This window comes from Carcharodon carcharias, chromosome 33, assembly GCF_017639515.1.
Source record: "Carcharodon carcharias isolate sCarCar2 chromosome 33, sCarCar2.pri, whole genome shotgun sequence".
NCBI classification, from domain to species: domain Eukaryota; kingdom Metazoa; phylum Chordata; class Chondrichthyes; order Lamniformes; family Lamnidae; genus Carcharodon; species Carcharodon carcharias.
Window position 1 is genome coordinate 13,574,536 of NC_054499.1, and position 144,179 is coordinate 13,718,714.

Below are 144,179 nucleotides of genomic sequence, written 5' to 3' on the forward strand. Positions count from 1 at the left end.
CCCGAGTGTACACTAAACCTAAACTCCAGGGGCTCCAACACCGAGTGTACACTAAACCTAAACTCCAGGGGCTCCAACCCCGAGTGTACACTAAACCTAAACTCCAGGGGCTCCAACCCCGAGTGTACACTAAACCTAAACTCCAGGGGCTCCAACCCCGAGTGTACACTAAACCTAAACTCCAGGGGCTCCAACCCCGAGTATACACTAAACCTAAACTCCAGGGGCTCCAACCCCGAGTGTACACTAAAACTAAACCTAAACTCCAGGGGCTCCAACCCCGAGTGTACACTAAACCTAAACCTAAACTCCAGGGGCTCCAACCCCGAGTATACACTAAAACTATACTCCAGGGGCTCCAACCCCGAGTATACACTAAAACTAAACCTAAACTCCAGGGACTCCAACCACGAGTGTACACTAAAACTATACTCCAGGGGCTCCAACCCCGAGTATACACTAAAACTAAACCTAAACTCCAGGGACTCCAACCCCGAGTGTACACTAAAACTATACTCCAGGGGCTCCAACCCCGAGTATACACTAAAACTAAACCTAAACTCCAGGGACTCCAACCCCGAGTGTACACTAAAACTAAACCTAAACTCCAGGGGCTCCAACCCCGAGTGTACACTAAACCTAAACTCCAGGGGCTCCAACCCCGAGTGTACACTAAACCTAAACTCCAGGGACTCCAACCCCGAGTATACACTAAACCTAAACCTAAACTCCAGGGACTCCAACCCCGAGTATACACTAAACCTAAACCTAAACTCCAGGGGCTCCAACCCCGAGTATACACTAAAACTATACTCCAGGGGCTCCAACCCCGAGTATACACTAAACCTAAACCTAAACTCCAGGGGCTCCAACCCCGAGTATACACTAAAACTAAACCTAAACTCCAGGGGCTCCAACCCCGAGTATACACTAAAACTATACTCCAGGGGCTCCAACCCCGAGTATACACTAAAACTAAACCTAAACTCCAGGGGCTCCAACCCCGAGTATACACTAAACCTAAACTCCAGGGGCTCCAACCCCGAGTGTACACTAAACCTAAACCTAAACTCCAGGGGCTCCAACCCCGAGTGTACACTAAACCTAAACTCCCGGGGCTCCAACCCCGAGTGTACACTAAACCTAAACTCCAGGGGCTACAACCCCGAGTGTACACTAAACCTAAACCTAAACTCCAGGGGCTCCAACCCCGAGTGTACACTAAACCTAAACCTAAACTCCAGGGGCTCCAACCCCGAGTGTACACTAAACCTAAACTCCAGGGGCTACAACCCCGAGTGTACACTAAACCTAAACCTAAACTCCAGGGGCTCCAACCCCGAGTGTACACTAAACCTAAACTCCAGGGGCTCCAACCCCGAGTATACACTAAACCTAAACCTAAACTCCAGGGGCTCCAACCCCGAGTATACACTAAACCTAAACTCCAGGGGCTCCAACCCCGAGTATACACTAAACCTAAACCTAAACTCCAGGGGCTCCAACCCCGAGTATACACTAAACCTAAACTCCAGGGGCTCCAACCCCGAGTATACACTAAACCTAAACTCCAGGGGCTACAACCCCGAGTGTACACTAAACCTAAACCTAAACTCCAGGGGCTCCAACCCCGAGTGTACACTAAACCTAAACTCCAGGGGCTACAACCCCGAGTGTACACTAAACCTAAACCTAAACTCCAGGGGCTCCAACCCCGAGTGTACACTAAACCTAAACTCCAGGGGCTCCAACCCCGAGTATACACTAAACCTAAACCTAAACTCCAGGGGCTCCAACCCCGAGTATACACTAAACCTAAACTCCAGGGGCTCCAACCCCGAGTATACACTAAACCTAAACTCCAGGGGCTCCAACCCCGAGTGTACACTAAACCTAAACTCCAGGGGCTCCAACCCCGAGTGTACACTAAAGCTAAACTCCAGGGGCTCCAACCCCGAGTGTACACTAAACCTAAACTCCAGGGGCTCCAACCCCGAGTATACACTAAACCTAAACCTAAACTCCAGGGGCTCCAACCCCGAGTGTACACTAAACCTAAACTCCAGGGGCTCCAACCCCGAGTGTACACTAAACCTAAACCTAAACTCCAGGGGCTCCAACCCCGAGTGTACACTAAAACTAAACCTAAACTCCAGGGGCTCCAACCCCGAGTGTACACTAAACCTAAACTCCAGGGGCTCCAACCCCGAGTGTACACTAAACCTAAACCTAAACTCCAGGGGCTCCAACCCCGAGTATACACTAAAACTAAACCTAAACTCCAGGGGCTCCAACCCCGAGTATACACTAAACCTAAACTCCAGGGGCTCCAACCCCGAGTGTACACTAAACCTAAACTCCAGGGGCTCCAACCCCGAGTATACACTAAACCTAAACCTAAACTCCAGGGGCTCCAACCCCGAGTGTACACTAAACCTAAACTCCAGGGGCTCCAACCCCGAGTTTACACTAAACCTAAACCTAAACTCCAGGGGCTCCAACCCCGAGTATACACTAAACCTAAACCTAAACTCCAGGGGCTCCAACCCCGAGTGTACACTAAACCTAAACTCCAGGGGCTCCAACCCCGAGTGTACACTAAACCTAAACCTAAACTCCAGGGGCTCCAACCCCGAGTATACACTAAACCTAAACCTAAACTCCAGGGGCTCCAACCCCGAGTATACACTAAACCTAAACCTAAACTCCAGGGGCTCCAACCCCGAGTGTACACTAAACCTAAACCTAAACTCCAGGGGCTCCAACCCCGAGTGTACACTAAACCTAAACCTAAACTCCAGGGGCTCCAACCCCGAGTGTACACTAAACCTAAACCTAAACTCCAGGGGCTCCAACCCCGAGTGTACACTAAACCTAAACCTAAACTCCAGGGGCTCCAACCCCGAGTATACACTAAACCTAAACCTAAACTCCAGGGGCTCCAACCCCGAGTGTACACTAAACCTAAACTCCAGGGGCTCCAACCCCGAGTGTACACTAAACCTAAACCTAAACTCCAGGGGCTCCAACCCCGAGTATACACTAAACCTAAACCTAAACTCCAGGGGCTCCAACCCCGAGTGTACACTAAACCTAAACTCCAGGGGCTCCAACCCCGAGTATACACTAAACCTAAACTCCAGGGGCTCCAACCCCGAGTGTACACTAAACCTAAACTCCAGGGGCTCCAACCCCGAGTGTACACTAAACCTAAACTCCAGGGGCTCCAACCCCGAGTGTACACTAAACCTAAACTCCAGGGGCTCCAACCCCGAGTGTATACTAAAACTAAACCTAAACTCCAGGGGCTCCAACCCCGAGTGTACACTAAAACTAAACCTAAACTCCAGGGGCTCCAACCCCGAGTGTACACTAAAACTAAACCTAAACTCCAGGGGCTCCAACCCCGAGTGTACACTAAACCTAAACTCCAGGGGCTCCAACCCCGAGTGTACACTAAAACTAAACCTAAACTCCAGGGGCTCCAACCCCGAGTGTACACTAAAACTAAACCTAAACTCCAGGGGCTCCAACCCCGAGTGTACACTAAAACTAAACCTAAACTCCAGGGGCTCCAACCCCGAGTGTACACTAAAACTAAACCTAAACTCCAGGGGCTCCAACCCCGAGTATACACTAAACCTAAACTCCAGGGGCTCCAACCCCGAGTGTACACTAAACCTAAACTCCAGGGGCTCCAACCCCGAGTGTACACTAAACCTAAACCTAAACTCCAGGGGCTCCAACCCCGAGTATACACTAAAACTAAACCTAAACTCCAGGGGCTCCAACCCCGAGTGTACACTAAACCTAAACTCCAGGGGCTCCAACCCCGAGTATACACTAAAACTAAACCTAAACTCCAGGGGCTCCAACCCCGAGTGTACACTAAAACTAAACCTAAACTCCAGGGGCTCCAACCCCGAGTGTACACTAAACCTAAACTCCAGGGGCTCCAACCCCGAGTGTACACTAAACCTAAACTCCAGGGGCTCCAACCCCGAGTGTACACTAAACCTAAACTCCAGGGGCTCCAACCACGAGTGTACACTAAACCTAAACTCCAGGGGCTCCAACCCCGAGTGTACACTAAAACTAAACCTAAACTCCAGGGGCTCCAACCCCGAGTGTACACTAAACCTAAACTCCAGGGTCTCCAACCCCGAGTATACACTAAAACTAAACCTAAACTCCAGGGGCTCCAACCCCGAGTGTACACTAAACCTAAACTCCAGGGGCTCCAACCCCGAGTGTACACTAAAACTAAACCTAAACTCCAGGGGCTCCAACCCCGAGTATACACTAAAACTAAACCTAAACTCCAGGGGCTCCAACCCCGAGTGTACACTAAACCTAAACTCCAGGGGCTCCAACCCCGAGTGTACACTAAAACTAAACCTAAACTCCAGGGGCTCCAACCCCGAGTGTACACTAAACCTAAACTCCAGGGTCTCCAACCCCGAGTATACACTAAAACTAAACCTAAACTCCAGGGGCTCCAACCCCGAGTGTACACTAAACCTAAACTCCAGGGGCTCCAACCCCGAGTGTACACTAAAACTAAACCTAAACTCCAGGGGCTCCAACCCCGAGTATACACTAAAACTAAACCTAAACTCCAGGGGCTCCAACCCCGAGTGTACACTAAACCTAAACTCCAGGGGCTCCAACCCCGAGTGTACACTAAAACTAAACCTAAACTCCAGGGGCTCCAACCCCGAGTGTACACTAAACCTAAACTCCAGGGGCTCCAACCCCGAGTGTACACTAAAACTAAACCTAAACTCCAGGGGCTCCAACCACGAGTGTACACTAAACCTAAACTCCAGGGGCTCCAACCCCGAGTGTACACTAAACCTAAACTCCAGGGGCTCCAACCCCGAGTGTACACTAAACCTAAACTCCAGGGGCTCCAACCCCGAGTGTACACTAAACCTAAACTCCAGGGGCTCCAACCCCGAGTGTACACTAAACCTAAACTCCAGGGGCTCCAACCCCGAGTATACACTAAACCTAAACCTAAACTCCAGGGGCTCCAACCCCGAGTGTACACTAAACCTAAACCTAAACTCCAGGGGCTCCAACCCCGAGTGTACACTAAACCTAAACTCCAGGGGCTCCAACCCCGAGTGTACACTAAACCTAAACTCCAGGGGCTCCAACCCCGAGTATACACTAAACCTAAACCTAAACTCCAGGGGCTCCAACCCCGAGTGTACACTAAACCTAAACCTAAACTCCAGGGGCTCCAACCCCGAGTGTACACTAAACCTAAACCCCAGGGGCTCCAACCCCGAGTGTACACTAAACCTAAACTCCAGGGGCTCCAACCCCGAGTGTACACTAAACCTAAACCTAAACTCCAGGGGCTCCAACCACGAGTGTACACTAAACCTAAACTCCAGGGGCTCCAACCCCGAGTGTACACTAAACCTAAACTCCAGGGGCTCCAACCCCGAGTGTACACTAAACCTAAACCTAAACTCCAGGGGCTCCAACCCCGAGTGTACACTAAACCTAAACCTAAACTCCAGGGGCTCCAACCCCGAGTATACACTAAACCTAAACTCCAGGGGCTCCAACCCCGAGTGTACACTAAACCTAAACTCCAGGGGCTCCAACCCCGAGTATACACTAAAACTAAACCTAAACTCCAGGGGCTCCAACCCCGAGTATACACTAAAACTAAACCTAAACTCCAGGGGCTCCAACCCCGAGTATACACTAAAACTAAACCTAAACTCCAGGGGCTCCAACCCCGAGTATACACTAAAACTAAACCTAAACTCCAGGGGCTCCAACCCCGAGTGTACACTAAACCTAAACTCCAGGGGCTCCAACCCCGAGTGTACACTAAACCTAAACCTAAACTCCAGGGGCTCCAACCCCGAGTATACACTAAAACTAAACCTAAACTCCAGGGGCTCCAACCCCGAGTGTACACTAAACCTAAACCCCAGGGGCTCCAACCCCGAGTGTACACTAAACCTAAACCTAAACTCCAGGGGCTCCAACCCCGAGTGTACACTAAACCTAAACTCCAGGGGCTCCAACCCCGAGTGTACACTAAACCTAAACTCCAGGGGCTCCAACCCCGAGTGTACACTAAACCTAAACTCCAGGGGCTCCAACCCCGAGTGTACACTAAACCTAAACCTAAACTCCAGGGGCTCCAACCCCGAGTATACACTAAAACTAAACCTAAACTCCAGGGGCTCCAACCCCGAGTATACACTAAACCTAAACTCCAGGGGCTCCAACCCCGAGTATACACTAAACCTAAACTCCAGGGGCTCCAACCCCGAGTGTACACTAAACCTAAACCTAAACTCCAGGGGCTCCAACCCCGAGTGTACACTAAACCTAAACTCCAGGGGCTCCAACCCCGAGTGTACACTAAACCTAAACTCCAGGGGCTCCAACCCCGAGTGTACACTAAACCTAAACTCCAGGGGCTCCAACCCCGAGTGTACACTAAAACTAAACCTAAACTCCAGGGGCTCCAACCCCGAGTGTACACTAAACCTAAACCTAAACTCCAGGGGCTCCAACCCCGAGTGTACACTAAACCTAAACCTAAACTCCAGGGGCTCCAACCCCGAGTATACACTAAACCTAAATCTAAACTCCAGGGGCTCCAACCCCGAGTATACACTAAACCTAAACCTAAACTCCAGGGTCTCCAACCCCGAGTATACACTAAACCTAAACCTAAACTCCAGGGGCTCCACCCCCGAGTGTACACTAAACCTAAACCTAAACTCCAGGGTCTCCAACCCCGAGTGTACACTAAACCTAAACTCCAGGGGCTACAACCCCGAGTATACACTAAACCTAAACCTAAACTCCAGGGTCTCCAACCCCGAGTATACACTAAACCTAAACTCCAGGGGCTACAACCCCGAGTATACACTAAACCTAAACCTAAACTCCAGGGGCTCCAACCCCGAGTGTACACTAAACCTAAACCTAAACTCCAGGGGCTCCAACCCCGAGTATACACTAAACCTAAACTCCAGGGGCTCCAACCCCGAGTGTACACTAAACCTAAACCTAAACTCCAGGGGCTCCAACCCCGAGTGTACACTAAACCTAAACTCCAGGGGCTCCAACCCCGAGTGTACACTAAACCTAAACTCCAGGGGCTCCAACCCCGAGTGTACACTAAAACTAAACCTAAACTCCAGGGGCTCCAACCCCGAGTGTACACTAAAACTAAACCTAAACTCCAGGGGCTCCAACCCCGAGTGTACACTAAAACTAAACCTAAACTCCAGGGGCTCCAACCCCGAGTATACACTAAACCTAAACTCCAGGGGCTCCAACCCCGAGTGTACACTAAACCTAAACCTAAACTCCAGGGGCTCCAACCCCGAGTGTACACTAAACCTAAACCTAAACTCCAGGGGCTCCAACCCCGAGTGTACACTAAACCTAAACCTAAACTCCAGGGGCTTCAACCCCGAGTGTACACTAAACCTAAACTCCAGGGGCTCCAACCCCGAGTGTACACTAAACCTAAACCTAAACTCCAGGGGCTCCAACCCCGAGTATACACTAAACCTAAACTCCAGGGGCTCCAACCCCGAGTGTACACTAAACCTAAACCTAAACTCCAGGGGCTCCAACCCCGAGTGTACACTAAACCTAAACCTAAACTCCAGGGGCTCCAACCCCGAGTATACACTAAACCTAAACCTAAACTCCAGGGGCTCCAACCCCGAGTATACACTAAACCTAAACCTAAACTCCAGGGGCTCCACCCCCGAGTGTACACTAAACCTAAACTCCAGGGTCTCCAACCCCGAGTGTACACTAAACCTAAACTCCAGGGGCTACAACCCCGAGTATACACTAAACCTAAACCTAAACTCCAGGGGCTACAACCCCGAGTATACACTAAACCTAAACCTAAACTCCAGGGTCTCCAACCCCGAGTATATACTAAACCTAAACCTAAACTCCAGGGGCTCCAACCCCGAGTATACACTAAACCTAAACTCCAGGGGCTCCAACCCCGAGTATACACTAAAACTAAACCTAAACTCCAGGGGCTCCAACCCCGAGTATACACTAAAACTAAACCTAAACTCCAGGGTCTCCAACCCCGAGTGTACACTAAACCTAAACCTAAACTCCAGGGGCTCCAACCCCGAGTATACACTAAACCTAAACTCCAGGGGCTCCAACCCCGAGTATACACTAAACCTAAACTCCAGGGGCTCCAACCCCGAGTATACACTAAAACTAAACCTAAACTCCAGGGGCTCCAACCCCGAGTATACACTAAAACTAAACCTAAACTCCAGGGGCTCCAACCCCGAGTATACACTAAACCTAAACCTAAACTCCAGGGGCTCCAACCCCGAGTATACACTAAACCTAAACCTAAACTCCAGGGGCTCCAACCCCGAGTGTACACTAAACCTAAACTCCAGGGGCTCCAACCCCGAGTATACACTAAAACTAAACCTAAACTCCAGGGGCTCCAACCCCGAGTATACACTAAACCTAAACTCCAGGGGCTCCAACCCCGAGTGTACACTAAACCTAAACTCCAGGGGCTCCAACCCCGAGTGTACACTAAACCTAAACTCCAGGGGCTCCAACCCCGAGTATACACTAAACCTAAACTCCAGGGGCTCCAACCCCGAGTGTACACTAAAACTAAACCTAAACTCCAGGGGCTCCAACCCCGAGTATACACTAAAACTAAACCTAAACTCCAGGGGCTCCAACCCCGAGTATACACTAAAACTAAACCTAAACTCCAGGGGCTCCAACCCCGAGTATACACTAAAACTAAACCTAAACTCCAGGGACTCCAATCCCGAGTATACACTAAAACTAAACCTAAACTCCAGGGGCTCCAACCCCGAGTGTACACTAAACCTAAACTCCAGGGGCTCCAACCCCGAGTGTACACTAAACCTAAACTCCAGGGGCTCCAACCCCGAGTATACACTAAACCTAAACTCCAGGGGCTCCAACCCCGAGTGTACACTAAACCTAAACCTAAACTCCAGGGGCTCCAACCCAGAGTGTACACTAAAACTAAACCTAAACTCCAGGGACTCCAATCCCGAGTATACACTAAACCTAAGCTCCAGGGGCTCCAACCCCGAGTATATTCTGGCCAGAGTGGTCCCGGACATAATCTCCTAAACACTTAAATAGATGACTTACCCTAAGAGTCATCCATAGGCAGGCGAAGGCAGGTCGTGGGTCAACGAACCCCAGAAGCCCAAATCAGGCTGCCGTGGACTGAGGGGTCCTTGAACCGCGAGGTCCTAACACTGCCGCTCCCTGACCCAACCCTAGGGGTTAGTCATCTCGGTGGGACCTCCAAGAAACTGTCGGAGATTAATCACACCGAGGCATCATTAATATGTAGAAACTCCATTTATTACTTGTGCACAAGGGAGACAGCGCTGGAAAGAGCTACTGTAAGTCTCGTAGCAGAATACACACCGACCTGTTAAAAGCATTTTTACAGCCAATCAGTAGATTTTGCACAAACCTATCCATTTATTTGCATAAGTGAACTGACCGATCCATATCTCAGTAAATTTTCATTCCCAGCACAGAAGACATAGTGCTTATGCAAATGCTTATCACGATCCTCGTTACATTGGCCTGAAAAAGAACAAAATGGAATGTCTCAGGCTCATCCTACAACTGTGGTCAGACAAGATGGTATTGTTCTCAAGGCTGCAGTATTTTTCTCTTAGGCCTAGACATATAATTCAACTTCTCCATTAACCCTTTTAGCACTAAATGGGTTCTTTATAGTTGCCTAGGCCACCACAGCACCAATCAGAGTCCACTTGCCAACCAATCAGCACTCTCTTGACATACAGTATAAATTGCTATTTTCCCCTTATATTGGTATTTTTGCAAGTGTCCTGATGTGTACAAAATGAAAAACTTAGACCTGCCTCTTTTTTCGGCAATACTCAAGCTCTGTAGTACCAAACGACAACATCACATGAGGATGAAGCAGGTGACCTGGTCATTTTTACCTCATCACCGTTTCTGGGATCTTGCTGTCCGCAACTTGGCTGCTGTGTTTCTGCATTACAACACATCAAAAGAACTTAAATAGGTAAACCTCGAAATATTGCAACCATCGAAAATTTACTTTGAGGGATGAAAACAAAGAGGGGAGGCGATGGTGTACTGGTATTGTCACTGGACTAGTAACCCAGAGACCCAGAATAATGCACTGGAGACCTGGGTTCGAAACACACCAAGGCAATTGGAATTTGAATTCAATAAAAATTCTGGAATTAAAAGCCTAATGACCATGAAACCATTGTCGAGTGTTATAAAAACCCATCTGGTTCACTAATGTCTTTTAGGGAAGGAAACCTGTTGTCCTTACCTGCTCTAGCCTACATGTGACTCCAGACCCACAGCCAGCGGCCTAAAAGCCCCTCAGTTGTAACAAACCGTGACAAATATACAAAAAAGGGATGAAACTGGATGGACCACTGGGCATCGACCCAGGCACTGGAAACGACAGCAATCTCAGCCCTGTCGAACCTGCAAAGTCCTCCTAATGCCAAAATTGGAGAGCTGTCTCACAGACTAGTCAAGCAACAGACTGACGGAATTATACCTTACAGATAATGTCCCAGACACCATCCCTGGGTATATCCACCGGACGGACAGACCCAGCAGAGGTGGGGACACAGTGGTATACAGTCGGGAGGGAGTTGCCCTGAGAGTCCTCAACATCGACTCCAGACCCCATGAAGTCTCAGGGCATCAGGTCAAACATGGGCAAGGAAACCTCCTGTGATTACCATGTACCGCCCTCCCTCAGCTGATGAATCAGTGCTCCTCCATGTCGAACATCACTTGGAGGCAGCACTGAGGGTGGCAAGGGCACAGAATGTACTCTGGGTGGGGGACTTCAATGTCCATCACCAAGAGTGTCTCAGTAGCTCCTCTACTGACGGAGTCCTAAAGGACATAGCTGTTAGACTGGGTCTGCAGCAGGTGGTGAGGGAACCAACAAGAGGGAAAAACATACTTGACCTCATCCTCACCAACCTGCCTGCTGCAGATGCATCTGCCCATGACAGTATCAGTAGGAGTGACCATCGTAAGGTCCTTGTGGAGACAAAGTCCCACCTTCACATTGAGGATACCCTCCATCGTGTTACATGGGATAGACTTCGAACAGATCTAGCAACTCAAGACTGGGCATCCATGAGGTGCTGTGGGCCATCAGCAGCAGCAGAATTGTACACGAACACAATCTGTAACCTCATGGCCCAGCATATCCCCCACTCTACCATTACCATCAAGCCAGGGGATCAACCCTGGTTCAATGAAGAGTGCAGGAGGACATGTCAGGAGCAGCAACAGGCATACCTAAAAATGAGGTGTCAACCTGGTGAAGCTATAACACAGGGCTACTTGTGTGCCAAACAGCATTAGCAGCAAGTGATAGACACAGCTAAGCGATCCAAAACCAATGGATCAGATCTAAGCTCTGCAGTCCGGCCACATCCAGTTGTGAATGGTGGTGGACAATTAAACATCTCACTGGAGGAGGAGGCTCCACAAATATCCCCATCCTCAATGTTGGAGGAGCCCAGCACATCAGTGCAAAAGATAAGGCTAAAGCATTCGCAACAATCTTCAGCCAGAAGTGCCAAGTGGATGATCCATCTCGGCCTCTTCTGGAGGTCCCCAGCATCACAGATGCCAGTCTTCAGCCAATTCAATTCACTCCATGTGATATCAAGAAATGGCTGAAGGCACTGGATACTGCAAAGGCTATGGGCCCTGACAATATTCCAGCAATAGTACTGAAGACTTGTGTTCCAGAACTTGCTGCACCCCTAGTCAAGCTGTTCCAGTACAGCTACAACACTGGCATCTACCCGGCTATGTGGAAAATTGCCCAGGTATGTCCTGTACACAAAAAGCAGGACAAATCCAACCCGGCCAATTACAGCCCCATCAGTCCACTCTCCATCATCAGTAAAGTAATGGAAGGGGTCATCAACAGTGCTATCAAGCGGCACTTGCTTAGCAATAACCTGCTCACTGACGCCCAGTTTGGGCCAGGGCCACACAGCTCCTGACCCCATTACAGCCTTGGTTCAAACAGAGACAAAAGAGCTGAACTCCTGAGGTGAGGTGAGAGTGACTGCCCTTGACATCAAGGCAGTATTTGACCGAGTGTGGCATCAAGGAGCCCTAGCAAAACTGGAGTCAATGGGAATCAGGGGGAAAACTCCACTGGTTGGAGTCATACCCAGCAAAAAAGGAAGATGGTTGTGGTTGTTGGAGGTCAGTCATCTCAGCTCCAGGACATCACTGCAGGAGTTCCTCAGGGTAGTGTCCTCGGCCCAACCATCTTCAGCTGCTTCATCAATGACCTTCCTTCCATCATAAGGTCAGAAGTGGGGATGTTCGCTGATGATTGCACAATGTTCAGCACCATTTGCGACTCCTCAGATACTGAAGCAGTCCATGTCCAAATGCAGCAAGACCTGGACAATATCCAGGCTTGGGCTGACAAGTGGCAAGTAACATTCACACCACACAAGTGCCAGGCAATAACCATCTCCAACAAGAGAGAATCCAACCATCGCCCCTTGATGTTCAATGGCATTACCATCATTGAATCCCCCACTATCAACATGCAGGGGGTTACCATTGACCAGAAATTGAACTGGACTAGCCATATAAATACTATGGCTACAAGAGCAGGTCAGAGGCTAGGAATCGTGCGACGAATAACTTGCCTCTTGACTCCCCAGAGCCTGTCCACCATCCACAAGACACAAGTCAGGAGTGTGATGGAATACTCCCCACTTGCCTGGATGAGTACAGCTTCTACAACACTGAAGAAGCTTGACACCATCCAGGACAAACCAGGCCACTTGATTGGCACCACATCCACAAACATTCACTCCCTCCACCACCGACGCACAGTAGCAGCAGTGTGTGTACCATCTACAAGATGCACTTCAGGAACTCACCAAGGCTCCTTCAACAGCACCTTCCAAACCCATGACCACTACCACCTAGAAGCACAAGGGCAGCAGACACATGGGGACACCACCACCTGGAAGTTCCCCTCCAAGTCACTCACCATCCTGACTTGGAAATATATCGGCCGTTCCTTCACTGTCGCTGGGTCAAAATCCTAAACTCCCTCCCTAACAGCACGGTGGGTGTACCTACACCACATGGACTGCAGTGGGTCAAGAAGGTGGCTCACCACCACCTTCTCAAGGGGCAACTAGGGATGGGCATTAAATGCTGGACCCAGCCAGTGACACCCACATCCTGTGAACAAATAAAAAAAATGTCTTAACACAACATTCAAATGCTCTGGGACGAGCTGAGGTTGTGAAAGGCTCTAAATAAATGAAAGTCTCTATATTATTGTACAGAGTTGCCTGATTTTTTGTTTAAAAAAGCATTATTTGATTGCCTGTGGGTTTCTCACATTTCCTGCTGTAGTGAAGATGCCGCTAATGGTTGGGGTGGGAGGGAGGTTTGTGGATGAGAGATAAAAAGGCAGCGCTGTGAAAAGCCAAGCATTCTAATGACTGGTTTGAAGCCAGACAAGTCTTGAGTCCACTGTCTCGCTGTTCAGCCTTTCTGGGGAGCATCGTGCCAAGCCTTTCGCCTTCCGTACTGGGAGACAGCATTCTCGGAAAAGTTCAGAACACCCCTCTGAAGAACAGCTTTGGTAAGCATGCACCTATCCTTTTCCCACAGTGTCCAAGTTTTCCTTGTTCTGAAAGTGAGGGAGATAGAGACTGAAAACCTCTAGCCACAAGTGTTTGGAACCGATCGCCCTCAGACCTGAAGCTGCTCTTACTCCCATCCCCAACAATCGCAGTTCACCAGAAGGTGACAAGAAGGGCAAACTTGCATCTATCTTGTGCCTTGGGCTATGGAATTCCCTCCCTGAGGCTCTCCATTTCTCTATCTTTCTCCTTTAAGACACCCATTAAAGCCTACACCTCTCACCGAGCCTTTCGTCATTTGTCCTCTTAACTCCATTCTCTTTCTTCCATGTCAAATTTCATCTGGATAACATTACTGTGAAGCACTTTGAGATGTTTCATTACTTTAATAAAGGCGCTATATAAATGTAGATTTTGTTTCTAATACATGGCTTGCAATGTACACTAGGTTTCTGTCTAGGGTTGACTGTCTGTTCCTGTGTTGTATGTTTGGTCCGTGTATGAGTCTTCCCTTGGTGTGTGCACGTTATGATTAATTTTTTCTGCCGTGGGCATTCAGGGAGTTCATGTATTGATTGTTTACTTCACTCGTTGAGTAGAAGTTTTTAAAATCCACTCACAGGTCCTGAGTATCGCTGGCCAGCATTGTGCCAAGCCTTGGCAATACCAGTATTTGTTGTCCATCCCTAATTGCCCCTTGAGAAGGTAGTCTTCTTCTTATCATGTCCACGGACAGTCTATACATGACCCAGCCAGAACTGGACACATTTTTGCACCTTGTTGTTGAATTCGGCAAGATCTGCAACAGTGCAGGGTTCCTCTAGCGATAGGCATTGCAGGAGATGTTGCATAGTCTGTGGCTCAGTTCCACATTCACAAGTTGTCGCGCTGGTTGTATATCCCCATTTGCTTAGACACCTTTGAACAACCTACACCAGTCCTCACTGTGTTAAGGCACTTCCAGGTTGCCCAGTTGCAATTAGCTCCTGGGGGAAGGCTTTCATCCGGTAGAATTTCCATCGCTGGGGTTGTTCTGGACTGGCGAGCCGGTCTTTCCACAAGGCGATGCGGGCTTCAGATGGGGTTGATTGTAATGGAACAACACTGTTCATGAAGCTTTTCCTTGACTTTAGGCAGCTGGGTGTGGGTGTATGACCATGTAGAGGGTGCCTCTCATCTGATGTTTCTTGCTGGCTTCCGTTCTCCTTACATCAGGGGGAGCAATACCCATCAGGATATATAGGCTGTTGGTGTTTGTGGTTTTAAACAACCTGTGATAAGTCAGCAGCTTGCATTCAGAACGGCATCCACCTTCTTAACATGAGTAGATCTTTCCCATGCAGGGCAGGCGTATTCAGCAGTGGAATAGCAAAGAGCAAGTGCACTGGTTCGCAATGTTTTCAAACTTGCTCCCCATTTTGTGTTAGTGAGCTTATTCAGGATGTTGTTTCGTTTGCTCACTTTTGCCTTTGTCTTTTCGATGTGGTTCTTGAAGGTGAGGCATCTGTCAAGGGTGATTCCTAAGTAGATAGGGTGCTCGCAATGCGTCAGTGTGCTCCACACCAGGTTACTTTAAGCTGCTGTTTGGCTTCACGGTTTCTGAGGTGGAATGCACAAACTTGCGGCTTTGATGGGTTTGTGCGAAGGTAATTTTCTTCATAGTCCGGTGTTAGTTCCTCCACGGCCTCAGAAAGCGTTTTCTCCACGGTGTTACAATCAGTGCTTTGGGCAGTGATACATAAGTCATCAGCATATATAAAACAGCATGTGACACCTTCTGTAGGTTGGTCTTTCATGTAGACGTTGTACAGCAGCGGTACAAGCACGCTTCCCTGAAGAAAACCATTCTTCTGAATATGCCACCTGCTGCGCTTCCCACCTAGTTCAACCTAGAACCGGCGATTCTGAAGCATGCTTTCTAACAGCTCTGCTAAGTGAATATCTTTTGTCATCTCTAGGATCTTGCAGAGGAGACGTCGATGGTTCACTGTATCGTATGCTGCTGACAGGTCTACAAAAACAGCACCTGTTATGATCCCTTGCTCAAAACCATCTTCGATATGTTGTGTGGGTTGAGCAGTTGACTTGTTGATTTGCCAGGGCAGAAACCTGCTTGCTCTGGAATGATCTTCTCATCTACAGTTGGTGCTATCCTATTGAGTATCAGGCATTCAAACAGTTTATTGCTGTGGCAGAGCATGAAATTGTCCGAAAACTCTTAGGATCTGAGGGATCTTTTCCAGGCTTTAATAGTGCTATTACATGTGCCTTCTGCCAAATATTAGGTAGCTTGTGTGTTGCCAGACAATGGTTGAACAATTGTAGGAGCCATTTCTTTGCTTGCTGTCCAAAATGCTTTATCTGCTCAGTTGCTATGTTGTCAGGACCAATTGCTTTCCCGTGTTTTAGACTAGATATACCAGTTTCCAGCTCTTCCATGGTGAATGGTCCAGTGAAGCTAGGGTCATTGCTGTACTTCTTCCTTTCTAGTTGTGCTCTTGGTTGTTTCTTGTTGATTTTTCCATTTAGGAACAACTGGTGTGCAACTTGGATTGCAGACACCTTTGGATGTTGGGCAGCTTTCTTGGGATCGCCTCCAAGTTTGCATATGACAGACCATACCTAGTTGCTGTTTTTTGTAAGATCTGTTGACTCCACCAAGGTGCCCCAGGTGTTTTGAGAAGGTGGTGGGCCGCCTTCTTGAGCCGCTGCAGTCCCTGTGGTGTAGGTACACCCACCGTGCTGTTAGGCAGGGAGTTCCAGGATTTTGACCCAGTGACAATGAAGGAACGGCCGATATATTTCCAAGGTGACATACTTCCCTGTCCACCATCTACAAGGCACAAGTCAGGAGTGTGATGGAATACTCTCCACTTGCCTGGATGAGTGCAGTTCCCACAACACTCAAGAAGCTCAACACCATCCAGGACAAAGCAGCCCAGCTTGATTGGCACTGCATCCACCACCTCCAACATTCACTCTCTTCACACCCCCCACGGACGCACAGTGGCAGCAGTGTGTGTACCATCTACAAGATTCACTGCAGCAACTCACCAAGGCTCCTTCGACAGCACCTTCCAAACCCACAACCTCCACCTTAGAAGGACAAGGACAGCAGGTACATGGGAACACCACCGCCTGGAAGTTCCCCTCCAAGCCACTCACCATCCTGACTTGGAAATATATCACGGTCCCTTCACCGTCGCTCCCTAACAGCACTGTGGGTGTACCTACACCACATGGACTGCAGCGGCTCAAGAAGGCAGCTCACCACCACCTTCTCAAGGGCAACTAGGGATGGGGAATGAATGCTTGTCTAGCTATCCCATGAACAAATAAGTAAAAAAATAAAGGATAGTGTGTGACTTGGAGGGGATCTTGCAGGGTGGTAGTGTTCCCATGTGTCTGCTGCCCTTGTCCTTCTAGGTGGTAGAGTTTGCATGTTTGGGAGGTGCTGTCGAAGGAGCCTTGGTGAGTTGCTGCAGTGCATCTTGTAGATGTAGGCTCAAGAGGTTTGTTGTGCCTACCTTAGTGACCTGATTTTACATGTAAGAGATACATTGAACTTGCCTCACTATCTCCCTACTCTTCAATAATGATTGACTTGTGACTATTCTTTAAGCGGTGCTACTAAGCGGGTCATGTCAGATCTGGCATAATACAATGACATGTGGCACAATGGGGAGACATCTTGGTAGTCTAGAGTCTAAAGATTCAGGGTTTGAATCTCACTCCAGAACACACAATCCGGGCTGATACTCAAAGTTAAGTACAGAGGGAGTGCTGCATTGTCAGAGGAGCCATCTATCAGATGAGATGTTAAGCCGTGGCCTCGTCTGCCTTCCCAAGTGGAAGATCCATCCCAAGGCACTATTTTGAGGACGAATAGAGGAGCTCTGAAACAAATACAAAAATAGCTGGAAAAACTCAGCAGGTCTGACAGCATCTGCGGAGAGGGACACAGTTAACGTTTCGAGTCCGTATGACCCTTCATCAGAACAAAGGAAATAGAGAAAAGAGGTGAAATATAAGCAGGTGGAGGGGGGTGGGACAGGTAGAGCTGGATAGAGGGCCAGTGATAGGTGGAGGCAAAGAAGAGATTGCCAATACTTGACCCTCAGCCAACATGGAGCCAATTTGCACACAGCAAGCTCCCATAAAAAGCAACATGATGATGATCAGATCATTTGTTTTCAGTGAAGTTGCTAGAGGTACAAATATTGGCCAGGACACCAAAACTTGCTGCTGTCTGTCTAAGGAACTAGGTTATCTCTCTCTGCTGTGAGGCAGGGGAAGCACAGTCATCGTGCCGGAATTAATGTTGGACCTTCAAAGCACTGGCTCATTTCCTTTCTGCGATACCCATAGTGACAGCGGTAAGATAGGGAATTGTTGGAGCGTATTGCTCTCCCCTCTGCCTATCCCAGATAAGATATGTTGCTGCCACGATAGATAGCAACCCTCATGAGCTGGAGCTCATCCAAAACTCTGCAGCTCCTGTCTTAACTCACGCTCAGTTCCATTCACCCGTCCGGCTCCTGATACATCAGCACTAGGATTTGAAAAGCCTCGTAGCATTTGTACAGTGCAGAAGGAGGCCATTCGGCCCATCATGTCTGCACCAGCTCTCTGAATGAGCAGCTCAACTAGTTCCATTCTCCTGCCTTCTCCCCATAAGCCTGCACATCCTTCCTTTGCAGTAAGAGTCCAATTCCCTTTACAAATGCCTCAGTCATACCTGCTTCCACCACACTGTCAGGAGAAGCATGACAGACCCGAACTGCTCGCTGCGTGACAGGGTTTCTCCTATTGCTTCTTTTACTAATGACTTCAAATCTGTGCCCTCTCCTTCACGAGTGGGAACAGTTTCTCCCGTCCGCTCTGTCCAGGCCCCTCATCACTTTGAGCACCTTGTGTCCAAATCCCTCCACAGACTCACCTCCCCCTATCCCTGTATCCTACACACCTCTGAGATCTCTGCGCTGCCTCAGTTTTGGACTCTTGCTCACCTCCCCCTCCACCCCCACCCGATTTTAATTGGCCCACCACTGGCGGCCGTGCTTTTGGCTGCCTGGGCCCTAAGCTCTGGAATTCCCCCCCACTAAATCTCTCCACTTCTCCACCCTCTTTTACATCATACCTTTTCGAACAACTTTTTGGTCATTTGTCCAAATCTCTTTATGTGGCTGGCCATCAAATTTTGTTTGATAATGCTCCCGTGAAGCACATCGGACATGTTTGTATGTTAAAGGCACTATATAAATGCAAGTTGAGAGACTGAGAATCACCGCTGTCGTTTCAACTAATCTTTCTGCTGATGGTGAAGACTGATGCCTATAGCATAGCCAGCTGTTGCAGGGACTGAGCGGCACAGAGTAGAAGATGCCATGTTCAGTCCAACAGCACTGAATGCGCTGACCGCAAGTGGGTCAGCAGCCTCTGTGCCCATGCTGGAGCATTATAGGGACAGGGCATGGCCATTCAGCCCCTTGAATCTGTGCATCCCCTTAATCAGCTTGTGGCTGATCTGTGTCTTTACTCTATTTACCTGCCATGGATGCAGTTAAAGGAAAAACAATCTGTTGAGCTTCCTGCACCTGGATGACACTCCAAGGTCAAAGCAGAATCTGTGAATATGAGCTATGAAGGCCCCCACAGTCAAAAAGCCAAGAGCCACAAACTGATCAAGCATGTAGAAAGGTCACATGGAACAAGTGCAGGCAGGACCTCAATAAATTAAGCTCCAAGAAAGCCTTCCTGTCATGATGTCAATGCCCAAGGTTAGTTGGTTCTATTAGGGAACATGGAGGTGAGAGTCAACATTTATAATTGTCATGTTTCTGCTTTTATCTTTTAGGAATGTGGCTGGTGAGGATGTTATATCTGCAAACCTTCTGTTGTCTATACCTATTCAAGGCTTCCCTAACTGCTCCTCAGTGTAATCCATACACTGATTTGCAAGGTAAGAGTGGGACCAACTGCAGTCATCAGTCCCTTGTGTCTGTTCCTCATTCTCTCCCACCGGAGACAGAGATCCTCTTATTGAGCTTCAACAACCTCACCTCTGTCTCTTTAAGCACGTTTAAAAACCTCTTAAAACTCAACGACCTGGACCTCTCCCACAACCAGATTCAGCACTTTGACCCCGATTACCCTGTCCCAATAAAAAAGTTGGATCTCTCGTCTAATTCCATAACCGGAATTCCCGACTTTGGAAACCTCCGGAATCTCAAAAAGCTAATCCTGGATCACAATAAGATACCTGCTCTACCGGAGGGAGCGTTCGATGACTTGGTGTCCCTGGAGGAGCTCAGCATCAAAGGAAACACAATCCAGATCATTCCCGAGAACATCTTTGACCCTCTAGAGAATCTCAGATATTTAGTCCTGTCTGCGAACAAAATCCAGAAATTCCCAGAAAACTCACTGGGCAATGTGGAAAATCTGGACAAATTTGATATCTCAAACAATAATCTACAATCAATCCCTCCAGACTTTCAGAACCTCCTTCCACCTTATGTCTTTCTCTACAATAACCCTTGGCACTGTGACTGTGACAATGTACAATATTTCAAAGAATGGATTGAAATTATTGATGGCAGCATATACAATAGTATAGGGGAGCCTGACTCCAGGAGCGTTGTTTGTTTGACTCCACCCATTTGGAAAGGGATTCCAATTATCAATTTGCATGTTGACAAAGTCTGTCATGTTGTGACAGCAACTGAAATGATCACTGAGACACCCACAGTTACAGAGGTGTCCCACATGACCACTTTACAGAGCTATTGGTTAAAGACATCCCCATCGCTGGAGGCTTGTGTTCCATACACTGATTTGCAAGGTAAGAGTGGGACCAATTGCAGTCATCAGTCCCTTGTGTCTGTCCCTCATTCTCTCCCACCGGAGACAGAGATCCTCTTATTGAGCTTCAACAACCTCACCTCTGTCTCTTTAAGCACGTTTAAAAACCTCTTAAAACTCAACGACCTGGACCTCTCCCACAACCAGATTCAGCACTTTGACCCCGATTACCCTGTCCCAATAAAAAAGTTGGATCTCTCGTCTAATTCCATAACCGGAATTCCCGACTTTGGAAACCTCCGGAATCTCAAAAAGCTAATCCTGGATCACAATAAGATACCTGCTCTACCGGAGGGAGCGTTCGATGACTTGGTGTCCCTGGAGGAGCTCAGCATCAAAGGAAACACAATCCAGATCATTCCCGAGAACATCTTTGACCCTCTAGAGAATCTCAGATATTTAGTCCTGTCTGCGAACAAAATCCAGAAATTCCCAGAAAACTCACTGGGCAATGTGGAAAATCTGGACAAATTTGATATCTCAAACAATAATCTACGATCAATCCCTCCAGACTTTCAGAACCTCCTTCCACCTTACGTCTTTCTCTACAATAACCCTTGGCACTGTGACTGTGACAATGTACAATATTTCAAAGAATGGATTGAAATTATTGATGGCAGCATATACAATAGTATAGGGGAGCCTGACTCCAGGAGCGTTGTTTGTTTGACTCCACCCATTTGGAAAGGGATTCCAATTATCAATTTGCATGTTGACAAAGTCTGTCATGTTTTGACAGCAACTGAAATGATCACTGAGACACCCACAGTTACAGAGGTGTCCCACATGACCACTTTACAGAACTATTGGTTAAAGACATCCCCATCGCTGGAGGCTTGTGTTCCATACACTGATTTGCAAGGTAAGAGTGGGACCAATTGCAGTCATCAGTCCCTTGTGTTTGTCCCTCATTCTCTCCCACCGGAGACAGAGATCCTCTTATTGAGCTTCAACAACCTCACCTCTGTCTCTTTAAGCACGTTTAAAAACCTCTTAAAACTCAACGACCTGGACCTCTCCCACAACCAGATTCAGCACTTTGACCCCGATTACCCTGTCCCAATAAAAAAGTTGGATCTCTCGTCTAATTCCATAACCGGAATTCCCGACTTTGGAAACCTCCGGAATCTCAAAAAGCTAATCCTGGATCACAATAAGATACCTGCTCTACAGGAGGGAGCGTTCGATGACTTGGTGTCCCTGGAGGAGCTCAGCATCAAAGGAAACACAATCCAGATCATTCCCGAGAACATCTTTGACCCTTTAGAGAATCTCAGATATTTAGTCCTGTCTGCGAACAAAATCCAGAAATTCCCAGAAAACTCACTGGACAATGTGGAAAATCTGGACAAATTTGATATCTCAAACAATAATCTACAATCAATCCCTCCAGACTTTCAGAACCTCCTTCCACCTTATGTCTTTCTCTACAATAACCCTTGGCACTGTGACTGTGACAATGTACAATATTTCAAAGAATGGATTGAAATTATTGATGGCAGCATATACAATAGTATAGGGGAGCCTGACTCCAGGAGCGTTGTTTGTTTGACTCCACCCATTTGGAAAGGGATTCCGATTATTAATTTGCATGTTGACAAAGTCTGTCATGTTGTGACAGCAACTGAAATGATCACTGAGACACCCACAGTTACAGAGGTGTCCCACATGACCACTTTACAGAACTATTGGTTAAAGACATCCCCATCGCTGGAGGCTTGTGTTCCATACACTGATTTGCAAGGTAAGAGTGGGACCAATTGCAGTCATCAGTCCCTTGTGTCTGTCCCTCATTCTCTCCCACCGGAGACAGAGATCCTCTTATTGAGCTTCAACAATCTCACCTCTGTCTCTTTAAGCACGTTTAAAAACCTCTCAAATCTAAACGACCTGGAACTCTCCCACAACCAGATTCAGCACTTTGACCCTGACTATTCTCTCCTGATAGAAAAGTTGGATCTCTCGTTTAACTTCTTAACTGGAATTCCCGGCTTTGGAAACCTCCGGAATCTCACAAAGCTAATCCTGGATCACAATAAGATACCTGCTCTACCGGAGGGAGCGTTCGATGACTTGGTGTCCCTGGAGGAGCTCAGCATCAAAGGAAACACAATCCAGGTCATTCCCGAGAACATCTTTGACCCTCTAGAGAATCTCAGATATTTAGTCCTGTCTGCGAACAAGATCCAGAAATTCCCGGAAAATTCACTGGACAATGTGGAAAATCTGGACAAATTTGATATCTCAAACAATAATCTACGATCAATCCCTCAAGACTTTTTGAACCTCCTTCCACCTTATGTCTTTCTCTACAATAACTCTTGGCACTGTGACTGTGACAATGTGCCGCATTTCAGAGAATGGATTGAAATTATTGATAGTAACATATACAATAGTATAGGGGAGCCTGACTCCAGGAGCGTTGTTTGTTTGACTCCACCCATTTGGAAAGGGATTCCGATTATCAATTTCCCTGTTGATGAAGTCTGTCATATTGTGACAACAATTGAAATGATCACTGAGACACCCACAGTTACAGAGGTGTCCCACATGACCACTTTACAGAGCTATTGGTTAAAGACATCCCCATCGCTGGAGGCTTGTGTTCCATACACTGATTTGCAAGGTAAGAGTGGGACCAACTGCAGTCATCAGTCCCTTGTGTCTGTCCCTCATTCTCTCCCACCGGAGACAGAGATCCTCTTATTGAGCTTCAACAATCTCACCTCTGTCTCTTTAAGCACGTTTAAAAACCTCTCAAATCTAAACGACCTGGACCTCTCCCACAACCAGATTCAGCACTTTGATCCCGACTACCCTCTCCCAGTAGAAAAGTTGGATCTCTCGTCTAACTCCTTAACCACAATTCCTAACTTTGGCAACCTCTGGAATCTCACAAAGCTAATCCTGGATGACAACAAGATACCTGCTCTACCGGAGGGAACGTTCGATTACTTGGTGACTCTGGAGGAGCTCAGCATTGCAGGAAACACGATCGAGATCATTCCTGAGCACATCTTTGACCCTCTAGAGAATCTCAGATATTTAACCCTGTCTGCAAACAAAATCGAGAGTATCCCCAATAACTCATTGATCAACCTGAGAAATCTGACAACCCTTGATGTCTCCAATAACAAGCTAAGAACAATTCCTCAGGATTTCATTGGGAGAAGTGCTTTGCTGTGCCTCAATTTGGACAACAATCCATGGCACTGTGATTGTGACATTCTACGCTTGACTGAATGGATGAAGTTGAAAGAGAGTAAGATGCACTCTGGCGAAGGAACCTTCAATGTTTCAGGCGCGATTTGCAGTAGCCCCGCTAACATGAGAGGGCTGCCTCTCATTCAGCAGCCCCAATTGGAATGGTGCAAAGCCAGCACTCCTGGAAAAGTTCTCAGCAGTCCTGGTACGCAGACAACCAGTCCAATCTGTTCCACCAGACCTGAAGTTGGCATCGGCCATCGGGGCCAAAGATTTGGCCTCCTCGAGGCCCTGAGCGAGTTTGGCTCGATTTGCTTCCTGCTATTTCTCCTGCAATGCCTCTTGCTCGGCCTCCTGCTCTTGGAGAGCTGCCTCCTGCTGCTCTGCGCCGCCCGCTTTCACCGCCGATGCTATATGCCCATGAAGCGCCTGGCCGAGGGAGCCTTTGGCATCAGACTCGTGCGGTACAGCTTGCTGCTGCCCAACTTTCACCAGATCTACCCCTTCCTGATCCCCGACGGGGAGCTGGGTGGCACTGAGAAGGCCGACAGTGGGCAGCTGCTGGACGAAGCCTCAAACCCACTGTCAGAGGGAGGGGGACCTCGCGATCGGACAGAAGCTCCTGCTGACGCCTTTGGGAGTTTCTTATAGAGGATCAACACCATCAGCGACGGGTCGTGTTAAGGCAAAGCCTACAAACTTCAAAATAAAGCATGCGTCCGAATTTACATATATGCAGATGAGGGCACGCAGCCCTATTTAAATATCACTAGGGCAGGTGTGAGGTGTGGCAGAGATCAGTTCAGCCAAAATGGTCTCCTTTCCTGCTGTACGTTTAGTGCAAATTACAGCAGAGAATGAAGCCATTCAGCCCCTCTGGTCTATCCTGCTGCTTAGCCTCCACACAAGCCCCCTCCCACCTCTGCTTCATCGCATCCTATCAGCAGAACCCTTCTGTTCTTCAAGAGGAGTGGCGTTGGTGTAAATATATACGGAGCTGTGATATGAACCCCTACAACCGTGAGAGGTGATAAGGAGAGGGGTCAATAACCAGGGGACATAGATTTAAGGGAAGAGGTAGAAGGCTAAGATGGGGGAGTTGAGGAGAAATATTTACACCCAGAGGTTGATGGGAGTCTGGAACTCACTGCCTGAAAGGGTGGTTGAGTCGGAAACTCTCGTAACATTTAAGAAGTATTTAGATATTCATGCAGTAAGAACGGTTTTTGACTGATATAAAATGATGCCACTTTAAATAGCTGGCTCAATGGGTAGCCCTCTCGCCTCTTGAGTCGAAAGGTCATGGGTTCAAGCCCAACCCCAGAGATCTAAGCCCATAATCCAGGCCGACACTCCCTATGCAGCACCGAGGGAGCACTGCACTGTCGGAGGTGCCGTCATCTGGAGGTGGCATTAAATGGGTCTAACGTTCCCGTAACACGATTCCGAGGAAGAGCGGGGGAGTCCTCCCCACGCCAGAATGGATGACTGGCCATTGCCATGCTGCCCTTTGTGGGAGCTGGCTGTGCACAAATCGGCTGCCGAATTTCCTCCATCACAACAGTGGCTGCGCTTTGAAATGTACTCCGTTGGCTCTGTGAAGTGCTCTGGGACGTGTTGAAGTTGTGAAAGGGGTTGTATAAAACCAAAGATAAGATCAAAGGGAGGCAGAAAGTCCGTTTGAACCAATCAAACTGACCCTAGCCCATGGCCCCGGAGTGGTGTGGGTGGGGGGGGAGGAGAAGGCGTCCACGGAATGCTGGGAACACACAGTGTCCCGTAGGCTTCAGCGAGGGCAATGGTCTGATGGTCACAGGGGCAAAGGTTTCAGATTGTCACAGCTACACTGAGCAGGGAAGGGAGCCAGCATCCAATTGAACCGAGCAGAGCAATCGGATAGTCCTGTGGGGGTCGCTTTTCAGAGTCTGTCGGGCCATGGAGCTTTGGCTCTTCCTGTACCTTGTCCCCGCGGTACTGGCAGTGGACGGTGAGTCTTAAGATCGGCCTTGCAGAGGTGGACGCTGAATTTCCTCCTCTGGCTCTTGGTGCTGAGGTTGAATTCCACAGGCCCTTGCCCCAGTGGCTGGGGCTTCGAATTTCAGCCAAGACAGGGGGTATCCTGGGGCAATTCCACTATAGAAAGCATCACAGGCGAGCCCCAGTTTCATCTCGAACCAGACGTCCAGATGTGCATGCCACCCCCCCCACCCCGCCCCCAACTACTCCCTGTTGATATTCCATATGGCGACATTTATTGCCCATTCCTAATTGCCCCTTGAGAAGGTGGTGGTGAGCTGCCTTCTTGAGCTGCTGCAGCCCATGTGGTGTAGGTACACCCACAGCGCTGTTAGGGAGGGAGTTCCAGGATTTTGACCCAGTGACAGTGAAGGAACGGCCGATATATTTCCAAGTCAGGATGGTGAGTGGCTCGGAGGGGAACTTCCAGGTGGTGGTGTTCCCCATGTGTCTGCTGCCCTTGTCCTTCTAGGTGGTAGTGGTCGTGGGTTTGGAAGGTGCTGTCTAAGGAGCCTTGGTGAGTTGCTGCAGTGCATCTTGTAGATGGTACACACACTGCTGCCACTGTAGTGAATGTTTAGTAGTTTAAGAAGACATTCCCAGAGGAAGGACTGGGAAGTGATCAGGAGGGGGGGAACCCTGGCTGATGTTCCCTATTGGGAAGCCCAGGGCCCAGTGAATGCAACTCACACAGATTGTATCATAGCTACCGTCCAAACATAGCTCTACAAAGAATTACTGCAACAAGTATTTTATTTTGTTACTGTAAGTGAAATGAAGCAAAATGCTTTGGTCTGTCCACCATTATTTTTGTACATGTTAATTCTATTTGTTATTAAAACTTGAAGCGAAGTTAGCGATTTGAGATTTATGAGCGTGTTTTTTGTGCCTGAGTTGGAGTAATCCAGAATCTAATGATCGTGGACTTTAATCAGGAGCCACTGCCCATGTTTGGGCTGTTAACTGGCAGGATGGATTCCTGGAAGCTTTGTCACATGACCTGCTCTCTCTAGCTATTGTCGCTGGACCAGTAGTCCATACATCAAGCTCTGGGGGCCTGGGTTCGAATCTCACCACTGCAGATGGTGAAATTTGAATTCAGTAAGAATCTGGAATTAAAAGTCTGATGATGACCAATTGCTGTAAAAGCCCATCTGGTTCACTAATGTCCAGTTAGGGAAAGGAAATCTGCTGCCTTTATCTGGCCTACATATGACTCCAGACCCACATCAAGGTCATTGACTCTTAAATGCCCTCTGAACAGGGCAGTTAGGGACAGGCATTAAATGCTGGCCTAGACAGCGATGCCCATATGGACGAGTAAAAAAGAAACAATCCTGCCCCCACCCCCACTCCCATCCTGACATGTCCATCCTCACAATGACCCCACCTTCCTAGGCAAATGGACTCCTGAATTCCCTGATTGGATGAGTCTTTACTGTCATCTCCATCTCCATATTGTTCCAGCTAATCAATCGAAAGATAATTGACAAACTTTTAATGCCCCTACTTTCTCTTTCTTCTTCCCCAGTTTGGCCCTGACTGTGAGCCAGGGATTTATCTTCAATCTCTGGAGTCTCCAGGGCAATCGTGGAGAGTTGGCAACTGCAGGCCGCCCTCTATCCCACATCGCTCACCCACGGGCTCACCCAATTGTGATTGGAAAAGCCTGTTTCTAAATCAAGAAAATGATGGCTTCTCGACGACCAACTGTTACCGAGCAGACACTTTCCAATGTTAGTGATGCTCCTAGAACAAGTCAGGAGTATGTTGGAATACTCTCCATTTGTCTGGATGAGTGCAGCTCCAACAATATTCAAGAAGCTCAACACCATCCAGGACGAAGCAGCCCCGCTTGATGGAAATCCCATCCACAAACAATCCCTCCCTCCACCACCGACGCACAGTAGCAGCAGTGTGTGTACCATCTACAAGATGCGCTGCAGCAACTCACCAAACCTCCATAGACAGCACTTTCCAAACCCATGACCTCTACCGTCTAGAAGGACAAGGGCAGCAGGCACATGGGAACACCACCACTTGCAAGTTCCCCTCCAAGTCACACACCATCCTGACTTGGAAATATATCAGCCACTCCTTCACTGTCGCTGGGTCAAAATCCTGGAACTCTCTCCCTAACAGCACTTTGGGTGTACCTACAGCACATGGCTCAAGAAGGCAGCTCATCACCACCTTCTCAAGGGGCAATTAGTGATGGGCAATAAATGCTGGTCCAGCCAGCGATGCCCACATCCCAGGAACGAATAAAGACAAAATTCATTCTCTTTCCCCACACAAAATTGTATTTGAATGTCAATAATTTTGTCTTTCAATGCATATAAAATGAAACAGAACATTTTTAGCCAAACTGCATTACAGACAAACGTCAATGAAGAATAAAAGGCTTGAGGTGCTGCAGGTCTCATGTCCCTAGTATCTCACCCAACAACACACATTCATGTTGCTCTATTAACCGAGGAATCATCTTCCAACGTGCTGAGGCACAGAAGGAGATATTAGGACAGGTGACTAAAGGCTTGGTCAAAGCAAGGGAATTTGAGGATGATCTGAAAAGGAAGAGAGAGAGAGAGAGAAAGAGAGACAGAGGTTTAGCAGGGGAACTCCAGGTTTGAAGATATGGACGCCAATGGTCAAATGTGGAGATTGAAGATGTGAATGAGGCCAGAATTGAAAAAGTGCAAAAAAAACTCGGAGGGCTTGTCTAGGGCTGGAGGAGATTACAGAGATGGGGAGGGAGGGGGGTGTGGTTGGAGAGGGGGAGGGGTGATGAAGGGGGTGGTACAAGGCCATAATTTAAACATGAAGCTGAGAATTTACAACCCCACTTGTCACCACATTGGGAACCGATGTAGGTCAATGAGCACAGGCTGTAATTGGATGAACGGGATTAGATTAGAGTTCAAACACAGGGAAGCAGAGTTTTGAGTTATTTACAGAGGGTGGAAGGTGGGACAATGTTGGAATAATCAAGACCAGAGGTAGCAAAGGCACGGATGAGGGTTGAGCAGCAGTTGAGTGGAGGCAGAGGCAGAATAGGGCAATGTAACATCCCTTCATGGTGTAATGATTTATGGGGTAACTCACAGTTACAGATATGAAAACCATCGAAAATGAGGAAATCATTGAAAGAAAGTCAGTGTTTTCTGTAGGTTTTTCTGACATCTGGATCCAAGAATTTATAAGCAACCGCCAATCTATAGAAGAGCAATTACTCTCTGAGTGACCCGCAGGATATTTCTATAACCATCAATCACACGAACACACGTCCAGCCTTTAATGGGTCTACCTTAGCATAACATCCTTCATTTTGCGATATAACACCGTAACCCTGGACTCCCCTAGCGAAATCAGATAACCATGAATTACAAAAGGAGACAAAAAACAGTAGTAAATAAGTTACATGGAGAAAAACCAATCTTGGGTTTGCGTTTAACTGCGAATGGGACTTGCAGGGTGTGGAGACAGTGGAGAAAGGGCATGAGTTCAGGTATCATTCTGCACACCAATTGATAAGGCTAATTATTAATGATTCAGACTACACACAATACTGTTTTAAATGATATCAGTTATCAAATACTTTGCAGAATGTCATAAAATTGTGACCTTGGAGAGATCAAACTATTAAATGGAAAATAATTCTACTGGGAAATCTTAACACCAAGTAACATCATTGAACGTACGAATTAGGAGCAGGAGTTAGGCCACTTGGCCCCTCGAGCCTGCTCCCCCATTCAATACGATCACGGCTGATCTAAGTTCATCCTTAACTCCACATTCCTGCCTACCCTCAATAACCTTTCACCTCCTTGCTTAGCGAGAATCTATCTACCTCTGCCTTATAGGAGTAACATGAAGGGGAGCCTGTAGACATACTCTACTTTGGATTTCCAGAAGGCATTTGATGGTGTAGTGGGTAACATATTAACAGGGATAGAAGATTGGCTGGCTGGCAGAGTACAGAGAGTATGCATAAATGGGTCTTTGATTGGCAGGATGTGACGAGTGAAATCCCGCAGGCCTCTGTGCTGGGGCCTCAACTTTTTACAATTTACATCCATGACTTAGATGAGGGGAGTGAAGGCATGGTAGCTAAATCTGCAGGTGGCACAAAGATAGGTAGGAAAGTATGTTGTGAAGAGGACATAAGGAGGTTGCACTCGGATATAGGTGGGTTGAGTGAGTGGGCAAAAATATGGCGGGGAGGAGTATATTGTAGGAAAATGTGAAGTTGTTCACTTTGGCAGGAAGAATAAAAAAAAATCAGAGTGTTACTTAAATGGGGAACGGCTGCAGAATTCCATGCTACAGAGGGATCTGGGTGTTCTAGTGCATGAGTCATAAACAGTTAGTATGCAGACACAGCAAGTAATTAAGAAGGCTAATGGATTGCTATCCTTTATCACGAGAGGGATTTAACGTAAAAATAAGGATGTTATTCTTCAGTTATACAGGACATTGGTGAGATCGCGTCTTGAATACTGTGCGCAGTTTTGGTCTCCATATTTAAAGAAGGATGTAAATGCGTTGGAGACGGTTCAGAGGAGGTTTACTAGATTGATACCTGGAATGAGTGGGTTGTCTTATGATGAAGGTTGGACAGACTGGACTTGTTTCCACTGGAGTTTGGAAGAGTGAGGGGTGATTTGTTTGAAGATCTTGAACGGCCTTGACAAGGTGGATGTGGAAAGGATGTTTCCTCTTGTGGATGAGTCCAGAACTAGGAGGCACTGTTTTAAAATTAGGGGTCGCCCTTTTAGGACAGAGATGAGGAGAATTTTTTTCTCTCAGAGGGTTGTGCGACTTTGGAACTCTCTGCCTCAGAAGGTGGTGGAGGAGGGGTCACTGAATATTTTTAAGGCAGAGGTAGATAGATTCTTGTTAGGCAAGGGAGTCAGAGGTTATTGGGGTTAGATGGGAATGTGGAATTCGAAACACAACAGATCAGCCATGATCTTATTGAATAGCGGAGCAGGCTCGAGGGGCTGAATGGTCTACTTCTGCTCCTATTTTGTATATTCGTGAAGCTATTCCACGACTCTGCCTGAACTACCTTTTGGGGAAGAGAGTTCCAAAATCTCACAACTCCCAGAGAAAAAAATTTTCACATCTCAGCCTTAAATGGGCGACCCCTTATTTTTAAACAGTGACCCCTAGTTCTAGATTCTCCCACAAGAGGGAACATCCTCTCCACATCCCACCTGTCAAGATCCCTCAGGATCTTATATGTTTCAATCAAGCCGCCTCTTACTCTTCTAAACTCCAGTGGATACAGGCCTAGTCTGTCCAGCCTTTCCTCATAAGACAACCCAACCATTCCAGATATTAATCAAGTAAACCTTCTCTGAATTGCGTCCAATGCATGTACATCTTTCTTTAAATAAGGAGACCAATACTATACAGTACTCCTTGTATGAACTCGCCAATGCCTTGTGCAACTGAACCATAACCTCTCTACTCTTGTATTCAATTCCCCTTGCAATAAACCATAATCCTCTATTTGCTTTGCTAATTACCTACTGCACCTGGATACTAACCTTTAGCAATTCATGCACTAGGACACCCAGATCCCTCTGCATCTCAGAGCTCTGCAATCCCTTACCATTTAGATCATATGGGTTCTTTTTATTTGTCCTGTCAAATTGGACAAGGTCACATTTTCCCACATTCTACTCCATTTGCCAGACCTTTGCCCACTCACCTAACCTATCTATGTCACTTTGTAGCCTCTTTATGTCCTCTTCACAATTTACTTTCCTACCTACCTTTGTGTCAGCAGCAAATTTAGCCACCATCCCATCCATCCCTTCATCCAAACCATTTAAACAAATTGTAAAATGTTGAAGCCCCCCCTGCTCTATAGGAAGGATGTGATTGCACTGGAGAGGGTTGCAGAGGGGATTCACCAGGATGTTGCCTGGGCTGGAGTGTTTCAGCTATGAAGAGAGACTGGATAGGCTGGGGTTGTTTTCCTTAGAGCAGAGAAGGCTGAGGGGGGGACCTGATAGAGGTTTACAAAATTAGAAGGGGTATAGAAAGGATAGATAGGAAGAAACTTTTCCCCTTAGTGGAGGTGTCAATAACCAGGGGCATAGATTTAAGATATGGTTCAGGAGATTTAGAGGGGATTCGAGGAAGAATTTTTTCATGCAGAGGGTGGTGGGAATCTGGAACTCGCTGCTTGAGGGGGTGGTAGAGGCAGAAACCCTCATAACATTTAAGAAATATTTAGATGAACGCTTGAAATGCCGTAGCATACAGGGCTAAGGACCAAGAGCTGGAAAATGGGATTAGGATAAATAGGAGCTTGATGGCCAGCACAGACACGATGGGCCAAAGGGCCTCTTTCTGTGCTGTATAACTCTATGGCACTTGGATGTGTTATATGAATAAAAGAATAAATAGTTAATATGGATTATTTTTATTTGAACTGTCAAAATGGACAACGTCCATGAACGTCCTGAGCCACACTGAGAATGTTCTGGATCTTGACACAGCCGCTTGGTCTGTTAGCTCATCTACGCTAAGCTGGCGGAGTTAAGAAGTTGGCCTCAGTATCCCTGGATGAGGTGGGGATGGGAAATCGTCCCAGAGTCCACAACCAGGACAGGACCAGGCTCAACCATAATCCTCTATTTGCTTTGCTAATTACCTACTGCACCTGGATACTAACCTTTAGCAATTCATGCACTAGGACACCCAGATCCCTCTGCATCTCAGAGCTCTGCAATCCCTTACCATTTAGATCATATGGGTTCTTTTTATTTGTCCTGTCAAATTGGACAAGGTCACATGATGCCACGAGCAGCATGGTAAGGTTCCAGGGAGACTGCTGATGCCTGCTGAATCCATATCCTCTCTCCAGCCTCAATCGTAAGGGGAGGGAGTAAAGCCATAAAACCAATCACTGCCCAGGCTACATCACATGGCACTCACCAGCAGCACTAGGGCACTGCCAGGCTCTCCGAAATACCTAACCCCACACCCCATTCAGCCTCTTTCCACACTCTGTGGGAGTCAGAGGTCATGGGTTCAAGACCCACTCTCGAAGCCAAGTCGACACTCCCAGTACTGAGGGAGTGCTGCGCTGTCAGAGGTGCCAACTTTCGGATGAGGCATTACCCCCGTCCCCGCCCGCGCATCTGCTCTCTCAGGGGGACATGAAAAAATCCCTTGTCCGCTATTTTGAAGAGTTCTCCCTGGTGTCCTGGGTCAATATCTATCCCTCTGCCAACATAAGGGTTCAGGTGATCTCATCGTTACCATTGCTGTTTGTGGGAGCTTGCTGTGCACCAATTGGCTGCCGCGTTTCCTACATCACAACAGTGGCTGCGCGTTTCAAAAAGCACTCCGGTGGCTGTAAAGCCTTTTGGAATGCCCAGTGGTTGTGGAAGGCACTATATAAAGCACGTCTTTTTTTTTTCTCTCCACCAGTAGTGCTACTGAACACGCAGTTGGAACAGGATGAGCTGAACTGGCTGGTGACTCCTGCTGGTGGGGTAAGGCACACATTGACACCAGCACAGATTAATTTTAACGGCTTGTAACCCTATTGGGATAAAAGTCAGGCCTGGGGTTCATAAAAAGCCCCACACGAGCACTGCTAAAGCCTATAGATGTCAACTTGGCTTCCAGAGTGGGTCTTGAACCCATGACCCCTGACTCGCACAGTGTGCGGGGACAAGCTGAATGTGGTAGGGGATGGGTATTTCGGGGAGTGTGGCAGTGCCCCAGTGCTGTCTGGTGAGTGCCATGAGATGTAGCCAGGCCAGGTTTCCTGGTTTTGCTCCCTCTCCTTACCATTGTGGCTGGCGATTGCATATGGACTCAACCAGGGTATCAGGGATTGGGAATAATGTGGAGGGGCTGCAGAAGCTGGGATTGTTCCCCTTGGAGCAGAGAAGGTTCGGTGGTGGGGGGTAGATTTAATTGAGGTGTTCAACATCAGTGGTCAGCCAGAACCAGGGGATTGATGAATACTTGAAAAGGAATCTTTAGCCAGGTTATAGAGGGAGCACAAGGAAGGTTAATTGGAAAGCTCTTTCAAAGAGCTGGCACAACATAGCAGGCTGAATGGCCTCCTCCTGTGCTTTAAGTCTCTATGATGCCGCACATGGGGGAGCAGCCTCTTGGCACTCACTTTCAAAGATTTACCTATTGATTGGCCGCTCAGGTGGAGCTGTCTGAGCCTCAGCTCGAGGTGGGGCTTTCAGGAGAGGGTGGGGGAAGTGAGGGGAGGAAAGTGGAAGTTAGGAGAAGGCAGGAGTAGGCAAGGGGGGGGGGGGGCATAAAAAGGAAGGGGATGGTGAGAGAAGGCAGGAAAGTAGCATTTTATTTGGAGTCATCGTGACAGCAGAAGTGGGCATGACAAACAACAAACAGAGTCTAAACAGGGTCTATTTATTTAGCAAATAACAAACAGTGTCTATTTAAACAGGGTCCATTTAGTCAGCAAATAACAAAGTGTCTATTTAAACAGGGTCTATTTATTCAGAAAACAACAAAGTGTCTATTTAAACAGGGTCTATTTATTCAGAAAACAACAAAGTGTCTATTTAAACAGGGTCTATTTATTCAGAAAACAACAAACAGTGTCCACTTAAACAGAGTCTATTTATTCAGCAAACAACAAACAGAGTCTATTTAAACAGGGTCTACTTATTCAGCAAACAGCAAAGTGTCTATTTAAACAGGGTCTATCTATTCAGCAAACAGCAAATAGAGCCTATTCAAACTGAGCCTCTTCAAACGACAGCAAATGGAACACATGGGCCCAAACTACAACAAAGTCTCCCGGGAAAAGCAGGGCGATTTCTCCAGTCAAATGCAGTCAGTGGAGGATAGTTACATGGCACGAATCCTGCCGGTTAAAGTAAATCCCGGTCACTTACAGGCGTGACTGACGGAGAAATTACCCAATCGTCTGCCTCCACTCTGGCTGGGACTTGTGGGGTTTGGAGGGAGGGGGTGGTGGAATGTCGGGAGGGGAGAAGTGTTTGTTGCTTTTAGCGCGTTTTCTCTCTCATGGCAGTGGGAAGAAGCTGTGGCCGTGGACAAACAGTTCAACACGATGAGGACTTACCGCGTGTGCAATGTGGAGAACCCCAATCAGGACAATTGGCTACGGAGCAGCTACATCCAGCGGGGGGAGGCCCAGATGGTTTATGTGGAACTCAGGTTTACCGTGAGAGACTGCGGCTCCATCTCCAGTGCTGGTGGGTCCTGCCGGGAGACCTTTGCCCTCTACTACCTCGAGTCGGACTCCGAGGTGGCCCCCTCGGCCAGCACCGCCACCCGCATGAAGGCCGCGTACGTCAAGGCCCGGGAGGTCACCGCCGAGCACGTCTTCGCCCTCAACGGGATGGGCAAGGTCAACAGGGTGGCCGTGCCCATCGGGCCCCTCACCAAGGCGGGTTTCCGCCTGGCCTTCCGCGACCAAGGCGCCTGCGTCAACCTCCTCTCCGTGCTGGCCTCCTTCAAGAAGTGCCCGCCCGCCGTCGCCCGCTTGGCCCGGTTCCCCGAGACCACGGCGGGGCCGGGGCTGGCCTCACTGGCCGTGGCCGTGGGCGCCTGCGTCGCCAACGCCGAGGAGGCCTCCGTCCCGCTGAAGCTGCACTGCACCAGCGAGGGAGACTGGGTGGTGCCCGTCGGTGAATGCAGGTGCCGGCCTGGCTACCAGAGCAACGGGGGACTCACCGCGTGCGCAGGTAACCCGGATTCCATTGACCCGATCCCGTCCGGGGGATCGCCAGGCTTTCTCGTTCTTGTTGTGGGGGGTGGGGGGGTGGGGTGGGGTGTTGGTATCCCTCCCAATAGTGACCTCTCCCGAGGCCAGGAATGGCGAACGCGCAAGTCCAGGAGGACGTGGACGGGAATTTCCAGCCCCGCCTACCACCGGGATTGCCCAGTCCCACCGAAATACCCCACGGGGTGGGAAAATCCCGGCCTTTGTTTCTTTCTCATTCTTTCACAGGATGTGGGCATCGCTGGCTGGGCCCAGCGTTTGTTGCCCATCCCTAATTGCCCCTTGAGAAGTTTGATTGTCAATTGATGAGGTAGAAGTGAGAGACAACTTGTATAGTCCATGCACCAGAATGGCCTCCTTTTCTACTGATTGACATATTCCCCAATTTCTATTGCCCCCCCCCCACCTCCGCCATTGGTGGTTGTGCCCTCGGTTACCTGGGCCCCAAGCTCTGGAATGACCTGTCTGCCTCTCTCTCTCTCTCTCCTCCTTTAAGACGCTCCTTAAAACCTAGCCTTTGGACAACCCGTCCTTAGTGCTGCAATGTGAATGCAGGGATGTAACGCTGGAACTGTATCAAATGCTGGTTAGGCCACCTCTGGGATTTTGTGTACGGTTCTGGTCACCACATTACAGGAAGGACACAATCGCTCTGGAGAGAGAGAGCGCAGAGGAGATTGACAAGAATGTTGCCAGGGCTGGAAAATTGCAGCTACTGAGGGAAGATTAGATAGGCTGGGGTTGTTTTCCTTGGAACAGAGGAGGCTGGTGGGGGTGCCTCAATTGAGGTGTACAAGATTATGAGGGGCCTAAATAGGGTAGACAGGAAAGACTTGTTTCCCCTAGCGGAGGGGTCAATTACCAGGGGGCACAGATTGTTAGGAGGATTTGGGATATTAGGAAAAACCAGAGGGTGGCGGGTATCTGGAATTGGCTGCCTGGTTTGGTGGTGGAGGCAGAAAATCTCAGCTCATTTACAAGGTAGCTGGATCTGCACCCGTAGAGCTGTAACCTGCAAGGCTGCGGACTGGGCGCTGGAAGGTGGGATTAGAATGGGCGGCTAGTTTTTAATTCAGCTGGCGCAGACACGATGGGCTGAATGGCCTCGTTCTGGGCCATAACTTTTCTATGGTTCTCTGGCTCCATGTGCCTTAGTGCCAAATTTTTGACTGTGAAGTCCACCGGGATGTTTCTCCTGTGTATAAAAAAGCAGGTTAGTCCACCAGAAGGTTTCTCCTTGGTTATTTTCTCGACAGCAAGTTTTGAGTCTGAAAAATCGCTCAGGGTTCAGAGGCTGCATCCCCATGGGCCAAACTCCCTGCCTCAAATGCAGGGAGAAAAGAGCAAAGGTTGGGGGGGGGGGGGGTGAAAGGAAGAGACTCGAGTCAGCCCGGCTCTCTGCCAAGTTCCTTCTGCTGGTTGACTGGAAGGGCTCTGCCAGAAACCTGGGCCTACCTCAGAGGCTCCTGTAAGGATTTGTGGGAAGTTTCTCTGTGCTAAACTTGCTCGAGACGCTTTTTATTCCTGTGAGCTCCCGGGCAAGATAGGGCACTCGCAATCTTAAACGTTCTAACCATCTGTTGGCATTCCGACCCACTTTACTTCCTCCCTTTAGTTCTGTGGTATTTGTTATTTTGGGGGATATGGTAGCTCAGTGACTATGTTACTCATCTAGTAATCTAAAGGTCCTGCTTAGATCTCGCCATTCCAACTGAAGAGTTAAATTCAGTTAATTAATAAAATCTGGAATATGAAACTAGTCTCAGTCATGGCGACCATGAAACTATCATCTATTGTTGTAAAATCCCATCTGGTTCACTAATGCCCCCTTTAGGGAAGGAAATCTGCTGTCCTTACCCAGTCTGGCCTACATGTGACTCCAGACCCACAGCAACGTGGTTGACTCTTAACTGCCCTCTGAAATGTCCAAGCGAGCCCACTCAGTTGTACTCAAGAAGGTTGGTCATTACCACCTTCTCAAGGGCAATTAGGAATGGGCAATAAATCAATACTAGTAACATCCTGGGGGGTTACCAGTGGCCAGAAACTGAACTGGTTACTCACCTCCCGACTCCCCAAAGCCTGTCCACCATCTACAAGGCACAAGTCAGGAGTGTGATGGAATAATCCCCACTTGCCTGGATGAGTGCAGCTCCCACAACACTCAAGAAGCTCAACACCGTCCAGGTCAAAGCAGCCCCGCTTGATTGGCACCACATCCACAAACGTTCACCCCCTCCATTACTGATGCTCAGTTGCAGCGGTGTGTACTGTCTACAAGATGCACTGTAGGAACTCAACAAGGCTCCTTAAACAGCGCTTTCCAAATCCACGACTGCTTCAGCCTAAAAGGTCAAGGGCAGCAGATGCATGTGAACACTACCACCTGCAAGTTCCCCCCCACAACTTCATCATCTTGAATTGGAACTATATTTGCCGTTCCTTCACCGCCCTGAAACTATTACTGTGGGTGCACCTACACCACAGGGACTGCAGCGGTTCAAGGCAGTAGCTCACCACCACCTTCTCAAGGGCAACTAGGGAAACGCTGGCATGGGGTCTGTTACAGCAGCCAGGGTGGGTGGGGGAGGGGGAGGGGAGGGGGGGTAATATCAGAGCTGTGAGAGCAGATGCTGCTGAGTGCTGAATTACAGGAAAAGTAGCATTCGACGCGGGACAATGGGCTCAACTATGGGACAATCCCGTAAAATAAGGGACAGTTGGTTGCCAACTCCAAAATGGCTCACTCCTCTCTCCTGCTACAGTCTACAAGCTACAAGACCCAAGCTTGCATCTTCTAATCACTTCTCTTACCTCATCTTTCCCCCTTCTACCCTTTTCCACCTTGCTGCTGTAGGAGCCTGCTACTAGGCCACAATGTTACATGCCCCATGTAATGGTATTAATAGAGTTCTTTAAGATTATGGAAGGTTTTAATAAGTTAGGGGTAGAGAAGATATTTCCACTTTCAGGTGTGGTTGGGGTGGGGGGCTGCAAAATGGGGGGAGCCCAAAGATATAAAACAGTCAAGATGGAAGCCAGGAGAAACTTCTTCCCCAGAGAGTGGGGAGAATGTGGAACTCGCTACCACCGGGAGTGGTGGAGGTGAATAGCGTAGATATATTTAAGGGGAAGCTGGATAAACACATGAGGGAAGAAGGGTACGTTGATGTGGTGAGATGAGGAGGGGAGAGCAAGCGGGCTCATGCGGGCCAGCATGGAACAGTTGGGCAGAATGGCCTGCACAGCCCCTGTTGGTTTTTCTGCGGTTTGTTTCTTAATTACTTCATGTGAGGTAAACCAAACTCAAGCTGAAAAAAAAAACACCGGTGAGTTTCAACTTTACCACAATGCACTGAATTAGATCCCTTCCCCTCAGCAGAGATTGAAGGCCAGGCGGTCCTTTCCGAGGTGGAGTCAGAACGAGGCCCTTCCCAGGATGCTTTGGGGCCCTCCTGCGACCAATTGGAAGGCCTGCTGCGAGCCAATCAGCAACTGCTGGAGAAGCAGGCCAAGGCCTTGGTTCAGCTGACCCAGACCATGGAGGCCCTCAACGCTTCCCTCCTCGCCATCTCGCGGAGGCTTCATCTGCTCCCAGGAGACCTCCCTCACCGGTTGGCTGAAGATGCGATTACTCCAGGAGCCAATGGTGGAGATTAAAATTGAGGGTCCCCCTTCCCCCGACCCTGTGGACTGTGGACCTGTAACCGGATATTGGCAAGAACGTGGGAAATGAAACCCTTGTTGTCCATCTAAAATCATGTTCGCCTGAGTTAAATCGCTCGGAAAACCTCGGCCACAAGAAGACGCAGTTGTCTCTTAAAATGGTTCCTGGCCTGCTCCCGTCTGTTATTCCATCTGGGGTTCTGCTCCAAGCAGAGCATGCTCGTAACCGTGACAATGAGGCAGCCGCCATTTTGAAACGTCAACCACATTAGCGTGGGGCTGTCGATAAATGTCCCTTATTCCCCGTTTAGGCCACTGGCAAGGTAAGGGGGAGAGGGAATGGGTGAAGTGGTGGGGGGGGGGCGGGTGTGGTGTCTGTGATCATAAAGTTTGGGGGTCCCACGACGACCCCCAGGGTTATTTTCCTGTGGCAGGAGCATCTCTTCAAGCCCCTGTGAACATAATGGCACCTCACCATGGCCTGGCCTCTCCAGCACATGTGATCAGATCTTCCGCCTCCTCCCCCTCCCCCAACCTTACTTTTCAAGCTCCAAGCCAAGTTGCCAATTGGGGTCCTCGGGCCCTCAATTGCACATTAAAAGGGTCCACCTACCCAAAACAGGGCCCAAGATATAGGCCCCTTTCAAAATAGCGCAAATGTTGTTGTTGGCATTGCCATGGCAACAAGGATGCTGACCCCATTTTGAGGTCATGACCTGCCCATTATCACCAGACAATGTAAATTTGAATTGATCCCTGAAATCTAGTTTGAACCCATGTCATCTTGGCCTACTCACAACAATTTAATTGAACGCAATACCTGGGCTTCTCTCCTGTTAACTAGCTCTTGATGGTCATTGTCCTCTCAAGGCAAACCCAAGCCAACACCCCACCCCCAACCACCATCTTTCTCCAACTCAGTCTTGTGATGCTCTTCTTGAGTCCCGTGAATCCTCTCTGTGCCATCACCTGAGCTCGAATGTACCAAGATGCACTGCAGCAATTCGCCAAGCCTCCTTCGATAGCGCCTCCCAAACCTGCCATCTCTACCATCTAGAAGGACAAGGGCAGCAGGCACAGGGGAGCACTACCACGTGCAAGTTCCCCTCCAAGCCACTTGCCATCCTGACTTGGAAATATATCGGCCGTTCCTTCACTGTCATTGGGTCAAAATCCTGGAACTCCCTCCCTAACAGCGCTGTGGGTGTACCTACACCACATGGACTGCAGCAGTTCAAGATGGCGGCTCACCGCCACTAGAGATGGGCAACAAACACCAACAATGCCACATCAAAGACCAGGACAGGCCAGAGTGCTCAACAGAGAGTCTGATGGGATATTGGCATGCCTTCTTGTGGACCTCCTGTGATGTATGTCTGTACATGTTTACAGTCTCCTAAAAGCTAATGAACCTATACAATAAGCAACCACAAAGATGACTGGAATATTGGCCCTTATTCTAAGATGACTGGAATATAAAGGTGTGGAAGTGAAGCCTCATTGGTACAGCCCCTTGGCCAGACCCCACCTGTGTTCAGTTGTGGGCATTGCACCTCACGAAGGGTATATTAGCCCTTTGAGGGGTTGGGAAGCAGATTGACCAGAGTGACACCAGGGCTCAAAGGGGTTAAATTACACGGACAGGTTGCAGAGTCTAGGCTTGTACTCCCTCGAATATAAAAGGTTGGGGGTGGCAGGTGATCTGATCTGGGCATTTAAAAAATGTTAAAAGCATTTGCCAGGGTAGACAGAGAGAGTGGAGCAGTGGATAGTCTCCCTACCTCTGGGCTGGAGGCTCCGGATTCAAGTCCCACTCCAGTGTGTCCGTAAAGTGGCCAAATGGGTTGATCATAAAGCCTGCCAATAAGCCAGAAGGCAGGTGGTAAGAGCGTGAGCGTCTCCTGGTCAGCCCTACTGCAGAAGGTAATGGCAAACCACTATAATACTTTGCCAAAACTCAATCATGGACCAGTCCAAGGGTGCTAATACCCTCTTCGGGCCTGGTACTTGGAGGAGGGAAGGAGGTAACCATCTCTTTTGGTTAGCAGCAGACAACATCTTAAAATTAGAGCCAGGTTGTTGAGGAGGGAGTGGTGGGGAGTCTGGCACTTACTCCTCTAAAAGAAGCTGAGTGCAAACTGGAGGTTTCAAGACTGAGATTGATAGATTTCTGTTCAGCGGCGCTATCAAGGGATATGGAGTTTAGATACAGATCAGCCATAAGCTACTTAACTGAGAGAACAGGCTTGAGGGGCTGAATGGCCCCGTCCTGTTCCTATACTATGAGCTCCCAAGGCCTCGGATCGGTCTAGAAGGAGCTACGCATGGTGACACTGAGGCACATGGAGTTGGAGGGCATCCCCAATCCTTGGGGAGTTAGCTAGTCCCCATTGAATGACTTCAATACATTCCATCCACCTCAGGCTCCTGAGGAGGTGCACAGATGTCAGGTGAAGGACATTTATTGGGCTGGTCCAGAATATGCCTCACTATGGCGAATAGCTGGTTTACTCACCTGCCTAAGGATGGCCATTTGGTGGACATCTCCCGAACATGCCCCCTCACATCCACAGCCCTACCTCAATAGAAGAACAGCACAAAAATGAAATATTAAAATATTATGCTTTATCCAGGAAAAATATTCACAACTCATGTATTTATTTAGAAAAATGCAAGGATGTTGATGTTCAGGGACCAGATGAAGGCAGAACAATAGTCACGAGAATCAGTGTGAGGCAATGGGAGGCATTTTAATACGATGCAGTTATCTCAAAAGATTGGATCATCTCCTGACCTAATCTTTTTATTAAAATATTAAATCAGAATCGATGCAATCGTTCTCCCACCCTGGACAAAATAGTATTTGATATCTTGTATCACACGAGGACAAGGCCCCAGCTCCCAGTGTGAGGAACAGGCCTCAATCGCTATGCGAGAACAAGGCCCCAGCTCTGAGTGTGAAGAACAGGCCTCAACTCGCTGTGCAAGGTCAAGGCCTCAGCTCCGCATGTGAGGAGCAGGCCCCAACTCGCTGTGTGAGGACAAGGCCCAAGCTCCGAGTGTGAGGAACAGGCCCCAACTCGCTGTGCAAGGGCGAGGCCCCAGCTCCGAGGGTAAGGAGCAGGCAGGCCCCAACTCACTGTGCGAGGGCAAGGCCCCAGCTCCAAGTGTGAGGAACAGGCCCCAACTCGCTGTGCGAGGGCAAGGCCACTGCTCCGAGTGTGAGGAACAGGCCCCAGCTCCCAGTAGGACGACAAGGCCCCAGCTCTGAGTGTGAGGAACAGTCCCCAACTCGCTGTGTGAGGTCAAGGCCCCAGCTCCCAGTGTGAGGAGCAGGCCCCAGCTCACTGTGCGAGGACAAGGCCCCAACTCACTATGTGAGGGCGAGGCCCCAGCTCCGAGTGTGAGGAGCAGGACCCAGCTCCGAGTGTGAGGAGCAGGACCCAGCTCGCTGTACGAGGACAAGGCCCCAGCTCCGAGTGTGACCAACAGGCCCCAACTCACTGTGTAAGGGCAAGGCCCCAGCTCCGAGTGTGAGGACAAGGCCCCAACTCACTGTGTAAGGGCAAGGCCCCAGCTCCGAGTGTGAGGGACAGGCCCTAACTCGCTGTGCGAGGACAAGGTCCCTGCTCTGAGTGTGAGGAACAGGCCCCATGCGCTGTGCGAGGACAAGGCCCCAGCTCCAAGTGTGAGGAACAGGCCCCAACTCACTGTGTGAGGGCAAGGCCCCAGGTCCGAGTATGAGGGAGAGGCTCCAGCTCACTGTGCGAGGACAAGGCCCCAGCTCCGAGTGTGAGGAACAGGGTCCAACTTGCTGTGCGAGGGCAAGGCCCCAGCTTTAGGGGCTTAGCTCAGGGTCAACTTACCACCCAATCCGCATCCTTTCCTCCTGTCATATAAATTGTCGTGATCGTTTGAGATATGGCACTCTTGCATTTGTCCTGATGAGTGCTGGACGAAAGGCTTCAGCAACGTGTCTCGCTTTTCAGCAAAGCACAGCGCATGGAGCCTGTTCCTCACACAGAGCTGGAGCCTTGCCCTCACTAACGCTAAAGGAAGCATGGTGCTCCTGCCAATGCAAGATTGCCGCACAAGATGGCCACCGATACCCGCCTGTGCACGCGCCCTGGGTCCAGAAATCCGATGACATCACTCCCCTGTGCCCGGCCTGCTTTTTGTTTTGAGAAGGGACAAAACGCTATGGCAACGGCTTGATTGACAGGCACATTGACCAATGGGCAATCTTGGGGGTGGTGAACCGGACCCCAACCTCCCACGTTCGGCCTCAGCCATTAAGTTGTCCTGAACCGAGATTTATTTATTTTTTTTGTTTGAGGCGGGCGGCCTCACCCAGAGCTCATGAGGCACAGGGCTGGGGATGTGTGTGTGTGTGTGTGTGTGTGTGTGGGGGGGGGGGCGCAGCCCTTCCCCCACCCCCATTAACAGTTTGAGGCTCTCTCCTTCACTCTGGGATGGACAACGCTGAAGACGGGGCACCGGGGGTGGGGGGTGGGGGTGGGGGGGGGTGGGGATGTGGAGGGAAGGAGGGGGGAGGAGGGGAGGGCAGAGGCTCCTCCACCAAAGCGGGGTTCTGGTACCCTGACCTTCGTTTCCCTAAATAAGCCAATAATGGAGCTGCCGAGTTTATTTACAGCTGTTGTCTGTCCAGTCGCTCGCAATGAGGGGATGGATCGAAACACATGGACGCATGGGGTCAGTCACAAACACAGCCTTAAAGAAATGATATCAAAGTTCCGCTAGGTGGGGGTCTCACTCCAAGACGTTCTACACAAACGCCGTCAGTAAAGGTCCTGCTTCTGCGCTGAGCAACTGCACAATGGGACGGATCAGAGTGTTTCATCATTGGCAATAATTTACATTTAATCTACGACGGCACAATCACAATTAAACACCAAACCCCCGCCCCCCCCCAACCCCATGCTACCCGCACCATCTCGCGTAGACGTTTAAACCGGCTGGCGTTTGGTGAGGTACAGGATGGGACTTCCTATCGATCGAAGGGGGGGGTGGGGTGGTGGTGATGCTCAAAGACCGAAGGGCACGATTTCAACCCCCACCCCACCCCCCCCCACCCCCCACCACCCCCATCGCACTGCCCCAAGGCCCACCCGCTGTGCCCCGCTTCCCCAAACCGCGTACCCCAACCAAAACTGTGTGGGTCAGAGGTCAAACTCTTTGCCTCACTGCACTTCCCCGCCCACCACAATCCCCCAAACATCCTGCCCCGACCCCCCCACCCACCTTCACCCGAGACCGCCCCTTCCCCAAAACCTTACGCCCCATCCCCGGACCCTGTGCCCAAGCCCCAAACTACGTGCCCAGCCCATGTGCGCCAACCTTCAAACCCACGTGTTCCCACGTTCTCCAACCACCCGTCGAACCTCCCATCCCAACAGCCTTGGCCTCAGCCACATTTCCAAGCCTCTGGTCCTCTGTGTGGTGACCGCAGTTGCTGCTCACCCGTTGCCCTTAACCTCATCAGGCCGCCCTCTCTAGAAGCCGGGATGGAGCTGGTTGGTGTCGGACGTGCACCTCCCCACTCCTCCAGTCATTAGGCCCTCGGGCTGCTTTGAGCGGAGGGAATGTTGGATCCTCCGGTGAGGAGATCCGGCCGAACTCTACGCTCCGAGTGTCCGGTTGGGAAACGGTCTGACCAATTTTGGGGGGGGCTGAGCTAATGCCGAGCAGGCAGGTCCCAGGCTCAATTCCGGGCCTGGGTTGGATCAACTGATCTTAGCTTGTTGTGGGGGTGGAGGGGGTTCCCTTGGAGTTGGCCCAATTGCTGGAGGGAACCATTCGCTCGATTGGAAAGGGTACGAGAGCCTGACTGGATTGAGCTGCGGGGCCTCTCAGAGTTGAACAGCCCGTGAAACTCAGCTGAGCGGCCAAGCCCCCACCCCCACTCCCCATCCAGCAGGCAGCCTTGGCCTACAGAACTGCCAGCAGGAGGCAGGAGAGGGCGCTAGGCTTTTGAGGCTCGACAAAGCTCCTGCTCTCCCACCCTTGGCTCTGGGCTTCCTTCTTGAATATTGGCGATGTCAGCACCAAGGGGCACCCCTCCCATTGCTGAGGCTGAGACCCCTGCAGAGGAAGTCTACCCGAGGTGGTGTAACAGGAGCAAGGCTCCCCCCCACCCAACATCCCTCACAGACCAGGCCTGAACAGTCCTTGCTAGATAACAGAATTTTAGACATAAGCTCCCCCCTGTAACACCCCCACCCTGCCCCTGACTACCTGCTGGAAGCTGCCCGCCATTGTAAAGAACACAAGAAATAGCAGCAGGAGGAGACCATTCGGCCCCTTGAAACTGTTCCGTCGTTCAATAAGATCGTGGCCGATCCAGCTCAGTTCCACTTTCCCGTATCTCGTTAGTGTTGAAATAGGTCTCAGTCTTGAATATACGCAATGATGGAGCATCCACAGCTCCCTGGGGTAGGGAGTTCCAAAGATTCACGACCCTCCGAGGGAAGAGATTTCTCCTCGTCTCAGTCCAAAATGGCCGAGCCCTTATCCAGAGGCTGTGACCCCTCCCAGGTTCGAGGTACCTCAGCCAAGGGGAAACACCCTCTCAGCATCAACCCTGTAAAACCCTCCCAGAATTGTATAGGCTTCAACGAGATCACCTCTCATTCTTCTAAAATAAGCTCCCTCCACCCCCTGACACACAGTAGCAGCAGTGTGCGTACCATCTACAAGATGCACTGCAGGAACTCACCAAGGCTCCTTCGACAGCGCCTACCACCTAGAAGGGCAAGGGCAGCAGACACATGGGGACACCACCACCTGGAAGTTCCCCTCCAAGTCACTCACCATCCTGACTTGGAAATATATTGGCCGTTCCTTCACTGTCGCTGGGTCAAAATCCTGGAACTCCCTCCCTAACAGCACTGTGGGTGTACCTACACCACGTGGACTGCAGCGGTTCAAGAAGGCGGCTCACAACCACCTTCTCAAGGGGCAATTAGGGATGGGCAATAAATGCTGGCCCACATCCCGTGAATGAGTAAAATAAAAGCTCACACTTGGCTGGGCTCAAAATCTTGGATTGAGGCCTTTGTCTCCAGATGCCTGGCCAGGGATATGGGGTGGGAGGGGAATGAGGGAGAAAGTGGAAGAGAAACTCAGGGAGAATATTTGGAGATGTTCAGATGTTCCATTGCACCTTAGGCTAACGCAAACCTTTACAGTGAACCAGATGGGTTTGTTATGACAATCCGGTAGTTTCATGGTCACCATTATTCAGTCTAGCTTTTTATTCCAGATTTATTAATTAATTGAATTTAAATTCCCCTAGCTGCTGTTGGTGGGATTTGAACTCATGCCTCTGGATCATTAGTTTAGGCCTCTGGGTTACTAGGCCAGGAAATAAACCCCCCCCCCCCCCACCCCCCCCCTACTACTGTAGCCTGAGAAATGTGACCGTTACAGCCATCGTGGCTGGTTACCAAGGGCAGAAGGTGAAGGGAGCTCTGGGCCCTTGAGGCCTCTTCTGTCTGGGGACAGATTAGGCCTTTGGGTGGGGGCCTCTGCTGAGACTTGGCTCAGCCTTGGTGACCAACTCTGGGCTCTCTTCTTTCAGGCCCGGCTGTTGAAATTGGGTGGCTCAAGGCTGGGCCCACTAGCAGAGACAGGCCTAGTTAAGCATGCGAGACAAGTCGGAGGAAAAGCCAAGGCCAAAAGACCCCGGGCGGGCCTGTTGGGTATGGATAAGGAGGGTGAAGGCTAAAGGTTGGCTTTCAGGTAGATCTATGGGCAGCTAATGGAGGTCCTTTCTGTTTGGTTCTTCTGCTCAGGGGCATTTCCTTTCCACGCACTGTTTGCCCCCCTCCTCATATTCCTGTTTGGAAATCCACATCTGCTGGAAGGTGCCCTGTGCAAAGATAGAAAGCTCAACATGAGAAACAAACATGTCCCTTACTGACACAATTGGCTACACCCGCCATTTCTCTATATCCCCCGCTCCCGCCGTCTCCCCATATCCCTCGCTCCCGCCGTCTCCCCATATCCCTCGCTCCCGCCGTCTCCCCATATCCCTCGCTCCCGCCGTCTCCCCATATCCCTCGCTCCCGCTGTCTCCCCATATCCCTCGCTCCCGCCGTCTCCCCATATCCCTCGCTCCCGCCGTCTCCCCATATCCCTCCATCTAACCCACTCTCTACCTCTCCATATCTCTTGAATCTTATAAAACCCTCTACCAGCATAAATCCACAGCAGAAATCACAGAAAGATCCCAATGAATATAAAATGCTGAACATCAAATATCTGGAGATATTGATTGGTTAATGATTACAGTGTTTTACAACACATTATCAGATCCTGTAACTGTGTCAACATGCAAGAACTACATAGCACTAAAACTCTGCACGGTAACACACTGACTCACCAGCGAGGCAAGAATGGAGCCACCAATCCAGGGACTGAACCGCCGCTCCACTGTACTGTTATTGGCTATCAGCTTCAGCCGCATACTCTGATTGGAGAAGGGGAAATGGTAAAACGGAGGAGAAAATTAGGATTAATCAACAAAGTTCACTCCCCATTCATACTCTGACTCTCTCTCCCCATTCATACTCTGACTCTCTCTCCCCATTCACACTCTGACCCTCTCTCCATTCACACTCTGACCCTCTCTCCATTCACACTCTGACCCTCTCTCTCCCCATTCACACTCTGACCCTCTCTCCATTCACACTCTGACCCTCTCTCCATTCACACTCTGACTCTCTCTCCCCATTCACACTCTGACCCTCTCTCCATTCACACTCTGACCCTCTCTCCCCATTCACACTCTGACCCTCTCTCCATTCACACTCTGACTCTCTCTCCCCATTCACACTCTGACCCTCTCTCCATTCACACTCTGACCCTCTCTCCATTCACACTCTGACCCTCTCTCCCCATTCACACTCTGACCCTCTCTCCCCATTCACACTCTGACCCTCTCTCTCCCCATTCACACTCTGACCCTCTCTCCCCATTCACACTCTGACCCTCTCTCCATTCACACTCTGACCCTCTCTCCATTAACACTCTGACCCTCTCTCCCCATTCACACTCTGACCCTCTCTCCCCATTCACACTTTGACCCTCCCTCTCCCCATTCACACTCTGACCCTCCCTCTCCCCATTCACACTCTGACCCTCTCTCCATTCACACTCTGACCCTCTCTCTCCCCATTCACACTCTGACCCTCTCTCCATTCACACTCTGACCCTCTCTCTCCCCATTCACACTCTGACCCTCTCTCCATTCACACTCTGACCCTCTCTCTCTCCATTCACACTCTGACCCTCCCTCTCCCCATTCACACTCTGACCCTCTCTCCATTCACACTCTGACCCTCTCTCTCTCCATTCACACTCTGACTCTCTCTCCCCATTCACACTCTGACTCTCTCTCCCCATTCACACTCTGACCCTCTCCCCATTCACACTCTGACCCTCTCTCTCCCCATTCACACTCTGACCCTCTCTCCCCATTCACACTCTGACCCTCTCTCCATTCACACTCTGACTCTCTCTCCCCATTCACACTCTGACCCTCCCTCTCCCCATTCACACTCTGACCCTCTCTCCATTCACACTCTGACTCTCTCTCCCCATTCACACTCTGACCCTCTCTCCATTCACACTCTGACCCTCTCTCCCCATTCACACTCTGACCCTCTCTCTCCCCATTCACACTCTGACCCTCTCTCCCCATTCACACTCTGACCCTCTCTCCATTCACACTCTGACTCTCTCTCCCCATTCACACTCTGACCCTCTCTCCATTCACACTCTGACCCTCTCTCCATTCACACTCTGACTCTCTCTCCCCATTCACACTCTGACTCTCTCTCCCCATTCACACTCTGACCCTCTCTCCATTCACACTCTGACCCTCTCTCCCCATTCACACTCTGACCCTCTCTCTCCCCATTCACACTCTGACCCTCTCTCCCCATTCACACTCTGACCCTCTCTCCATTCACACTCTGACTCTCTCTCCCCATTCACACTCTGACCCTCTCTCCATTCACACTCTGACCCTCTCTCCATTCACACTCTGACTCTCTCTCCCCATTCACACTCTGACCCTCTCTCCCCATTCACACTTTGACCCTCCCTCTCCCCATTCACACTCTGACCCTCCCTCTCCCCATTCACACTCTGACCCTCCCTCTCCCCATTCACACTCTGACCCTCCCTCTCCCCATTCACACTCTGACCCTCTCTCTCCCCATTCACACTCTGACCCTCCCTCTCCCCATTCACACTCTGACCCTCCCTCTCCCCATTCACACTCTGACCCTCCCTCCCCATTCACACTCTGACCCTCTCTCTCCCCATTCACACTCTGACCCTCCCTCTCCCCATTCACACTCTGACCCTCTCTCTCCATTCACACTCTGACCCTCCCTCTCCCCATTCACACTCTGACCCTCCCTCTCCCCATTCACACTCTGACCCTCTCTCTCCCCATTCACACTCTGACCCTCTCTCTCCCCATTCACACTCTGACCCTCTCTCTCCCCATTCACACTCTGACCTTCTCTCTCCCCATTCACACTCTGACCCTCTCTCTCCCCATTCAGGCCCTAACTCTCTCTTTATCGACTCTGCTATTTGCTCCCTTGATGACCTGCCCGCCTCCATGCTGTGCCTCCTGGTGGAGCTGCCCTCCAACAGGGCCTGAGTGCTACTGCAGATGTTGTGACCCACTGGGAAAAGTGGCAACTGGTCCTACATAAAATGGAATTCCTTTTCCCCCTCTGGCTTCACTGAGACCTGCAAGCTCTGGCTATAACAGGACTGGAGTAGGACTGTCAGCTGGGATTAGGCAGCTCACATCAAACCCTGCTGACATATTGTCCCCCCCACTGTGTGGTAGGATCATAGAAGGGGGCCATTCAGCCCATCAAGTCTGTTGTGTAAAACCTTCTCAATGTCTGAAAAGGTGGAAACGTGCAGGGACACGGGGAGGGGGTGGGGCAGTGGCAGTAGGTAAATTGCTGCTGAGGAGAGCCAGCATGGGCAAAATGGGCTGAATGGCCTTCTCATGTGCTGTAACAATTCTATGATTCCCTGTCCACACCAGTTCACATCCAGCCTCATTGTTTGGAGGTTAATGTGCATATCTAAGTACTTTTTAAATGTGTTTAAAAATTCCCAAGACCTCCATTTGGTCGTGCCTTTTTTGTTTTATGTTTCGGAGTAAAAGCTAAAGTGTTAAAGATTGTTGAAAGCAATTTTTACGGCTTTTCCTGTTTATTATTTGTGAAAGATTGCTGCTGCAGTGCCCTGCGATTCAGTCCTCCCACCACTGGTGCCGCTGTTGTACAGGGTTCACTCGAGATAAATAGCCTCCTGCTATTCAGTCCTCCCACCACTGGTGCCGCTGTTGTACAGGGTTCACTCAGGAGATAAATAGCCTCCTGCTATTCAGTCCTCCCACCACTGGTGCCGCTGTTGTACAGGGTTCACTCGAGATAAATAGCCTCCTGCTATTCAGTCCTCCTACCACTGATGCCGCTGTAGTGCGGCGTTCACTCAGGAGATAAATAGCCTCCTGCTATTCAGTCCTCCCAGCACTGGTGCCGCTGCAGGGCAGGCTACACCGGGGAGGTTAAGTGTCCAACTAGAGTCATGGAGCTCTACAGCACAGAAAAAGGCCCTTCAGCCCATCGAGTCTGTGCCAGTCAAGCAAGTACCTAACTATTCTAATCCCATTTTCCAGCACTGGGCCCATGGCCTTGTATGCCATGGCATTGCAAGTGCACATCTAAATACTTCTTCAATGTTATGAGGGTTTCTGCCTCTACCACCCTTTCAGGCAGTGAGTTCCAGATTCCCACCACCCTCTGGGTGAAAAAATTCTTCCTCACATCCCCTCTAAACCTCCTGACCCTTACCTTAAATCTATGCCCCCTGGTTATTGATCCCTCCACCAAGGGGAAAAGTTCCTTCCTGTCTACCCTATCTATGCCCCTCATAATTTTATACACCTCAACCATGTCCCCCCTCAATCTCCTCTGCTCCAGGGAAAATAACCCCAGTCTATCCAACCTCTCCTCATAACTAAAACTCTCCAGCCAGGCAACATCCTGGTGAATATCCTCTGCACTCTCTCTAGTGCAATCACATCCTTCCCATTATGCGGATTCCAGAACTGCACGCTATACTCTAGCTGTGGCCTAACCAGCATTTTATACAGTTCCAGCATAACCTCCCTGCTCTTATATTCTATGCCTTGGCCAATAAAGGCAAGTATCCCACATGCCTTCTTAACCATCTTACCTACCTGTCCCGCTACCTTAAGGGACCGGTGGACATCAAGGTCCCTCTGATCCTCGGTACTTGTCACTGATCAGCCCAACTGACCAGCCCGTTTATATCCTCCTGTAATCTAAGGCTATCCACCTCACTATTTACCACCCCACCAATTTTCATGTCATTCGCGAACTTACTGATCAACCCTCCTACATTCAAGTCTAAATCGTTTATATATACCACAAACTGCAAGGGACCCAACACCGATCCCTGTGGAACCCCAATGGATACAGGCATCCAGTCACAAAAACACCTCTTGACCATCACCCTCTGCTTCCTGCCACTCAGCCAATTCTGGATTCAGTTTGCCAAATTGCCTTGGATCCCACGAGCTCTTACCTTCGTTATCAGTCTCCCATGCGGGACCTTATCAAAAGCTTTGCTGAAGTCCAAGTCGACCACATCAAATGTATTGCCCTCATCTACACACCTGGTCACCTCTTTGAAAAATTCAATCAAATTGGTCAGACATGACCTCCGCTTAACAAAACCATGCTGACTGTCCTTGATTAATCCCTGCCTCTCAAGGTGTAGATTAATTCTGTCCCTCAGAATTGCTTCCAAAAATTTCCCCACCTCTGAGGTTAGACTGACGGCCTGTAGTTCCCTGGTTTATCCCTTCCTCCCTTCTTGAATAACAGTACCACATTGGCTGTCCTCCAGTCCTCTGGCACCTCTCCTGTGGCCAGAGAGGTATTGAAAATTATTGCCAGCGCCCCTGCTATCTCCTCCCTTGCCTCACTCAACAGCCTGGGATACATTTCATCTGGGCCTGGAGATTTATCTACTTTTAAGCCTGCCAGACCACTTAGAACCTCCTCCCTTCCTTTGCTAATTTCTTTAATTATATCACAGTCCTTCTGCCTGATTTCCATACCCACGTCGTCCTTCTCACTTGTGAACACCGACACAAAATATTCATTTAGAACCCTTCCTACGTCTTTTGGCTCCACACACAAATTACCACTATGGTCCTTAATGGGCCCTACTCTTTCTCTAGTTATTCTCTTAATCTTAATGTACTTGTAAATTAACTTTGGATTTTCCTTTATTTTACCTGCCAATGTTTAATTCATGCCCCTTTTTGCTCTCCTAATTTCCTTTTTAAGTTACCCCCTACACATTCTATACTCCTCTAGGGCTTCCGCTGTTTTGAGCCCTCGGTATCTGCCATAAGCCTCCCTTTTTCTCTTTATCCGATCCTGTATATCCCTCAACATCCAGTGTTCCCTGGATTTGTTGTTCCCACTCTTTATCTTTACTGGAATATGTTGGCCCTGCACTCTCCCTATTTCCTTCTTGAATGAGTCCCACTGCTCTGATGCAGATTTACCTAAAAGCAGCTGCTCCCAATCCACTCTGGCCAAATCGTATCTGATTTTATTAAAATTGGCCTTCCCCCAATTTAGAACTCTGATTTCTGGCCCATCCTTGTCCTTTTCCATAACAACCTTGAATCGAACAGAGTTATGATCACTATCTGCAAAATGCTCCCCCACTGATACCGCTACCACTTGCCCAGCTTCATTCCCTAAAATTAAGTCCAGGACCACCTCCTCTCCTGTAGGACCTTCTACGAACTGACTTAAAAAGCTCTCCTGGATGCATTTTAAGAATTCCGCTCCCTCTAAACCTATCACACTATGACTAATCCAGTTAATGTTGGGGAAGTTGAAATCCCCCACTATTAATATCCTATTATTTTTACACTTCTCTGAAATTTGCCTACATATCTGCTGTCCTATTTCTCTCTGACTGTTTGGGGGGCTATGGTACACTCCCAGCAATGTGATTGCTCCTTATTCGTTCTTAAACTCTACTATTGAATCCTCCCAACACTGGTGCCGCTGTGGTGCAGGGGGGAGTCGTATTCCTCGGATATAAATGACGCCCTGCTATTCAGTCCTCCCAGCACTGGTGTCGCTGTAGTGCAGGGTACACCAGGGAGGTTAATACATCCTACCATTCAGTCCTCCCGCCACTCGTGCCGTTGTAGAGCAGGGGACAACGGGGAGGTGAATATATCCTGCTATTCAGTCCTCCCGCCACTGGTGCCGCTGTAGCCCGACCCAAACCCGCCATTTTTGGCCTGCCGATGAGCAAGGCCACGGGAGGTTGATGAGCGAATGAGAAAACTCTGAACCCAACGCTCTTGGAAGCCTAAAAAATACTTATGAAGTAGGTTAGGAAGCAAAGCAGTCAGGGACTTATGGTTTCGTCTGAGCTGCAGCCAGAATTTACAAAGTTGCCAAGTTTCCTTCCATCGACAACATCAGTGGGCCTCAGGATGGGCCTATCTGTCACATTCAGGCATTGGGGCTCGACGAGCTTAGAGGCTCTTGAGGAATACTAGACCACGCACTAAAATAGCGCAATGCCCCGTTACGAAACAGAGCGTCGCCATATGAACCGTGAGCAATGCCAGTGGGAGGGCCGCAAAGAAAGGAGGTTGCCTTCAGTGAAAATCGGGCAGGATTCCACCTCCTTTATATCAGAAGGAGCTGAAAAATCTACAGAGAGACCAGACGATGTGCAAGAAAACACATGAACCGTGGCTGCCATTTTACGTTACTGAGCCCGGCTGAAGTCACGTGCTCTTTTTTTTTAAACTCTGCCCACTCCGTCACGATTGGCTAGCTTCTACCTGCTCATGGCGAATGTACCCGCCAACTTGCGATGATTGGCTGTTTTCAACCTCGCAGAGCATGCCACACCCTGCTCCCGCCCTCGCCCTCGCCCTCAGAAGGGGGATGGAGCAACCCCACAGCCACACAATGGAGTTCGGGCCTCATGCATGTGCTGAAGGTGGAAATCCTGTTTTGTAAAAAAAAATAAAGGGGCTGGTCTCCCCGCCACTGTACTCACTGGAGGGGTTTTCTGCGAGAGTTCCCGGTTCAGCCGGTCCGTGAAGCCTTGAAGCAAGGTGTTACCCCCGGTGACGATCACGCTGCCGTACAGGCCCTGCCGGGAGACAACAGCGACGGGTTACACCCAGGTGACCAGCTCCAGGCCATCTTTCCCAACCCTTTCCTCCCTTTAGAGAGGGACTAAATAGACCGACATCACTCAAAACGCACAAGTCACCCCATCCAGATGGAACGCATGCTGGACTATTAAGGGAGGTGAGAGTGGGGATATCAGAAGCTCTGACCACCATCTTTCATTTCCCTTGGATGTGCGAGTAGCTCCCAGAGGACAGGAGGACTGTAAATATTACACCCCTGTTCAAAATAGAAGGGGAATGGGATAAATCTGCTGGCTGCAGATCGGTCTGAAGGCATTAAAAACTACTAGAGAACTGTTGTCGAGGACAGAGTTAATTCTCACTGGGAGAAGCGTGGATTAACGAAGGGATGGGTTGGATCTCTACTCATGGGTGGGAGTGAATACTCATGGGAGTTTAGAAGAATGAGAAATGATCTTATTAAAACAGATAAGATTCTGAGGGGGGAACTTGACAGGAGAAATGTTTTCTCCTGGAGTACAAATTGTTGTGATTGTTTGAAATTTGGCATTCTTGCATTTGTCCTATTGAAAAAGCTTTGGCAACATGTCTCTTTTCAGCAACGTTCAAATTAAAGGACATTAATCTAAGTTATGATAGTCTCTTAAATATAAGACGGGGAGAACTGTGCATTCTGCTGGGCACCTCCTGTTCCAATACTGAGCTAACACGGGGCAATCTTCTTTCCATCTGGCTCTGTGGCAAAGCTCGAGGCACAGTCTAGAAAGGGGAGCAACCACTTGGACGCCGCTTCGGAAGATGTCCTGCCGACACACTCACCGGCCGAATGTCGATGTCACACATCCCAATGCTGGTGGTGACGACATGACTGACCCCCAGCATCGTATTCCCCGACAGGCCCTGGGAGCACAGAAACAGGCGGTCAGAGTACACAAGTACAGGCGGTGTAGGAGCAGGAGCCTCCTCCAGCCTGCTCCACCATTCAGTACGATCACAGCTGATCCTCTGCCTTCAACTCCGCTTTCCCATCCACCCGCCCCCCCCCCCGCCCCCCCCCCCCCCCGCCGAATCCCTCAACTAAAAGTGGAATACTGCGGATGCTGGAAATATGAAATGAAAACAGGAAATGCTGGAAAAACTCAGCAGGGTCTGGCAGCATCTGCGGAGAGAGAAATAAGAGTTAATGTTTTGAGTCCGTATGACCGTTCTTCAGAGCTTCAGGACATTGAGAAAATCCCAACGTGCGTACACCCTTAATGCTATTAACACTGGGAAGTTTAAACTTCTGACTGGCGGCTTTACCCTGGCCAAACTGCAGCACGGTCCCTATGACAATGGGGTCAGATGGCCAGAATCACTGAGACTTGAACTGTTTTCACGATACTTTCCCTGGTTTTCACACAGTAAGTAAAGCCTACCTGGCAGATTAACTCTAAGTAAATCAGCTAAAGTGTCAAAGGACAAGGACAAATGCAGCATCTCCTGCAATATTCATCCACCACCCCCCCCCCACCCCCGACAATGTTCACCCCCGCCCCCACACCCGACAATGTGAGGGAGGGAGATAAACACTGTCAAAGGGGTGAGGGAGGGAGTGAACAATTGGAGTGAGAGAGGGGGTAAACACTGTCGGTGTAGGAGAGGGGGTAAACACTTGTGGTGAGAGAAGGGGTAAATGCTGTCAGGGCGGGAGAGGGTAAACGCTGTCGGGGCGGCAGAGGGGGTAAATGCTGTCGGGGCGGGAGAGAGGGTAAACGCTGTCGGGGCGGCAGAGGGGGTAAATGCTGTCAGGGCGGGAGAGGGGGTAAACTCTGTTGTGGTGAGGGGGGTAAACACTGTTGGGGTGGGAGGGAGGTAAACACTGTTGGGGTGGGAGAGGGGGTAAACACTGTCAGTTGGGAGAGGGGGTAAACACTGTCGGGGGCGGGAGAGGGGGTAAACTCTGTTGTGGTGAGGGGGGTAAACACTGTCGGGGCGGGAGAGGGGGTAAACTCTGTTGTGGTGAGGGGGGTAAACACTGTCGGGGCGGGAGAGGGGGTAAACTCTGTCGGGGTGAGAGGAGGTAAACACTGTTGGGGTGGGAGAGGGGGTAAACTCTGTTGTGGTGATGGAGGTAAACTCTGTCGGGGTGAGAGAGGGGGTAAACTCTGTTGTGGTGAGAGAGGGGGTAAACTCTGTCGGGGTGAGAGAGGGGGTAAACTCTGTCGGGGTGAGAGAGGGGGTAAACGCTGTCGGGGCGGCAGAGGGGGTAAACGCTGTAGGGGCGGGAGAGGGGGTAAACGCTGTCGGGGCAGAAGAGGGTAAACGCTGTCGGGGCGGGAGAGGGGGTAAATGCTGTCGGGGCGGGAGAGGGGTAAACGCTGTCAGGTGGGAGAGGGGTAAACACTGTCAGGTGGGAGAGGGGGTAAACACTGTCAGGTGGGAGAGGGGGTAAACACTGTCGGGGCGGGAGAGGGGGTAAACACTGTCGGGGCGGGAGAGGGGGTAAACACTGTCGGGGCGGGAGAGGGGGTAAACACTGTCGGGGCGGGAGAGGGTAGACGCTGTCGGGGCAGGAGAGGGGGTAAACACTGTCGGGGCGGGAGAGGGGGTAAACACTGTTGGGGCGGGAGAGGGGGTAAACGCTGTCGGGGCGGGAGAGGGGTAAACACTGTCAGGTGGGAGAGGGGTAAACACTGTCAGGTGGGAGAGGGGGTAAACACTGTCGGGGCGGGAGAGGGGGTAAACACTGTTGGGACGGGAGGGGGGTAAACACTGTCGGGGCGGGAGAGGGGGTAAACACTGTCGGGGCAGGAGAGGGGGTAAACGCTGTTGGGGTGGGAGAGGGGGTAAACGCTGTCGAGGCGGGAGAGGGGGTAAACACTGTCGGGGCAGGAGAGGGGTAAACACTGTCGGGGTGGGAGAGGGGGTAAACACTGTCGGGGCGGGAGAGAGGGTAAACACTGTCGGGGTGGGAGAGGGGGTAAACACTGTCGGAGTGGGAGAGGGGGTAAATTCTGTTGTGGTGAGGGGGGTAAACACTGTCGGGGTGGGAGGGGGTAAAAACTGTTGGGGTGGGAGGGGGTAAACACTGTCAGGTGGGAGAGGGGGTAAACACTGTCGGGGTGGGAGAGGGGGTAAACTCTGTTGTGGTGAGGGGGGTAAACACTGTCGGGGTGGGAGTGGGGTAAACACTGTTGGGGTGGGAAAGGGGGTAAACACTGTCAGGTGGGAGAGGGGGTAAATACTGTCGGGGCGGGAGAGGGGGTAAACACTGTCGGGGCGGGAGAGGGGGTAAACTCTGTCGGGGTGAGAGGAGGTAAACACTGTTGGGGTGAGAGAGGGGGTAAGCTCTGTTGTGGTGAGGGGGGTAAACTCTGTTGTGGTGAGAGAGGGGGTAAACTCTGTCAGGGTGAGAGAGGGGGTAAACTCTGTTGTGGTGAGAGACTGGGTAAACTCTGTCGGGGTGAGAGAGGGGGTAAACTCTGTTGTGGTGAGGGGGGTAAACTCTGTCGTGGTGAGAGAGGGGGTAAACTCTGTTGTGGTGAGGGGGGTAAACTCTGTCATGGTGAGAGAGGGGGTAAACGCTGTCGGGGCGGGAGAGGGGGTAAACTCTGTCGTGGTGAGAGAGGGGATAAACGCTGTCAGGGCGGGAGAGGGGGTAAACGCTGTCGGGGCAGGAGAGGGGTAAACACTGTCAGGTGGGAGAGGGGTAAACACTGTCAGGTGGGAGAGGGGGTAAACAATGTCGGGGCGGGAGAGGGGGTAAACACTGTCGGGGCGGGAGAGGGGGTAAACACTGTCGGGACGGGAGAGGGGGTAAACACTGTTGGGGCGGGAGAGGGGGTAAACTCTGTTGTGGTGAGGGGTGTAAACACTGTCGGGGTGGGAGGCGGGTAAACACTGTTGGGATGGGAGAGGGGGTAAAAACTGTCGGGGTGGGAGAGGGGGTAAACACTGTCGGGACGGGAGAGGGGGTAAACACTGTCAGGTGGAAGAGGGGGTAAACACTGTCAGGTGGAAGAGGGGGTAAACACTGTCGGGGCGGGAGAGGGGGTAAACACTGTCGGGACGGGAGAGGGGGTAAACACTGTCAGGTGGAAGAGGGGGTAAACACTGTCAGGTGGGAGAGGGGGTAAACACTGTCGGGGTGGGAGAGGGGGTAAACTCTGTCAGGGTGAGAGGGGGGTAAACTCTGTTGGGGTGGGAGAGAGGGTAAACTCTGTTGTGGTGAGGGGGGTAAACACTGTCGGGGTGGGAGAGGGGGTAAACTGTCAGGGTGAGAGGGGGTAAACACTGTCGGAGTGGGAGGGGGGTAAACTCTGTCGGGGTGAGAAGGGGGTAAACACTGTCGGGGTAGGAGTGGGGCTAAACACTGTCGTGATGGGAGAGGGGGTAAACACTGTCGGGAGGGGGTAGAGCTGTCAGCGAGGAGAGGTTGTGCAGTATGGAGGTTGGCTGCACCTTTTAAAATAATGTAAGCCAATGAACTGAAGACCAGGCCTTAAGGGGTGTGTCTTCAGTTCATGACAAGAAAAGGGGCGTGGCTGCGGTGGAATTACGCTCGACAATTGGCTGTCCCAGTCTGTTCTTTCCAGCATCCCAGGATTTGAGCGCTGCGGCTTTCCTGATAGGAGGCAGCAGCTTCTGCACTCTTGGAACGTCCATCCATACCCATCGGAGAGCTTGACGTGCTCAGTGGGCACCCGAGGCATGAGGGGTTGCCACGTTTCCAGGGTGCACACCCCAGGCCACCACAGTGTCGGAGCGGGATTACATCCATCCTGAGCCTTCAATTCAGCCAGGCTGCATTTGTGGATGTCAGATGACAGGGGGGGGCAGAGTATGATGCTCTCTGTGGTGGAACAGCCTGCAGACACTTGCTGTTTTGGGTCACATGTTTGGGCCGAGCCAAGTCGGTAGGTGGGTTGCACTCCTGGTAGCGCCTGGAGAGGGGTTGCAGGAGGACTTGAGAAAATGAACCTGTTCACATGAGTGCTGTTGAAGGGTCATGAGGACTCGAAACGTCAACTCTTTTCTTCTCCGCCGATGCTGCCAGACCTGCTGAGTTTTTCCAGGTATTTCTGTTTTTGTTTTGGATTTCCAGTATCCGCAATTTTTTGTTTTTATATCTGTTCACCACGAGGGCTGTGGCACCTTCACACTTGTGCCTGACTGACTCACATATCACATTGATAAATCAGCAATGCATCCCCACTAAACTGGTGGGTGACCGCCAAGGAACAAGCAACATCTTAAAGTAAATAAAAGAGAAAGAAATTAGTCTCTAACTGACCTCCAAACGTGCTTGAGGGCAATTGAACTCCGGGTAACCTCAGCATATGCCTTACAATGGATTGAATTAGTAGCCTGAAATGAGCATGCCACGCAAAACCATGCATCTTAGCAGCAGAATACTACATCGAGTGTTACATAGTGTAATGCCCCTAATCCTTTTAACTCTCTAGATCTGCCATGAGCAATGCCAGGGGAGATGTACTGACAAATAATTAACCAGTAGCGATTACTGGGGTCTCACTTTATGTTGCGCAGTTGCTCAAGGCCACCAGAGCCCTGGGTCCTAGTGTTTCTGTCACTCAACAATTGGATATACATCCTGGGATGTAGGGAGACTGACTCCCCCCAGAGGCTGACACAGCTCGGCACAGCTAGCTCAAACCCAACCCCGTACCTTGACATTGGATGGGTCGAACAGGCCTTCGGGTATCCGTAACCTCTCGGCTCCATAGTCACAGTTGTACCCGTTGGGCATCTCGTAGTGGATGGTGGGCATTTGGGCAGCAACCCTGAGGCAAAGGGAAGAAAGGACCGGATTTAGGAGGCAGCAGGGGTGTAGGGGGATGGCCCACTCACATAGAAATATCAACATCATCGCACAGGAGAGGAGATCGTCTCTCAGGCTTGTCTCCCAGTCCCATCTCCAAGATCAGGCCTGCCACCAAGGCTTATATTTCCTAGGCCTGTCTCCCAGGCCTGTTAATTCCTAGGCCATCCTCCTAGCCTTGACTGCTAGGCCAGGCCCATACCCCAAGCCTGTTTCCTTCACCAAGCCCGTCTCCAAGGACTGTTTTCTAGGCCTATCTCCCAGGCCAGGCCCATCTCCAAGGCCTGTTTCCTAGGCCTATCTCATATCTACCTGCTTCCCATGGCTGACTATCAGTCCTGTCTCTATCTCCTATTGTACGGCCCTGTCTCTCGGGACTGCCCAAGCCTCAGTATGGCCCTGCCCCTCAGCTCCTTTGTACTACTCTGGAGTATCAGCAGGAGTATCGGGTGAGCCTGACGTTGTTGACTGAAGGCTCACGCCTCTCTCAGAGCCAGCAGTCTAATCTGACTGGAAAACAAAGAACATTGAGAACTAATTGCCACGGTGGGAACAGCAGGAGGCCACTCAGCCCCTCAATCCTATTCTGACGTTCAATGACATCATTTCTGATCTGTACCTTAACTCCATCTACCTGCCTTGGTTCCATAACCCTTAATACCTTTGCCCAACAAAAGGGAGGCACTCACTGTTCATCGTACGGTGAGTCCGATACTTGGAGAACAGAAGCCTGGAAATCCTGGATTACCTCCTGTCCGTCCGAAAGAAAGAAGATCATTGTTAATCATCTCATTCCCGTCTGGCTGTGCACGGCAGCTAAAGGCGGGAAATCACGCCATTTTACCGTACTTCATCCTGATCTCCTACCTATTGTGCTCATTCATCCTCAGCCCTTCACAGCGGCCTCAAGGTAATGGAAGCCTCCCCCTTCCCACATGCACAGAAGCCAAGACAATACCCTATTATGATAGACAGCAGTAGAGACCCTGTGGGGAAGTTTCTGCAGACGGACAAGTCCCTTCCCAATGGAGGCAGGGATAACCCAGCATGCAGTGCAGCTACGAAGGCCCTCTATTAACCCCTACGCCTCTCCGATTGGCGCTCAGCTGAGCTCTGCGGGAGGATGTGGGCCTCAGGTAGCCCCTCTGCCCAGCGGCCATCTCCTGGGAGGCATCCCAGCCATGCAGGGTTTCCAACAGGAACACTTCCCTCCAGGAGCAGCTTGGGGCGGGGGGGGGTCTCTCCAAGAGTTGAAGATAAATCTCTTAGGACACCCGCAACAAGTGAAACCCCCGGGGTTGGGGAGGAGGGGAAGAAAATCATCGAAGCAATCCGAAGAGATTCCTTCGAACTTTTCAGCTTGTTACAAAAAACTTCAGAGGTCGAGAAGCGGCCATTTCGCCAACAGCCATGAACCGTCCAATCGGATGACGAGAAGTCTCGGCGCTTTCCGATTGGCTGTGAGGAGGGCGGGGGGGGGGGGGTGCGGTGAAGGCGACCCGTGGTGTGGTGTGAGGGATGGGGGGCGTGGTGAAGGCGACCCGTGGTGTGGTGTGAGGGGTGGGGGGCATGGTGAAGGCGACCCGTGGTGTGGTGTGAGGCGTGGGGGGCAGCCAGCAGCAAGAGGGCCATGTGATGAAAATTAAATTAATTAATAATTAAAAAAAAAATAAAATGAAGGCCATGAAACTTACAGAATACTGAAAGGCCTGGATAGAGTGGACGTGGGGAAGATGTTTCCATTAGTAGGAGAGACTAGGACCCGAGGGCACAGCCTCAGAGCAAAGGGAAGACCTTTTAGAACAGAGATGAGGAGAAACTTCTTTAGCCAGAGAGTGGTGAATCTATGGAATTCATTGCCACAGAAGGCTGTGGAGGCCAGGTCATTGAGTGTATTTAAGACCGAGATAGATAGGTTCTTGATGGGTAAGGGGGATCAAAGGTTACGGGGCGAAGGCGGGTGAATGGGGTTGAGAAACTGATCAGCCGTGATTGAATGGCGGAGCAGACCCGATGGGCCGAATGGCCTAATTTCTGCTCCTCTGTCTTTTGGTGATGAAACCCTCCTGGAGTTGGCTGCCCTGTGTCGTGCCCACCCCCTCCGACTACCCCACCCACCCCCCCTCCCCGAGAGGCTGGTCTGACCTACGTTGCACATGTAGTTGTGCCAGGATTTGGTGACGTGGGAGATCTTCTCCTTTTTCTTCCAGTTCGGTGAGGCACCTTCGCGTACTGGCTCCTGCACCAATAAGAAGATAAAACACCATTAGCCGTGCCCCGCCCTTGAAAACTTTAACCTATGATCCTTCCACCCCACCTCAACCACTCCCCTCAGGTCAACAGTCCTTCGAAGCTTATTTTAGGGGTAAGGTGGGCATCATGGTTAGATTACTGGGCTAGTGACCTGGAGGATGGGCCGAGTGGTCCTGTGATCTGAGCTAAAATTCCCCCTCCCCTCCAGCCCCACCCCCCAGCAGTTGTGGGAATTTAAATGATTTAATTAAATAAATTAGAATAAAAAACTAGTGTCAGTAATGGCGGCGACGAAAATACTGGATCGTGGTTCACAAATGTCCCTTTAGGGAAGGACATCTGCTGTCCTTACCCGGTCTGGCCTACATGTGACTCCAGACCCACTGCAAATGTGGTTGACTCTTAGCTGCCCCCTGAAATGGCAGAGCGAGCCTACTCAGTTGGCAAGAAACTGCAACCTCTTCAGGGGCATTGAGGGATGGGCAGTAAATGCTGGCTTCACAGTGACGCCCACAGCCATGAATGAGTGAAACAAGAACATATCCCAAATGTTTCAGTAAAAATAGAATCACCGACATTGGCTACCTACAAGCAAGCCCAGTCTGTCCGACCTTTCCTCATAAGACAACTCACTCCGGGGTATCTGTTATATATATATAAACCACCCTGAACCCCTCGATTAGATTCCAGTCTGTAACTCACTCCCGGGTACCTGTTATTCTATATATAAACCACCCTGAACCCCTCGATTAGATTCCAGTCTGTAACTCACTCCCGGGTACCTGTTATTCTATATATAAACCACCCTGAACCCCTCGATTAGATTCCAGTCTGTAACTCACTTCCAGTATCTGTTATTCTATATATAAACCACCCTGAACCCCTCGATTAGATTCCAGTCTGTAACTCACTTCCAGTATCTGTTATTCTATATATAAACCACCCTGAACCCCTCGATTAGATTCCAGTCTGTAACTCACTTCCAGTATCTGTTATTCTATATATAAACCACCCTGAGCCCCTCGATTAGATTCCAGTCTGTAACTCACTTCCAGTATCTGTTATTCTATATATAAACCACCCTGAACCCCTCGATTAGATTCCAGTCTGTAACTCACTTCCAGTATCTGTTATTCTATATATAAACCACCCTGAACCCCTCGATTAGATTCTAGTCTGTAACTCACTTCCAGTATCTGTTATTCTATATATAAACCACCCCGAACCCCTCGATGATTCCAGTCTGTAACTCACTTCCAGTATCTGTTATTCTATATATAAACCATCCCGAACCCATCGATTAGATTCCAGTCTGTAACTCACTCCTGGGTATCTGTTATTCTATATATAAACCACCCTGAACCCCTCGATTAGATTCCAGTCTGTAACTCACTTCCAGTATCTGTTATTCTATATATAAACCACCCCGAACCCCTCGATTAGATTCCAGTCTGTAACTCACTTCCAGTATCTGTTATTCTATATACAAACCACCCCGAACCCATCGATTAGATTCCAGTCTGTAACTGACTTCCAGTATCTGTTATTCTATATACAAACCACCCCGAACCCATCGATTAGATTCCAGTCTGTAACTCACTTCCAGTATCTGTTATTCTATATACAAACCACCCCGAACCCATCGATTAGATTCCAGTCTGTAACTCACTCCCAGGTATCTGTTAGTCTATACATAAACCACCCGAGCCCCTCGATTAGATTCCAGTCTGTAACTCACTCCTGGGTATCTGTTATTGGATATATAAACCACCCCAAGCCCCTCGATTAGATTCCAGTCTGTAACTCATTCCCAGGTATCTGTTATTCGATATATAAAACCCCCCTGAGCTCCTTGGTTAGATTCCAGTCTGTAACTCACTCCCGGGTATCTGTTATTCTATTTATAAACCACCCCGAGACCCTCAACTAGATTCCAGCCTGTAACTCCCTCCTGGGTATCTGTTATTCTACTTATAAACCATCCCGAACCCCTCAACTAGATACCAGCCTGTAACTCACTCCCAGGTATCTGTTATTCTATTTATAAACCATCCCGAACCCCTCAACTTGATTCCAGTCTGTAACTCACTCCCGGGTATCTGTTATTCTATTTATAAACCATCCCGAACCCCTCAACTTGATTCCAGTCTGTAACTCACTCCCGGGTATCTGTTATTCTATTTATAAACCATCCCGAACCCCTCAACTTGATTCCAGTCTGTAACTCACTCCCGGGTATCGGTTATTCTATATATATAAAGCTCCCGAGCCCCTTGATTAGATTCCAGTCTGTAACTCACTCCCAGGTATCTGTTATTCTTTGTATAAACCACCCCGAACCCATCGATTAGATTCCAGTCTGTAACTCACTCCCGGGTAATTGTTATTGGATATATAAACCACCCTGAACCCCTCGATTAGATTCCAGCCTGTAACTCACTCCCGGGTATCTGTTATTCTATTTATAAACCATCCCGAACCCCTCAACTTGATTCCAGTCTGTAACTCACTCCCGGGTATCTGTTATTCTATATATATAAAGCTCCCGAGCCCCTCGATTAGATTCCAGTCTGTAACTCACTCCCAGGTATCTGTTATTCTTGGTATAAACCACCCCGAACCCATCGATCAGATTCCAGCCTGTAACTCACTCCCGGGTATCTGTTATTGGATATATAAACCACCCTGAACCCCTCGATTAGATTCCAGTCTGTAACTCACTTCCAGTATCTGTTATTCTATATACAAACCACCCCGAACCCATCGATTAGATTCCAGTCTGTAACTGACTTCCAGTATCTGTTATTCTATATACAAACCACCCCGAACCCATCGATTAGATTCCAGTCTGTAACTCACTTCCAGTATCTGTTATTCTATATACAAACCACCCCGAACCCATCGATTAGATTCCAGTCTGTAACTCACTCCCAGGTATCTGTTAGTCTATACATAAACCACCCGAGCCCCTCGATTAGATTCCAGTCTGTAACTCACTCCTGGGTATCTGTTATTGGATATATAAACCACCCCAAGCCCCTCGATTAGATTCCAGTCTGTAACTCATTCCCAGGTATCTGTTATTCGATATATAAAACCCCCCTGAGCTCCTTGGTTAGATTCCAGTCTGTAACTCACTCCCGGGTATCTGTTATTCTATTTATAAACCACCCCGAGACCCTCAACTAGATTCCAGCCTGTAACTCCCTCCTGGGTATCTGTTATTCTACTTATAAACCCTCCCGAACCCCTCAACTAGATACCAGCCTATAACTCACTCCCAGGTATCTGTTATTCTATTTATAAACCATCCCGAACCCCTCAACTTGATTCCAGTCTGTAACTCACTCCCGGGTATCTGTTATTCTATTTATAAACCATCCCGAACCCCTCAACTTGATTCCAGTCTGTAACTCACTCCCGGGTATCTGTTATTCTATTTATAAACCATCCCGAACCCCTCAACTTGATTCCAGTCTGTAACTCACTCCCGGGTATCTGTTATTCTATATATATAAAGCTCCCGAGCCCCTCGATTAGATTCCAGTCTGTAACTCACTCCCAGGTATCTGTTATTCTTTGTATAAACCACCCCGAACCCATCGATTAGATTCCAGCCTGTAACTCACTCCCGGGTAATTGTTATTGGATATATAAACCACCCTGAACCCCTCGATTAGATTCCAGTCTGTAACTCACTCCCAGGTATCTGTTATTCGATATATAAACCACCCGAACGCCTCGATTAGATTCCAGCCTGTAACTCACTCCCGGATATCTGTTATTCTATATATAAACCACCCCGAACCCCTCGATTAGATTCCAGCCTGTAACTCACTCCTGGGTATCTGTTAGTCTATATATAAACCACCCGAGCCCCTCGATTAGATTCCAGTCTGTAACTCACTCCCAGGTATCGGTTATTCTATATATAAACCACTCGAACCCCACGATTAGATTCCAGCCTGTAACTCACTCCCGGGTATCTGCTATTCTATATATAAACCACCCGAACCCCTCGATTAGATTCCAGTCTGTAACTCACTCCTGGGTATCTGTTAGTCTATATATAAAACACCTGAGCCCCTCGATTAGAGTCCAGTCTGTAACTCACTCCCGGGTATCGGTTATTCTATATATAAACTACCCTGAACCCCTCGATTAGATTCCAGTTTGTAACTCACTCTCGGGTATCTGTTATTCCTTATATAAACCACCCAAACCCCTTGATTAGATTCCAGTTTGTAACTCACTCCCAGGTATCTGTTATTCTATATATAAACCACCTGAACCCCTTGATTAGATTCCAGTTTGTAACTCACTCCCAGGTATCTGTTAGTCTATACATAAACCACCCGAGCCCCTCGATTAGATTCCAGTCTGTAACTCACTCTTGGGTATCTGTTATTGGATATATAAACCACCCCAAGCCCCTCGATTAGATTCCAGTCTGTAACTCATTCCCAGGTATCTGTTATTCGATATATAAAACCCCCCTGAGCTCCTTGGTTAGATTCCAGTCTGTAACTCACTCCCGGGTATCTGTTATTCTATTTATAAACCACCCCGAGACCCTCAACTAGATTCCAGCCTGTAACTCCCTCCTGGGTATCTGTTATTCTACTTATAAACCATCCCGAACCCCTCAACTAGATACCAGCCTGTAACTCACTCCCAGGTATCTGTTATTCTATTTATAAACCATCCCGAACCCCTCAACTTGATTCCAGTCTGTAACTCACTCCCGGGTATCTGTTATTCTATTTATAAACCATCCCGAACCCCTCAACTTGATTCCAGTCTGTAACTCACTCCCGGGTATCTGTTATTCTATATATATAAAGCTCCTGAGCCCCTCGATTAGATTCCAGTCTGTAACTCACTCCCAGGTATCTGTTATTCTTGGTATAAACCACCCCGAACCCATCGATTAGATTCCAGCCTGTAACTCACTCCCGGGTATCTGTTATTGGATATATAAACCACCCTGAACCCCTCGATTAGATTCCAGTCTGTAACTCACTCCCGGGTATCTTTTATTGGATACATAAACCACCCCAAGCCCCTCGATTAGATTCCAGTCTGTAACTCACTCCTGGGTATCTGTTATTCGATATATAAACCACCCGAACCCCTCGATTAGATTCCAGCCTGTAACTCACTCTCGGATATCTGTTATTCTATATATAAACCACCCCGAACCCCTCGATTAGATTCCTGCCTGTAACTCACTCCCGGATATCTGTTATTTGACATTTAAAACCCCCCTGAGCTCCTTGGTCAGATTCCAGTCTGTAACTCACTCCTGGGTGCTGGTTTTCCTCTAGTCCTGTGCATGGCACTTTCGTGTGCTGCATACCTTCGAGGCAATCGTGTATGGGGGAGTGATTTCCATGTTCATTTCCTGAAACAGCTCCCGGCACTGCATTGAGATGAAGTCACCGGCCAGAGGTGACTTGACAATGCCTGGAAGAAACCAAAGATGTGACACTGGCAGGATATAAAAAGAACCCATCACAGTGACTTGCACTAAACATTCACCTGTGATACCCATGCCATGTGGAGCTAGTGGTGGTTGAGGGCTGGTGCCAGTAGCCTCAGTGACCTGAATTGGGGGGTGGGGGGGGGTTTAACAATCAGTCAGGATTCCTGTCGCTAATCCAAATGCAATGACCCCCTGCTGAATGAAACCCACAGTGTCCGGGCAGAGATAGCCCCCAGTCATGTGGCTCTCGGGTAACTGTTATTCTATATATAAACTACCTCCAAACCCTTCGATTAGATTCCAGTCTGTAACTCTCTCCCGGGTATCTGTTATTCAATATATAAACCACCCCGAACCCTTCGATTAGATTCCAATCTGTAACTCACTCCCGGGTATCTGTTATTCTATATATAAACCATCCAAACCCCTCGATTAGATTCCAGTCTGTAACTCACTCCTGGGTATCTGTTATTCAATATATAAACAACCCCTAACCCTTCGATTAGATTCCAGTCTGTAACTCACTCCCGGGCATCTGCTATTCTATATATAAACCACCCCAAACCCTTCGATTAGATGCCAGTCTGTAACTCACTCCCCGGTATCTGTTATTCAATATATAAACCACCCCGAACCCTTTGATTATATTCCAGTCTGTAACCCACTCCCGGGTATCTGTTATTCTGTTTATATATAAACCCAAACCCCTCGATTAGATCCCAGTCTGTAACTCACTCCTGGGTATCACTGTGGCTCACTGGGCAAGGTGTGTTGTGCCAGCCAACTCTGGTTACGTGCACTCTGAGAGGTTTCTTGAAATATCCTGCCCCCTCACCCTTTCACAGCTAACTTCCCCCTCCCCTGCCACACATCCCCATGTCGCTTGGCGCCCCTCCCGTAATGGCGCCTGCAGTTCCCACAATCCTCGGAGCTCCCTGAACCTGCTGCATTTACCCAAGATTCAACACGTGAGATGCCCTGCACCCTCTCTGGGGGCTGAAAGAAGTGAGGATATTCCAGCTGATGTGGTACATTCCCACTGATGGTACATTCACTGAAATCAGAAATAATCTTTTGGGCTGTTCACAGCAGATTAATCATGGTTATAAAGCACTAGCTGTAGTATTGTGTCCAATTCTGGGCACCACACGGTTAGATCCAGCGCCACAGGAGAGACATGTGAACAAGGTCATCGCCCATAGAATAAAAGGGACAGTTGCAACACGGACAAGGAGTCGGCTGAGTGAAAGGAAGCAGAGAGTAGTGGTCAATGGATGGTTTTCAGACTGGAGGAAGGTTTGTAGTGGAGTTCCCCCGGGGGTCGGTGTTTGGACCCCTGCTTTCCCTGATATATACGTTAATGACCTAGACCTCGGTCTACAGGGAACAGCAAGTTTCAAAGCTGCAGATGATATGAAACTTGAAAGCATTGTGAACTGTAAGTGCAGAGCTTCTAAAGGACATAGATAAAAGCAAAACACTGCGGATGCTGGAAACCTGAAACAAAAATAAAAATAGCTGGAAAAACTCAGCAGGTCTGACAGCATCTGCGGAGAGGAACACAGTTAATGTTTCGAGTCCGAATGACTCTTCATCAGAAATGAGGAAATATAGAAATGAGGTGAAATATAAGCTGGTAGAGGGGGGTGGGACATGTAGAGCTGGATAGGGGGCCAGTGATAGGTGGAGGCAAAGAAGAGATTGCCAAAGATGTCATAGACAAAAGGACAAAGGGGTATTGACGGTGTTGATATTAGCTGAGGAATGTGCTAATGGTGACTTTAAGGATAGAAAGCAGGACGAGCAAGGTACAGATAGTTCTAGTGGGGGTGGGGTGGGGGGAAGGGATCGAAATAGGCTAAAAGGTAGAGATAAAACAATGGATGGAAATACATTTAAAAATAATGGAAATAGGTGGGAAAAGAAAAATATATTTAAAAAAAAATTATAAATTATTGGAAAAAGGGGGATCGGAAAGGGGGTGGGGATGGAGGAGAGAGTTGTTGAAATTGTTGAACTCAATACTCAGTCCAGAAGGCTGTAAAGTACCTAGTCGGAAGATGAGGTGCTGTTCCTCCAGTTTGCGTTCAAACTGGGTGACCGCTTTGTGGAACACCTTCGTCTGTCTGCAAGCATGACCCAGACCTCCCTGTCGCTTGCCATTTCAACACTCCACCCTGCTCTCAAGCCCACATGTCCATCCTTGGCTTGCTGCAATGTCCCACTCCCTTCAACCAGCTTATATTTCACCTCTCTTCTATTTTTCCTTAGTTCTGGTGAAGAGTCATACGGACTCGAAACGTTAACTGTGTCCCTCTCCGCAGATGCTGTCAGAACTGCTGAGTTTTTCCAGCTATTTTTATTTTTGTTTCGAAAGGACATAGGTTGGTGGAATGGGCAGATAGGTGGCAGATGAAGTTCAGTGCGGAGAAGTGTGAAGTGATTCATTTTGATAAGAAGAAAGCAGAGGGACAATATAAAGGGTACAATTCTAGGGGTGGAGGAGCAGAGGAATCTGGGTAAATAGGTGTATAAATCATCGAAGGTGACAGGACAGGTTGAGAGAGCGGTTAATAAAGCATGCAGCACCCTAGGCTTTCTTAATAGGGGCACAGGGTACAAGAGCAAGGAGGTTATGTTAAACTTATATAAAACACTGGTTCGGCCTCAACTGGAGTATTGTGTCCAGTTCTGGGCGCCACACTTTATGGAGGTTGTGAAAGCATCAGAGAGTGTGCAGAAAAGATTCATAGAATGGTTCCAGGGATGAGGAACTTCAGTTATGAAGACAGATTGGAGAAGTTGGGACGGTTTTCCTTGGAGAAGAGAAGGCTGAGGGGAGATTTGATTGAGGCGTTCAAAACCATGAGGGACCTGGACAGAGTAGATAAGGGAGAAAGTGTTCCCATTGGTGGAGGGATCGAGAACGAGAGGGCACAGATTTAAGGTAATTGGCAAAAGCAGCAACGGAGACACGAGGAGAAACTTTTTCACGCAGCGAGTGGTTAGAATCTGGAATGCGCTGCCTGAGAGAGTGTGGTGGAGGCAGGTTCAATCGAGACATCCGAGAGGGGTTAGGATTATTATCTGAAAAGGAAGAACGTGCAGGGTTAGGGGGCAGAAGGTGGGGGAGGAGCGGCACTAGGTGAACCGCTCATTCGGAGAGCCGGTGCAGACATGACAGGCTGAATGGCCTCCTCCTGTGCTGTAACGATGCTTTGAGTCTGTGAAAGTGGATCACTTTGCACTTCTCTGCATTCAACATCATCTGTCCCATGTTCGCCTGTCCTGACCCCTCCCCCTGGAAGGTCTAATCACCATCTTCCTCACAGTTCGCAACCCATTTTGTGTTAGTCGCACATTTTCAAATTGTGCCTCGTGCGGCCAAGTGTGACCCGCTAATAATAGATCAAGAAAAGCTGGAAGCGACAGGGAGTAATGCTTTCTCTCTGCAGCGGGCGATTAGGATGTGGAGCGAAGGACAGTAGGCAGCTTTCAAAATGGAATTGGGTAAATACTTGAAGCGGGGAGAAAGAAATTGGTGGGATATGGGGAAAGGCCAGGGGGTGGTGGGGAGGGGAGTGGGGAGGGGAGCGGGGAGGCGGGTGGGTTGCGGGGGGGGTTGTGGATTGCTCTGCGAAGGAGCCGGCGGAGACGCGATGGGCTGAACGGCTTCCTTCTGTGCTCCATTCTACCCTGCGCTCCTACGGCTGTGGGGTACTCTGGGGCGGGTGTACGAGGTGTGGGGGGGGGGGTGGGGTTTGGCACTTGGACAGGGGGCGGCTGTGGAGGGCCGATGGAATGGGTACCTCAGCCGGAGGCAAAGACAGGAGGGGGGGGGGAGAGACCCTCGGAATGGGGTTGGCGGGGGAGGGGAGGGGGGGGGGGGCGGTAAATAGCGAGCAAACTTGCCGACGTCAACAAAAAAAAAAATGAAATGAAATAAAGGCTTCCCACCTTGCTGGAGGACGTAACCATCATGCACCGGGATGGCAGTGGTGTGAGTCGCGCCACTGTCCAGGACGAGACCTGTCGACCTCCCATTGGCGAAGCTGCACAGTGGGGCGGGGAGGGGTGGTCAAGGAGAGATTCTGGAGCGTACATGGAAACAGTGGGCAAAGGCGGGGGGGGCGTTGGGGGGGGCGGGGGGGGGGGTGGGGGGGGAGAGGGGGTATGGGGTGGGGGATGGGGAAGTCCACGAATTCACCAAGAAGCCAGCCACCACGGGTTGAGGGGGGACGGTGGCGCCGCGGCTATACCTCCGCACTGGTGACCCACCAGGTCAGGCCCACGCTCTAGGGTCGCGGGTTCAAATCCCACCCACGTGGACTTTAAATTCAGTTCTTAAAATCTGGGATTCCAAAAGCCGGCCTCGGTCACGGTCGCCATGACAACCGTCATCGATGGCTGTAAAGGCCCCCGTCTGGTGCACTAACCCCCCCACCCCCACCTTTGAGGGAGGGAAATGGGCCGTCTTTACCCGGTCCGGCCCACACGTGGCTCCAGACCCAATTCTGGTTGACTCTTGACTGCCCCTCGGGAATGGCCGAGCGAGCCCACTCAGTTAAAGGGGGCAATTAGGGACAGGCAACAAATGCTGGCTTGGCCCACGTCCCGTGAAGGAATCAGTTGGGAGAAAAGAGCGCCAAAGCGCTTCACGGATGAGCCCTTAAGCCGAGACCCATCCCCCCCCCCGCCTCGCCTTGCCTCGCCCCCGCTGTCGGCCCTTTCAGCTGGATGTTAAAGATCCTGCGGCCACGAGCTCCCCCCCCCCCCACCCCCCCCCCACCAACCCCCCCAAAACCCCACCGTCCAGGGCCAATGCTCATCCCTTAACCGTCACCGCTGGGACACGGATGACCTGGTCATTTGTCACGCTGCTTTTCTTTGCGGGATCTTGCTGTGCACGAGCTGGCTGCCGCCCTCCCGATGTGGCGATGGTCCGCTCGCCCCAGTCGTGGCTGTTCGGCTTCGAAACGCTTTGGGCGAATGAAAGGAAGGCCTGCATTTCCATAGCGCCTGTCACAAGGCGAGGCCGTCCCAAAGCGCTTTGCAGCCAATGGAGGTACTTTCTGAAGCGCGGCCCCTCTTCTGACGTAGGAAACGCAGCAGCCGACGTGCGCACAGCAAGCTCCCACAAGCAGCAGTGTGATAATGATCAGGTAATCTGCTTGAGCAAAGTTCGTTGAAGGATAAATATTGGGCCTCCCCGGCTCTTCTTCCAATAGCGGGCGAAGAGAGAGAGCAGACGGGGCCTCGGTCTATCGTCTCCATGAGAAATGGCACCTCCGACAGTGCAGCATTCCTTCAGTGCTGGCACCGGGACAGTCGGCCTCGATTATGTCCTCTGGAGTGGGACTCAAACCCACAACCTTCTGACTCTGAGGCGAGAGTATCAAAAACAAAAATGGGTTGGAATAGACAGAGCAGCACAAGAGGAACTCAGCTGCCTTCTGTGGTGAGAAACCCGTGAGCACTACCATCTAGAAGGACAAGGGCAGCAGACACATGGGAACACCACCACTGGAAGTTCCCCTCCAAGCCACTCACCATCCTGACTTGGAAATATATCGGCCGTTCCTTTACTGTTGCTGGGTCAAAATCCTGGAACTCCCTCCCTAACAGCACTGTGGGTGTACCTACACCACAGGGACTGCAGCGGCTCAAGAAGGCAGCTCACCACCACCTTCTCAAGGGATGGGCAATAAATGCTGGGCCCAGCCAGAGACGCCCACATCCCCTGAGCAACTAGCTGGTCTTGGGGATGATGATGGAAATCCTACATTCCTTTCATCTTTGACAGATAAATTAACCCTTTACAGGAATAAACATCCACCATTAAAACTAAAGTGTGGAAGATTCCACACGAGCATAGGTGAGGTCCCCTTGTGACTGGAAGAGGATCAGTTTGCCTTTGGTTGCTGGCTGGATTGCTAATTGGGGTGCGCAGCTGGGATTGCATACCAGCCGAGAGTGCGCAGCCGGGCTCGCTTTCCAGCCGGGAGTGCGCAATCAGGAATATGTTTCAGCCAGGAGCGCACAGCTGGGCTCATGTTCCAGCCAGAAGCGCACAGCCAGGGTTGCGTTCCAGCTGGGAGTGCGCTGCCAGGATTGCATTTCAGCCAGGAGCACGCAATCAGGATTGCGTTTCAGCCAGGAGCACGCAGTCAGATCGCGTTTCAGCTGGAGCATACAGTTGGGGTCACATTCCAGCCGGCAGCACGCAGCCGGGGTTGCGTTCCAGCCGGGAGCACGCAGCCAGGGTTGCGTTTCAGCTGGGAGTGCGCAGCCAGGTGCGCACGGCCAGGTTTGCGTTTCAGCCAGGAGCGCACGGTCAGGTTTGCGTTTCAGCCAGGAGCGCACGGTCAGGTTTGCGTTTCAGCCAGGAGCGCACGGTCAGGTTTGCGTTTCAGCCAGGAGCGCAGGTCAGGTTTGCGTTTCAGCCAGGAGCGCGCAACTGGGCTCATGTTCCAGCCAGGAGCACGCAGCCAGGGTTGCGTTCCAGCTGGGAGTGCACAGCCAGGAGCGCACGGTCAGGATTGCATTTCAGCCAGGAGCGCACGGTCAGGATTGCAGTTCAGCCAGGACCATACAGCCGGGGTCACATTCCAGCCGGCAGTGAGCAGCCGGGGTTGCGTTCCAGCTGGGAGTGCGTTTCTGCCAGGAGCGCGCAGTCAGGGTTGCGTTTCTGCCAGGAGCGCACAGTCAGGATGCGTTTCTGCCAGGAGCGCGCAGTCAGGATTGCGTTTCTGCCAGGAGCGCGCAGTCAGGGTTGCGTTTCTGCCAGGAGCGCGCAGTCATGATTGCGTTTCTGCCAGGAGCGCGCAGTCAGGATTGCGTTTCTGCCAGGAGCGTGCAGTCAGGGTTGCGTTTCTGCCAGGAGCGCGCAGTCAGGGTTGCGTTTCTGCCAGGAGCGCGCAGTCAGGATTGCGGTTCTGCCAGGAGCGCGCAGTCAGGATTGCATTTCTGCCAGGAGCGCGCAGTCAGGATTGCGTTTCTGCCAGGAGTGCGCAGTCAGGATTGCGTTTCTGCCAGGAGTGCGCAGTGAGGTGAGTTTGCAGACTGGGGCCGAGGCGGGCTCGTTTCCATCCCGGGAGCGGGGCACTCGTTTCTGTGGGGTTTGAAGGATACGCGGTGAGCACGGCGGTCTTGCAGAGGAAGAAGGCAGGAATGTTGTAGTGTTCGAACATCAGCTCGGTCAGCTTCTCCCGCTTGGCCCTCGTGTTCCACTGAAACAGAGGAAAACCCCACGTGAGGCAAAGGTCCCAACAAAACCAACAACAACGTGCATTCATATAGCCACTTTAACATGATAAAACCACCCCTCCCTCCCTCCGCCAAGGTGCTTCACAAGAGAGTGGTGTCCAGACAAAATATTAGGGCAGGTGGACCAAATTCTTGGTCAAAGAGACAGGTTTAAGGAGGAGAGAGAGCGAGAGAGAGAGAGAGAGAGACAGGGGCGGAGAGGTTTAGAGGGGGTAATTCCGGAGCTTAGGGCCCAGGCAGCTGAAGGCACGGCCGCCCATAATGGAATCCTTAGAACGAGGATTAGGCCAGAATTCCAGGAGCGCAGAGACTGTGGGGTGTTGTGGGGCTGGATAGGGAGGGGGAGGGATTTGAACACAAGGATGAGAATTTGAAAATGAGGGCGTCGCCCGATCAGAAGGTCAGTGAGTATTGTGGGGGGCCAGCGGGGGAGGGGGCGGTGGTGGAGGGTGACGGGGGAGGGTGGGTGATGGGCGAACGGGACTCGGTGTGAGTTGGGAGACAGGGCAGCAGAGTTTTGGATGAGGACCGGTTCACGGAGGCTGGAAGTTCAGGAGGCCGGGCAGGTGAGAGTCTGAACAGTCGAGTCTAAATTTCACCAGTGGGACCCTGGTCAGAGCCCCGAGTGAAAGGAAAAGGTCAATGCCGTCGGTGTCAAGCTAATTCAGGTTTTGCACTGGACTTTGTACTGAAGCGACCTTTCACCTCCTCAGGACAACCCAGGCTGTGCTGTTGCCTATGGAGCCAGTTAGGAAGCTGACTCCTCCTCCTAGGGGCCTAGGCCTGGTCCCTGTACAGAATGAAGAAACTAGTAACACTTCTACAGTGTCTCTCTCATCCACAGGGTGTCTCAAAGTCATCGACAACTTCCAAAGTGCTTTTTAAAAAATTCTTTCACAGGATGTGCACATCGCTGGCTGGGCCAGTGTTTATTGCCCATCCCTAATTGCCCCTTGAGGAGGTGGTGGTGAGCCGCCTTCTTGAACCGCTGCAGTCCATGTGGTGTAGGTACACCCATCGTGCTGTTAGGGAGGGAGTTCCAGGATTTTGACCCAGCAACAGTGAAGGAACGGCCGATATATTTCCAAGTCAGGGTGGTGAGTGACTTGGAGGGGAACTTCCAGCTGGTGGTGTTCCCATGTGTCTGCTGCCCTTGTCCTTCTAGATGGTAGTGGTCATGGGTTTGGAAGGTGCTGTCGAAGAAGCCTTGGTGATTGTCTGCAGTGCATCTTGTAGATGGTACACACACTGCTGCTACTGTGCGTCGGTGGTGGAGGGAGTGAATGTTTGTGGATGTGGTGCCGATCAAGCGGGGCTGCTTTGTCCTGGACGGTGTCGAGCTTCTTGAGTGTTGTGGGAGCCGCACTCATCCAGGCAAGTGGAGAATATTCCATCACACTCCTGACTTGGGCCTTGTAGATGGTGGACAGGCTTCGGGGAGTCAGGAGGTGAGTTACTCACCGCAGGATTCCCAACCTCTGACCTGCTCTTGTAGCCACAGTATTTATATGGCTGGTCCAGTTCAATTTCTGGTCAATGGTAACCCCCAGGATGTTGATAGTGGGGGATTCAGTGATGGTCGTGCCCTTGAAAATCAAGGGGCGTTGGTTACATTCTCTCTTGTTGGAGATGGTCATTGCCTGACACTTGTGTGGCGCGAATGTTACTTGTCACTTATCAGCCCAAGGCTGAACGTTGTCCAGGTCTTGCTGCATATGTTGTAACATAGGGCAATGATGCAGCCAATATATGCAGAGCAAGATCCCATGGATAGCAATGAGATGAATGGCCAGTTCGTAGATTTTCGGTGGAGGTGACTGAGGAAGGAATGCTGAGCTGGACAAAGAGCAGCCGCGGGAATGGTCAGGCCCACCTGGGAGAGCAGATGGTGTCCCTCAGTTGATGCCTCGTCCGAAAGACGGCACCTCCGATGGGGAAGCACTCCCTCCGGAGCAGCACAGGAAGTGCTGGCCCCGATTTCCTGCCCCAGCATCTGGAGTGAGGTGTCAGGCCTCCTGCTGACAGAGTCGACTGCTTCACGGAGCTTGGTGTGAGCAGTCTGTAGAAAGAGTTGTGGGTTTTTGTGCAGGAGGGATGGTCCCGAGGTCGGGGAGTAATTATGTTGCTGCCTGTTTGAGGGGAACTTTGTGCTTTAAGAATGAGGGTTCACAGTATTGGGAATGGACTAATTCATATTTCATGTACCCAAGGCAGGTACAACACAGGGTTAGATACAGAGTAAAGCTCTCTCTACACTGTTCCCATCAAACACTCCCAGGACAGGTACAGCATGGGGTTAGATACAGAGTAAAGCTCCCTCTACACTGTCCCCATCAAACACTCCCAGGACAGGTACAGCACGGGGTTAGATGCAGAGTAAAGTTCCCTCTACACTGTCCCCATCAATCACTCCCAGGACAGGTACAGCACGGGGTTAGATACAGAGTAAAGCTCCCTCTACACTGTCCCCATCAAACACTCCCAGGACAGGTACAGCATGGGGTTAGATACAGAGTAAAGCTCCCCCTACACTGTCCCTGTCAAACACTCCCAGGACAGGTACAGCACGGGGTTAGATACAGAGTAAAACTCCCTCTACACTGTCCCCATCAAACACTCCCAGGGCAGGTACAGCATGGGGTTAGATACAGAGTAAAGCTCCCTCTAAACTGTCTCCATCAAACGCTCCCAGGGCAGGTACAGCACGGGGTTAGATACAGAGTAAATCTGTGGCCTGTCCAAGTTGTGTCACCACTTTGTTGCAGTTCTCAGTCCCCGAGTTTCGGCGTTCTGCTCACCGGTGCCTCCGACATGAGAACAGGGTGCAGGTTTGGCTCAGACTTGATGTGCTTAGAGTAGGTATGATCCAAAATCGCCTGGAAGCAATCCCAGTCCTCAACTGTAGGGGAATAATACAAGAGAAAGGACAGTGTAAGCACAGTGATGTGGTCAGGAGAGAGGGAGAAACAGAGACAGAGAGAGGGAGAAACAGGAGAACAAGGAGGAGGGACAGAAAATCAGAAAAAGGCCGGATGAGAGAGAGAGAAGGAAAGAAAAACAGATGAAGAAAAAGAGACAAGGAGGAGAGAAGAAGAGAGTGAGGAAGGGAGAGAGAGTGAGGAAGGGAGAAAGAGGGAGAGAGAGAGAGGGAGGAAGGAAGGGAGAGACAAAGAGGAAGAGAGAGGGTAGAAGAAAAGAGAAAGAGAAAAAAAGAGAGAAAGGGAAAGAGATAGTGGGGAAGAAAGAGAGAGGCAAAGAGAGAAAGGAGGAGAGAGCTGGAAGAGAAAGGGAGAGAGAGACAAAGGATCAAGAGGAGTGATTAAAGTAAGCTATAAACAAACCGAGAGAGGAAAGAGTGCGGAGTGAAATGCACAGAAAACAATGCTGGAAATAATGCAGGGACTGACAGAAAAGACAGAGATAGCTAGGACAGATAGAACGATAGAGCGCAGAATGATAGAGCGCAGAATGACAGAGCGCAGAACGATAGAGCGCAGAATGACAGAGCGCAGAACGATAGAGCGCAGAACGAGAGCATAGGGAGAGGTTTGCAAGAAGCAAGCACACAAAAAGGCAATTAAACTCTGACTAACCTCTGCCAGTATTTACTTAACTGCAAGTTAGCCTTTGTGGCCTTAAAGGGGGACACAGCCTCATTTTAACAGCAGAATATTACTTTGAGCTTTATATGGTATCAAGTTCCCTCCCTTTAAACCTCAAAGGCACTGCGAAGCACTTTAATCAGTAATCTTCAATAGGCAGCTGCATAAATACCTGGGGAGGCAAAATTAACAGGGTTATGGGGAAGCAGTGGGGGCTGGCCCAGACATGATGGGTCAAATGGCCTCCTTCTGTGCTGTATGTTTCTACGTATCATCCAACTATGAACAACAAGGGAAATCTGCTGGTATTCGGTTTTCAGTATTGGGTGTGTTTGTGATGTATGTTATACGTACATTAAGTTCAAGTGAGAATTGGATCTGTTTCTCAAGGGGTTGGAGGTCACCTACGGTGGTCTCTGGATTAATTCTGATTGTCAAAGTGGGTGGGGGGGTCAGAGAGGAATTTTGCAGATAGACTTTCCCCTAGAAATGTTTGTTATTGCCAAGGGAACTGGAGTACAAGAATAGAGTTGCTAAAGTTGTTCCAGCGTTTTGGTGAGACCACATCTCTAGTACTGTGTGCAGTTTTGGTCTCCACATTTAAGAAAGGATATATTTGCATTGGGGGCGGTACAGTGAAGGTTCACCAGATTGGTCCCTGGGATGAGGGGGTTGTCCTACGATGAGAGGCTGAGTGAATTGGGTTTATATTCTCTGGAGTTTAGAAGAATGAGAGGCGATCTCATTGAAACCTACACGATTCTGAAGGGGTTTTGATGGCGTGGACACTGAGAGATTGTTTCCGCTGGTCGGGGGAGTCTAAAACACGGGGGCACAGTCTCAGGACAAGGGGGCCGATCATTTAGGAATGAGTTGTGGAGAAACTTCTTCACTCGAAGGGTTGTGAATCTTTGGAATTCTGCACCCCAGAGGGTTGTGGATGCTCCAGCATTGAATACATTTCAGGCCGGGATAGACAGGTTTTTGGTCTTTCAGGGAATTAAGGGATATGGGGAACGGGCAGGAAAGTGGAGTCGAAGTCCAAGATCAGCCATGGTCGTACTGAATGGCGGAGCAGGCTCGACAGGCTGAGCGGCCTACTCCTGTTTCCTGCGTTGTTAACCTGGATCTTCAGCATTCCCCAGAGGCAACATGTCCATCTGATGGGGCAGGGAGTGTCTGAATCGTATAGGCCTGAAAGTCCCTCCCTCTATTCCTCACAGTATTATCATTGCTGAAAACTCCAAATTCTCAAAGCAGGGGGGCTTGGGTGGGGTTAGGGTCAAAAGCTGCGATGGCCTCCCTAGAGGAATAGCTGGCTGACACTCAAGCAGTGGGGCTCACCCCCTGGCCAAGGGCTTCTTCAATCGAGTGCTGGAGTGCTCCTGCAAGACGTCGCCCATCAGGGAGAGGGTGCCTTCAGGGGAGGGGCTGGAGGAGAAGGGGAGCATGTTAAAAGTAGCCGAGCCTATGGCTTCCACCCTCCCTTCCTCTCCCCTCCCCTCCCCCAGTCAGTCACTCACTCATTGCGTTCTTCAGAGGGGAGATGACCTCCACGCCCTCCCTAGGGACGTGCAACGAGTTGGTGTCAATGTAGTACGTCTTTCCCGACTTGGTATCCTTCTCACCATCAATCTCCATAGCTGCCTCGTCGTGGTTAATGAGCCCCACGGTGGTTGGGAAATCAGCCTGGAGAACAAAAGATCAAAAGAAAAATGGAAGGAATGAAGAAGCTCACTTGAGTCTCACTTCCCAAGGGCATTTGTTCACCAGCTTTAATGTAAAGGGTGTACCACAGGGTGTACAACACTCAAGACACTCAGCGTGGAAGGGATGGGTTGGGAGAGAACTGAGGGGGAACAGCAAGCTGGGTGTTAATGCATGGGTTCCTGAAGAAACAGAGAGAGAAATGGAAAGGCTTAAGGAGGGAATTCCAGTGAGATACCCAGAGTAAGACACACAGAGTAAGGCTTCCACTACAATGTCCCCATCAAACATTCCCAGGACAGGTACAGCACGGGGTTAGATACAGAATAAAGCTTCCACTACACTGTCCCCATCAAACACTCCCAGGACAGGTACAGCACGGGGTTAGATACAGAGTAAAGCTGCCTTTACACTGTCCCCATCGAACACTCCCAGGGCAGGTACAGCACGGGGTTAGATACAGAGTAAAGCTCCCTCTACACTGTCCCCATCAAACACTCCCAGGACAGGTACAGCATGGGGGGAGATACAGAGCAAAGCTCCCTCCACACTGTCCACATCAAACACTACTGGGCAGATGGGTTAGATGCGGATCTAAGGTCTCCTTCTCTCTGGAATAAATGTTCCTCCCACAATCCCCAATCTCAGAAGCTTTCTCTCTGATGCACCAGTCAGGAATTTCCTAATTCCTCAGTCCCTTGTGGGTGACTGGACACTGAATGTGGGCTGTTCGGTGATACTGACCCTCTTCCGCAGGGAGAGCTCCTTACCTGGACTGACCAAATGGTACCAGCGCCATGTGCTGGCTTTGGCCGAGCCTCTCTGGCCTCCCTGTAGTAGGCCGAAATGCAGAACCGGGCTTGAAGGGTCCCCAGACCCCAGAGTGAAGGGCACCGCCCAGGCTGGAAAGATTGGTGGAGAATGTGAGGGAAATCCAGAAATAATGACCGGGGGTGGGGGACACCAAGCGAGGGGGGGGTTAGAGACGTGTAGCTTATAACAAGTCACAGAAATTTAGGGCACAGATGGGGGCCATTCAGCCTATCACATCTGTGCCAGCAAGTCTGAGCCTAATCCCACTTTCTAGCTCTTGGTCCGTAGCCCTTGTTGGATCCCTAGAATTTTCCAGCCCTGCCAACATCCTCTGTAAATCTCCTCTGTACCCTCTCTAGTTTGATCACAAGGAAGGGGGGTGGGGGGGGATCTAGAGAGCTGACAGGCTGTGGTAGAGAGAGATAGAGAGAGACAGGCGGCTGGGGAGAGGGGGGAGCTGGGTGCTGCTCAGGTATATTAGCGCGAGAAGAGGCAGAAGGGCAAGGTGGCGCCATCACCCAATACCCTACCTTGGGGCAATCCTCTCCGGCATAACCAGCCCTCACGGTATACGAGCCAATGTCAAACACAAGAGCTCCCACCTCATCTGATGGAGAGAGAAGACACAGTTAGCAGGATCGTCTGGAGACAATAACAGGACACACGGCACCGGTTAACGGTACGGACGCTAACGGGACACACGGCACCGGTTAACGGTACGGACGCTAACGGGACACACGGCACCGGTTAACGGTACGGACGCTAACGGGACACACGGCACCGGTTAACGGTACGGACGCTAACGGGACACACGGCACCGGTTAACGGTACGGACGCTAACGGGACACACGGCACCGGTTAACGGTACGGACGCTAACGGGACACACGGCACCGGTTAACGGTACGGACGCTAACGGGACACACGGCACCGGTTAACGGTACGGACGCTAGCAGGACACACGGCACCGGTTAACGGTACAGACGCTAACGGGACACACGGCACCGGTTAACGGTACGGACGCTAGCAGGATACACGGCACCGGTTAACGGTACAGACGCTAACGGGACACACGGCACCGGTTAACGGTACGGACGCTAACGGGACACACGGCACCGGTTAATGGTACGGACGCTAACGGGACACACGGCACCGGTTAACGGTACGGACGCTAACGGGACACACGGCACCGGTTAACGGTACGGACGCTAACAAGACTCATGGGCACCGGTTAACGGTACAGACGCTAGCAGGACACACAGCACTGATTTATGGTGCTTTAAGCATCTGGTGCCAGTAGGCACTATGTAAATCATGAGCTACACGTCTGTGACTCCCTCCTCTTTGAGCACCATCCTCCCCTCTTGGAAAAGCAGATTTATTTTATATTGCACTCAATGATTAAAGAAACAGTTGGATCAAAGTGCCACAGAAAAGTCGAAGAGGAATAAAACCATATGGACTTTTGGCATTGACCAAGGCACCAGAAACAACAACGGCAAACTCAGCCCAGTCGACCCTGCAAAGTCCTCCTCACTAACATCTGGGAGCTTGTACCAAAATTGGGAGAGCTGTCTCACAGACTAGGCAAGCAACAGCCTGACATAGTCATCCTCACGGATTCATACCTTACAGATAATGTCCCAGACACCACCATCTCCATCCCTGGGTATGTCCTGTCCCACCGGCAGGACAGACCCAGCAGAGGTGGGGACACAGTGGTGTACAGTCGGGAGGGAGTTGCCCTGGGAGTCCTCAACATCGACTCCGGACCCCATGAAGCCTCATGGCATCAGGTCAAACATGGGCAAGGAAACCTCCTGCTGATTACCACGTACCGCCCTCCCTCAGCTGATGAATCAGTGCTTCCTCCATGTTGAACATCACTTGGAGGAAGCACTGAGGGTGGCAAGGGCACAGAATGAACTCTGGGTGGGGGATTTCAATGTCCATCACCAAGATTGGCTCGGTAGCACCAGTACTGACCGAGCTGGCCGAGTCCTAAAGGACATAGCTGCTAGACTGGGTGAGGGAAAAACCTACTTGACCCCACCCATCAACCGCCACAGATGCATCTGTCCATGACAGTGTCGGTAGGAGTGACCACCACACAGTCATTGTGGAGACGAAGTCCCATCTTCACATAGAGGATACCCTCCATCGTGTTGTGTGTCATTACCACTATGCTAAATGGGGTAGATTTCAAACAGATTTAACAACTCAAGACTGGGCATCCATGCTGTGGGCCATCAGCAGAAGCAGCAGAATTGTACTCGAACATAATCTGTAAACTCATGGCCCAGCATATCCCCACTCTACCATTACCATCAAGCCAGGGGATCAACTCTGGTTCAATGAAGAGTGCAGGAGGGCATGCCTAAAAATGACATGCCAGCTTGGTGAAGCTACAACACAGGACAATGTGCATGCTGAACAGCGCAAGCAGCAAGTGATAGACAGAGCTAAGTGATCCCACAACCAATGGATCAGATCTAAGCTCTGCAGTCCTGCCACATCCAGTCGTGAATGGTGCTGGACAATTAAACAACTCACTGGAGGAGGAGGCTCCCAAATATCCCCATCCTCAATGAAGGCGGAGTCCAATACATAGGTGCAAAAGATAAGGCTAAAGCATCTGCAACCATCTTCAGCCATAAGTACTGAGTGGATGATCCATCTCAGCCTCCTCCGGAGGTCCCCAGCATCACAGTTGCCAGTCTTTATCTAATTCGATTCACTCCACACGATATGGAGGAATGGCTGAAGGCACTGGATACTGCAAAGGCTATGGGCCCTGACAACATCCCAGCAATAGTACTGAAGACTTGTGCTCCATAACTAGTCACATCCTTAGCCAAGCTGTTCCAGTGCAGCTACAACACTGGCAACTACCTAACAATGTGGAAAATTGCCCAGGTATGTCCTGCCCCCAAAAAGCAGGACAAATTCAACCCAGCCATTGGGCTCCCTATCAGTCTACTCTCGATCATTCAGACGGAAGGGGTTGTCGATAGTGCTATCAACTGTGGCAAAACATCCGTACTTTTATATTCCAGCCCCCTTGCAATAAATTTGCCTTGCACTGATCAAACAGCGACTGGTGCTGAATCAACTGGTCATTTCAAGTCTGAGATTGGTAGAATTTTGTTCTCCAAAGTTATGGATATGTGGAGTTAGGTCGCAGATCAGCCACCGTTTCCAGTCCCGAAATTCCCGCCTCAGGTGCGCTGACCTCTTGCTGCTCCATCAGATTTTCCGCTCTGCGGTGAGCTGGGCCGGAACGAATCCAATACGACTGTTCATCAGAACGGAAGAGGAGTCACACGGCCTCATAACGTTAACTCTCCTTCTCCCTCCGCAGACGCTGCAGGGCCTGCTGAGTTTTCCCAGCACTTTCTGGTTTCATTTCCGATCTGCAGCACCCGCGGGATTTTTTTGCTTTAAATTTGGTCATTCACCCAAGCCATTTTAATTCAGGAACAGGGTCGAAGGGCTGAATGGCCTCCTCCCATTCCTGTGAATGGCCCTCTTTTGGAATGCCAGCAGAGACTCGAAGGGCTGAATGGCCAATTCCATTCCATTCCTATGAATGGACCTCTTTCGGAATGCCAGCATGGACTCGAGGGGCCGAATGGCCTCCTCCCATCCCTGTGAATGGCCCCCTCTTTATTCCGAATGCCAGCACGGGCTCGAGGGGCTGAATGGCCTCCTATCCGGGCAGCAAGTCAGTGATTCCCAGACCCCTGAGCCCTGGAACCTGACCAAAGAGCTCCCCAATGCCAACACGAAAGGCCCCCTTTGTACTTCAATTTAAAAGAGAGAGAGAAAAAAAAAACCCTTGATATGACCCAACACAGGCAAACACATTGTCAAGGGCAGTCACACAATAGCGAGGCACGAAGGGAGAGACACCCCCCTCCCCCTCAAAGCCCATTCAGCTCCCCCCCCCCCGAGGAGCAGCATCATCAGCCGAGTCGCAAACATTTCAACTGCACAACCCTAAAGAGCCCGGACCGGCCTCTTAAAGCGAGCTGGCACTGGACCCTTCCCAGTGAATATTCCCTTCACGTCAATGTCACGCCGGACCGACATTTGCAGAAAATGGAATGGAATGGAATGAAATTCAGGCTGGATCGCCGCTTTGCCTTTACCTCCTCCATACACCCCGCCGCTCATCGCTGCCAAATGCTCTTTATACAGAGAGAGAGAGAGAGACAGACAGAGACAGGGACAGAAAATATATCCTGGCAGCTGCTTTTGATGTCGATTTACTTTTCAGGTCGAAATAAAACGTGCAGACAGGCAAAAATATATATTACAGTGGGGAGATGGGGGTGGTGGGGGGGGTGTGCAGAAAGAAATGCTGTGCCCTGCCTCTCACAGCCTCACTCAGCTCCTCCCTGAGACTGCAACAGACCAACTCTGCAGAATGCAGAGAAATATTAAAGGGGCAGCGATCAGGATCTCGCTGTCCCATTATTGCCCAGGAAATGTCTGGCCAGCTGGATGGAGCACAGAGAGGTGGTGGTGGATGGTGGGTGGGTGGTGATGGGCAGTGCCTATATAGTCCCAGCTTGACCACAACTAACTCAGCCCTTTAGTGCCTGCTGTTCAAAACACCAAGAAATTAAAGTGAACGAAAACAGAATTGCCTGGAAAAACTCAGCAGGTGTGGCAGCATCGGCGGAGAAGAAAAGAGTTGACGTTTCGAGTCCTCATGACCCTTCGACAGAACTGAGTGAATCCAAGGAGGGGGGTGAAATATAAGCTGGTTTAAGGTGGGGGGTGGGGGGGGGGTTAAAGTGGTTTGGAATATTAAAGGCTGACTGGACCAGCCTTTATTGCCCATCCCTAACTGCCCTGGTTCAGAGAGGGGGCATTTAAGAGCCAACCACATTGCTGTGGGTCACATGTAGGTCAGACCGGGTAAGGAGGGCAGATTTCCTTCCCTAAAGGGGGCATTAGTGAACCAGATGGGTTTTTGACGATGATCGGCGATGGTTTCAGGGTCACTGTCAGACTTTTAATTCCGGGTTCGTATTGAATGCTGGGGAATAAAAATCAGAAAACGCTGGAAAAACTCAGCAGCTCCGGCAGCTTCTGCGGAGAGAGAGGGAGAGTTAACATGACGGGTCCGATGCAACTGGAAGCAGGCGGGATTTGCTGGCCTCACTTGCTGCGGGGCGGCACAGTAAATTTGAGGGAGCGGCAAGACTCAGTTGACCTGAAGCGGAGAATTCAGGAAGGGAAAGTCCCGCCCGTTTACTGTTTCTCCCTCCGCAGACGCTGCCAGGTCTCCTGCTGTTATGTCAGATAATCGCCGGGCTTGGAGAGGAGGAGATTCAGTGTGGAGGAGGGATGCAGATCACCTGGAGAAACTGGAGCTCACTGTGACACTCTGATATACCCCACATCCCTCACTGTAACACTCTGATATACCCCACACGCCTACTGTGACACTCTGATATACCCCACAAGCCTTCTGTGACACACTGATATACCCCACACCCCTCACTGTGACACTCTGATATACCCCACACCCCTCACTGTAACACTCTCTGATATACCCCACACCCCTCACTGTAACACTCTGAAATACCCCACACCCCTCACTGTAACACTCAGATATACCCCACACCCCTCACTGTAACACTCTCTGATATACCCCACACCCCTCACTGTAACACTCTGATATACCCCACACCCCTCACTGTAACACTCTGATATACCCCACACCCCTCACTGTAACACTCTCTGATATACCCCACACCCTCACTGTAACACTCTGATATACCCCACACCCCTCACTGTAACACTCTCTGATACACCCCACACCCCTCACTGTAACACTTTCTGATATATCCCACACCCCTCAGTGTAACACACCCTGATATACCTCGCAACCCCCACTGTAACACTCCCTGATACACCCCACACCCCTCAGGGTAACAATCTCTGATATACCCCACACCCCTCACTGTAACATTCTCTGATTTACCCCACACCCCTCACTGTAACACTCTGATTTACCCCACACCCCTCACTGTAACATTCTCTGATTTACCCCACACCCCTCACTGTAACACTCTGATTTACCCCACATCCCTCACTGTAACACTCTCTGATATACCCCACACCCCTCACTGTAACACTCTCTGATACACCCCACACCCCTCACTGTAACACTTTCTGATATATCCCACACCCCTCAGTGTAACACACCCTGATATACCTCGCAACCCTCACTGTAACACTCTCTGATACACCCCACACCCCTCAGGGTAACACTCTCTGATATACCCCACACCCCTCACTGTAACACTCTCTGATATACCCCACACCCCTCACTGTAACATTCTCTGATTTACCCCACACCCCTCACTGTAACACTCTGATTTACCCCACACCCCTCACTGTAACACTCTCTGATATACCCCACACTCCTCACTGTAACACTCTGATATACCCCACACCCCTCACTGTAACACTCAGATATACCCCACACCCCTCACTGTAACACTCTGATATACCCCACACCCCTCACTGTAACACTCTCTGATATACCCCACACCCCTCACTGTAACACTCTGATATACCCCACACCCCTCACTGTAACACTCTCTGATATACCCCACACCCCTCACTGTAACACTCTGATATACCCCACACCCCTCACTGTAACACTCTCTGATATACCCCACACTCCTCACTGTAACACTCTGATATACCCCACACCCCTCACTGTAACACTCTCAGATATAACCCACACCCCTCACTGTAACACTCTCTGATATACCCCACACCCCTCACTGTAACACTCTCTGATATACCCCACACCCCTCACTGTAAAACTCAGATATACCCCACATCCCTCACTGTGACACTCTGATATACCCCACACCCATTACTGTAACACTCTGATATACCCCACACCCCTCACTGTGACACTCTGATATACCCCACACCCCTCACTGTGACACTCTGATATACCCCACACCCCTACTGTGACACTGATATACCCCACACCCCTCACTGTGACACTCTGATATACCCCACACCCCTCACTGTGACACTCTGATATACCCCACACCCCTCACTGTGACACTCTGATATACCGCACACCCCTCACTGTAACACCCTCTGATATACCCCACACCCCTCACTGTAACACTCTCTGATATACCCCACACTCCTCACTGTAACACTCTCTGATATACCCCACTCCCCTAACTCTAATAGTCTGATATACCCCACACCCCTCACTGTAACACTCTCTGATATATCCCAGACCCCTCACTGTAACACTCTGATATACCCCACACCTCTCACTGTAACACTCTCTGATATACCCCACACTCCTCACTGTAACACTCTCTGATATACCCCACACTCCTCACTGTAACACTCTCTGATATACCCCACTCCCCTAACTCTAATAGTCTGATATACCCCACACCCCTCACTGTAACACTCTCTGATATACCCCACACCCCTCACTGTAACACTCTCTGATACACCCCACACCCCTCACTGTAACACTTTCTGATATATCCCACACCCCTCAGTGTAACACACCCTGATATACCTCGCAACCCTCACTGTAACACTCCCTGATACACCCCACACCCCTCAGGGTAACAATCTCTGATATACCCCACACCCCTCACTGTAACATTCTCTGATTTACCCCACACCCCTCACTGTAACACTCTGATTTACCCCACACCCCTCACTGTAACACTCTCTGATATACCCCACACCCCTCACTGTAACATTCTCTGATTTACCCCACACCCCTCACTGTAACACTCTGATTTACCCCACATCCCTCACTGTAACACTCTCTGATATACCCCACACCCCTCACTGTAACACTCTCTGATACACCCCACACCCCTCACTGTAACACTTTCTGATATATCCCACACCCCTCAGTGTAACACACCCTGATATACCTCGCAACCCTCACTGTAACACTCTCTGATACACCCCACACCCCTCAGGGTAACACTCTCTGATATACCCCACACCCCTCACTGTAACACTCTCTGATATACCCCACACCCCTCACTGTAACATTCTCTGATTTACCCCACACCCCTCACTGTAACACTCTGATTTACCCCACACCCCTCACTGTAATACTGTGATTTACCCCACACCCCTTACTGTAACACTCTCTGATATACCCCACACCCCTCACTGTAACACTCTCTGATATACCCCACACCCCTCACTGTAACACTCTCTGATATACCCCACACCCCTCACTGTAACACTCTCTGATATACCCCACACCCCTCACTGTAACACTCTGATATACCCCACACCCCTCACTGTAACACTCTGACTTACCCCACACCCCTCACTGTAACACTCTCTGATATACCCCACACCCCTCACTGTAACACTCTCTGATATACCCCACACCCCTCACTGTAACACTCTGACTTACCCCACACCCCTCACTGTAACACTCTCTGTTACATGCCACACCCCTCTATTATGACACAGCCAATGGTAAAGGCTGAGTAGCTCAAATTCCAGAGGGAAACTTGAAACAACTGTCATAACCCTTTTCCCAATTTGTTTGTTTCAAGATGCAGGCTTTGAATTCAGTGGTGATAAGACCACCGAGTCTCAAGAGGTTTTTTATAAAACTAAATTAAACATTCATTAATACAAGAAAAATTGTAAGCACATACATGTATCTACAAAATTACTACTATAATAACTACAAAAATCCAAAAATTAACCTCGTTTTCAGTTACATGCCTATTAAGGCAACCATAAAACTCCCATAGATTTAAAGAGACACCTGGCAGAGCACAACCTAGACTGTCGCATTCAAAATGAGTTTCTTTCAGCTCTGGGTTCTTGATGACAGACTTGGGACAGGTTTCTCTGGTTGGCAAGTGGGGTATGATGTGTATGATGACACGAGGATATGTCGGGTGTGTGTCCCGCCACCACCCCGTTTCATTCAGATTGTTAGTTTGGTGGTTCCGAACTGTCAACGGCCTATTAAGGCCATTAAAAACCAATTAATGTGATTGATGGACCTGCCCGTCCAACCTTAAGGTTGGCAGGCAGACCGGGAGCTCAGGCGGGCCTTGGAAAAAGCATGAAACCTCATCTATGGGTGGGATGAGGTTTCATGAGGGTCTTTAAATTTTTACGAAACATTTCAATAAAAGTTATGGACATGTCCCAACTCATCTGACAGTGTCACATGAGGGGACATGGCAGAGAAATGTTTCAAACCTCTCTATTTCAGATTTTACATCGGAGTTGATCTCCCTGAGGCAGCACTTAGCCTCAGGGAGATCTGTGCGCTCTTTCGCACGCACGCGTGAAGGAGTGCACTCTAGGCTGAGGGCATCCCCCCCCTCCCCCACCTGCACAGGGCGCGCATAGCGTTTCCTGGCACACGTAATGCTGGGCAGGCCTTAATTGGCTGCGCGCCCCCGACCAGAGTTGCCGATTGGAGTCCCGCCTGCTGGTGCCCGTTCCCGCTCTTCCCCCCAACAACGGGGGGAAAATGTTGGCCTTGAGGTTTACAGGCTGGAGGCGTCTCATGATGGAGCTTAAAATGCCTCTACCTTGCACACAATCTCCTTTCTCCTTTATACATCATCTTTCGCTTTGAATGTACATTTTTCATTGTATCACTAGGTTTTTAATTTTACCTCTTCTAACTAAAACATCCTTTGATTCCACTAATTTTATTTAAAAAATAAACACATTGCTTAGCATTTTCTAGCTAGGTGCAAAATTTCACCCGTTCTTTTGAATGTTTTATTTAAAAATGCAATTTGCCCCTTTGACACCTATGTTTCTAAACTTCCCCATGTTTACCTAATTACCATTTCAAACCTACTTCTTCTTACACATCAAAGCCTCTGGACCAGCAGCTTTTAATCCAATTAAGACACACACACACACACACACACACACACACTCACATGGGGCAGAATTTTCTGCCTGTTGGGCGGGCGGGGAACCGATCCCCGCTGCCATTTTACGTGGGCCGGCCAATTAAGGCCCGCCCAGCATGACGTCTGGTGGGAAGCGCTATGCATTCCCTGTGTGGGCGGTGGGGGGGGTGTTCCCTAAAAGCGAGAGTGCGCTCTTTGGCGCATGCGCACGAAAGAGCGCACATCCCCCTGAGGCTAAGTGCAGCCTTAGGGAGATCGCTTACACTTCGAAAAGTATTAAAAATAGAAAAAAAAGTTCCCTAACATGCCCCCTCATGTGACATTGTCACATGAGATGGGACATGTTCATAACTTACAGAATAACTTTATTAAAATTTTTCAAACCCTGCATGAAACCTCATCCCACCGCTGGATGAGGTTTCACCTTTTCTCTATTTGCCGCCGGGGTTCCTGTCCTGCCCACCAGCCTTAAGGTTGGGCGGGCAGGTCCTTTAATTGTTTAAATGACCCTGTCAATGGCCTCAATTGGCCATTGACAGGTCGGCGGGCCTGCAGCTGATTTTGCTGCTGCCCCACCTTCCTGAAAATTTAATTAGGATGGGGAGATGTCGGGGGTTCCGCCCGATATCATCCTGCGTCATTTTACGTGTTGGCGAGCAGGCCCCTCCCCCTGCTCACCGACGGCAAAATTCTGCCCATGGTCACAGAGACCACTAAACTCTATTTAAAAAAATAATTTTCAATAGCATTATAGACATTAATCTCTTCATGACATCCCCTTCCTTATTGAAAAATGAACTCACAATTTTAAACGATGGCTTCATTCTTAATAACCCATCTTACACCATACTCATTACACTATTACACTACCAGATGCATGCATTAACATAACAATATATATATACAAATTCTTGGTATTTGCAGAAATCATCCCAGATCAGTGTCCAGGTTGTAAAAAGTCCAATTTTTCCTTTAAGCTTCAAACTCTTGATAATGCAGCTGCAAACAGATTCTCTCATCCAGCAACATATATAATATGTAGATCAAATAGTTGCAGTAATAATCTCCATCTGAATAGCCTTGCACTTTTGTCTCAAAATTTGTCCAGAAACCTTAAAGGATTGTGGCCTGTATAAACAATTGTTTCTGATGAAATTTTTGCCAGGTAGATTTCAAAATGCTGCAAAGCTAACACCAAACCCAACATCTTCTTTTCACTTGTTGAATATCTTCTCTGTTGCGCATTTGACTTCCATGAAAAATACCCTCTTGGTTTTTCAATTCCAGTGTTATCTTCTTGTAACAGCATGGCCCCAGTGCCTATATCGCTTGCGTCAACAGCCAATTTAAATTGCTTGGCGTAATTGGGCACTGCCAAAAGTGGTGTTGTAGTTAATACAGTTTTCAAACTATCAAATGCCCTCTGACACTCCAGTGTCCATTGTAACTTCTTGTTACTTTTTTAATAGTTTGCAAAAGTACATGTTACATATCCCAGCCGTACCATTGGACATGGTAAGGTGGCTCTGAGAGATGTGAAAGTCAAGGCCATCGTGGATCTCCCAGCAAAATGAGGAGTTTTGAGATTTCTGGGCATGAGTGGGTTTTACTGGAAATTTGTACCAAATTTTAGCCAAGTGGTTGCTCCATCAACTGAACTGTAAGGCTCACTAAACCTTGCCTTTAATGAGTTCCCCAGTACTGGTAACAGAACTAACACTTTCTCTCCAGCAATAAAACTGCCAGATTTAGCTTTCTTATCCGCCTTCACTTTCATCGCTTGCTGTGATATCTTTAAATGTTCACTAGCCAACTCACATGCCCTATCTAATCTCTCTCTGAAGTTTGATACATAATCCAGAAAAGTAGTTTCTGGATTTTGACCCACCAATTTCTCATGAATCAATTTCAGTGGTCCCCTTACCTCATGACCATAAACTAGTTCAAAAAATCGATGCACTAAAAGCGTCCCTGATAGCAAATAACAAGAATGGAATTCCTCCGCCCCAATCCTGTGGGTAATTCTGACAGTACATTCTCATCATAGTTTTTAAAGTTTGATGCTGTCTTTCCAAAGCCCCTTGTGACTCAGGATGATAAGCTGTTGACTTAAATTGTTTTATCCCCAAACTGCTCATTACTTCCTTAAACAGCTGTGACATAAAATTTGTGACCCGATTGTATTTCTTAAGGTAAACCATATCTTGTAAAAAATTTAGTTAACTGTTCCACAATCTTCTTAGTTGTAATATTTCTTAAAGATATCGCTTCAGGAAACCTGGTAGATACATCCATTATCGTCAGAAAGTACTGATTTCCACACTTAGTCTTAGGGAGGGGTCCTACACCATCAATCATGACCCTAGTAAAAGGCTCTTCAAATGCTGGCATTGGGATTAAAGGTGCTGGCTTAATCACTGCTTGTGGTTTCCTTATCACCTGACACGTGACATGTTCTACAGAATTTGACTATGTCCCTATGCAATCCTGCCCAATAAAAATGTTTCTGTACTTTTGCCTGTGTCTTTCTAATTCCTAAATGTCACCCTGATGGAATTTCATGAGCAATATCTTCTCAATACCTTAATGGGATATCAATTTGATGAACTCTCCTCTAGCTTTCATTGGCTGAGACATGATCTGGCCTCCATTTTCTCATTAAAATATCACCCTTAAGGTAATAGCATTCAGTAATACATTTTGCTCCTGTTTCCAAGTAAGCTCTCTGATATCATTGTTTTAATTGCAAATCCTTTTGCTGCAACTCAATTAACTGCCTGGAGTTAAACACTTCAGCTGAATGGTCGTCTCCTGTGTCTTTCTGAATAAGGTTATCAAACACAGTGTCTGCTAATTGGATTTCAATATCTTCTTCCTGCCTTTGAACTGCCGTGATTTTTGTTTTTCTTGTTTCAACCTCTATGCTTGTGATCTTGTTATCACACAATCTGGAAACAATCCAGGATGCTCCTTCCGTAACACGGCTGTTGAAAACGCTTCTTCAGGCTGCTCAACTACCATAGGCTTCACCCACATTTGTGATCCAGCTGTATCATTACCCAGAATAAATTGGACACCTGCAATGGGCAATTTTTGCACCACCCCAACAGTCACTTTGCCAGTTTTCCACTTACTTTTAAAATTTACCTTCCACAATAGAATAGATTTAACATCTCCATGAATTCCACTTATTGTCACCAGTTCATGCAATATTCCCTCTAACAACAAATATCACCATCCAACAACTTTAAGGATTGAGTAGCCTCTGTGTCCCTTAAAATTTTAACATCTTTACCTACAATGCACTGTACACATGGAAAGACTTTTCCCTCACACACAAAATCTTTAAACATTACTGCAACCTGCTCCTCAGAATTCTCTTGGATAAACTGTGAACACATTCCCACTTCTTTACTTATCACTGATTCTCCCTGTTTTCCTTGTACACAAACCACTGGTTTCTCCTGTGCCTGAACCTCAGAATCCACAGTACTTTTACTTCCAGTACTTTTCTGCACCATAATAATTCCAACGGATTTTCCCTGCAATTTCCAACACATTGACTGCTTGTGCCCCGCTTTATTACAATGAAAACACCTCAACTTTCGAATGTCACTTCTAGCCTCAGCACTTTCCTTTTTATTCTGAACAGAAGCTTCCTGGGAATTTCCAGCAATTCATTCTCTTCCCGAACTACCCACCTTCCCACTTTCTATCCTTTTTGGATTTAAAAGGGTGACAGAAAAAATTTTTTAGCTCTATGAACTAACTCATAATCATCAGCTATCTCTGCTGCTTGTCTTACAATTTGAACCCTCTGTTCCTCCACATGAGTTCTCACTACCAAAGGGATTGTATCTTTAAACTCATCCAAAAGAATTACTTCTATAAGAGCTGCAAATGTTGTTTCTATTCTTAACGCCTGTATCCACCAGTCCAAATTACTTTGTTTTACTATCTTAAACTCAATATAAGTTTGCCCAGGCTGTTCTCTCATATTCATAAATTTCTGCCTGTATGCTTCAGGAACCAACTCATATGCACTCAAAATAGCCTTTTTTACCAATATATAATTCACTGACATTTCTTCTGATAGTGAAGCATATACCTCATGCGCTATACTCACCACCTAGACTGTAACAATACTGTCCAGTTTTCCTGTGGCTATTTCATCTGTTTAGCTATCTTCTCAAATGAAATAAAGAATGCTGCAATATATTTTCTCTCAGGCTTTGGAAGAGTTTGTATAAATTTAAACATCTCCCCACTGCGTTTTACTCTGGAGATAAATCCTTCCTCACCTCCTGACATTTTTTTAACTGCCAACATTTTCAGTTGGAATTCTCCCTCTTTTTCTCTTTCCCCCTTCTCTATCTTCACAATTTCTAACTTCCTTTTCTGTTTTCTCTCTCTCTCTCCTGCCTTTTTTCCTGTTCCCTTTGGAATGCCCTTTCTCTGTCCTTTTCTTCAAATTCAATCATTTTCATTTGCAACTGAATTTGAGCCCATTCCAATGAACCACCCTCTGGAGAACTCTGTCTCTCAGGTATTCCTTCCAATTTCAAATTCTGTGCTATCACTTCAATTATGTCTGATTTCCTAACCCCGCAGGTAACCACAATTGTAATTTATCCACCAACTCTGTTAACTTATTCTTGGATACTTTGTGTAACCCAGTCAGGGTTATATATTCTACTTCCAAAAAAAGATTTAGCCATGGATACAGTGATTTTTGCAGTCTCACCACTTCAAAAATACCTCACACCTACTCCGGAATTCAAAGTGTTTCTCGTACGCATACTTAAAATTCACCAATTCCAAAAAAAATCAAGGAATTTCAAATATATCCCGGACGAGCCCCCAATTACTATGACACAACCGATGGTAAAGGCTGAGTTCAGATCCCAGAGGGAAACTTCAAACAACAGTCATAACCCATTTTTGCAATTTGTATGTCTTGAGATGCAGGCTTTGAATTCATAAGACCACCGAGTCTCAAGAGGTTTTTTAATAAAACTAAATTAAGCACTTATTAATGCAAGAAAAATTGTAAGCACATACATTTGTCTACAAAATTACCACTATAATAACTACAAAAATCCCCTAATTAATCTGGCTCTCAGTTACAGCCCTGTTAAGATAACAGTAAAACTCATAGATTTAAAGAGACACCTGGCAGAGCACGCCCTAGACAGTCACATTGGAAATGAGTTTCTTTCAGCTCTGGGTCCTTGCAGACAGACTTGAGGTTTACAGACTAGAGGCTTCTCACACTTGCTGGATCTTAAAATGCCTCTACCTTGCACACAATCTCCTTTCTCCTTTATACATTTCTTTCTCTTTGAATGTACATTTTTCATTGTATCACTAGGTTTTTAATTTTACCTCTTCTAACAATAACATCCTTTGATTCCACCAATTTTATTAGTAAACTGAAACCTTTATTTCTAAAATGCGACACACACCTCACCGTAACACTCTCTGCTATACCCAATACCCCTCACTGTGACACTGTCTGATATATCCCACTCCCCTCACTGTAACGCTCTCTGCTATACCCCATACCCCTCACTGTAACACTCTCTGCTATACCCCATACCCCTCACTATGACACTGTCTGATATATCCCACTCCCCTCATTGTGACACTCTCTGGTATACCCTGCCCTCCTCACTGCAACACTCTCTGATATACCCCACTCTCCTGTCATGAAACTATCATATTTTTCATAATATTATTGTGGTTTATTGTAACGTAGGTGTATGAGTATGAGTGTGTATGCTTCTGCCTGTGTGGTTTAACTGAATTAGAGTCAGATGGATTGCAAGATTGAAATTATCAAAGAACGTTAGGGGTAAAAGGGATTTTAAATGCTATTGAGTGAACATGGATGAGGTCTTAGCATGTAGGGTGTGAAGGAAATTTGCATTTTCTGATAAGTGAAGGAGTTATTTAGGTTTCAAAGGGATGATAGGATGTTTACATCTAACAGGATAAGCAAGGTCAAGCAATATGTTTATTTTTCCCAAAGGTACTGATCATTTCGGCAACATGAAAGATTAATATATTATGGGAAAAGTAAATTTCTAAAGACATATAGAACAATGGAATTTACAGATTAAAGAGAGAGAAACATATATAAAGAAGGATGGAAGGCTGTATTGGGGGGGCTATGTAAGATGTAAAAGGACTGTGTAAAACAACCTTTGGGAAAAGCCTCCAGCCACTTATGCAGAAGTCTGCTGTGCCCAGTAACCAAAGTTGAAGAAAAGCCTTTGGAATTCCACTGTCGAGTGGGTGCTGTGGTAAACTTGCTGGATTGCCCATCTAAATATAAAATCTCTTTTGGACTGTTGCCTTAAAGAGGTTGTGTATTTGGGAGTCAGGTTAATTAGCAATTTTGGGATTTGTATTAAGTAAGTGTAATCTTATGTATGTGCTTGAAATCTTTTCTTTTGTTAATAAGTATTTCAATTTAATTTTTAAACTCTCTAAAGTGGGCTCATAACTTCTGAATTTAGCACACAAATCTCCTCGTAATAAATACAAATGGCAAAAGCATTGTGATAGCGTGGCTAAGTGTCTCTTGTGGATTTGGCCTGCCTGACACGTCACCTGCCATGATATAACAAAACTGGGGGCTCTCTGCGGGATTTTTGAAATTCCTTGATTGGCTTGGAGTTGGTGAATCTTAAGGCTATGAGCACGAGAAGGACATTGAACTCAGGAGCTGGTGTGTGGGATTTCAAAGTGGTGAGACCGCAAAAATGGCTTTATCCATAGCTAAGACATTTCTGAGAGTAGAAGACATAACCCTGATTGGTTTACAAGAAGTATCTTAGGGTAAGTTAACAGAATTGGTGGATAAGTTGCAGCTGAGGTTAACCATAGGGTCAAAGAAAGTAGACAAGTTTGAAGTAATAGTGCAGCGTTTGAAACTGGAAGGGATACCTGAAACCAGTGAGCCATAGCTGGAGGTAGTGAGACTTCAGTTACAAAAGTTTGGACATGAACAAGCAAAGGAACTTAGGAAAGAGCAAGGGCATTCCAAAGGGAGCAAGCAGAAAGAGAAGGGGGAGAAAGAAAACAGGAAAGGGAATTGGAACTGGAGAAATTAGCCGTGGAGGAAAGAGAGAAGGAGAGGCAAGGAGAGGCAAAATGCTGGAAGTTAAAAAAGAGATCTCAGAGGCTAAGGGAGGTTCTGAGGATGAAACAGCCACTTTCATTTTAAAGCCCCAGTGTATTCAAATGCATGCAGGGTCTTCCGAAGTTTGAGGAAAGGGATGAAGAGGTGCTCTTTATTTCATTTGAGAAGATAGCTAAGCAGATGAAATGGCCACAATAAATATGAACATTGCTTTCACAGTCTGGCTTGGTAGGTAGAACTCATGAGATTTATATGTCACTGTCAGAAGAGGTATTGGTGGATTATGATGCAGTAAAAAAGGTGATTTTGAGTACATATGAGTTAGTTCCTGAGGTGTGCAGGCAGAAATTTAGGAATATGAGAAAACAACCTGGGAAAACTTATATTGAATTTGAGAGAGTAAAATGAATTAAAAATGATGGGTGGATGCAGGCATTAAAGATGGAGGCAACATATGCAGCTCCAAGAGAAGTAATTCTTTTGGAATAATTTAAAGATTCAATTCCTTTGGTAATTAGAACTCATGGGGAGGAACAAAGGGTTAAAACGGCAAGGCAAACAGTGGAGGTAGCTGATGATTATGAGTTGGTTCATAGATCTAAACCTCTTTTCGTCACCCTTTTAAACCTGAGAAGAATAGAAAAGTGGGAAGGTGAAAGGAAGGTAGGTAGCTAGGGAAGAGAAAGAAGAGTTGGAAATTCTCAGGAGGGTTTTCTTCAGAACAAAAAGGAAGGTGCTGAGGGTAGAAGTGACACTCAAAAACTGAGGAATTTTCATCAAAATAAACTGGGGCATTTAAAGTCAAAGTGCTGGAGGTTACAGGGAAAATCCATTCCATTAGTTGGAATGCAGAAAGGTTCTGGAAATAAGAGTACTATGGGTTCAGAGATCCAGGATCAGGAAAAGCCAATAGTTTTTGTACAGGTAAAGCAGGAAGAATCAGTGATAAGTAAAGAAATGGGAATGTGTTCACAGTTTACTCAAAGGAGTGCTAACGGGCAGCTGATAGAAATGTTTAAAGATTTTGGTATGTGATAGGAAAGTCTTTCCATGTGTACAGCATGGAGCAGGCAAAGATATTAAACTTTTAAGAGGCACAGGGGCTAGTCAATCCTTAATGTTATGGGATAGTGATACCTGTTGTCCAGAGGAAGTACTGCAGGAAAAAGTGATAATAGGTGGAATTCATGGAGATGCTAAACCTATTCCCTTGTGGAAGGTAAATTTAAAGTGTAAGTGGAAAACAGGTGAGGTGATTGTTGGAGCAGTGGAAAAATTGCCCATTGCAGGGTTTCAATTTATTTTAGGCAATGATATAGCTGGGTCACAGTTGCTGGTGATGCCTACTATAGTCAAGCAGCTCGTGGAGGTGCATTGAACAGAGGTGTTGCAGAAAGAACATACTGGATTGTTTCTAGATTGTGTAGTAACAAGATCACAAATTCACAGGTTAAAATGGGAAGAGGAGGAGATTAAAAGCCAGGGAAAAGATGGTGATATCCAATTAGCTGATACCATCTTTGATAAGATTGTCCAGGGAGAGAGAATGGAAGAAAATGAAACCGAAGTGTTTAGCTCAAGGAAATTGGGAGAGTTACAGCAGAAGGATTCATGAATAAAGCAGTTATTTCAGGTACCCTATAGGAAACAGAGGCCAAATGTATTCCAGCATGTTGTTACCTTAAAGATAATGTGTTAATGAGGAAGTGGAGACCACCTCATGTTTCAGTAGGTGAGAAATGGATGGCAGTGCATCAGATAGTTATAGCATCTGGATACAGAAATAAGATATTGAGAGTAGCTCATGAAATTCCAATAGGGGCAGATTTAGGAATTAGAAAGACTCAGCCAAAAACACTAAAACATTTCTGTTGGTCTGGTTGCATAACAATGTAGTCAAATTCTGCAGATCATGTCACACATGTCAAATGACAGGAAAACCTCAAGCTGTGATTAAACTGGCACCTTTAATTCTGATTCACCCCTCACTGTGAAACTCTCTGATATATTCCAGACACCTCACCGTAACACTTTCACATACCCCAACCCCTCACTGTAACACTCTCTGATATATTCCACACCCCTCACTGTAACTTTGACATACCCCACACCCCTCACTGAAACACTCTCTGATATACCTCACACCCCTCACTGAAACACTCTCTGAAATGCCCCACACCCCTCACTGTAACACACTCTGATATACCCCACACCCCTCACTGTGACACTCTGATATTCTCCACACCCCCTACTGTAACAATCTCTGATGTACCCCACATGCCTCACTGTGACACTCTGATACGCCCCACACCCCTCACTGTAATACTCAGATATACCCCACACCCCTCACTGTAATACTCTCTGATATACCCCACATCCCTCACTGTAACACTCTCTGATATACCCTACACCCCTCACTATAATACTCTCAGATATACCCCACACCCTTCACTGTAACACCCTCTGATATACACCACACCGCTTACTGTAACACTCTGACCTTTCGTTGGGCTATTGCATCCACAAAGCTTTTATGAACGCTCTGATTGCTTTGTTCAGTGAACCCTCGTTCAGTGAGTAGCGCTCTCTTGCCTGTGTGTCAAAGGGCTGTGAGTTCAAGTCCCGCTCCTGAAGCATTGCCAGTCCTGAGGGACTGCTGAGCTCTCTCACACAACATTGAACTGTGGCCCTATCTGTCCCCTGGGCTGCACACAAATAATCCCATGTGTTCTGAGATGGCCCTTACCTGAGGGCTCTTGACATGGTTCTTGATTACTGGACAGACGGTAGTCATACTCTGGTACTTGCTTAAAATTTGTTCATTAGTCCTACATCTGAACAGGTTAAAGAGTATGCACATCGCTCCTAAGCATGGTGTTCCAGAGTCTAACACCTGACTGACTGATGTCAGTGATATGGCATCATCTACGTCATAAATTAGCACATACATTCTGTTAACCCCCTCTACTATACCTCCCCCTAAAGTATGCTATCTTCTTTGCAACAACAATACGAAACTATATCTTTAACTATTTACATTACATTTCTGTAACTTCCCTTTTACACCTACAGCTTCTGCCCAACTCCAACTCCTACTCTGCCCCCTCCCCAAGTCACAGTCCTGGGGGGATTCGATCTTATGGAAGACATATTGGAGGCGTGCAGGGTTTTGTCTTTGCCTCAGCAAGGCGGCACGCAATGTAGTGGCTTTGCTGGGAAGCAGAGTGTAGGCTTCAGGATGATTGCACTGCAAGGACAACAAAGACTTTTTAACAAACGACTGATCCAAGAGAGAAGACCAAAGAGCATTGACCTTTGGAATTAGAAGAGAAGGACTCAGGACTCTCTGAGGAACCTTCCGCTCCCTCGAAATGCACAGGGAAAGACCTTCAAAAAAACGAATGATCTTCATCTCCAGGGAAGACACAGCCTCATCATTCACTGCTGCATCGAAGATTGAAAACGTATTGAAGACCTGAGAATCCAGTGCATCTGGACAACCAAGGGAACGGAAAAAAAACCGACAAAATTCCCAGAAGTCTTTCAGGACGAGATGATTTCCTGAAGATATTTCGGAAGGACTGTCAACTTTCTAGGGGCGGTGGTAAGAGAGCCACACTGTCCTCTGTGCGAGCCTGCTCCACTCTGGACGATGGGAAAAATTGCTGAGGACATTCAGGCAAGGGAGCATCATGGCCTGAACGCCGCAAGTTTCAGTGACAAAGTGAAGGCGAGTTTGGTGTGTGAGAGCAACCCGGAGACGAGACTGCTGGTCCGGGAATCTGCAGCTTCAGAACAGCTAAAGATTCTGCTGCAGCTTCTGTGCCGAGCTCCAGCTCCGAAGGGAAGAAGACTTTCAGCTGGGACTGACGTATGGGCTTCACTTGACTTTTACCCCTGGAAGGTACCAGCTCTTTGGCAGTGTGATCTTCTTTGGTCCCTGACATGGACTCAGGTAAGGCATTCTCTCTGGAAGACTCTTCATGGCAAGGGAGAGAAAGACGAGGTATTACAATGGTAGGCTCAGTGGAATAAAGATCTGAACGCTGCTCAACTACTAGAAACACAACTGACTCCTCGAAATAGGCATCAGCGGCTTCATATTGATTGGAAAGATGGGCCAACCTCCAGGACCTCGTCCTCCAACAGATCACTCAGTGCCGCAGGGGCTTGTTCCTCACCATGTTCTTCCGGAAAGAGCCAGCTCTGGTCCGGCAGGTCTTCAGGGTGGTCGCTGTCTGCCGCAGTGTAACATCGTGAAGAGCTGAGAGGTTCATAACCTTAGTCTCCGCCTGGGGTCTCTGCGAAACAGAGGAACTTACTGCTGATTGAATAAACTTCCTCAGCAGCTGTAGTTCTAAATAAAAAGGTTGAAAATTGCCCCATGGGCGCTGTTGAGTTGTTTGACTGCTGGCCATCATCTTTTTGCAGGATTCCACTCAACATGGATGTGTGTTGACTGTGGACATCACAGAGAGAATCGATGGCTGATACCCCTTGTAACAAAGAGGAGCAATAATTCTGCCTTTAATTGGAAGGCCTGTGCCAGAATTGAATTTGCAGTTTGATGTCTGATGGATGTAAGGGTATTGGCTGAAGCCAGACAAGATCATTTGCTAATGTGTTAACGCCAGCTCCAGTATTAATCTTTCATGGAGGCAGCAGCGTATTGTCGCTGGGCTAGCGATCCAGAGACCAGGGTAATGCTCTGGAGATAAAAGCAAAATACTGCAGAAGCTGGAAATCTGAAACAAAAACAGAAAGTGCTGGAAAAGCTCAGCAGGTCTGGCGGCATCTTGTGGTGGGAGAAACAGAGTTAATGTGTCGAGTGCGTGTGACCCTTCTTCTGTGTTTGTAATGCTCTGGGGACCTGGGTTCGAATCCCACCACAGCAGATGGTGGAATTTGAAGCCATTGTTGTAAAAACCCCTCTGGTTCACTAATGCCCCTTTTTAGGTAAGGAAATCTGCCGTCCTTACCCGGTCTGGCCTATATGTGACTCCAGACCCACAGCAATGTGGGTGACTCTTAACTGCCCTCTGAAATGGCCGATCGAGCCATTCAGATCAAGGGCAAATAGGGATGGGCAACAAATGCTGGCCTTGCCAGCGATGCCCTCATCCCATCAAAGTAAAAAACATTTTAAGGTGGCACTGAAGTTTTCAACAAGCACTGTAACTGACCAATAGTCTGGACTAAGACCATAACAAGTAATTATGAAGGCAAAGGGAATGCTTCACGAGAGGAATTGAATGTAAAAGGAAGGATGTTAAGCTTCAGTTATACAGGGCATTGATGAGACCACATCTCGAATCCTGTGTGCAGTTTGGGTCTCCTTATTTAAGGAAGGATGTAAATGCATTGGAGGTGGTTCAGAGAAGGTTTGCTAGATTGAGTGGGTTGTCTTATGAGGAAAGGTTAGACAGGCTGGGCTTGTTTCCACTGGAGTTTAGAAGAGTGATTGGGTGGGTAGGTAGATTCTTGTTAGGCAAGGGAATCGGGGTAGATGGGAATGTGGAATTCGAAACACAAACAGATCAGCCATGGTCCTATTGAATGGTGGAGCAGGCTTGAGGGACCGAATGGCCTACTTCTGCTCCTATTTCGGACTTTCGTATGACTGTTGATGTGTTGCATGGCTACTGGACAAACTGTAGCTTAATACTTGTTTATTAGCACTACATCTAAACAGGCAACAGAGTAGACACATTGTTCCCAAGCATGGCGCTCCAAAACCTCTCTTTGGAGAGTATAGAACATGACTGACTGATGTCAGTGATACATCATGTACATTAGCATAGCTCTTCTGTTAACCCTTTATACTACACCATGGAATATACTGATGAAGAGCAGTGGAGTTGTCACAAGAAATAAGAGCAGGAGTAGGCCATTCAGCCCCTCAAGCCTGCTCCGCCATTCAGTAAGATCACAGCTGATCTTCTACCTCAACTCCACCTCCCCCCCAACCCCGATCCCCATGTCCCTTAAGTGCCCCGAATCCATCGATCTTCTTCCTGAATATCCTTTAGCTCTGGGTTCCTTAATCAGGGTAAACATCCTGTCAACCCCCCTGAGCATTTTCCTTGTTTTAAGAAGATCACCTCTCGTTCTTCTGAACTATAGGCCTAGCCTGCTCAACCTCTCGACATCCCTCATTCCAGGAACCAGCCTCGTGAAGCTTCATTGCACTCCTTCCGAAGCAAGCCTATCCTTCCTTAAGTCAGGGCCCCAAAGCTGTCCAGGGCTCTCCAAGTCTCTGGATCCCTCGGCTATCATGGCTTTCGTAGGCCATTATCGTTGTCACTCTCCTCGGCATTCTTCCATCTCCGTAAGGCGACGGACACTCGACAAATCACATCCACTGGGGACGGGGGAAGACCCATGTGGCGCACTTTTGCCTGAAGAGGCCAATCCGTGAGGCGCAGCTGTCGCCGCCAACGCCTCATGCGCAGTTGTTAGCGGGTGCTGTTGTGGGTTGTTTCCTTTCCTCGGTGTTGGCGCTGGTTGCCAAGCCGCTGATCGTCATGGTGGCGCATGGACTGATGCCGCCATTTTCCTCTGCTACCAGCTGCTGCCTCCCGGGCGTGACCATCGGTGTTTGGGGCCTTCGTGTGGTACCTTAAGCACCCTTGAAGCAGAGCTTCAGGCCTCCTGCTGTCTCCGGCTACCTCAACGTACAGAAACGCTTGGATGTAGTGCGTCCTCCATCCTGCCAACGTGTCCGAGCCGGCGAGGACACATTTGCTTGATGGGTGCCAACATACTTGGTGGGGGGGGCTGGGTTTTGCTTCCGGGTGGACTGGCTCGTTGGCGATTTTGTCCTTCCAGAGGCGATGCCTAGAATGTTGTTGGAGCTTCCTTTCTTGAGGGCTGTAAGTCATCCATTGTTTCACAGCCATACGACAAGGAGCTGAGAACACATGGCTCAGGAGCCCGCATCTTGGTCCTGAAAGTCAACTCAAGGTTACTCCACGCTGCTTTTCCCGTGTGTGTAACGCGCGTCGCTGCTGTTTAAGAGAGCTACCTTTGTCTATTGTGCGTTCAAAAGAGCCGGTGAGAAAGATGAAAGGAAGTGGGTGGGTGGGGGGGGGGTAGTTTGCGTGAACCTGATCCACAGCACAAATCGGATGGTACCACGCACAGAGGGGGCAGTCAAAGCAGAATCAGCAATGGCTTGGAAAAGGGCTATGTTGGTGGGGGGGAAGGGCAGGCAGGAGCGGGGCTAATTGGCGAGCGCTCTCAAAGAGCGGGTGCGGGCACGATGGGGCTGAATGGCCTCCTCCTGTGCTGTTCGATTCCATCCAATGGTCCTCCCGTGGCTTGCTGGCACCCCCTGGCAGATCCAGTGGGTAACGACAGCTAACTGGGGATAAAACTGGAGGATAAGAAACGCCCACCACACACAGCTGATTGGCCGGCTGAGACTGAGGCCCCTGATTGGCTCTTGTGGCTGTTGCCTGCTTTGACGGACAGCCTCCCCCCAATGAAACGGTGTGGGGTTTCCAGAGGTGCCTGACAAGGGCTCATTCAGCCCAGCCCAGGCTGGTGTAAGCAAAGACAGCCCATAATTATTAACAGAGGGAGGGAGGGAGGGAGGGAGGGAGAGAGAGAGGGACAGAGAGAAAGAGACACACACACACAGAGACATCTTCAGACCCCACACAAAAAAAAAGGAAAGATTCTCACCAGCACTCCTTCTCAAAAGGAACAAGCTTCCAGCAATAAAGGTAAACTGTCGTGTTGATATTATTTCAGCCACTTTATTAAAATGACCAGTTTCCTTCCCATTCATTTCAATATAGAGATTCATCCTGGTGTTAATCCAAATCGGCAGCAATGCTTGGCATTTGATGAGTGTGAGCAAAGCTCCATGGATTTATCCGTTAATGTCTTCAAACCTTTGGAAGTATCGGGGAACAGTGATGCCCCAGAATGCGATTAGGTCAGCTCTGAATGGGGAGATGTTAGTTGCACTCAGGATGGTGGATACAGGGGTTGTTGTGGGAGGTGGGGTGGGGGGGGAGCGGTGGGGGTGTGGGGTGAGGGTGTTAAATTCCCCTGGGCGAGACCTAAAAGGGTTGATGAGAGAGGAGATTTGACCAAATTGCCAGGATAATATGTGATTCAGTTACTTATCTGGCTTGTGATTCCCTATTGAATGCTTCCATCGTTTATTCTCGTTAGTTAATGATTATATAATGCTCTCTTTTCTGCGTTTTTCATATTGTATCGGTGATGGTTACTGTGACTGAGCGCAAGAGAGGAATCAATCTGCTGAATATTTAGAGCATCACAACCCCAGGATGTGCTGTTAACTGTTTGTGGCTCTCTCTCTCTGCCTGTCTTTCTCTCTCTCTCTGCCTGTCTCTCTCTCTCTGCCTGTCTCTCTCTCTCTGCCTGTCTCTCTCTCTCTCTCTCTCTGTCTCTCTCTCTCTCTCTCTGCCTGTCTCTCTCTCTCTCTGCCGGTCTTTCTCTCTCTCTCTGCCTGTCTCTCTCTCTCTCTCTTTCTCTCTGTCTCTCTCTCCCTGCCTCTCTCTGTCTCTGTCTCTCTCTCTCTCTGTCTCTCTCTCTCTGTTTCTGCCTGTCTCTCTCTCTCTCTGCCTGTCTCTCTCTCTCTGTCTCTCTCTCTGCCTGTCTCTCTCTCTCTCTCTGTCTCTCTCTCTGCCTGTCTCTCTCTCTCCTTTGCAGTCTCACCTCTGAGTTAGCAGGTCTTTGGTTCAAGCCCTATTTCAGAAACTTGAGCACAAAATCCAGGCCGACACCCCTAGTGCCAGTACAGAGTAGGTGCTGCACTGTCTTTTAGGTGAGGTGTTAAACCAAGATCTCATCTATGCCCTCTTGGTGGCCGTAAAGGACTCCCACGGACGCTGCAGGGGGAGCAAGAGTTCTCTCTGGGTGTCATGGGCCAATATTTATCTCCTAAGCAAATTGATTATCTGGCCGTTGATCTTGTTGCTCTCTGTGGGATCGAGCTGTGCACAAAGTTTGGCATTTTCTACATTACAATGCGATTACACTTGAGAAAGCACGCTATTGCCTGTAAAGCGCGTTGTGCTGTCCTGAGGCCATGGAAGGCGCCACAGAAATGCAAGTCTTTCAGCAATAATTGGGAGTTCAGAGCAGGTGCTGAGGTTGGTTTGAGGCAATGCACCTGCACCCTCCAACCCGACCACCAATGATCCTTGGTGCACAGACCTTCATTACGCCTGTGTTCTGAGGGTGACTGCCCAGGAATTGTTGGCAGTGTATTGTGGAGCAGGTTAGATGGGTTCTTGGGGGGAGCAGCAACAGACCAAACTGTCCATCACCAGAGATTTCAGGCACTCAATTCAGTTTGTGTCTTCATGGCACTGTTTCTGTTTCGTGCTCCCCAGTGTTGGAATCAAACACATCCAGGTCAGGTAACACGTTACACTAGAAACATGAGTGTTTGATGGGGACAGTGTAGAGGGAGATTTACTCTGTATCTAACCCCGTGCTGTACCTGTCCTGGGAGTGTTTGACGGGGACAGTGTAGAGGGAGCTTTACTCTGTATCTAACCCCGTGCTGTACCTGTCCTGGGAATGTTTCTTGGGGACAGTGTAGAGGGAGATTTACTCTGTATCTATCTACATGCTGTACCTGTCCTGGGAGTGTTTGATGGGGACAGTGTAGAGGGAGATTTACTCTGTATCTAACCCCGTGCTGTACCTGTCCTGGGAGTGTTTGATGGGGACAGTGTAGGGGGAGCTTTACTCTGTATCTAACCCCGTGCTGTACCTGTCCTGGGAGTGTTTGATGGGGACAGTGTAGAGGGAGCTTTACTCTGTATCTAACCCCGTGCTGTACCTGTCCTGGGAGTGTTTGATGGGGACAGTGTAGAGAGAGCTTTACTCTGTATCTAACCCCGTGCTGTACCTGTCCTGGGAGTGTTTGATGGGGACAGTGTAGAGGGAGATTACTCTGTATCTAACCCCGTGCTGTACCTGTCCTGGGAGTGTTTGATGAAGACAGTGTAGGGGGAGCTTTACTCTGTATCTAACCCCGTGCTGTACCTGTCCTGGGAGTGTTTGATGGGGACAGTGTAGAGGGAGCTTTACTCTGTATCTAACCCCGTGCTGTACCTGTCCTGGGAGTGTTTGATGGGGACAGTGTAGAGGGAGCTTTACTCTGTATCTAACCCCTTGCTGTACCTGTCCTGGGAGTGTTTGATGGGGACAGTGTAGAGAGAGCTTTACTCTGTATCTAACCCCGTGCTGTACCTGTCCTGGGAGTGTTTGATGGGGACAGTGTAGAGGGAGATTACTCTGTATTTAACCCTGTGCTGTACCTGCCCTGGGAGTGTTTGATGGGGACAGTGTAGAGGGAGCTTTACTCTGTATCTAACCCCGTGCTGTACCTGTCCTGGGAGTGTTTGATGGGGACAGTGTAGAGGGAGCTTTACTCTGTGTCTAACCCCGTGCTGTACCTGTCCTGGGAGTGTTTGATGGGGACAGTGTAGAGGAAGCTTTACTCTGTATCCAACCCCGTGCTGTACCTGTCCTGGGAGTGTTTGCTGGGGACGGTGTAGAGGGAGCTTTACTCTGTATCTAACCCCGTGCTGTACCTGCCCTGGGAGTGTTTGATGGGGACGGTGTAGAGGGAGATTTACTCTGTATCTCACCCCGTGCTGTACGTGTCCTGGGAGTGTTTGATGGGGACAGTGTAGAGGGAGATTTACTCTGTATCTCACCCCGTGCTGTACCTGTCCTGGGAGTGTTTGATGGGGACAGTGTAGAGGGAGATTTACTCTGTATCTAGCCCCGCGCTGAACCTGCAGCAGCCGATGGGCCCCCTGTCTCTTCATCATTTATGAGCTGCTGAGTCGAGGTCTGGGCTGTGGCCTACTATTGTGCACAACTTGAAGTCATGAGTGAGCGTTGGAGATGTGTGGGACATCAGCTCCCCCTATCCTCTTGATGTGACGGCGTGACTTGGCCTAGGAACAAAGCTACTCGCCCTCTCGATCATCTTGCATCTATCATCCTCTGCTCAATCTTTAAGCAAACAACCTTAACTGCACAGGTTCGACAATGGTTCCTACTGTCTCTCTGAGCGTATTTGCCATTTCAAGCACCACTTACAGCTGGATTGAAAACACCGATCTCTTTAATGATTGGTTAATCCAATGAATCTGTGACCAGGGAACGGCTGTTCCCCAAGCTTTTGTTTAGTTGAAATAGGCTCAACGCATGGACATGTTCTTTCTGTTTGCAGCCATTCCCTGATTCATTCCCCATGACAATGCGTCGACCAATCAGAGTCGACTTGACTGACTTGAATTTAAATAAAAGCTCGGCAGTTAATTGATCCCTGGTGCATTCTCCGTGGCAATACCTCTACCAATCAGAGCTCACAAGCCAACCAATCAGCACCCTCTTCTCATGCAGTGTAAATTGTTGCTCCCTTTGAGGTTTGATATTCTTGTGATTCTGTCCTGATGAGTGCAAGATGAAAAGCTTCGACAGTATGTCTCTTTTCTTTTCAGTCCTGTACTACCTTGCGACTATTGGAATTTATTTAATATGTTAAAACCTTCCACCTCCTGCCGCATCCTGTCAAGTTCACTGTTAGACATCAGCATTGACAGGGGAATACTGAGCTGTCACACTAGGGGTCATGCCCTCCTGCATGAGGAGTTGCTACAGCCCCGCCACTGGTCGTAGGCTGTAACTGCAGCGTGACTTATTTACATCAGATAGTTCCACTCTGAAGTGTGGATAAAGGAACAGCCCCTTGAGCCTGTTCTGCCATTCTATCAGCTGAGTGGTTCTCAAACCTTTTTTTAGTTGCAGGGCCCCTCTTCAAATGGATTAGTGATCATGGACCTTCCATCTAATTTACGATGCTCATAAAATGAAATTACTGCGAGTAAAGAGTGTTTAAATAATTTTTTTAAGGAACCAGCTCTCAATGTACAGATATCTGTGAAGATGGGTGTGTCTGCCTCTCGCTGTAGTGTCTGTCTGTCTATTGCAGTGATGATTCACCAAGAACACACAGAAATCATCCTCCATTTCTATAGTGGACCTTCTAATTGCACCCACCCACCCACAACCCCACCCCCAGAGACAGCCTGCCCACTCCCACCTCCCCCACTCACCCCAAGTTTGCCTCAAGCCACCACACACTAGGCTACACTTGACCATGGTGCCCCTCCCCTGCCCTTGGCCCCCTGGGCAGTTATTCTTTCTATTTGTTCTTGAGATGTGGGCGTCGCTGGCTGGACCAGCATTTATTGCCCATCCCTAGTTGCCCCTTGAGAAGGTGGTGGTGAGCTGCCTTCTTGAACTGCTGCAGTCCGTGTGGTGTAGGTACACCCACAGTTGCTGTTAGGGAGGGAGTTCCAGGATTTTGACCCAGCAACAGCGAAGGAACAGCCGATATATTTCCAAGTCAGGATGTTGAGTGGCTTGGAGGGGAACTTCCAGGCGGTGGTGTTCCCATCTATCTGCCGCCTTTATTTCTTCCAGATGGTAGCGGTCGTGGGTTTGGAAGGTGCTGTCGAAGGAGCCTTGGTGAGTTGCTGCAGTGCATCTTGTAGATGGTACACACTAGTAGATGCTGCTACTGTGCGTTGGTGACAGAGAGTGTGAATGCTTGCCCGCCCACATCACCCACCCTTAAGACCGGTCCTGTTGGTAAGCACCTTCACGTTATTGCTTGGCTGCCCCTGGAGAGTCTCTAAGAACCCCACCCCCCCCATTGCCCCCCAACATCCCAGGGCAGAACCAATGGCTGCTCTGTTAACTCCAGTTGCCTCCTTTGCCCCATAATACCCCAATATCCTTAACCCAACAAAAATCTATTGATCTCAGTCTTCAAAGCTTCAGTTGATCCCCCCCCGGCCTCAATGGGTTTTGGTGGGGGAGAGAGTTCCAGATTTCCACACCCCTTTGCGCAGAAAGAGAAACTGCTTCCCGATTTCAAGCTCGAGGAGCCTGGCTCGAATTTTTAAGCCACATCCCTCAGTTTTTGATTCTGCCACCAGACAAAGTAGTTGGCCCTCGAAGGCTAAGGGGAGATTTGATTGAGGTGTTTAAAATCATGAAGGATTCACGTTGAGTCAATGAAGAGAATTCATTTCCCATAGTTGATGGGCCACTAATCATAGGGAATTCGGCCCAGTTACACTTTTGAAGGGTAATCCAGTTAGTCCCACTCCCCTTCTCTCTTTCCCCCTTTACTTGTAATATTTCCACCTTCAAGTGTTTCTCCAATTCCCTGTTAAAGGCTGCTATTGAATCCATGCCCACCAGACAGTGTATTCCAAATCCTAGTTACTCCTTGTGTAAAATGGTTGGATCCTCATGTCGCCAATAGTTCTCTTGACAGTCACTTCAATCTGTACCCTCATTGGAAGTACTTTCTCCTTGTTTGCTCCATCTAAACCCGTCATGATTTTGAATGTCTCTATTAAATCTCCCCTTAAGCTTCTCTGCTTTGAGGAGAACAATCCCGACTTCTCCAGTCCCTTTGCATAACTGAAGTAACATTCGCGATACACAAGCATCAGTCAATGACCATCTCCAACAAGAGAGAATCTAACCATCTCCCCTTGACATTCAATGGCATTAGCATGACTGAATCCCCCACTATCAACATCCTGGGGGTTATCATTGACCAGAAACTGAACTGAACCAGCCATATAACTACTGTGGCTACAAGAGCAGGTCAGAGGCTAGGAATCCTGCGGTGAGTAACTCATCTCCTGACTCCCCAAAGCTTGTCCACAATCTACAAGGCACAAGTCAGGAGTGTGATGGGAATACTCTCCACTTGCCTGGATGAGTGCAGCTCCCACAACACTCAAGAAGCTTGACACCATCCAGGTCAAAGCAGCCCACTTGATTGGCACCACATTCACAAACATTCACTCCCTCCACCACCGACGCACAGTAGCAGCAGTGTGTGTACCATCTACAAGATGCACTGCAGCAACTCACCAAGGCTCCTTCGACAGCACTTTCTAAACCTGTGACCTCTACCACCTAGAAGGACAAGGGCAGCAGACACATGGGAACACCACTACCTGGAAGTTGTCCTGCAAGTCACTCACCATCCTGACTTGGAAATATATCGGCCGTTCCTTCACTGTCGCTGGGTCAAAATCCTGGAACTCCCTCCCTAACAGCACAGTGGGTGTACCTACACCACATGGACTGCAGCGGTTCAAGAGGGCAGCTCACCACCACCTTCTCAAGGGGCAATTAGGGATGGGCAATAAAAAATGCTGGCCTAGCCAGCGATGTGAAAGAATAAAAAAAAACTGAAACAAAAACAAAAAAGTGCTGGAAAAGCTCAGCAGGTCTGACAGCATCTGTGGAGGAAAAGACAGAGTTAAAGTTTTGAGTCCGTATGACTCTTCTTCAGAGCTCTGGAGTGGGGGGAGTGAATGGTCGAGGGAGGTGAATGTGGTGCCAATCAAGCGGGGCTGCTTTGTTCTGGATGGTGTTGAGCTTCTTGAGTGTTGTGCTCTGCAGAAGAGTCATACGGACTTGAAGCATTAACTCTGTCTTCCCCTCCACAGGTGCTGTTAGATCTTGACATCCTTCCTAAAGTGTGGTGCTCAGACATGGACATAATAATCCAGCTGGGGCTGAACTAGCATTTTATATAGGTTTAGCTGAACTTCCTGAACTTTCTCTGCCTCTATTCGTGAAGCCTAGAGTCAAATATGCTTTATTAACCGCTTTGTTTACTTGCCACAATCAAAGATCTGTGCATAACGGCGGTCCTCTCTCTTGTACCCCTTTTAACATTTTTTCCATTTAACTTTAATTGTTTCTCCTAATTTTTCCTTACAAAATGTATCACCTCACTCTGTGTCCACCCATTCTGCAGCTTCTTAAACCTTTTACTATCTACCTGAAGCAGATAGCACTCAGCTCATAACCCCAGTTTTAGGCTGTTAGTACTGCAGTAGGCCCATAATCCCAGTCTAAGGCTGTAGGCACTGGGGTAGGCCCATAATCCCAGCCTGAGTCTTTTGGCACTGGGGTAGGCCCATAATCCCAGCCTGAGGCTTTTGGCACCGGGGTAGGCCCATAATCCCAGTCTGAGGTTTTTGGCACCGGGATAGGTCCATAATCCCAGCCTGAGGCTTTTGGCACCGGGTTAGGCCCATAATCCCAGCCTGAGGCTTTTGGCACCAGGGTAGGCCCATATTCCCGGCCTGAGGCTTTTGGCACTGGGGTAGACCCATATTCCCAGCCTGAGGCTTTTGGCACCGGAGTAGGCCCTTAATCCCAGCCTGAGGCTTTTGGCACCGGGGTAGGCCCATAATCCCAGCCTGAGTCTTTTGGCACTGGGGTAGGCCAATAATCCCAGCCTGAGGCTTTTGGCACCGGGGTAGGCCCATATTCCCAGCCTGAGGCTTTTGGCACTGGGGTAGACCCATATTCCCAGCCTGAGGCTTTTGGCACCGGAGTAGGCCCTTAATCCCAGCCTGAGGCTTTTGGCACCGGGGTAGGCCCATAATCCCAGCCTGAGGCTTTTGACACCGGGCTAGGCCCATAATCCCAGCCTGAGGCTTTTGGCACTGGGATATGCCCATAATCCCAATCTGAAGCCGTCGGCACCAGGACAGATCCATAATTCTGCTCTGAGGCTGTAAGCACTGGGGTAGACCCATAATACCAGCCTCAGGCTGTAGGCACTGGGTAGGGTTGCCCATGCTGGATATTTAATCACAATTCCACCCGTCTCCAACACCCCACTCAGCCAAACAGCCTTTTATTCCCCCTCAACATCCCCAATATTATTAAAAGTATCAAATGAAAATGCCCAAAGAAAATGTGGGGGAAGAAAGCACAATTTTGGTCTATTTCTCTTATGATTTTCCTTCGGAGTGTTTGCTCGGCAGTGTCCTGGTGATTACTGTTTAATTCCTGGAGACTTGAGGGCAATCTTGGAGGGTTGGTAACTCTGGCACTGGAATAAACCTATAATCCCAGTCTGAGGCAGGTCGCATTAAGGTAGGCCCATAATCCCAGTGTGAGGTTGTTGGCATTACAGTAGGCCCATAATCCCACTTTGAGGCTGTTGGCACTGCAGTAGGCCCATAACTCCACTCTGAGGCTGTTGGTCCTGTAGTAGGCCCATAATTCCACTCTGAGGCTGTTTGCACTGCAGTAGGCCCATAATCCCACTTTGAGACTGTTGGCATTGCAGCAGGCCCATAATCCCACTTTGAGACTGTTGGCACTGCAGTAGGCCCATAACGCCACTCTGAGGCTGTTGGTCCTGCAGTAGGCCCATAATTCCACTCTGACACTGTAGGTACTGCAGTAGGCCCATAATTTCTGTCTGAGGCTGTTGGTACTGCAGTAGGCCCATAATCCCAGTCTAAGGCTGTAGGCACTGGGGTAGGCCCATAATCCCAGCCTGAGTCTTTTGGCACTGGGGTAGGCCCATAATCCCAGCCTGAGGCTTTTGGCACTGGGGTAGGCCCATAATCCCAGTCTGAGGTTTTTGGCACCGGGGTAGGTCCATAATCCCAGCCTGAGGCTTTTGGCACCGGGTTAGGCCCATAATCCCAGCCTGAGGCTTTTGGCACTGGGGTAGCCCATATTCCCAGCCTGAGGCTTTTGGCACTGGGGTAGACCCATATTCCCAGCCTGAGGCTTTTGGCACCGGAGTAGGCCCTTAATCCCAGCCTGAGGCTTTTGGCACCGGGGTAGGCCCATAATCCCAGCCTGAGGCTTTTGACACCGGGCTAGGCCCATAATCCCAGCCTGAGGCTTTTGGCACTGGGATATGCCCATAATCCCAATCTGAAGCCGTCGGCACCAGGACAGATCCATAATTCTGCTCTGAGGCTGTAAGCACTGGGGTAGACCCATAATACCAGCCTCAGGCTGTAGGCACTGGGTAGGGTTGCCCATGCTGGATATTTAATCACAATTCCACCCGTCTCCAACACCCCACTCAGCCAAACAGCCTTTTATTCCCCCTCAACATCCCCAATATTATTAAAAGTATCAAATGAAAATGCCCAAAGAAAATGTGGGGGAAGAAAGCACAATTTTGGTCTATTTCTCTTATGATTTTCCTTCGGGGTGTTTGCTCGGCAGTGTCCTGGTGATTACTGTTTAATTCCTGGAGACTTGAGGGCAATCTTGGAGGGTTGGTAACTCTGGCACTGGAATAAACCTATAATCCCAGTCTGAGGCAGGTCGCATTAAGGTAGGCCCATAATCCCAGTGTGAGGTTGTTGGCACTACAGTAGGCCCATAATCCCACTTTGAGGCTGTTGGCACTGCAGTAGGCCCATAATCCCACTTTGAGACTGTTGGCATTGCAGCAGGCCCATAATCCCACTTTGAGACTGTTGGCACTGCAGTAGGCCCATAATCCCACTTTGAGGCTGTTGGCACTGCAGTAGGCCCATAACGCCACTCTGAGGCTGTTGGTCCTGCAGTAGGCCCATAATTCCACTCTGACACTGTAGGTACTGCAGTAGGCCCATAATTTCTGTCTGAGGCTGTTGGTACTTCAGTAGGCCCATAATTTCAGTCTGAGGCTGTTGGTGCTGTGGTAGGCCCCTAATCCCAGACTGAGGCTGCTGGCATTGCAGTAGGCCGATAATGCCAGTCTGAGGCTGCTGGCAAGGCAGTAGGCCGATAATGCCAGTCTAAGGCTGTTGGCACTGCAGTAGGCCCATAATCCCAGTTTGAGGCTGTTTGCACTGCAGTAGGCACTTAATCCCAGTTTGAGGCTGTTTGCAGTGCAGTAGGCCCATAATCACAGTCTGAGGCTGTTGGCACTGCAGTAGGCCCATAATCACAGTCTGAGGCTGTTGGCACTGCAGTAGGCCCATAATCCCAGTTTTTGAGGCTGTTTGTACTGCAGTAGGCCCTTAATCCCAGTCTGAGGCTGTTGGCATTGCAGTAGGCCCATAATCCCAGTCTGAGGCTGTTGGCACAGCAGTAGGCCCATAATTCCACTTTGTGGCTGTTGGCACTGCAGTAGGCCCATAATTCCACTTTGTGGCTGCTGGCACTGCAGTAGGCCCATAACCTCAGTCTGAGGCTTTTGGTGCTGCGGCAGGCTCTTAGTCCCACTTTGAACCAACTCACAATGATGGTCATGGTCAAGATCCTGTGTCTCAACGCCTGAGGTCAGCCTGTTCAGGTGAGACCAGGACCGATCGGACGCGAAGCCTCTAAGGTCAATAAGGGCTGATGCCTCAAGGGAAACAGAGCGCACCAACCCCGTGCATGTCCCCAGAGTGATTGAGCGGCTTCGGGAGAAGAGGAAGACACGTTAACAAGGTTGTGGAGGCAAAGTAAAACATTGTTCCTTTAAAACGGAGAACATGCTGACTGTAAACACTGAGGGTTCCGACTTGGCAGAATTCCCCTTCCACACCCTCAGACCAAATCCAGTTCAGCAGAGACAGTAAACGATGCAAAACAGGAAACAGTCTCGTCACTGAGGAAACCACCTCTAGAAAAAGTTGCAAGTGTTCCCGTCAGCAAGCGATGAGACTCCATGCGGGCAGGGATACGGGGTTGTTCTTGGTGGGGGGGAGGTCCCTTTTACTTAGGTGTCAACCTTGGTGCTGCCAGTCACACTTTGACCTCTCAGTTAGAAGGGTCATGGGCTCAAGACCCTGCTTCAGAGATTCGAGCGCACAATCCAGGCCGATGCTCCCACTTTCCCGAGAGGTGGTTGGGGGATGGGGGGGTGGGTGGTGGTGGGGCTGCACACTCTGATGATGAGACAAAATGGAGGCCCCATCCCTTAAGGTGGACGTAAAAAAAATCCCATGGTGCTATTTGGAGCAGTTGAGCTCTCCGTTACGGCATCCTGGCTAATGTTTATCCCTCAAGTAACAACCCAGAAGGAAAAACCAGCAAAAATTGGGAATTTAGCAAAATGGTCCGAACTGTTTTTTCCCAGTCATTATGTTGCACCAGTTAATAATCTATTCCTCAGTGACATTAATTGGATGAATCTTGGCTGGGACACTGGGGAGAATCCCCCTGCTCTTCATTGAAAGAGTGGCCCAGGCGATCTTTTACCTGCGAGGGTTTTAATGCCTCGTCCGAACTAGAGCTGGCACCTCCAACATTGTAGCAGGGAGCCTTCGGCCTGGATCCCACGCTTGAGCCTCTGGAGTGGGCCTTGCACTCATGACCTCCTGACTCAGAGGTCAGGGTGCAACCGATTTCCCCGAACCAGGGCTGGCAAAAAATAGCTCCTCGCTGCTGAGAAAGACGGTGGCATGCATGAGGATTTAAGCAATTAGTGACTTCCCCTTCACTAAATCAAAAGTACAAGGCCATACCTAGCGGGACAGGATGAACAGGCTGGGGCCCTTTCCTGTTGGGAACAGAGGGGTCTTGGAGGGAGAATGTTTCCACTTGAGGGGGAAGAGCAACATTGGGGCCCATAAATATAAGGCCCGGCTATGATTCTTGATGAGGGACTGCGTGAGTAAGTGAGAAGCCTGGGGTTTATTGCCCAGAAGAGACCTCTCATGTCATCACTTGTACAGCAAGCTGCTGCTAGCATTTAAGTAGTGTAATGGTACCGTCAATTAACTAGTATCCCAGAGGGCCAAGGCAAATGCTCTGGGTGGGGGGAGCATCGGTTCAAATCCCACCATGGCAGCTGGTGGAATTTAAATTCAGTTAATTTTTAAAAATCTGAAATTGAAAGCTAGTCTTAGGCTGGTGGCCACTTATGTCCTTGCTTTGGAGATGGAATCCTGCCGTCCTTACCCAGTCTGGCCTACTTGTGACTCCAGACCCGCGACAATGTGTGGTTAACTCTTAACTGCCCCTCCAAAATGGCCGAGCGAGCCCCACTCAGCTCAAGGGGCAATTAGGGATGGGCAACAACCGCTGGTCTCGGCAGCGAAACCCACGTCCCAGGGACGAATGTCTCTTTTTAAAAGAAAAAAAGATAGTCGCTAATAAATCCACTCTCGAATTCTGGAGAAACGTCTTCAACCCAGAGAGCGGTGAGAATGTGGAACTCGCTCCCACAGGAGATCGGTTGAGGCGAGTAGTGTCGATCCATTTAAGGGGGAAGCTGGATAAACCCACGGGGCAGAAAGGAATAGAGGGTCGCGATGATGGAGTGAGGTGAGGGAGGATGGGAGGAGCCTCGAGTGGAGCAGAAATGCTGGTGTCGACTGGTTGGGCCGAATGGCCTGCTTCTGTGCTGGTAAAACCTCGCTTAATAGTTTATTCTCAGTGAAACAAAAGCGCTTTTTTAAAAGAAGAAATGTGGCTTCCCACCTGGGTGCTCTCTTCCTCCAGCTCACTCCCAGGAGCCAGCATCCTGCTGGTGGGTAGGAGTGGAATGGTTAACTGCTTCCCAGCCTGTGCTTCCAGAAGCAGATGCTGGGCCCTGAGTACAATGTCGGTCCTCCCTATTCAGTTTTATTTCTCGGGGGCTCGGGAAGTCTGGGGTACCTGAATCTGTTGGCTTTATCCCCACCCCAGGGACTGAGCAAGCAAATCCAGGCCAACACTTCCTCTGGGGGTGCTCCCTTTCGGGACTGGGCATTGAGTGTCGGCTGTGGCTCGGTGGGGAGCACTGGGCCCTGGGTTCAACTCCCACTCCAGGGCTCGAGCCCCAAAAAAAAACCAAGGCTGACACTCCCAGTGCAGGACTGAGGGAGTGCTGCAGTGTTGGAGGCGCAGTCTTCCCACGAGTTGGACTCAGGTGGATGTAAAAGATCCCGTGGCGCTATTTCGAAGGAGAGGAGGGGAGTTCTAGTTGGTGTCCTGGCCAATACTTATCCCTTAATCAACATCGTACAGAAAAAAAAAAGATTATCTGGTCATTATCAGATTGCTGTTTGTGGGAGCTTGCTGTGCGCAAACTGGCCGCTGCGATTCCGACATTACCACAGCTTCAAAAGTATTTCATTGGCTGTGAAGTGCTTGGGAATGTGAGAGGTGCTATATAAATGCAGGTTTTTCTTTTTAAACTGTCTGCCCCCTCAAATGGACGTAAAAGATCCTCCAGACAATTTTGGAAGAGTGGGCGGGGGGTGAGGGGTAGGGGGAAAAGGAGGGGAGGGGGTGGGGTGTCAGGGGGGTGCGGGGCGGGTTTGGGGCTGGGCTGGGGTTGGGGTAAAGAGTTCTCCCTGGCGTCCAGGGCCAGTGCCTATCCCTCACTAAACCAAACATCATCACGAAAAGAAAAAACAATTTTCTGGCGGCTTATCCATTGTGAGAACTTGCAGGGGCAGAAGAGAGGTGGTGGTGTAGTAGTGGTGTTATCACTGGACTGGTATTCCAGAGACCCAGGGTAATGCTTTGGGGACCTGGGTTCAAATCCCACCATAGCCGGTGGTGTAATTTGAATTCAATAAATGTAGCACAAAGCCATTGTTGATTGCGTTTAAAAACCCATCTGGTTCACTAATGCCCCCTTTGGGGAAGGAAATCTGTCATCCTTACCTGGTCTGGCCTACATGTGACTCCCAAACCACAGCAATGTGGCTGACTCTTAAACTGCCCTCTGAACAAGGGTGATTAGAGACAGGCAATAAATGCTGGCCAAGCCAGTGGTGTCCACATCCTGTGAATAAATGAAAAAAAAAGCTTTGTCTACTCTGGGGGGTGTGGAAGGTGTTTTATAAAAATGCAAGTTGATTTTTGCTTCTAGCAGCTGAAACTGTAGAGTGCTCTGACAGTTTGGGTCAGTCATGGTCACTAAGACGTGAAGGGGACAGATATTGCTGAGGAGTGTTGGAGAGGAGGTCCTCAGGTAAACCCTTGTGTCAGAGAGCCTGTGGAAAGTTATACTCCATTGTGCAGGTGGGCAGGAGGAGGGACCCCTGTGGCGGGAGGGGGCGAGGGAAAGGGGCACCTGGAGACCCTCAGGATTCACCCTCAGAAGGGCAGGAGCTCGGGAGCTTCGGGAGCAGAGGGCCAGGAAGGTCAACTCCCGAAGCCTGGGCCTGACAACCTGGCAGCAGTGCCTAGAGAGGCCTACTGGCTGTAAACTGGTGGCCGAGGTCAGTGAGTCAATATTCTCAAGACGCCTACCCACCACAACACCAGCCGCTCGATACTCAGTCCACCGTACCCCCATCACTCACCCAGCAGCACTCCCTCCCACGCGGCACTTGCACCTAACACCCAGGTCCTGCACCTCGCATGCACACACACCGAGACCAATGCCGCCAGCCTCACACCCACCTCTCGCTGTCTCCGCACACTCCCAGCTATTCAGCTAAGACAGGCACATCACTCAGACACGTTGCTGCACAATCACTGTCTTTCCATTCGCTGGCAGGGGGCGAGGTGGCACAGAGCAGGGCTGGCAGGGGGCGAGGTGGCACAGAGCAGGGCTGGCAGGGGGCGAGGTGGCACAGAGCAGGGCTGGCAGGGGGCGAGGTGGCACAGAGCAGGGCTGGCAGGGGACAGGGCAGCACAGAGCAGGGCTGGCAGGGGACAGACCAGCACAGAGCAGAGCTGGCAGGGGATAGACCAGCACAGAGCAGGGCTGGCAGGGGACAGACCAGCACAGAGCAGAGCTGGCAGGGGATAGGGCATTGAGCAGAGCTGGCAGGGGACAGACCAGCACAGAGCAGGGCTGGCAGGGGACAGACCAGCACAGAGCATTGAGCAGAGATGGCAGGGGACAGACCAGCACAGAGCAGGGCTGGCAGGGGACAAGGTGGCACAGGGCATTGAGCAGAGATGGCAGGGGTGAGGCAGCACTGGGCACAGGGCAGAGATGGCAGGGGGTGAGGACGCCTGCATCTCTGGAGCTCTTCAGGGGTGACAGCAGCTTGCATCACGGGGCTGACTGGCTGCAACGGGTCTCATGGCACCCAAGGTCTCTCAGAATATTGAGGACGATGGCATTTTTCTACCCAACACCACCCCCCCACCGCCACCTCCCCCCAGCGTAACCCTCTTTCTGCCATCGGGCCAGCTGCTGATGGTGTGGCCATGGGCCTCTTGCCTCCCACCTCATCCCCACCTTCCCCTTCCCTTCTTTCAGCCACCCGATGGCTGCCTCCTGCCCAGCCGGGAGAAGAGGAGAGAGCAGCGGCGTAGCACCTGACGAAGAAAGCTCTGTCCCTCAGCCTGGGCTTCGGGCAGCCGCCCGCTCGGACACTGGCACCGCTGGTACCCCGAAGGCAGCAAGGATGGGGTTGGGGAGGTCAGCACCCGGTGAGTCAGCGGCGTGAAAGCAGGCGGGCGAGGGGTAAAGGATAGAGGATGGTTCATGAGGGGGGATGATGGTGTAGTGGTAAAGTCATGGGGAATCCAATAGGCCCAGGCTCCAGGGGCACAGGTTCAAATCCCACCACAATAGCTGGTGGAATTTAAGTTCAATCAATAAAAATCTGGAATTAGAAAGCTAGTCTTGGCAATGGTGACCATGGTGACCAAGGGCGGAGTGGGGCGTTTTGAAATGCCAGACGGCTAAGAAAATGTGCTGATTATTTCCAAATCTGCTATTGCATTGTTTTCCTATGTATTAATCACTTGGGTCCCCAAACATCAGTAAAACTATGCTTTTTAAGTGAGAAATATTAATACCGTTAGGAATTTTAATTCGAACAACGCGGTATTTTGAATCATTAGTCTTTAGCATAGCTAGAACCTTATTATGCAACGGTTTAATTATTTAATTCAAGCCCTTTAAAACCATGAATTACAGAAAACTTTATTTACAGGATATGGGACGAGACTGGGTAAATAGACTTAAGATGCAGATCAGCCATAATTTAACTGAATGGCAGAACAAGCTCAAGGGGCTGAATGGCCTACTCTTGTTCCCGTCTAGATGCTAATGATTGGGCTTGGCACATGTGTGCAAGCATTCCTGCTTCAAGCTCTTTCTCCAGTCAATTCGAACTAGCCCAGCTCTCAATGAACTATTAGTCAGCTAAATTAATAGCTCGCGTAGTACCTCTCCAATTATCTATGGCATTCTGAACTGGACCAGCCGTGTAAATACTGTGGGTACAAGAGCAGGTCAGAGGCTAGGAATCCTGCAGAGAGTAACTCACGTCCTGATTCCCCAAAGCCTGTCCACCATCTACAAGGCACAAGTCAGGAATGTGATGGAATACTCCCCACTTGCCTGGATGAGTGCAGCTCCCACAACACTCAAGAAGCTCAACAGCATCCAGGACAAAGCAGCCCCACTTGATTGACACCCCATCCACAAAAATTCACTCCCTCCACCACCGATACACAGTAGCAGCAGTGTGTGTACCATCTACAAGATGCACTGCAGCAACTCACCAAGGCTCCTTAGGCAGCACCTTCCAAACTCATGATCACTACCATCTAGAAGGATAAGGGCAGCAGATAAATGGGGACACCACCACCTGGAAGTTCCCCTCCAAGTCACTCACTATCCTGACTTGGAAATATATCGCCGTTCCTTCATTGTCGCTGGGTCAAAATCCTGGAACTCCCTCCCTAACAGCACGGTGGGTGTACCTACACCACAGGGACTGCAGCGGTGCAAGAAGGCGGCTCACCACCATCTTCTCAAGGGGCAATTAGGGATGGGCGTTAAATGCTGGCCCAGCCAGTGACGCCTACGTCCCAGGAAAAAAAAAAATGTCATCAGGTCCAGGAAGCTGATCAATTTTCAGCGCCTCAAACCAAGCTAAGGCCATTTATGCTTTTACACTTAAGGAGTCAACACCTAAAGCACTTGTGTCAACCAATGAATCATCTTCAATAGTGAAAAAGAGTCTAAAATATAGCTTTAGCATTTCAGCCATATCCCACTCCACAACCGTGCTAAATCTTTCGAAGGACCCTTGTGGCTTTTCTGGCCTCTGACGGAATGTATAAAGCTTTAACGTTGGAATGCCACCTGAACTGTTGCTTTTTTTTCCAATGCGCTTTTGGCATTCAATTGCGTCTTCAGTTAGCTTCAGCTGTATCTGACACCCATACGCGCAACCCTGCCGTTATTTTATACCTTGAGACACACATTTATTTTCAAAGTTACTCTCCTGAGGCGCCTCCATTAAGGCCTTCAGATGTCAGCTTAGCATGTTACTCCCCTATTCACGGTAAACACAGGGCAAGATGTCCTGACAATGCATTTAAATAAGTTTATTTTTCTTCCCTGTTGCTTATTTCCACTGACCAATCGCATCCCAATCTCCATTCCCGAAACTTTTCTTTATACCTGAAGGCTCAGCCCGTTCTTACAGCAGGGAACCAAGTTGCCTCCAACAGTAATTTTCACGACCAAATGAAACCTGATGATACGATGACCCTTGATATGAATCACGGGGTTGTTCAGGCATGGAATAGCGGCAGGAATAGAATCCATCATCACGTTTCATATCTGAGGTATCATCAAAAATAGAGGAGTATTGGGGCGTAGGATGGCATGGATATTTCTTTCTGAGAACCTTACAGTTACAATGATGGGCCTAGTGGCTTCCAGCCGTGCTATGAAATTCTGTGGTTCCCGCGTGGAAATCGGACATCACCTGAGGAAACACTTCCCAACACGCTGGGTTAAGGAAGGAATTCTTGTCTGCACCCACAGCCTTCTTTTCCCTGCCACCCTATCTACTGAATAAGGTAACACACCTTCATTTCTGCCCGGTTATCACCGTCTCGAACAGACAAGCATACGAAATAGGCCATTCAGCCCCTCGAGCCTGCTCTGCCATTCAATAAGATCGTGGCTGATCTGTTTGCGTTTTGAACCCCACATTCCCATCTGCAGCCCCCCCCCCCATAACCTTTGATCCCCTTGCCTAACAAGAATCTATCTACCTCTGTCTTAAAAATATTCAATGACCCCCGTCTCCACCGCCTTCTGAGGCAGAGAGTTCCGAAGTTGGACAACCCTCTGAGGGAAAAAAATTTCTCCTCATCTCTGTCCTAAAAGGGCGACCCCTCATTTTAAATCAGTGCCCCCCCTAGTTCTGGACTGACCCACAAGAGGAAACATCCTTTCCACATCCACCTTGTCAAGGCCGTTCAGGATCTTATACACTTCAATCAAAGCACCCCTCACTCTTCTAAACTCCAGTAATATACGTGGCCTTTTCATTTTGGATATTGTGGTTGCGCTTCAAATAGGATAAATTAAGTGACTGATAAAACTTCTGGAGTCTAAAGCAACCTCTATATTCCTCAAGTATTTGGCTTTACATGATCCAAGTCTTGATCCTTATAAAATATTTTATCAGATTGGGAAGCCTAAAGAGGTCGCTGCCCTGGTGCTGAGGTTCTCTAAAAGAGGCCAAAGCCTGAATCGCTCCTGCTTGCGATAACACAAAGGAAGAAAGGACATTGACTGAAAAGCAGAAAACGTTCTTTCTGAAGGAACGCAGGCTCGAAGTGGCCTGGCTCGGAGCGAGGGTGAGGGACTTACCTGCAGAATGTGCTTCTCTCTGAGCTGGTGGCGCGCTCCTGTACACCACGTCCTACTGCGATAGTGGCTGCCCCTTCAACACTTCCAGTAGCCGACTGCAGCTCCACGCCAGGGGCACATCCCCGCCAGGATCGGCTCAATCCTGAAGGAGCGGGACTGTTTCCTGGATACAAATGGATCACACACACACACACACACACACACACACACACCCTCACTCCCTCACTCCCTCACTCTCTCATTCTCTCTCCCACACACTCACTCTCACTCCCATTCCCATTCCCATTCCCACTCCCCCACTCCCCCATTGCCACTCCCACTCTCAATCCCACACACACACTCACTCTCTCTTTCACTCCCTCACTCACATGCACCCCCATGTGCACACGCACACACCCATTCACTCCCTCTTTCTCTCACTCCCACACACTCACTCACTCTCGCTCTCACTCCCACACACTCACTCACTCTCTCTCTCACTCCCACATACTCACTCACTCTCTCTCTCTCTCACACCCCCACATACTCACTGTCTCTCCCAAACATTCGCTCTCTAACTCACACACACACACACACACAAACACACACACACACACACACACACACACACACACATACACACACACACACACACACACACACACACACCCCAACCCCCACCAACCTGGGGTTCCGCTCTGCAGCGTCTCACTCCTGGGCCTCACAGGCAGCCTCACCTCCCTGGAGCCCTGGTTGGGAGGTGCACCTCCAGCAGCACTGCACAAAAACCCACCTGGTTCCTTTCCGGGAAGGAAACCTGCCGTCCGTACCTGGCCTGGCCTACATGTGACTCCAGTCCCACAGCGACGTGGGTGACTCTTAAATGCCCCTTTGAAATGGTCGAGTGAGCCCACTCAGTTCGAGGGCAGTAACCTGGCCTTGCCAGCTCTCCAGAGGGAAAGCGTGTAAACCGGGAGATCCTGCTGCAGGGGACTCGGACGAAGACCTCGCCGGGCAGCAGAAGGAGGGTGCTGAATGGGCACACTCCCCCGGACGCAGGGCATTTTGGCAGTGCGCCAGAGAGCCTCCTGTTGCTGCCTGGGGACTCGGTAGAATGCATGGCCCGGAGATAGTCCTCGCTGCAGCCTCTCCTCGATCTCCTTGTCATGCTGCGGAGCCAGAGGGGCTGCCATTGAGGCCCACCAAGCCCGCTACCTGTTGCAGCCTTGGTGCCAGCAGGCAGATCAGTCCTCTGGCCCGGTCTGTCAAAACCAGCAGCTCACCAAAACACCGCCAAAGTGCCCCCAGATACTTTGCAAAAGGAAAAGTTCCAAAACGTTACCTGACCTGCATTTAGGATACCTGGCACTTTGAGATGATGCCGCAGAAGAGCTCAACGAGCAGCTTCACATTGTATTTCCCTTCAGTGAACGACAAAGAGGGGTGACTGCACCTGCCTGAAAATGTGTTGCCCAACTTTGGGGCTCTAGCGCCATATCAGCTGGTGAGGCAGTGTAGCCCCCGGATGGTGCCAAATCCACCACGAGCACCACACGGGAACCAGCGGTTGGCACTGGGCCGCATCATGAAAAGCGACGTAAGTGGCATCAAACGAGACATTCTTTTTTTGCCCATGTTGTTCACTCGAGCGAGGTGATCCATTGATGTGGGGAAGCACTGCACGTTCACTATTTTGCACTATTATGAAAAAGGAAGTGGTATTTTGATTGCATGAGTCCAATAGGGTTGCCAACTTGTGATTAAATGTATTCCTGGAGATTTCGTCACATGACCTGCCCCCGCTTTCCAGGCATTATTTGGCCAACATGTCCACCCTTGTGACACACGGCCTTCCTAAGCCAATTTGGAAAGCAAAAAGACTCATTGCCCAATTGGATGATGCTTGACTGTCAGCCAAACAGCCCTTTTTCCTCCCATTTTCAATATTTCTATATCTGTTAAAGAGAAATGTTGGAAGAAAATGACAGGAAGAACACAGGCTTTTTAAATGTCCAGATGATTTTTCTCTGGCATTGCACACAGCAGATCGATCTTCACTTGCTGGAGACTCCAGGCCCATCCTGGAGGGTTGGCAACCCTACAGTCCAATCTTGACTGTGATCTCTATGTTTGAATTAAAATAGCTTAATAGTTTGCATCTGGCTTTATCTTAACCAATTAATTTCTTGGTCCACCAATCTCAAGATTCCAGTGGGATAGGCACATGGACGTTCGACAGACCCGAATATCTGTTTCAGATGACACAGGGTGCTGTTACATCCTGGGTGGCACTGTACAGGGTGTTGGTGAGGCCACACCTAGAGTACTGTGTACAGTTTTGGCTCCCCATATTTAAGAAAGGATATACTGGCATTGGAGGCAGTTCAAAAGAGATTCACTAGGCTGATTCCTGGGACAAAGGGGTTGACTTATCAAGAACGGCTAAACAGGTTAGGCCTTTATTCATTAGAATTTAGAAGAATGGGAGATGATCTTATTGAAACGTACAAGATTCTGAGGGGGGCTTGTCAGGGTAGATGTTTCCACTAGTGGGGGAATCTCTAACTAGGGGACATAGTCACAGAATAAGGGGACACTCATTTAAAACTGAGATGTGAAGGAATTTCTTCTCTCAGAGGGCAGTGAATGTCTGGAATCCTCCACCCCAGACGGAGGCTAGATCACTGAAAGCATTTAAAGAGGAGGTAAGTAGATTTTTGAAATATCAGGGAGTTGAGGGCTATGAGGAGCTGGCACGAAAGAGGAGTTTAAGGCCTGGGGCAGATCAGCCATGATCTTATTGAATGACAGGGCAGGCTTGAGGGGCTGAATGGCCTACTCTTGCTCCTATTTTTTATGTTCTTATTATGTAGTTAGATATCGGGCAGAGTGGTGCAACGGGACTGGAGAATCGCAAATGTTATTATTCAAAAGCCCAGTAACTACAGATCAGTCGGTTTAAACCTCGGCTTTGGGGATGCTTCTACAAATGGTAATTTGGGACAAAATTAATAACCACATGGACAAATGCGAGTTAATTAAGGAACACCAACATGGACTCGTTAAGAGCAAATCATGTTGAACTAACTTGCTGGAGCTTTTTGATGAGGGGACAGGGAGGCTTGATGAGGACGATGTGGTTGATGTGGTGTATATGGACCTCCGGAAGGTATTTGGGACAGTGCCACACAACAGACTTTGTGAGAAAAATTATAGCTTGTGGAATAAAAGGGACAGTAGCAACATGGATACAAAATTAGCTAAGTGACAGGAAACAGAGAGTTGTGGTTAATGGATGTTTTTCAGACCAGAGGAAGATTTGTCGGGGAAATCCCCAGTGATTGGTGTTTGGACCCTTGCTCTTCCTGATATATATTAACAACCCAGATCAAAGTGACAAGGGCAAAATTTGAAAATTTGTGGTTGATACGAAATTTGGAAGCATTGTGAACTGTGAGGAGAATAGTGCAGAATTTCAAAAGGACACGGACGGATGAAAATTAATGCAGAGAAGTGTGAGGTGATTCATTTTGGCAGGGATAACATGGAGAGACGGTATGGAAAAGAAAGTACAATTCTAAATGGGGTGCCGGAGCAGAGGAACCTGGACGTATGTGTGCATAAATTCTTGTAGGTGGCAGGACAGTTTGAGAGCGCATACAGTATCCTGAGCTTTATCAATAGGGACATAGAATAAAAGTTATGTTAAACTTATATAGAACACTGGATCAGCCTCAACTGGAGCATTGTGTCCAGTTCTGGATGCCGCACTTTAGCAAGGATGTGAAAGCAGTAGAGAGAGTGCAGAAAAAATTCACAAGAATGGTTCCGAGGATGAGGAACTTCAGTAATGTGGACAGATTGGAGAAATTGGGATTGTTTTCCTTGGAGAAGAGGAGGTTGAGAGGAGATTTGATGGCGGGGTTCAAAATCATGAAAGGTCTGGACAGGGTAGACAGGGAGAAACTGTTCCCATTGATCGAGAATGAGAGGGCACAGATTTAAGGTGATTGGCGAAAGAAGCTATGGAGAAGCGAGGAGAAACTTTTTCACGCAGCGAGCGGTTAGGATCCGGAATGCGTTGGCTGAGAGTGTGGGGGAGGCAGGTTCAATCAAGATATTCACGACGGAATTGGATTATTATCCGAAAAGGAAGAGCATGCAGGGTTATGGGAAGAAAGTGGGGGGGCATGACACTAGGTGCCTTACTCATATGGAGAGCAGGCAGAGACACCGTGGGCTGAATGGCCTCCTTCTGTGCTGTAACAATTCTGTGATTCTGTATCAAACTTTGATCAGACCCCATCTGGAGTAACTTTATTTTTTCACGGGATGTGGGCGTCACTGACAAGGCCAACATATGTTGCCCATCCCCAATTACCCTCGAACTGAATGCCTTGCTCGGCCATTTCTGAGGGCAATCAAGAGTCACTGGAGTTGCATGTAGGTCAGACCAGGTAAGGATGGCAGATTTCCTTAGTGAACCAGTTGGGCATTAGTGAACCAGTTGGGTTTTTACACCAATTGATGATAGTTTCATGGTCACCATTACTGAGACTAGCTTCCAATTTCCAGACTTTTTAAAATTAACTTATTTTGTTAATTGAATGTCAATTCCACTAGCTGCCATTGGTGGGGTTTGCACACCTATCCCCAGAGCGTCTGGGCTACTCATCCAATGACATTACCAAGATGCCACCACCTGTCCCTGAACTGTATTCAGTTCTGGGCACCACACCCCAGGAAGGATATATTGGTCGTAGAGGGGGAGGGGCAGCTCAGATCCACTAGGAAGAAATAAAAGCTAAAAGGTTAAATTATGAGGACCGTTTGCACAGACTAACCTTCTATTCTCTCGAGTGTAGAAGATTAAGGGGGGATCTAATCGAGGTGTTTACGATGATTAAAGGGTTCAACAGGGTATATATCAACATCCTGGGAGTCACCATTGACCAGAAACTGACTGCACTAGTCATATAAATACTGCGGCTACAAGAGCAGGTCAGAGGCTGGGAATCCTGCGGTGAGTAACTCACCTCCTGACTCCCCAAAGCCTGTCCACCATCTACAAGGCACAAGTCAGGAGTGTGATGGAATACTCACTACTTGCCTGGTTGAGTGCAGCTCCCACAACACTTAAGAAGCTCGACACCGTCCAGGACAAAGGTTACTTGATTGGCACCACATCCACAAACATTCGCTCCCTCCACCACCGACGCACAGTAGCAGCAGTGTGTGTACCATCTACAAGATGCACTGCAGGAACTCACCAAGGCTCCTCAGACAGCACCTTCCAAACCCGTGACCACTGCCATCTGGATAGATAAGGGCAGCAGATAGATGGGAATATCACCACCTGGAAGTTCCCCTCCAAGTCACTCACCATCCTTACTTGAAAATATATCACTATTCCTTCACTGTTGCTGGGTCAAAATCCTGGAACTCCTTTCCTAACAGCGCTGTGGGTGTACCTACACCACATGGACTGCAGCGGTTTAAGAAGGCAGCTCAAGGTAATTAGGGATGGGCAATAAATGCTGACCCAGCCAGCAACGCACACATCCCGTCAATTAGTTAAAACAATATATACACAGAATATATACATAAACTATTTCTTCTGGGAGGAGGGACGGTGGGTTGGGAGTCTAGAACAAGGGGTCAGAACCTTAAGCTGAGAGCCAGGCCATTCAGCCGTGATGTCAGGGAGCACCTCTTCACACAAAGGGGACTGGAAACCTGGACTCTTCGGAAAAAAACTGTTGGGGTTGGGAGGTCAATTGGAAATTTAAAACTGAGATAGATAGATCTTTGTTGGGTAAGGGGATTAAGGGTTCCGGATCCAAGGCTGGGTTTAAGATCTCATTGAATGGCAAAACAGACTCGAGGGGCTGAATGGCCTCCTCCTCTCCCTGTGAGGTTCGGGATGTCTGAACTCTCTTCATAGTCAATGAAGTGTTGTTCTGAAGGCACCCTCACATACGGCTACCTGAGATATCAGAAAGGTCCCTGTCTCCGTGGCTACAAATGAAAGTCACAGTTGAGGACACCCAAAGTTCTCACGTTCCCCCTATTTCTCTGGGATCTGTCGCATAAAGGCAATGGAGGGAACAGTTTCCTGTTGAATGGGCATCCTGGAGATTTATTAGGATGGCATCGAGGATGAGCGACTTCAGTTCTGTATAGGGACTGGAAAAGCTGGGATTGTTTCCTTAGAGCTGAGAAGGTTAAGAGGAAATTCAATTGAGGTGTTTAAAATCATGAAGGTCTTCAATAGAGTAAATAAGGAGAAACAGCTTTCCCTGATAGGAAATGTTAATGGTGTGTTAATTATATTCTTAAGGTACACAGGTGAAGGGCATTTTTAAATTAAGTACCCAGAGCACTTATAAAGAGAGAGTGTCCCGGGACCAGTGGGCATCGCGGGGGCTAGAGTGTTTCTGTTGGAGTTTTGGTTTTGTTACAGTGCCCCTTAGGGGCTATTGCCTCAATTTAATTTCTTCTGCTCAAAAGAGGATAAAGAGAGACTGCTAGGAGATAGGGGTAGTGATTAGGAAGCAGACATATTTGATGCTGCATCCTGTAAATAAACCAAATATCAAGAAAAGTATTAGTGCCTTCTCTCATACTTCATACTGGCTTGGGATTGAATTAACAGGAGGCTTCAAGAGAACAGGGATTTAAGATAAACGACCCAGAAGGAAATCAGGATAAATATTTTATGCAGCGAGCTGTGTGATCTGGAAGACTCTGCCGGAAGGGGTGGTGGAAGCAGATCCAATAGGAAATTTCAAAAGGGGAATTGGATAAATACTTGAGGGGCTATTGGGGGGAAAGAAACAGGGTGCAGGGGGACTAATTGGACCTAGCAAAGATCCAGCATAGGCATGATGGGCTGAATGGCTGCTTCCGGTGCCATTCCCTGGCGGACTGGCGTAGGAAAAAAAATGAACATGAGTAATTTTTGACCAATTAATCGCCATCGATTAGTCTACAGCAGACCCAGATATGAGGTGAGGAAAAACCCCAGTGGTGGAGAGCCAATGTGCAAAGGAACCTGTGCCTCCCTGGCTACTCTACGCTCTCACCACCTGTCGTGTCCCCAAGTTACTTAGCGTATCCCAAAATGTTGTTATTACCCCGGGGAAAGGAGGTCGTTGGGATTTGCATACATTTTGCATCCAGCGAGAGATACACAAATCCAGCCACCACCCTTTGACAGCTGATTTCCATATTACGCAGGTCTTGCTGAGGGGTACACACCAAGTCAAAGTCCTTTCCCCCCCCCCAGAAGATGCCTTCGAATCCAATCCTGCCCGAGGGCCGGGGTTAAAGTCTCCTCTGTTGGTGGGTCGGGGGCAAACCTGCTTGAGGCCATTTCGGGGCAACCTTCGGTCAAGCACTCGTTAGCGTTGCCAACGCTGGCTGGACATAACCTGGAGGCATCACATCCATTCCTGCCTTCAACACACACCAGAGCCACCCTCTCACCCGCCTCCAAAAGACACGAACACGATTCCACATTTGACCTCCTACCTTGTCCATCTCAATTGTCCCAGCCAATTGGAGAGCAGACTCCTCCTTACCTGATTGGCCACTTTTTTTGACGGTCAGTCAAACGACCTTTAATTTAGCCGTCTTGAATATTTTTGATGATTTTATTCACAAATGTGTTCAAAATTAAGTTTGAAAAGAAATTATTTTCTTATTGACCCTTCTGCTCTCCACCCGCAACCCCAACACCCCCGCCCCCCCCCCAACACCCCCCCCCCCCCCCACCAATCCAGATGATGCACACTGTTGTGTTCCGGAGAGGAGTCTCTCATTCCTGGAGATTCCAGGGCTATCCTGGAGGATTAACAACCACCGTACCAGTGGGCACAGGCCTACAGCTCATGACTGCCACTGATTTGGCTTTAAGTGGCAAAGTGTCTCGGACAGACCTGAGGATGGTTGTCATGGCCTTGTTGTATCTCCCTTCTGAGAGAGGGGCTGAAACATGTTGTAAGGCAGCTTAGAGGGAGCTTTACTCTGTATCTAACCCCGTGCTGTACCTGCTCTGGGAGTGTTTGATGGGGACAGTGTAGAGGGAGATTTACTCTGTATCTGACCCCATGCTGTACCTGTCCTGGGAGTGTTTGATGGGGACAGTGTAGAGGGAGCTTTACTCTGTATCTAACTCCGTGCTGTACCTGTCCTGGGAGTGTTTGATGGGGACAGTGTAGAGGGAGCTTTACTCTGTATCTAACCCCGTGCTGTACCTGTCCTGGGAGTGTTTGATGGGGACAGTGTAGAGGGAGCTTTACTCTGTATCTAACTCCGTGCTGTACCTGTCCTGGGAGTGTTTGATGGGGACAGTGTAGAGGGAGCTTTACTCTGTATCTAACCCCGTGCTGTACCTGTCCTGGGAGTGTTTGATGGGGACAGTGTAGAGGGAGCTTTAAAATCTCAGTTCTTGCTACCAGACCCATGGCCCAAGTGGATAAAAGAGGCAGCAAGATGTGTCACTGAGCAATGGAGATCAGAAAGTGCTGGGTTCTACTCCCCGCTGTGCGTCCGTTGGTTCGACTGCACCAGAGTGTCAAACTACACGGGTCAAAGCTAGAGAAGGGAGATTAACTCAGACTGGAGCATCGTTGACCAGTGTCCCATCCTCATCCCAATCCTTCACCTTTTTTTACACTATCCAATGTCCTTTCTCTTCGCTTTTCATTGATCCGTTCAGTGAGTCAGAGTGGAAGCGTCTGTGGTCAAAAGGGTGTTGGTGTGAGCGAGAAGTCAAAGGGAAGAGGGTGTGATTGGGAGGTCAAAGGGGAAATGGTGTGGGCGGGAGGTAAAAAGGGAGATGGTGTAAGCGGGAAGGTCAGAGGGGAGAGGGCATGAACAGGAAGGTCATAGGGGAGAGAACATGAGTGGGAAGGTCAAAGGGGTGAGGATGTGAGCGAGAGGTCATCTGGGCGAGGGAATGATCGGGATGAAAGGGGCGAGGGTGTGAGCGGGAGGTGAAAGGGGAGAGGGCGTGATTGAGGGGTGAAGGGGGTGAGGGCGTGATCGGGGGGGGTTGAGGGGGAGAGGGCGTGATCAGGCGGTGAAGGAGGAGAGGGCGTGATTGGGAGGTGAAAGGGGAGAGGGCGTGATCGGGGGGGTGAAGGGGGAGAGGGCATGATCAGGGGGGTGAAGGGGGAGGGGGCGTGATCGGGGGGTGAAGGGGGAGACGGCGTGATCGGGGGGGTGAAGGGGGAGAGGGTGTGATTGGGGGTGAAGGGGGAGAGGGCGTGAGCGGGGGTGTGAAGAGGGAGAGGGTTTGAGCGGGGGTGTGAAGGGGGAGAGGGCGTGATCGAGGGGTGAAGGGGGAGAGGGTGTGATTGGGGGTGAAGAGGGAGAGGGTGTGAGCAGGTGGTGAAAGGGGAGAGGGTGTGATCGGGGGGTGAAGGGGGAGAGGGCGTGATCGGGGGGGTGAAGGGGGAGAGGGTGTGATCGGGTGGTGAAAGGGGAGAAGGTGTGATCGGGGGGTGAAGGGGGAGAGGGCGTGATCGGGGGGTGAAGGAGAAGAGAGTATGATCGGGGGGTGAAGGAGAAGAGAGTATGATTGGGGGGTGAAGGGGGAGAGGGCGTGATCGGGGGGTGAAGGGGGAGAGGGCGTGATCGGGGTGGGGGTGAAGGAGAAGAGAGTATGATCGGGGGGTGAAGGAGAAGAGAGTATGATTGGGGGGTGAAGGGGGAGAGGGCGTGATCGGGGGGGTGAAGGAGAAGAGAGTATGATTGGGGGGTGAAGGGGGAGAGGGCGTGATCGGGGGGTGAAGGGGGAGAGGGCGTGATCGGGGGGTGAAGGGGGAGAGAGTATGATTGGGGGGTGAAGGGGGAGAGGGCGTGATCGGGGGGTGAAGGGGGAGAGGGCGTGATCGGGGGGGTGAAAGGGGAGAGGGTGTGATCGGGGGGGTGAAGGGGGAGAGGGTGTGATCGGGGGGGTGAAGGGGGAGAGGGTGTGATCGGGGGGGTGAAGGGGGAGAGGGCGTGATCGGGGGGGTGAAGGGGGAGAGGGCATGATCGGGGGGGGGTGAAGGAGAAGAGAGTATGATTGGGGGGTGAAGGGGGAGAGGGCATGAGTGAGAATTGCAGAACTCAGAGTTTGGATTGCTGTGTGATTCACAGCCCATGATATTACAAAACAGTTCCTTTTTATGTGATATAAATAGCTTATTGAGGAAGCGTGACCTCGAATCACTTGGCATCCTCCCCTTCTCCCTCTCTGAGCAAGGAGGAAAAACACTGAAGCTGCTGGGAGGAGTTTCATATTAGAGACACTGGCTCTTTATTTTTATCCGAGTTCCTCTCTGTGCCTCTTTCTCTATGTCCTTTTCCTCCTTCTCTGCAGCATCTAACTCTCCCTGTTTCTTGTTCTGTTCTCAATCTCTGCATCTGTGATTATTTTTCCATTTTTTTCTCTCTCTCTCAGCTTGTGCCTCTCTTTCTGACTGTCTCCCGCTGTTCCTGTATCTCTTATCTCTTTCTCTGTCTCTGTCTCTCTCCCTCTGTCTTTCTGTGCATTTGCATGTCACCCAGTCCCCCTCTACCTCTCTCTCCCCCTCTCTCTCCTCGCCTCTTTCTCTCAGCCTGTACATTTGTGTGTCACTCAGCACCAGTGTCTCCCTCAGTCTGCGTATTTTGTGTCATTCGGTGTCTCTCCCACCTCCCCCCTCTCTTTCTCTCTCTTCCCTCCCCCTCCCCCATCCCCCATTGTTATGTACCAGACTATGGGCCGAATATTCGCTCCTGAGGTGGGCAGCTTGAGTTGGGAAATTTGCCGACACACCAGACTTGGTTTAAAGGCCCCACTACACCCAATTTTTACTGTGGGGATAGGGGAGCCGGCAGGGCAGGGGGGCGGGGCAGTGGAGGGATGGGATTGAGTCAAGCCTACCAATCTTGGAAGCTGATCTTAGGCAGCCACAGGTGTAGGCAAGTGCCAAGTCTTGGAGTTCAGCCAAGCATTCATTATGAGCACAAGTGGAAACACCTGATACCTGGCCATCTGTGTTATTGGTCTGGAAACGTTAATTCTGTTTTTCTCTCTCTACAGAAGCTGCCAGACCTGCTGAGTTTTTCCAGCATTTTCTGTTTTTACTTCTAAAGTAAACCATTATAGACCAAACACAATACTCCAGGTGGGCCTAAATAGGATTTTATACAACTGAAACATACATTTAATCTCTTTGATGAGGAGACAATTTTTTTCCCTCAGGGGGATCATGGAATTCTCTTCCCCAGAGAGGCTGGGTAATTGAATATTTTTAAGGCTGAGTTGAAAAGATTCTTGATTGACAAGCGAGTCAAAGGATATGGGGCAGGATAGACAGGAAGTAAAGGCCACAGATCAGATCAGCCATAATCTTACCAGTTGGTGGAGCAGGCATGAATGGCCTACATTTGCATGTTCATAAATAACCTCCTTGAGATTAAGGCCAACATGTCGTTAACCATTTACGTTATTCTTTGTACCTGTTTGCTATCTTTTGGCACTTTGCATACATGTCTCCCTAAATCTCCCTGTGCTCCTCCTCTGTTCTTGGCTTCCCGTTGTCTAGATCGATCTTTCCTGAGTCCAAAGTGGGCGACTCCACAGTTCCCCAAAACTGAACCCTATTTCTGCCTCCCTTGCATCACCTGACCTCGCCACTGTCTCAGGCCCATCCACTGCTGAAACCCACACCCTCCCCTTCATACAAACATACGAATTAGGAGACTCTAGACTCGACCATCCTGGTGCACTCCTGGCCGATGGGCTTGCCAACCCTACCGGAACAACCGGGAATCTCTTGGAATCGGCGTCAGTCTCCCACTGGCCACAGAGAGCAGCCCAGGAGATCCTTAAACGTTATTTTAAGCGAATGAATTAACACGCACAGTAATTTGTACACAAAAGCTCATCATTCATTCTGTCTATTGGAGTGCGTGCCCACAGGTCCTTAAAGGTGGCAGGACAGGTGGCAGTGTGGTCAAGAAAGCATTCGGAATGCTTTCCTTTATTGGGCGAGGTATAGGATACAGAAGCAGGGATGTAACGCTGGAACTGTGTCAAATTTTGGTTAGGCCACAGCTGGGATTTTGTGTACGGTTCTGGTCACCACATTACAGGAAGGACAAAATCACTCTGGAGAGAGAGAGCGCAAAGGAGATTGACAAGAATGTTGCCAGGGCTGGAAAATTGCAGCTACTGAGGAGATACTGGGCAGGCTGGGGTTGTTTTCCTTAGTACGGAAGAGGCTGAGGGGGGTGACCTAATTGAGGTGAACAAAATGATGAGGGGCCTAGATAGGGTAGACAGTAAAGACCTGTTTCACTGAACTGAGGGGTCATTTACCAGGGTGGTGGGGGGGGTCATAGGTTTAAGGTGATGGGTAAAAGGATGAGAGGGGACTCGAGGAAAACCTTTATCACCCAGAGGGTGGTGGGCGTGTGGAATTCACGGCCTAAGTTGGTGCTTGAGGCTGAAACGCTCAACTCATTTAAAAGCTACCTGGATCGGCATCTGTAGTGCTGTAACCTGCAAGGCTATGGACCAGGTGCTGGAAAGTGGGATTAAAAATGAGCGGCTGGTTTCTTTTTTCTCGTATTTTTGGCCGGCGCAGACACAATGGGCTGAATAGCCTCTTCCTGCGCCACAACTTTTCTATGGTTTTATCGTAAAACAGCAACTCGATGGCAAAATGGCAGTGTGACAGGTCGTAAAGTGATGTCAGCCGTGCTCATAAATGTCGCTGTCTGTGTTTTTTTAAATCCCGTCACGAAGGTTAAAGGCTAAGCCCTCGTGTGGTTGTCGAGGCTCTTCAGTCCCCTCTCTCGGGTCAGTCTCGCTTTGCCAAGTCTCTGTTGCCCTCGTAGTTCAGTCACCCTGCAACGTCCACTCTGCTTCCCCAGCAGTGCCGCTAAATTCCTGGCCCATTCTGCAGATGATGACGTCCTGCCAGATGCAGAAGAAAAAGCCCTTCATGTCTCCAAGCATGTCCCCCCCTTCTAAGGGCCAAGAAAACACTGTGAGAGGTTGAATTCACCGCGCCCCCCCCGCCCCCCACCCAACCCCACCCCACCCCAGGACTGTGACTTGGGGAGGGGGAAGAGCAGGAGCTGGAGTCGAGTAGAATCTGTAGTTGTAAAATAAAAAGGGAGCTACAGTAATGTAATGTAAAGACATGTTGATGAAAAGTACGATAGTATACTTGGTGGGGGGGAGGTGTAGTATAATGGGTTAACAAAGGAGAGATGTGTATGTATGACGTGGATGACATCAGTCAGTCATGTGTCAGACTCTCTCTCTCTCTCTCTCTCTTGAGAGAGAGGTTGGAATCATGCATAGGAGCAACACAACTACTCTGTGACCTACTTAGATGTAGCACTAATAAACAAGTGTTAACCAGATACCAGAGTATATCTACAGTCTGTCTAAGGACCAAGTCCCACTTCTCGAGTTCAAGGTAGAAGATACACACCTCAGAGCAGAGAAGAGTGTGCATGAGTGACAGAATGACTGTTGTGCCTCTGGGTGCGGGTTTGTTCAGTAGCAGGCCCCGGAGGGGGGTGCTGCTCAGCCACTGCCCCTGGCCGGCTGCGAGGTGAGTGCGGGGTAGGTGGGCAGGCGTGGGGGGGCACGGTCCCGGGGATGGAGTGCGCGCTGGCAGTGTGCCCCGCCTGTATTCCGCTGGCCGCACCGCTGTAACCGGGAGCAGCGAGCGCTACGATGCCGGTAACCAGCAGGAGGGAGGGAGCAGGTTCGGGGGTGGGGGGGGCAAAGCCGGGCGGAAAGTGGAAGCTGAGGCAGCTGCTGTCGGCACCGCGTGTCCGCGTGTGTGTGTGTGTGTGTGTGTGTGTGTGTGTGTGTTTGTGTGTGCACGTGTGTGTGTGTGCATGTGTGTGTGTGTGTGTGTGTGTTTGTGTGTACACATGTGTGTGTGTGCATGTGTGTGTATGTGTGTGCACGTGTGTGTGTGCACGTGTGTGTGTGTTTGTGTGTGTGTGTTTGTGCATGTGTGTGTGTGTGTGCACATGTGTGTGTTTGTGTGTGCACGTGTGTGTGTGCGTGTGTGTGTGTGTGCATGTGTGTGTGTGTGTACGTGTGTGTGTGTGTGTGTGCATGTGTGTGTGTGTATGCATGTGTGTGTGTGCACGTGTGTGTGCATGTGTGTGTGCACGTGTGTGCGTGTGTGTGCCCTCCTTACCTGGTCTGGCCTACGTGTGACTCCAGACCCACAGCAATGTGGTTGACTATTAAATGTCTTCTGAAAATGGCTGAGTGAGACACTCAGCTCTCAAGGGCAATTAGGGATGGGCAACGAAGGCTGACCTAGCTGGTGATGTCCCCATCTCACGAGAAAGCTGCTTAGGCCCACCGAGCTCTAAAATCTTCTCTCTCCTCCTCTAAAGTGTTTCTTTTGGTTTCCCTGATTGGGTGTCAGATTTTGGTCCTGACTTTAGACTCTTTGTTATGTTAAGGCGCTATATAAATGCAGCTGTTGCGCCTTGTTGGCGCCACAGTTTTGACCGCGCACACATAATCTGTCAATGGGGCTTTGCAACTTCCTGCTGCAGTCTACCCGACTGTGGGCGAATGTGGCCATACAGCTCTCCGACCCTCCCTCAATGTCCAGCCCTTGGGGTGTGGCCCTGAGCCCTGTCCTCCCCATGTGAGCCCATGGCCTGCTCTCTGTCCCCCTTCCCAACCAGCTCCCTTTTCAAGTCAACAGGCTGCCTCCAACCCTCCTGCCCTTTCGTATGAACACGCGAACGAGGAGCAGGAGTTAGGCCACTCAGCCCCTCGAGCCTGCTCCGCCATTTAATAAGATCGTGGCTGATCTGACGGTGAGCTGCACACCACATACCCCCCCCCCCCCCCCCCCAGTAACCTTTCACCCCCTTGTTTATCAAGAATCTATCCACCTCGGCCTTAAAAATATTCAAAGACCCTGCTTCCACCGCCTTTTGAGGAACAGAGTTCCAAAGGCTCACGACCCTCTGAGAGAAACAATTTCTCCTCATCTCTGTCTTGAATGAGTGACCCCTTATCTTTATTTGTTTGCAGGTCCTGCTCCTGAGCGCTCCCCAATGGCATCCTCAATTGCACAGTGACTTTTTTTCCCCCTTCACGTCCTGTAAATACTGGCTGGGCCAGTATTTATTGCCCATTCCTAATTGCCCCTTGAGGAGGTGGTGGTGAGCTGCCTTCTTGAACCGCTGCAGTCCCTGTGGTATAGGTACACCCACCGTGCTGTTAGGGAGGGAGTTCCAGGATTTTGACCCAGCGACAGTGAAGGAACGGCCGATATATTTCCGAGTCAGGACTGTGAGTGACTTGGAGGGGAACCTCCAGGTGATGGTGTTCCCCATGTGTCTGCTGCCCTTGTCCTTCTAAGTAGTAGAGGTCACAGGTTTAGAAAGTGCTGTCGAAGGAGCCTTGGTGAGTTGCTGCAGTGCGTCTTGGAGATGGTACACACACTGCTGCTACTGTGCGTCGGTGGTGGAGGGAGTGAATGTTTGTGGATGGGGTGCCAATCAAGCGGGGCTGCTTTGTCCTGGACGGTGTCAAGCTACTTGAGTGTTGTGGGAGCTGCACTCATCCAGGCAAGTGGAGAGTATTCCCATCACACTCCTGACTTGTTTGTAGAATAGAACATTCCCTCCATTCCGGGAACAAGCCTGGTGAACCTTGGTTGCACTCCCTCTATGGCAATAATCCAGGCAAGTGGGGAGTATTCCATCACATTCCTGACTTGTGCCTTGTAGATGGTGCACTGGCTTTGGGGAGTTGGGAGGTTAGTCACTTTTCACAATTCAACTGGCTTCCAACTTCCAGCTGTAAGTCTTTTCCTTCAATTGGTGGTATCCACACTAACAATGACAGCTTGTATTTATATAGCACCTTCAATGTACAAAGACCTCCTGCTGCAATTAACACCAAGGTGCCCAGGAGTGAGTGAGTGAGTGCCTGAGAGTGAGAATGAGTGAGTGCCCAAGAGTGTGTGAATGAGTGAGTGCCTGAGCAGTGAGAGTGAGTGAGTTCCCGAGAGTGTGAGTGAGTGCCTGAGAGTGAGAGTGAGGGTGTGCCTGAGAGTGAGAGTGAGGGTGTGCCTGAGAGTGAGAGAGAGTGAGTGCCTGAGAGTGAGAGTAAGTGAGTGCCTGAGAGTGAGAGTGAGTGAGTGCCTGAGAGTGAGAGAGTGCCTGAGAGTGAGAGTGAGTGAGTGCCTGAGAGTGAGAGTGAGGGTGTGCCTGAGAGTGAGAGTGAGGTTGTGCCTGAGAGTGAGAGAGAGTGAGTGCCTGAGAGTGAGAGAGGGAGTGCCTGAGAGTGAGAGAGTGAGTGCCTGAGAGTGAGAGTGAGTGAGTGCCTGAGAGTGAGAGAGAGTGAGTGCCTGAGAGTGAGAGAGGGAGTGCCTGAGAGTGAGAGTGAGGGAGTGCCTGAGAGTGAGAGTGAGTGAGTGCCTGAGAGTGAGAGAGATTGAGTGCCTGAGAGTGAGAGTGAGTGAGTGCCTGAGAGTGAGAGTGAGGGAGTGCCTGAGAGTGAGAGAGGGAGTGCCTGAGAGTGAGAGTGAGGGAGTGCCTGAGAGTGAGAGTGAGTGAGTGCCTGAGAGTGAGAGAGATTGAGTGCCTGAGAGTGAGAGTGAGTGAGTGCCTGAGAGTGAGAGTGAGGGAGTGCCTGAGAGTGAGAGAGAGTGAGTGCCTGAGAGTGAGAGTGAGTGCCTGAGAATGAGAGAGGGAGTGCCTGAGAATGAGAGAGTGAGTGCCTGAGAGTGAGAGTGAGAGTGAGTGCCTGAGAGTGAGAGAGGGAGTGCCTGAGAGTGAGAGTGAGTGCCTGAGAGTGAGAGAGAGTGAGTGCCTGAGAGTGAGAGAGAGTGAATGCCTGAGATTGAGAGTGAGTGAGTGCCTGAGAGTGAGAGAGAGGGAGTGCCTGAGAGTGAGAGAGAGGGAATGCCTGAGAGTGAGAGTGAGTGCCTGAGAGTGAGTGCCTGAGAGTGAGAGAGGAGTGCCTGAGAGTGAGAGTGAGTGAGTGCCTGAGAGTGAGAGAGAGTGAGTGCCTGAGAGTGAGAGTGAGTGAGTGCCTGAGAGTGAGAGTGAGGGAGTGACTGAGAGTGAGAGTGAGTGAGTGCCTGAGAGTGAGAGTGAGGGAGTGCCTGAGAGTGAGAGTGAGTGAGTGCCTGAGAGTGAGAGTGAGTGAGTGCCTGAGAGTGAGAGTGAGGGAGTGCCTGAGAGTGAGAGTGAGTGCCTGAGAGTGAGAGTGAGTGCCTGAGAGTGAGAGAGAGTGAGTGCCTGAGAGAGAGTGAGTGAGTCCCTGAGAGTGAGAGTGAGTGAGTGCCTGAGAGTGAGAGTGAGTGAGTGCCTGAGAGTGAGAGAGTGAGTGCCTGAGAGTGAGAGTGAGTGCCTGAGAGTGAGAGTGAGTGCCTGAGAGTGAGAGTGAGTGAGTGCCTGAGAGTGAGAGAGAGGGATTGCCTGAGAGTGAGAGAGTGAGTGCCTGAGAGTAAGAGTGAGTGAGTGCCTGAGAGTGAGAGTGAGGGAGTGCCTGAGAGTGAGAGTGAGTGCCTGAGAGTGAGAGAGGGAGTGCCTGAGAGTGAGAGTGAGTGAGTGCCTGAGAGTGAGAGAGGGAGTGCCTGAGAGTGAGAGTGAGTGCCTGAGAGTGAGAGAGAGTGAGTGCCTGAGAGTGAGAGAGAGTGAATGCCTGAGATTGAGAGTGAGTGAGTGCCTGAGAGTGAGAGAGAGGGAGTGCCTGAGAGTGAGAGAGAGGGAATGCCTGAGAGTGAGAGTGAGTGCCTGAGAGTGAGAGTGAGTGCCTGAGAGTGAGAGAGAAGGAGTGCCTGAGAGTGAGAGTGAGTGAGTGCCTGAGAGTGAGAGAGAGTGAGTGCCTGAGAGTGAGAGTGAGTGAGTGCCTGAGAGTGAGAGTGAGGGAGTGACTGAGAGTGAGAGTGAGTGAGTGCCTGAGAGTGAGAGTGAGGGAGTGCCTGAGAGTGAGAGTGAGTGAGTGCCTGAGAGTGAGAGTGAGTGAGTGCCTGAGAGTGAGAGTGAGGGAGTGCCTGAGAGTGAGAGAGGGAGTGCCTGAGAGTGAGAGTGAGTGCCTGAGAGTGAGAGTGAGTGCCTGAGAGTGAGAGAGAGTGAGTGCCTGAGAGAGAGTGAGTGAGTCCCTGAGAGTGAGAGTGAGTGAGTGCCTGAGAGTGAGAGTGAGTGAGTGCCTGAGAGTGAGAGAGTGAGTGCCTGAGAGTGAGAGTGAGTGCCTGAGAGTGAGAGTGAGTGCCTGAGAGTGAGAGTGAGTGAGTGCCTGAGAGTGAGAGTGAGGGAGTGCCTGAGAGTGAGAGAGGGAGTGCCTGAGAGTGAGAGTGAGTGAGTGCCTGAGAGTGAGAGTGAGTGCCTGAGAGTGAGAGAGAGGGAGTGCCTGAGAGTGAGAGTGAGGGAGTGCCTGAGAGTGAGAAAGGGAGTGCCTGAGAGTGAGAGTGAGTGAGTGCCTGAGAGTGAGAGAGAGTGAGTGCCTGAGAGTGAGAGTGAGTGAGTGCCTGAGAGTGAGAGTGAGGGAGTGACTGAGAGTGAGAGTGAGTGAGTGCCTGAGAGTGAGAGTGAGGGAGTGCCTGAGAGTGAGAGTGAGTGAGTGCCTGAGAGTGAGAGTGAGTGAGTGCCTGAGAGTGAGAGTGAGGGAGTGCCTGAGAGTGAGAGAGGGAGTGCCTGAGAGTGAGAGTGAGTGCCTGAGAGTGAGAGTGAGTGCCTGAGAGTGAGAGAGAGTGAGTGCCTGAGAGAGAGTGAGTGAGTCCCTGAGAGTGAGAGTGAGTGAGTGCCTGAGAGTGAGAGTGAGTGAGTGCCTGAGAGTGAGAGAGTGAGTGCCTGAGAGTGAGTGAGTGCCTGAGAGTGAGAGTGAGTGCCTGAGAGTGAGAGTGAGTGAGTGCCTGAGAGTGAGAGTGAGGGAGTGCCTGAGAGTGAGAGAGGGAGTGCCTGAGAGTGAGAGTGAGTGAGTGCCTGAGAGTGAGAGTGAGTGCCTGAGAGTGAGAGAGAGGGAGTGCCTGAGAGTGAGAGTGAGGGAGTGCCTGAGAGTGAGAAAGGGAGTGCCTGAGAGTGAGAGTGAGGGTGTGCCTGAGAGTGAGAGTGAGTGCCTGAGAGTGAGTGAGTGAGTGCCTGAGAGTGAGAGTGAGTGAGTGCCTGAGAGTGAGAGAGGGAGTGCCTGAGAGTGAGAGTGAGTGAGTGCCTGAGAGTGAGAGAGGGAGTGCCTGAGAGTGAGAGTAAGTGCCTGAGAGTGAGAGAGAGGGAG

The 144,179-nt window shown here is 49.5% G+C and overlaps 3 protein-coding genes across 3 annotated transcripts; 2 read left to right on the forward strand and 1 right to left on the reverse strand.

Moving 5' to 3' along the window:
* The first annotated feature begins 13,602 nt into the window (after positions 1-13,602).
* On the forward strand, positions 13,603-26,162 carry LOC121272350 (slit homolog 2 protein-like). The gene is made up of 2 exons (XM_041178989.1): positions 13,603-13,723; positions 19,582-26,162. The coding sequence occupies exon 2, from the start codon at positions 19,584-19,586 to the stop codon at positions 24,441-24,443; it is 4,860 nt and encodes a 1,619-aa protein (XP_041034923.1). The 5' UTR covers positions 13,603-13,723; positions 19,582-19,583; the 3' UTR covers positions 24,444-26,162.
* On the forward strand, positions 25,273-39,567 carry LOC121272249 (ephrin type-B receptor 3-like). Its single transcript, XM_041178778.1, has 4 exons — positions 25,273-25,389; positions 27,340-27,544; positions 34,787-35,533; positions 38,951-39,567. The coding sequence occupies exons 1-4, from the start codon at positions 25,273-25,275 to the stop codon at positions 39,229-39,231; spliced, it is 1,350 nt and encodes a 449-aa protein (XP_041034712.1). The 3' UTR covers positions 39,232-39,567.
* Positions 39,568-46,895: 7,328 nt separating this feature from the next.
* LOC121272313 (actin-like protein 6B) lies at positions 46,896-85,659 on the reverse strand. Its single transcript, XM_041178917.1, has 14 exons — positions 85,635-85,659; positions 82,016-82,092; positions 80,489-80,654; positions 78,162-78,262; positions 75,229-75,326; positions 72,055-72,149; positions 67,972-68,078; positions 62,509-62,598; positions 61,049-61,110; positions 60,207-60,321; positions 55,355-55,435; positions 54,436-54,531; positions 47,642-47,728; positions 46,896-47,128 (listed from the first exon to the last, which is right to left on the reverse strand). The coding sequence occupies exons 1-14, from the start codon at positions 85,657-85,659 to the stop codon at positions 47,048-47,050; spliced, it is 1,281 nt and encodes a 426-aa protein (XP_041034851.1). The 3' UTR covers positions 46,896-47,047.
* Positions 85,660-144,179: the final 58,520 nt, after the last annotated feature.

Excerpts from the sequence above, each read along its gene's own strand:
- LOC121272350 (XM_041178989.1), top strand. The coding sequence starts at position 19,584 with ATGTGGCTGGTGAGGATGTTATATCTGCAAACCTTCTGTTGTCTATAC.
- LOC121272249 (XM_041178778.1), top strand. The coding sequence starts at position 25,273 with ATGGATGACTGGCCATTGCCATGCTGCCCTTTGTGGGAGCTGGCTGTG. Across the intron at positions 25,390-27,339 it reads AAATGTACTCCGTTGGCTCT|TTTGGCCCTGACTGTGAGCC; the intron begins GTGAAGTGCTCT and ends CTTCTTCCCCAG. Across the intron at positions 27,545-34,786 it reads CCGAGCAGACACTTTCCAAT|GGAGGGGGTGGTGGAATGTC; the intron begins GTTAGTGATGCT and ends TGGGGTTTGGAG.
- LOC121272313 (XM_041178917.1), bottom strand. The coding sequence starts at position 85,659 with ATGAGCGGCGGGGTGTATGGAGGAG. Across the intron at positions 72,150-75,228 it reads AAGACCGCCGTGCTCACCGC|CTTCGCCAATGGGAGGTCGA; the intron begins GTATCCTTCAAA and ends CCCACTGTGCAG. Across the intron at positions 47,129-47,641 it reads GCTCCATTCTTGCCTCGCTG|GGCACCTTCCAGCAGATGTG; the intron begins GTGAGTCAGTGT and ends ATCTTTGCACAG.